Raw genomic sequence first — 144,179 nt, 5'->3', positions numbered from 1 at the left:
GGTGGGAAAGAAGCAGGAGATGATGTGGAGTGACCAAGCAATAGTCTTGAAAGAAAATAGCATAATGGACTTGGATGGTGGAGTAAAGATGAGCAAGACTCTTGGACTCTGGTACTTAAAAGATAAAACTTTATAATATTTGGTGATGGGTTGGATGTGGGAGCAAGGGAGAAGAATATATCAAGGGAACCCCCAGTTTCCTTCTAAATGGAAAGCAGTAGAGGAGAAGTGGACTTAGGGAAAGATGATCAAGGTCAGGTTTGAGATGTTTTGTGTTCTAGGTGTCTGTGAGAGCTCCCAGTGGAAGATCTGTTAAGAGAGCTATCAAGCATATGGATCTAGAGTTCAGGAGGGAATACTCAGCTGGAAGGAAAACAGATTTGGGAGTCACAGTGGCTGGAAGTGGTGGTGTCCTGGGAGGAAAAGGTACCCCTGTCTCTCAGCCTTGATGGATATGATGGGAGAGAATAAAGAACTTCCCTCTGAGAGCTTTGATGAGGAAGGTTGGCAGGCAAGTGGGGTTTGATTATAGCAGGAGAGTGGAAGAATTAATGAGAGAAGACTCAAAAGAGAGTTGGAGGTCAAAGTGGGATAGTTCTTGGTGGTACATGTAAGGATTTGGAAGATTATGAGGAAGAGTGAGTGGAGTGGGGAGGTGGGCTATGGGGAATAAATGAGGGCCATGGTTTGTGAGGCTAACCTAAAAAATCACTAAGGACAGCATGGACTTGAGGCAAGGTGAAATTAGATGATTTCAGAATTGTTAAGATAAAAAGCTGGTTCTCTGGAAGTTTCACTGAGAACTCTCGGTAAGCCTTGCAGCCAGGATGCAGGCCTCTGGAACATTTCCTCTTGGTTTTATAATAGTTACAGATGTAGGGCTTGGGTTCTGGGTCAGCTATGGGCTTCATATCACTCTGGTCTACTCTTCACTGACCTACTGTTGGCCAATACATAAATTTTTCATTTTTACATAAAGTCAATCAAGAAAATTTGTATGACAGACCTTCATGGTCTCACCTCACCACATCTCAATCCTTAATTCTGTTTGAATTATTTTATAATGGTAAAAGACATGCAATCAGGTTGCAGGTAATGGAGAAAAAGAAATTTCCCTATAATTCCATTGTCGATTCACACACTATTATAATATGGGAGCATTCTGGTCTTTTTATTTGTCATATGAATTTTTACTATTTTGACAATTCGATATTACCTCCTGTTTATCACTTAGAATTCTGAACATTTCCTATGACCCTATAAAAATTGTCATAAAGGTCACTTTGAAGTTTTATATTACATAAGGAATACATGATTGTCCAAATTTATCAGGGTGTAAAATGAGAGGAAGCATAAGGTTATCTTCACCTGACTCACTCTCTCCACATCTCATTCCTCAGACAACAAATACCTACAGCCCAGCTTGTATCCTCAATGCAGCTTCTAAGCATTTGCAGACACAAATAAATGTATTTACACAGAGACCTTTTTGCTACACAAAAGAATCTTCTGAGCCTTTCCCCCTTTCTACATTGCTCATGCCAGCAAACACAAAATGGTCTCATTTAGTTAAAAACTGCATTGTATTTCATTAGATAGAAAGATAATATAGAAAAGACGTAATTTATTCAACTGGTTCTTATAGTCACTTTTATTTTTTTATTTTATTTTTTTAGAGAGAGAGAGAGAGAGAGAATTTTAATATTTATTTTATTTATTTTTTTCGGCAGACACAACATCTTTGTATGTGGTGCTGAGGATCGAACCCGGGCCCCAGGCATGCCAGGCGAGTGTGCTACTACTTGAGCCACATCCCCAGCCCCCACTTTTATTTTTTTGTGGGGTACTCAACCACTGAGCCAAATCCCCAGCCCTATTTTGTATTTTATTTAGAGACAAGGTCTCACTGAGTTGCTTAGCAATTCGATTTTGCTGAGGTTGGCTTTGGACTCACCAGTCTCCTGCCTCAGCCCCCTAACAGCAGAGATTACAGGCATGTACCACTGCACCCTGCCAATCGTCACTCTTGACATAAAAAACTCTGCAAAGATAATCCATGTACACATAGTATTACCCATAATAAATAAATAAATAAATATATATATTTATATTACGTGTGTGTATACATACATATAAATTTTACCCTATTTTGGTTAAGAATAAATTGTTGCAATGGGTCATGACTCTTGATACATATTGTCCAACTAAGTTTCCCAAAACAAGACCCATTGGCAAATTGTGAGAATAGCAAGAAAACATTTTCCTGTACTCACAAATGACTAACACCTGGAGGTCTGACGTTACTTTCAATGTAAAGTTTATACAAATGGTTCTTAGGTTTACTTTGAAGGAGGGGAGGGGCAAAAAGCAGTAAGGGAAAAAATTGGATGATATGGTTAAAGAAATATATTGTGGTTTATTTAAGAAAAACAGGAGCTAAACAAGTAAAACCAATCTGCTTTGATCAGTAGGTTCAATTCCCCTACAAATTCAGACTCAATGGAAAGGCTTACCTCCTTTTCTAGGAATGTAAACACTTCCCAAGGTTGGAGTGATCTTTTCACATCATAAAATGTATAATCCTCCTAAAGTGGGTCCTTAGAGTTTGTGGTGGTTGTGCTTATCAAATAACTGAAACAAATAAATCAGCTTTTTCCGGTTGGGAAAAAGTGGCTTTGTGATTCTCCTGGGGGAGGGAGGGGGACCCATGACACTCACCTGGCATGGTTTTGTGCTTTAACAGACAAGTTGCCCAAAATAAACTGTCTCCCACACATGCCAGCATTTCTTTTAATCATAAAACTGTTCTATTATGGAAATATTTATAGCACCTGCTGTGGGCTGAACTATGTTCCCCAAAAATTCATATATTGAAGTCCTCACCCTCAGTACCTCAGTATGTGAGCATTTGGAGTTTAAGGAGGTAATTAGGGTTAAATGAGGCCAATGAGGTGAGCTCTAATCCAATAAGACTAGTCCCTTTCTAAGATTAGGGAGGAAATATGTGCAAAGGAAGGACTAGAGAAGATGGTCTCCTACAAACCAAGAAAGGGGTCCTCACAATGAAATCCAACACCTTGGTCTTGGACTCCAGTCTTCAGAACTCTGAGGACGTACCTTTCTGTTGTTTATGCCACGCAGCATGTGGTACTTTGTTAAGGCAGATCTGGAAACAAATGTAGTACCCCCAAAATGAAAAGAATAGTATAAGGAAATCCATGTGCCCATCACCCAGCTTTAATGATTTACTGATCATGTTTTATCACTTCAATTTTTTTCCTAAAGTATCCTAACTCCCAGATAGCATTATCATTTCACTGATAAACATTTTACTGTACATCTCTATTTAAGGACTCTTTTTGGAAAAACATTTGCAAGACCATTATCTTATCCAAGAAACCTAAAAATAATTTACCCATCACTCAACCCAATTTTCTCAAAGAAGGTTTGTTTACAGATAGTTTGAATCAAAATTCAAGTTCTGTTTGCATTGGGTTACTATTTCTTATAAGTCTTTTATTTTAGCAAAACCCTAGTCTTTCCCGTATGTGTATATGTTTGTTACTTATGGCAGGGGGTAGTTTGTCCTGGAGAACATTTTACCTGATTTTGCTGAATGTTTCTTTGTGGCATGGTTTAATTTATTCCCCTCTCCTCTATAGTTTTTGTTTTTAGCAAACAGACTTGGAGGCTTGTTTAGATTCAGGTTCAACATTTTAAGCAAGAATATTTTATTGGAGTTTGAATTTTAAAATGGCGAAAGAACCAAAAATTCATTTTCTATTTGAAATGCACTAAAATGAGTGTGGTGGCACATGCCTGTTAATTCCAGTGGCGTGGGAGGCTGAGGCAGGAGGATCACAAAGTCAAAGCCAGCCTCAAAAATTTAATGAGGGCCTAAGCAACTTAGCAGGACTCCCCTTTCTCAAACTAAAAAATAAAAGGGCTGTTGTTAAGGGCCTTGGGTTTAATTAAAACAAATGCACTAAACACATAAAAATTGTCTTAGGTACCTAGTAGACACAGTCTGATTTTGCATAACACTTGGACAGAGAAAAGAAAAAAAAATAAGAGAAGCAAAGACTATGCAAAGGTCACCGTTTTCACTAAAAATCTATCCCAAAATGGAATTTCCTGACTTCAGGAACAACCATTATATACTTCTGAGGTTAAAAAAAAAAAAGTTGAATGGTTTTGTTTTAAAGCTATATTGGTATGGCAGCTGCTTAGCTTCCCAACAAAAGTGTGCCAAGCCCACCACACTTGACCCTTGGAGGGCTTCCTCTGGCTGTTTTAGAAACAGCTGCCTCTGCTGGATTAGTCCTTTTAAGCCTTCCCTGTGACTCTGGGTCTTCTAAAGTACTGTTTATATCAGCAGAAGACTGGGAATGTCCTACATGTCCACCAAAAGGGGATTTAGTTAGTAACTTATGGACTACTGAGCAGTAAATACTACAGTAAATATTGCATGATGAAAAAAATGTTCAGAACTATTTGTGCTAATGTGACACCAATTCCCAAATCTAACATGAAATGAAGAAAGTAAGATTTAAAGATTGCATGTCGAGTAGCTACCATTGATGTCATACAATGCTTATTATATGCCTGAAATATTATTGTAAGAATACATGCAAAATTAGGAGAGAAAATTGGAGGACTGGGTGGCTGGTAGGGAAGATAGATTTGCTTTTCATTGTAGACCCTATTTTAGGTTATGTGTAGCAATTACTCTTCTAAAAAGTTCATCAATGCCTTGGAAATTGGGATGTACTGCGTGTTTGTCAGTGATATTACAGAGCCGAGCCAGGAGTTTTGGGTTCTTGTCTGTGTTTATCAAGCCCAGGAGATGACAGACAGCAGCGGGGTTTTCATTTGAAACACTTTTCAGCTTGCATCTGACCACTTTGAAGAGGGAAACCAAACAGACTTTTGGAACACAGTTTTCATGAATCAAACGTGTTCTATGTTTCAAAGGATTTTAACTCACAAATAGACCTTTCTCCAGACTGACATTCTCTACTTTGAGAAACTAAAACAAGTAGCTTATAACCAAAAAAAAAAAAGGAGCATAAATTATGATAACTTATGATCAAACATGTAATGTCAAGCCTGAAAGAAACTTCCAAAATAGAGTGTGTTAGTGTTTCCATAAAACACGCTATGTTATACATTGCAGGGTACCAGGGAAGGAAGTCTATTAATAGAACTGAAAAAACAATAATAGGGGCCCAAGAGGGCCTGGTCATTTTTAAAGATATGAGAGTGAGCTCTCAGCTTTATAGTCTTAGAGCTATTAAAACACCTGACAGCAGGACTTCTTGTTTGTGTGAGATTTTTTTTTTCATTATACTGTGTGTAGAAAGACATTCTCAAACAAAGTATAAAAACCATTCAAGAAAACCCAAAGCCCCAGCTATGAACCTTGATAAAGTGGTTCGGAAAACTGTGTTTACAGGTATGAAAATATTCCTGTGTGATTTTATTAACCCTGAGGCTCCCACATTGTGGGGAAGCCTAGCGACAGAAGTATCATCTATAGAAAGCAACAGCACTTAAGCACAAGTCATATAAAACATAAAGAGAACACAACAGGGAGAATGTAAAATCGTCACCACAGATTTAAATCCCAGTCCCAAACTTCATCCCTCAGGTGACAAGGACATGCATTCATTAAAGGAGATGCTTCCTGTTTCTAGGCTCTTAGAATCTCTCTGGCTTTAGGTGCCACACCCCCAAATTATTCTGGAGGTACTGAGTTCTTCCTTGTCTAACCACTACAGCCATCCCAATCCAGCCTAAGTATGTGAACTTCTGAGTGGTGGGATTTAGGAATCTTCTTGTGGTTCTTTGCCCTATTAGCTAATTAAATTCCTCATTTGTTCCTTTGGGTTAAAGGATTGATACTGGGTATGCCAAAATATTATAAATGTACTATCCTGGTCAAAGGCTCTGACTGCAGCCACATGGGCTTGGGTGTGAATCTCAGTACTAGCACCTGGTGGCTATAAAACCTGTCCTAGAGACTAGAGTCAAGGTTGAAAACTGTGAAGCAGGTCACTGACTCCAGAGGCTCCCCGCTCCAGACCAGGATGGCTCGTCTGGGCCTCTGTGTCCAGCTGGAAAGACAGGATGTGAACTAGAAGTCTTATGAATGATTAGAACTTAAGAGAAATGGGACCTGGGTGCTAAGAAGACCCAAGTGGGAAAGCAGTGGCTTTGAAGTTAGGATAGGACCTCTAAAGAGGAAATATTTTGAGCAGAGTCTTTTTTTCCCCCTGTTTTCATATATAATGTTAACTCAACAGGAAGTTTAGCATAGAATAATAATAGAATAATAATATTGATCAAGAATTAAAAATGGGCTGGGGATGTGGCTCAAGTCGTAGCGCGCTCACCTAGCATCCATGAGGCACTGGGTTCGATTCTCAGCACCACGTAAAAATAAAATAAAGATACTGTGTCCACGTAAAACTAAAAAATAAATATTAAAAAAAGAATTAAATACGTAAGATATATTCCATGCTTATACAAATATATCAAAATAGATTCTACCATCACGCATAAATAAAAAGAATGATTAAAAAAGAATTAAATATAGTTTCTGTTAGTAAGAGAATTGTCTGAGCAGAGTCTTAAAACTGAGATGCCATGTGGGTGCTAAGGGAAGGCCACTGTGAACAAAGAAAATTAAAAAAAAAAATGTCGGGTGGGACCACTCCTAGGCCCTGGCACCTGGCACACAGTGTGACAATGACTCATCGATCATCTTGCATGAGTTTGCCACTATTGAGGGACTTGGTAACTCCATAAGGCTACCATATATGCAATGCTTTGCCTATAACCAGGGTTTGTCACTCTGTGATTGTGGTAGGGCAGGAAGTTCTCAGCCTTCCGCCTCTGCTCTGGGACACCTTTTGCTCCTTTTTCTCTGACCATCTTATGCTTCGTTCTTCCAAAGAGTAGGGATTATTAATCTGGACAAATTACAGAGTGTTGATTAGGACATAGTTACTAGGGATCAGGACTATCCAGTATGAAGGGATTATACACATATTCCCTGAGTTTAGATATCTCTGCCCCATCCCCACCCCCAGGTATTCCTAAGTATTGCTTGCACTTCCCTAATCAAAGCGTAACATTGGAAGATTCCTCCTAGTTCAGTCCCCTCTAAATCCAGTTTCCACAACAGAGGTTATAAGGCACAGGAGAAATTCAATAAATGATGCCTTGATTGAATAATGTCCTGGTTGAGAGAAACTCCATTGTCTTGCTTACTATCGCTTGTATTTGGCATAGTGCTGCATGCTGATACTAGTTTTAAAACATTTATGATTCAAGTAATGAGTTTCCTAGAAAACCATTACTAGCATCAAAGTTGGCTTACTGATAAATTGCATCTCATAGTTTTCACGACTGTGGGACGATTTGACATGATTGACCTACATCAATCAATCAGTTCTTCCCAGCAATAAATCACCTTATGTTTGAAAAATACATCCAAGTTTGTTCTGAGGCACCTTGAAATGAGAACACCTGCTTTTATACGGGCTGACTGGGATTCAAAAAGGACCGAGGTGCTTCTTGGTTCAGGGTCTAGGGAAGATTACTGTCACTGAGAGGTGGACTCCAAGGTGAGCAAGCAACCTGAAGCAGAACAATCATTTTGCTAGTGCAGATTTCCACAGATATGGATGGTTCTGGACCAGCAGTGGGAGCAGAAACCTTCCAGTTCCCCTGGTGGTCCTACCTTGTAGCACAGGCTGAAGCACTGCAGTATGACTTTAGGAATCATTCCTGAAAGTTCATCCCAGATTCTGTCTCTTCACCTTCCCAACAATTTCAAGAAAGCACATAAGTGTCTGCATTTTGTACTGCAACTGAGAAAAGAGCAGTGAAGAGAACAGACATGACAAAAGGCACAGAATAACTGAAAAGTGGACCTGGGGAGGAGAAGACAAATTCTGGGCACTCACTTCCAGAAACACTGACTAGCACTAACCTTTGCCTCTCTTGTCTCCTCCAGAAATCCAAATGGTTCCCCCACTCCCTTCCATCAGCTATCTGCCTAGGTATGGAGACCTACTCTGACTTTCTATGTATAATAAGTACTCTCAGCAGACTGTCTCTCTCTCCATCTCCTGCTCAAGTTTTCCTCATATCTTATCACTCCTGACATGTTATGTATTTATTCGTTCATTGTCTGTAAACTCCCTTAAGAATGCAGTGTGCATGAGAGAAAGGACTTTTATTCATTGCTATTTTCTCAACACCTAAAATAATAACTGGCTCATACTAGCTTCCCCTGTGCTCAGTGTTTGAGATGCACTCATTCATCAACTTCTTATGCCAATCAAATGAAACAGAGGCTACTTTCAATTATCTACATTTTACAAATGAAAAAGCTGAGGCTGAAAGAAGTTAAAGAATTTACCCAATGTCATGCAAGTTATTAAATGGTAAAAACCTATTAAATACAATCCAGGGCAATTTATCCACGGGTCCTGCATTCTTTCACACCCTCTCCTGCACATTGAGACTTTACCTTCCCAGCCCTCTTTCTCTGATCTCTAGCAAAGATAAAGCCAGCACTATCCTTATTTGGGGAAAATATTTAAAATTATTTTTGACTGGTAATTGTAATTTGAAATAACCACAAAACAAATTAAAAGGATAGTACATCATAGTGCTCAAAGAAACAAAAGAGGCACAAGGTATGTATGACCAGAGGAAATCTACTCCAAAGATTTCATTCTCGTTTTACTATTAAAATACCTTTTTTTTCTCCACTTAAATGATTTCTGAGAAATACTTTGAAATAATCAACAAGTTAACAGGTTGAGAAACTCAAGCCATTTTCAAGAAATATTAGATTTTTGATCAAGCAGCACTTGTGAATATATTAGCCAGGGATGTCAGGATGGTGCAGAGGAAGGCCTCTCTTCCCCATTAAAATGACCTCTTGAGCAAGCTTGCTGGTAGCTGGGATGGCACCATTAGATGTGGCTTGGTTTGTTAAAATACAATTCCTGAGAGAGACAGCACTTTTCAGTCTTCTCAGTCTTTTATGTAACTGTATCCAATTATTCACGAAAACAATTTTTTTTTCATGGGGAAAAAAGCAGAGAGAACAGGAGGGGGCTGGGGATGTGGCTCAAGCGGTAGTGCGCTCACCTGGCATGCGTGCGGCCCGGGTTCGATCCTCAGCACCACATACCAACAAAGATGTTGTGTCCACCGAGAACTAAAAAAAAAAAATAAAAATAAAAAAAAAAAAAAAAAGAGAGAACAGGAGGTCCTGCATTCCTGAGTGAGGGCAGGGATCATAAAGGGGAGCAAGGAGCATGAATCGGCAGGTGTCCTGCTACTTAGCACATCTAAAGTGGAAGCTCGAATGAGTCTGCCAACAAAAATTAAAATAATTATTGAATTTTTTTCTTTGAAGGCTCTAAGAGGGCAATGACTGGACCTGTTTGTTCAGTTTGTACCCTGAGCACCTCATAAATGAGCAGTGCCTGGCATGTAGGAAGAGCTCAGTCAGTCCCCATTGAGTGAAAGGATCAGAGTTCTTGACCCCTATCTCAGGCTCTTACCTCCCCCTCTCCTGCCTTCCCATCCTGCAAGCAAAGCTCTGCCTTCTCTTTCCCACCATTGGAAGTGAATTTCTCCCTTGAATTCTCCCAGCAAATAGTCCCACAGGGAATTTTATGAAGACTTCATCACATATAGACAATAAGAGCTTCTTCAAAAAAATTGAAAAGCTAGTTATATCACCTTTCACAGTAAAACATCCATGTATTTATATTCTTTCTCACTATTTGGATTAGAAGTCTCACAGGCAGAGGCTTGGCAATTTTGCCTTTTCAGTGTTTTAATATCAATGTAAATGTTGGTTGGATTTTTATAAGGAAGCTTCATGTTTAAATTCAAGCAAATTAAAGGGAAGTGAAAAAACCACGACACCAAGTACATTATCTTACTGCTTTAGTGTGTCTTAAAACAGGGATTTGTAAGTGCTGGGTTAAATTGGTGTAGCTGCCATTAACAACACACTGATCTCAATGGAATAGCATAATTGATTTTTAAAAACCCGGTAATCCTCATTTATCTGGGCAAGCAATGCATAATTATACACACATACACTAAGACTTCCTTGGGAAAATTAAGAGAAAAAGTGCATAGCTTAAGTACCATTATCACAGCATTAAAACAGCCTTGCCTTTTCTGATTTAGAAGAGCTGCATTTGATGGTAGTGAAACTAATGAAACACAGCACTTTCCCTTTGGATTATGTTGAAATTTGTATTAATATTCATGCAAACTGCATGATTTTGATATATTTTTTTGAGGTTGCAGTATATATTCTTCACATCTATTTTCTTTCGAAGGATCGGTTCTCCCAACAACCCAAAGCATATTAAGAAAGTGCATAGAGTCCTCCCTGGTCCTGGGGTATACTCAATAAAAGAGAGAAGAACACATCCCTTAAAAGACATTGCAAGTTTATAAAATAAGGACTTAACTCTGGCTTCTTACATTTTGGTTTTGAGGCAGTTCTGGAAAGAATTTTATGTATCATTCACATCAGGAACAATTGGAGAATAATTTTGCTTGTCCTTTCCAGGAAACCTAGTCATCAGGGTTACAGAACAAGGTTATGTTCTTGCCCATCCTTACCTATGACCACCTTCTAGGGAAACCACTTCCAAACCTTTCACATATGATGTTTAGAACGTGGAAGATCTTTCCCTCCCAAAAGTCAGAACTGATTATTATAGGTAATATTTGAGGACTCCATACATGTTTAATTTTTATAACAAATCCCTGAAGCTAGGACTTTTATTTTATCCCTAGTTTGATGAGGAGGAGACTGAGGGAAAGAACTTTCTTGCCCCAACTGAGAGATGGCAAAGCCAAAATTCAAATCCAAGCATCCTGCAGCTAGAGCTTTCCCCAGCTCTAAATCCCTGCAGGACACCTCCTCTTACTTAATAAGGATCTAACAAGCAACCAAATCTTCACACCACCTCCACTCATGCTGTTAACTTTCTTGTTCCTTTTTTTGGGGAGCTAGCTTGAAGATGATACTGGCTTGCATTCTTCATTTCAACTCAAACAACAAGAAATCACATCTTTTGACTCTCTTTAAAACCATGTTAATGTTGTGTGCTATGATACCTAAACTCTGAGTTTAGGTACTAAACTATGAGTATCTAAATTATTATCAGAAGTTTATATCACTCTTGCATTTCCCTCACAGATTCTTGGGTCCTACTTAAGAGCTTATCATTTTCCCACAAGCCAGCTGGAGGAGGAGGGACTATGCCTTGTCACTCTTGAACGCTGCTCACCTCTGAACCTCATTATGACAAGTCAGTTTCTGAAGCTGGCCTGTAGTTCTAGATAAATGATCATGTGAGGTTTTAAATAAACATACACCATTTACATTATGCTGTTTCTTAAAATTGATTTATCGCCGTCTTCTTTCAGTCCTGCTCTCTGGACATAAAAGACACTGAGCTTTTGCCGTTTACACAAACCAAATCCTCTGTTTGCTCTGATTAAGCGTTCATGGGTCTTTAATATTGTACAGGCTTTAGATTTGGGATTATTCCCTTTGGGAGTGGTGGAATTAAATACATTAGCCTTCAGAGATAAGGGAGGGCACCAGAGTTTAATTGCCATTAAAATAGATATGGTGTGTAACAAAAATAGAAGGCAGGAAAACAGTCTGCATTCTCATTTGCTGCTACAGCAGTGACTTGCAGCCCTCTTGGAAAGTCTCCAAAGCTGATGGCCTGGAAGATGTAGGAAATAGGTGAACATTGTGCAAGGGGACAAGAAATTTCTGAGTCCCTAAAATGCTCTAGGCCTAGGAACACATTATTGTGAAGAGTGAGAACCTTGGATTTACCCACCACACAGAACCTTCCCACACAGAACCTTCAGCTGTCTCTGAACCAGCACAATTGTCAATCAGTGCAGTCCCATGGTATCACTCCAACCTCCTTTACATCTCAGAAGGCATTTCAGAAATGGGAAAGAGAGACCACCTTCCTTGTTGACCCCAATTAGTGACTGAACAAAGAAGAAAATTTCATAGTTAATTCCAATTCGTGCTTTTTTTATTTTTCACTATTTCATAATTGACTGATTAGTCAGTTTTCTTTTTCTATTCATGAATATTTGTAAATGAATCTTTGGATCTTGTCACAATTCCCCAGAAGCCATTGGCCATGGGATTGGGCAACTTGTCCAGTTAAGTCAGATGTGATAGAAATGCTCTTTTAAAAAAGCTGTGTGTGAGCTGCATGTATTTAACTGTCAATTAAAAAACTTTTCTGGCTTTTAGGTTTAAAGCTAGATTGGGAGGATGAACAAAATGAATTCTTGCCCTTTTGACTAAAGAAAATCAAGAGAAACATCTCAGAAAATAGGAGTTTATTGAAAGGGAGTACATACTGAATTAAAAGTATATTAGCCGGATTCATTTATTTGAAATTCTAGAAACAGCAAAACTAATCAATAGTGACAGAAAGCAGATCAGGGATTGTCTGGGGCCAGGAGTGTAAGAGAAGAGGAAGGCGACAGAAAAGGAGCACAGGGAACTTTTTGGGTGTTGGAAATATTGTAAATCTTAACTGCAGTAGTCGCACAAATTCAACTCGTCAATGTGTACACTTAAAATAAGTGCATTTTATTGTATGTCAATTATACCTCAATAAAATTGATTTTTAAAAATATGCTGGCATGAATTACTGAGGAGCCATGGGAAAACTTTCTAAATCATCTTTTATTTTAATATAAAAGAAAAATAGTTGAGCTAATACTCCAGGAGTCATTAACAGTAGAATGGATTTTTTTCCCAAACAAAAATAATATATATCCATCAGCCTTAAGTGCTGCAGCTGACAGGCTGAGCTGTTATTGCCAACTGCTATCTGAGAAGTTTCGAGCTGGCTCTGCGGGAGGAGCTCAAGCCTTCCAGCCCTCCCCCAGGCTGCGCACAGTTTTTGTTGTTGTACGCGGCGGCGTGTTCATTCACAGTAACGCATCATGAGGCAACCAAATTAATCGCAAATTAGTCGCAAAATGTGCTTTAATCTCCTACATAAGCTTGGAAATACCTATCCATCTCGTGCTCAGCTCGCTCTCCGCTGCCTGGTCTTTTTTTTTTTTTTTTTTTTCCCTCTCTCTCCCTTTCAAATGCTGAAGTGGCAGTTCTGGAATATTACATGTCTCCATTTCCCAGTGCTGGTTAGTCAAGAGAGCAGCAAAGTGTGCGCGGTCAGATCAGTCCCAGCACCTAAAGGAGGAGTAGTCCTCGAGATGGAGGGGCCGGGTGCGCGGGATGGGCTGGTAGTTGGAGCTGGCACAGTGCCCTTGCAGCCTGATCCGGAGCTGGGCACTGCACAGGACCCTGAAACCCTTCCTCCACACGTAGGACGCACCTCCCCCCCCCCCCCCAGAGGAAAAGCAGCCAGAGCCAAGCATTTCTTTCTCTCTCTGTGGTCTTGCAGGCTCTTGGAGTGTTTACACTAAACTCCAGGCCCTGGAAGAGAATTTACAGCCTTATCACTGGAGTTAAAGGCGATGTGGGCTGGGGGGATCCTTGTCTTACTTGCTCTTTTTTCCAAGGCAGACTCTTTGACTTCGTGTAGGCGGGTGGTTATTTTATTCTTTCTCTCCTTCTCTGCCTGAAGTTCCTCTTTGAAGATTTCTTGTCATGTTTACTGGGATAATGAGGATTTATTTTTTGCTTTTATTCCAATATTAATGCCAGGAAATGATTTCTGTAGGAAAATATTCTCTTTAAAAACCACAAATTAGATGTAATCAATGTAAAGATTACTAACAGGTATTTCCTTTAAAACACTTTTTGACTATTAAATTGATGCAAAAGAATATTTTAAATATACATAAATTACAAAGAATAATGATACAATGAATAGGTAGCATAAAAGAATATAACTAGGTCCTTTTAAGACCCTTGAACTCCCCAATCCAGTATTTCTCTCTACTTCCTATCCCCTTCCCAGCCTGAATTTTCCACTAGCAGTCCCTTACCATCTTAATAGATAATTTTTACCATGTACTTCCACCTGTAAAATTATGTGTGTGTGTGTATACACACACATATGTATATTAAAATTCAAACCTTATATATGTGGAATCATATACATGTTCTTTTTTATCTTTTACTGATTTTATTTTTTAAAAAATACATGACAGCAGTGGAATGCATTACAATTCTTATTACACATATAGAGTACAATTTTTCATATCTCTGTATATAAAATATGTTTACGCCAATTTATGCCTTTATAATGTACTTTTTGCATTACAATTCTCTTTTTTATTGGTTGTTCAAAACATTACAAAGCTCATGACATATCATCTTTCATACATTTGATTCAAGTGAGTTATGAACTCCAATTTTTACCCCAAATACAAATTGCAGAATCACATCAGTTACACATTCACATTTTTACATAATGCCATATTAGTGACTGTTGTATTCTGCTGCCTTTCCTATCCCCTACCAGCCCCCCTCCCCTCCCCTCCCATCTTCCCTCTTGTGGCTCAAGCGGTAGCAAACTCGCCAGGCATTCGTCTAGGTTCGATCCTCAGCACCACATAGAAATAAAATAAAGATGTTGTGTCCACCGAAAACTAAAAAATAAATATTAAAAATGCATTACAATTCTTAGTACACATATATACCACCAGTTTTCATATCTCTGTATATATAGTATACTGACACCCAATTCAAGTCTTCATACATGTACTTTGTATAATGATGTCATTATACATGTTCTTTGTAAGTATTTTTTTTCTCCAAGTGACTTTAGGTTCCTAAGAGTCATCTATTCTGCTGCATGTAGCTATAATTTATGCATGTTCATTGTTGTATTTGTTCATTCTTTGCTGGTTGACATATGGGTTGTTTCCCATGTTGATTTAAATAGTGCTATTGCTAACATTTTAATTCATTTCTCCTAGTTAACACTCTAGAATTTCTCTAGATCTGACTGGGATTGGAATTACTAGGTCATAGGTGTGTACATCTGCACTATTGATACCAAATTGTTTTCTATACTGGATACACAAATTAACACTGTCACTATCCATAGAAAATAAATAGGTAAATATAAATTGTCCACAGCTTCAACAATACTTCAGGACTGTTTTTTGTTTGTTGGTTGGTTTGGTTTGGTTTTTTTGTTGTCTTTATTTTTTGGCAATTTAGTGGCAACAAAGCAGATTCTTCTCATGATTTTAACTTGCATCTCTACAGTTACAGTACTAATGAGATTGCACATCTTTTCATATTTATTGGCTGAGTTTTTCTCCTCTGTAAAATGTCTGCAGGTTTTTTTGTTTTTTGGTGGGTGTGGGTGAAGGTGGGGGCGTTGGGGGAGTTGTTTTGCTCATTTTCATGTGTTTTGCAAATGTCTTCCCTTGATTCATAACTTTTCCTTTTACTATCTTCATGGCTAATTTTAATGAATGAAAGTTCTTAGCTTCAATGTAATTTAATTTATAAGAGTTTGTCTATATGGTTTGTGGTTATTTTAAATCCTCCCCCAATTCTAGCTTAGAAAGTCTCCTATATTTTTCCCCACATCCTCGCCAGCACTTGTTATTGTTTGACTTCATAATGGCTGCCAAAAAGATACACTTGTACATTGCTGGTGGGACTGCAAATTGGTGCAGCCAATTTAGAGGGCAGTATGGAGATTCGTTGGAAAGCTGGGAATGGAACCACCATTTGACCCAGCTATTCCCCTTCTTGGACTATACCCAAAAGACCTAAAAAGAGCATACTACGGGGACACAGCTACATCAATGTTTATAGCAGCACAATTCACAATAGCTAGATTGTGGAACCAATCTAGATGCCCTTCAACAGATGAATGGATAAAAAAAATGTGGCATTTATACACAATGGAATATTACTCAGCACTAAGAAATAACAAAATCATGGCATTTGCAGGGAAATGGATGGCATTAGAGCAGATTATGCTAAGCGAAGTTAGCCAATCCCTAAAAAATAAATGCCGAATGTCTTCTCTGATATAATGGAGGTGACTCAAAACAGAGTAGGGAAGAAGAGCATGAGAAGAAGATTACCACGAAACAAGGAAAAGAGGTGGGAGGGAATGGGAGGGAGAAGGGGAATTGCACGGAAGATGGAAGGAGACCCTCATGGTTACACAAAATACATATACGATGGTGTGAGGGGAAGGGAAGAAAAAAAGAGAGAGAGAGAGATAAGTGTCACAGTAGAATGGGTAGAGAGAGGTGATGGGAGGAGAGGGGAGGGGGGATAGGGAGGGCAGCAGAATACAACTGACACTAGGATTGCTGTATGTGTACACATGGATGTATAACCAATGTGATCCTGTAATTTGTACACGTGGAAAAATGAGAATTCATACCCTATTTGAATCAAATGTATGATATGTCAAGATCATTGTATTGTCTTGAGCAACTAATAAAAAAAAAAGAAAGTCTCCTATATTGTCTTAAAATTTTTATAATTGTCCTTGCCCATTTAAGTTTTTAATCCACTGGAAATTATTTTCATATGTGGCAGAAGGTACAGACCAAATGTTGGATACCACATTGATATCTAGTTGTACCAGCATTATTTATTCAAAGTCCCTGATGTAATACTACTGTCATAAACTAAATATCTGTATGCCAATGTACTGATTTGTGTCCTCCCCAAAATTCATGTGTTAAAGTCCTAACTCCCAATATGGTGGTAATTTGAGACAGGACATTTGGAAATTAACTAGGGTTACGGGATAGGTCATGAGGGTGGGATTTTATAAAAATAGGAAGATAAATGGCTCTTTCTTTGTCATATGAGGACACAGTGTGAGAAGGCAGCCATTTGCAATCCAGGTAGGAACCCTTACCAGAAACCAAATTAGGTGGCACCTTGATTTTGGAGTTCCCAGTCTAAAATCAGTCTGTGAGAAATAAATGTTTAAGCCACCCAGTCTATACTATTTTGTTATGGCATTTCAAGCAGACTAATACACCATTCACATTTTTTGTTTTGGGCTCTTTATTCCTTTGATCAATTTGTCTATCTCTAAACTAATAAGAATGAATTAATTATGCATTATAAATTGCTATATATGTTAAATTAAATTCCCCCTGGCCCTTTGATTTTCCATATACATATTAGAATCAACTTGCCAATTTTACAGGAGAAAAAAAAAGAAAAATATAATCATATCTAAATATCAATTTGGGGATTACTAACCTTAATGATATTGAAGTTTCTAATCCATGAACATAGTATGTAATATGTCTTAAGACTTTTCCAGTGTATTTAAATAAATATTTTTCATTTTATTCTGAAAGTCTTAAACATCTTTTATTATATTTGTTTCTAGAATCTTTATATTTTTGATGACATATTAATTTTAGTATTTTTAAAAAAGTTACACTTGTTAACTGACATGTAGAAATTCTATTGATTTTTACGTAGGATTTTTTTTTTGTATCCAGCAGCTTGTAATTCTTTATTTAAAGTCCCTGAAATGTAATGCTCCTGTCATAAACTAAATATCCATATACCAATGTACTGATTTGTGTCCTGATGATTACTTTCTTCTATGCAATGATCTTATCTGGGAATCAAAACAGTTTTGTTATTATTCAATCTTTATAACATTTTTATTTAATTATTTAATTTTATCTTAATTACATTGGAAAATACCATTAATACAAGATTGAGTATAATTAATAATAACAATGAACTTTGTCTTATTTTTTTACTTTGAAAAGAACTTTTTCAATACTTTACTACATTAGTGTGATATTTACTATAAAAATCCTTATCAGGTTCATCAAGTTCTATTGCTTCTGTAATAAGTTATTTTTTATTGTAGATGTTTTTGTTATATATAAATAAATATATGTGCACTTATTTACATAAAATATATATTTTGTTATATATATTTTATATAAATATATTGTTGTTATATTTAAATATTGTTGTTATATTTAAATATTATATATTTATATTTATATTTAAATATAATATATTTATATGTTTATATAAATTTATTTATTTATTTATTTATTGGTGGTGATGGTACTGGGGATCACGAACCAGGACACCCAGATATATATATATATATATATATATATATATATATATATATATATACTTTGTTTTCTGTTATTGGGTTTAGTCTACTAATATTTCTCTTAGGGTTTGTCTATTTAATGCTCCAAGTCATTCCTTTGAAGCAAAATAATTTAAGCAGTCTCTGCCCAGCCCCAATGATACTGAACCTTAGGAGCGTCATTAAAATTATATTCTACTTTTTAACCTTGGTATGTTTTCAAACAAAAACCTCTGCCATAAGCATCCTGGAATACCATATATGTTTGGCATTTCAATCCCCAAGTATATTTTGCATTCTTTGTATTTTAAACTTTGAGTTCATTATTTGAGCAACTTTTCAAGCAGCATCAGAAGCATCCAATTTCTTACATATTGTTATCCTCACCTCCAGGCCAGCCTGAGCAACTTAGAGAAACCCTATCATTTTATATATATATATATATATATATATATATATATATATATATATATATACATAGAGAGAGAGAGAGAGAGAGAGAGAGAGAGAGAGAGAGAGAGAGCGCGCGCTGGGGATGTAGCTCAGTGGTAAAGGACCCCTGAGTGTGATCCCCATCAACTGCAAGAAAACAAAAACAAACTTCCTATCAAAGAAGGGATAGAACTATTGAGCCTGATAAAGGATAAACATCACACATAATGGTAAACTGTGGAGAGCTTCTCTTTCAAGGCAATTTTATCCTCATATGAATCACAGTCAACTTATTTTTGTGCTTTCAAGTAAGTGTTCCGGTTGAATTGCCCAATTTTTCCTCACATTTGAGCCATCCCCCTTTTTAGGACAGGCCCTGCAGTCTCCAGTCCTCACCTGTCCCTCTGTGGGCCTTTATGCTTAAGGCAATCACAACCACTGAAAAATTTCCAAAATATTTGTCGAGCTTTGCATTCAGCTTATCACAAGGGAGGAAACAACACTGGGTTAAAGATGCACCCCCAGAAGACAAAGTGAGTGGCAGATCCCTCACTGAACTCCTGAGCCGGTGGCTCAGGGGGATCCCATCTCAACTTTCTCCAGTTGTCTCTCTGTCTACACCTCCAACTGACATCTAAGAGGAATCAAGCTGTTCATTTTGTTAGTGGTTCTTTTGGCCTGGGATCCCTTTTATGGTAATGGGGTGGAGACAGTCCATTTTATTAGAAGTGTCACTAGACATAGTTGTTTGGAAATGAAAATGATTGAACAGGGCCATTATATGGAAAAATTTTTGAAAAGTGAGGGCATAGTAAAAACAAGCACTATTTTAAAACCTACACCTACTGACCTTGGGAACTAGAAAATCATCATTTTCCAAGCCGTGCTTCACATCCTGCCGTTGTTCATCTGCACACTGATGAGCAAAAAAACACTCCCCACTAGGAGCCCCTAAAGGGCTCAGCTAGTGATGGCACCTACACTCCCAGCCTAAAACCCAGGGTCACACTTTTTAGTTTCCTATACAGGGTGAAAAAGGGGCAGATGAAAACTCCTATGCCTGAAAGATCTCTTTGGGGATCCTGAAAAGCCCTTGCAATTAATTCATAGAGGAGGGGAGAAAAAGCTATATGTTGAGATTGTAATTTAAAATATTCTCATAGATGAAAACATTAAGGTTAGAGACACATGTGGATATCCTAAATAATCTATAGTATGCTGTTTAATCAACCATAATTAATTATTATAATATTTTGAGTTTGCTTTAAAGTACTCCAGCCAAGGGGGAGGAAATGTAGAGAGAGGGAATACATGAAACAAGAATGGTCGTCCACAGGTCACAATTGAGGCTGAAGGGATAAGTAAGTGGCAGCTTATTATGCAATTCTTTCTACTTTTGAAGAAGTTTGAAATTTTTCTATGCTTAATTTTAATTCAGTGATTAGAAAGGAGAAGAAGCTTACGTTGTTAACACAGGTGAGCTTTGGTTCCTATCTCTGGTGGGTGTGTTGCTCAGATCCCCTTCAGGAATGAAAGCCCCAGCTGCAGGGGAGCTCTCCACAGAGAGCCTTTGGCCACCAGCCTGGATGTGGATTGACTTTGGTGGAGAGGAGCCACTTCACCCAAGGTTGCACGCTTTTCCTGGGGCAGCCTCCTGCTGTGACTAATGTGGGGGTAGGAAAGGCTCCAGTTTCTTCAATTCCAGTACCACACCCTCAGCAACCCCATAGGCTTGGCATAGGCCTCCATTGAGACCACATGGCAGCTCACCTTCTCCCTCTAGTTCAACTTGCATCTGTCCCATCGTCTCCACTGGTGCTAATACCAAGGCACTTCCTATTAAATCTCTCCAAACATATGGGTGGTTCAGTAAGCTTCTTCGGAGAACCCAAACCTTGACACTGCTATTAATCCAGAATCCAAGAATGCTAGGATTGCAAGGAACCTAAGAACTTTCTCAATGCAAATCCCTCATTTTGCAGGTAAGGAAATTAAACATGGAAAAGCATCTATGACTTCTTCAGCAATAAACGCTTAACTAGTTGATGTTAGAAATGAAATGGTGGAACTTATAATTTCTCACTCCCATCACCCTTTTTAAATATTTCATGGATCCATAAAGGCCCATTTTGAAAATAAGTTACTTAGTTTGGTCTTGCATTATATGGGCCAAAAGGCACCGTTGTATCATATATATTTGACAGCTTATAACAGAATAATCAGCACCTCCCATAAAGCATTAATCTCTAAGATATACAAAGAACTCAAAAAACTTAACCCCCAAAAAGCAAATAACTCAATCAATAAATGGGCTAAGGAACTAAACAGATACTTCACAAGAGAAGAAATACAATTGATCAACAAATAAGGCAATCACAACCACTGAAAAATTCCAAAATATTTGTCTATATATATATGAAAAAGTGTTCAACATCTCTAGCAACTAGAGAAATGCAAATCAAAACTACTCTAAGATTTTTATCTCACTTCAGTCAGAATGACAATCATCAAAAAATACAGGCAACAATAAATGTTGGCAAGGATGTGGTGATAAAGGCACACTCACACATTGCTGGTGGGACTGCAAATTCATGCAACCACTAGGGAAAGCAGTATGGAGATTCCTCAGAAAATTGGGAATGGAACTACCATTTGACCCAGCTATCCCAAAGGACTTAAAATCAACATACCATGGTGATGCAGCCACATCAATGTTTATAGCAGCTCAATTCACAATAGCTAGACTATGGAACCAAACCAGGTGTTCCTCAATAAATGAATGGATAAAGAAAATGTGGTATATATACTCAGTGCAATATTATTCATCTTTAAATTACAGTGAAACTATGGCATTTGCCAGTAAATGGCTAGAGTTGGAGAATATCATGCTAAGAGAAATAAGCCACTCCCACAAAACCAAAGGCCGAATGTTTTCTCTAATATGTGAATGCTAAATTCACAATAAGGGGGGGGCACTAGGGAAGAATAGCATTACCTTAGATTAGGCAGAGGGAAGTGATGGGAGGGGAGGAAAGGGAGGAGATGTAGGGATAGGAAAGAAAGTAGAATGAAACAGACATTATTACTGTATGTGCCTGTAATGTGACTACATGACCAAATGATTCTGCAACGTGTACACTCAGAAAAATGAGAAATTATACCCCATCTATGTATGATATATCAAAGTGCACAAATGCATTTTACTGTCATGTATAACTAATTAAAACAAATAAAAAAATGAAAAAGATAGTTTAGCACAGACACTTCTATTTTTTTCACACACCAGGAAGAAGAGTACAGCAGTTGGAGATATCATTAGGAGCCTAGATTCTTCACATCTTTCTGCTATAATATGTTTATTATGTGGGCTTTTATCTAAGAATCTTAAGAAGGCTGCTGTGACCCCAGACATCGAGTCTTTCCAAAACAATGTCAAGGCAGCAAAAAAAGTGTTTTGTTTTGTTTGTAATTAGGGGGAAAATCTTTCCCAGAAACTTCTTTCTGTACCCCCTGGGATCTTATGCCCAGGCTTTCTCTGTATATAAGGTGAAAAATCACCCAACTATTTGGCATGGGGCCTCTAGGGAGATAAACCCTGGTAACAAAGAAGATGGAGAGTCATAAGGTCACAGGACACCATTGTGGCTGCCATATCTGATAAAAGTGTCATCCTCTAAAACCACCTGCTCAAACAAGAAAATGTTTTTATTGCATATAATATCACAAATGAGCACCTTTAAGATAAGTTCTTACCTAGGAGATTTACTTTGTGAGATGCAGTTGCTTATAATAAACTACAAACTTGAAATATGTGTTCTTTTCATAATTCACTGAAACAGACACAATTGCTTTGAAACAAAAAGGAACGCATTTTATTTTTCCAACTTTATTGAGGTATAGCTTACAAACTAAAATTGTATATATTTAAGGGATCCGATGTGATTTTTTTTATAAGTACACACATTGTGAAATGATTCCACAATGAAGCTAATTAACATATCTTTCACCTCTCCTAATTGTTGCTCACATGTGTACTGAGAATATTTAAGATCTCTCAGCAAATTTCAAGAATACAGTGTAGTATTATTAACTATATATTAAATCCAGAACTTACTTATCCTGCAAAACTGAACTTCTTTATTCTTTAACCAGCATCTCCAGTTTTCTCTAGTCTCTCAAAACCACCAATCTACTCTCTGGGACTATGAGATCAAATTTTTTAGATTCCACATGCAAGTGGGATTAAGCAGTGTTTATGTCTGGTTGGCTTGCTCATTTCACTTAGCAACAGGTCCTCTGGGTTCATCCATGCTGTCACAAATGACAACATTTTCCTATTTTTTAAAACCAAACCATACTCCATTTTATAAATCTCATTTTCTTTTTCCATTCTTCTGTACTTGGACTCCTAGGTTGATTCCACATCATAGAATCATGTTGCAATGAACATGGAAATGCAGATGTCTCTTAGAGATATTTATTTCTTCTTGAAAAAAATGTGTTTTATATAATCTAATTAATTAACAAATTTTTGCTGTCTCAGTGTAAGTTTTTCTTTACATTTACAATCATTCCTTGATTTTTTTTTAAAGAGAGAGAGAGAGGGAGAGAGAGAGAATTTTTTAATATTTATTTTTCAGTTTTTGGTGGACACAACATCTTTATTTTACTTGTATGTGGTGCTGAGGATGGAACCCAGCACGCCGCGCATGCCAGGCGAGCGTGCTACGGCTTGAGCCACATCCCCAGCCCATCATTCCTTGATTTTTAACACCAAAAAAAATTAATATTGTGAAAATGATTCAAGGTGTCTATTAAAAAAAACTTTAGAACTCTCCATTAAGAGAAAAAAGGGCTGGGGATGTGGCTCAAGCGGTAGCGCGCTCGCCTGGCATGCGTGCGGCCCGGGTTCGATCCTCAGCACCGCATACCAGCAAGGATGTTGTGTCTGCCGAGAACTAAAAAATAAATATTAAAAGATTCTCTCTCTCTCTCTCTCTCTCTCTCTCTCTCTCTCTCTCTCTCTCTCTCTCTCTCCTCTCTCACTATCTCTTAAAAAAAAAGAGAGAAAAAAAAAAGAGAGAAAAAAAATTGCAATTATAGGGCAGAGGGTAAGAAAAGTAAATCCCGAGTTATCTTAGTAGTAACAAAATTATGGATTTGATGAGGTAGGAGAAGTAAGCTAGTAATTTTTATTTTTTCCATCTTTTCTTGACCTATGGCTAAGTGTTCTCCACCATCTGCCACCAACAGGTAGAACTGACTGCTCCTCTTTGGGTATTATACAGGAGACTTATATTGGTGCTTTGTTAAAACTTTCCAGGCAGATCTTGAATAGAGAGAGAGAGTCATTTGTTGTGTTATTCAAAATGCTTAGCAGAGTTCTTTGCATGTTGATAAATGATTATTATTTTTGACACAACAACAAACTAGGCAATATAACTGATGAAAATTAATGGTATACATAAAACTGATCAGTGTTTTAGCTACAACTTAGGGGAAACTCTTTTCCTAAAGCTTTGGTTTTTAAGCCCTCTTTTTTTTTAACACTTACTTGATTTAATACAACATGAATAATAAAAATATTAAAATCCCAGCATTTTAAGATGAGTCCCAGTTTAGACTTTAAATCCATGCATTTAATCATTTATTATTACATCCAAAAAAGCTTTATTAAACATTTATTCTAAGCCAGGCTTTGTCCTTGCATTTGAAAGACAAGCCATGATTCTTATAAAGCTCCCTCCCATGCTGGTGGCAAGTGAAGAAGACAAATGCCCCTCTCAGTGGCAGGCAACTTTCACTGAGAGTTGACTGTGTGTCCATCACAGCTTAAGTGGCTTACATGCACTGGTCCAACCACTTCTCAGAGCAACCCTGTGGAGTAGGCAGTGCAATCATCTCTATGTTACAGGTTCAAGGGCTGAAGCTCAGAGGCATTTCTTACAGGGCACACAGCTGGTAAGCCTCAGCCAGGAGCAGGATCCAGGTGATGTGCCTCTTCAGTCATGTGGACTTTTAATAATAAAATAATTTTATAGATCAATGGAAATCTCCAACTCTTCCAAGAGCTAAGGAGCAAAGGTGCATGGCCTTGTTAAGCCTATCTGAAGGGGAAACTCCCCAGTTAATAAATACATGGAGTCTTCCTGGAGCTCTGACTGTTGACATCTGAAAGCAGATGTGATTTAACTCAGAAGGAGTTGGAGGAAGAGTGCATTTTGATAGAAAGGAGCAAGGGCAGATTCAAGGGACACCCTACACAAAACAACAAAAACAGGAATAAAGGGAGAATCTTTGTATTTCTGATTCCAGTTAGGGAAACATTTTTTTTCATTTGCTCTTCTGATTAATGCTCATAATAGCCCAATGTAGGTTTAGGGACTTGAACCAAATTTAACCAAGGCCACAGAGGCAGAAAGGGACAGAGTTGGAACCTGATCCTAGGTCTCCTGATTTCAGTTCCTATGGAGTCCACCCAACCACAGAAACTCAGCAGTCTGGGAGCAGAAAGGATAGGGCACAAATAGCTTGAAAGTGCATATAAATCAGCAACACTGATTACTGGTAACACTGGTGCCTTAAGACATACATTTTGTCTGAATGTAAAAAATTCAAAATGTATGATTCAAAATCAGAGCCAAGGCATACTTAACACATGAGAATTAACACAACTCTGGTGTCAGACAGGATCCCACAGCTTCAGAAGAGTGGAAGATCTAGAACATGTTTACTGAAGAAATATGATTAGAAAATAGATGCTAACAAGGGAAAGTTGAAGAAACTTCATTTCTAAAAAAAAAAACAAAAAACAAAAAACAAAAAAAACCTCTCAAAGTTTGCTTTTCAAGACTATTCTGTGACTGGAATGACCAGCTTAGTTTAGTATTTATCATCTCTTAGAAGGTAGAAGCAGGATCATACCAGGCTGACAGGCAATTTTTCAAGTTCTAGAGAAAAACAGAGATGCCAGAAACCAATACCTGCAACTACAAAACCAAAGGTTGGGCTGAGGTTGTGGCTTAGCCCTAGAGCGTTTGCCTAGCATGTGTGAGGCACTGAGTTGGATCCTTGGCACCACATAAAAATAAATAAATAAAATAAAGATATTGTGTCCATCTACAACCTACATATGTATATATAATATATATATATTAAAAAACAAAACAAAAACTAAAGGTCATTTGTGTTTTGCTCTGGAACTTTAATGTGATTCTCTTTCCTATTCCAAATTTATCTGTTTGTGTTTCATCCTGGCCAGTCTTAAGTTGTTCTGAACTTTCTAAGCATGTATCATGATTGTGTTAAGGAAAAGCTAGTCAAGGATTAAAACAAAGCAAAAAGATAGTGTCCAACAAAATAAAGCCACAGATAAAGCCTCGGGAGATAATCCATTGAAGGAAAATTGAAAGGAGTCACTTTTTACAATCAAAACAGTTTTATGACACTGAGTGTATGGCTCTGTACTCATCAGGGGACCACTAAATGCAGTCATCAATGAGTTGCATGCCTGAAGTCAATATATGCTGGCTAAGGAAGCAAACAAGAAGTAAATATTAGCCCAAGAGCTTCCTATCATGTTGTAAACTCCTTGAGCACCAGGACTGTGTTGTGCAATCGTCTTCAGGTATCCTTCAACATCCACCACAGGGTGCTAGCACATAAGAGGAGGCACAAATATTCACAACCCATAATGTGGCATCTTTCCTCTTCTCTCCTCCCACTTGTTTTTCTTTCCATTGTCATTACTCTGTCATTGAAATAATTCATCTCTCTTCTTTTTCTTGTCTTCACCACCTGTCCTAATGTCTGACACTATACCCACAGGCACTCTTGAACCTTCCAGTGGCAATCGAGCTGAATTAGACAGAAAGAAACATTTCTTGGTTCTTTTAGAATATTAAAACTGACACAGGCTGATGAGAAAGGTAGTAAAATCATTTCCCTGGAAAACCTTTGAAAATGCAGAATTATCTAGAATGATTGATGAAAATTTGTGTATCTAAGAAATCTAAAGAAAATATTTACTCCTATAATCACACCCATCTAAAACCAGCTATTTTTTTTCTTTCTAATTTTTATATGTATCTATCCACATTCATTCATCCACTCATTCACTGAATTCTCATTAGGTACACTCTATGGGGAAACAGACAATGAACAATCATCATAAATAAAAACAAAATGATGTGGTATGGTAGAGGATGCCAAGTGTATGCAAAAAACTGCAGGTTAAGTATGGTAGCCAGAGTAATATGGAGGCTGAGTGGAGGGTTTGTGACTTTATTTTTTTTATTTTTTTTTTTTTTAATTTTTTTTAATATTTATTTTTTAGTTCTCGGCAGACACAACATCTTTGTTGGTATGTGGTGCTGAGGATCGAACCCGGGCCGCACGCATGCCAGGCGAGCGCGCTACCGCTGAGCCACATCTCCAGCCCGGGTTTGTGACTTTAAATGGAGTGGTCAGGGAAGTCTTCTCCAAAAGGAGATACTTGAACAAGGATGTAATTTGGATCATTTTGAAGGGAGCACTGTGAAATTTACTTTCTTCATAACACTATTCTTTTAAACAGGCATATTTTATAGGTGTACATTATTCTACCTTTGCATTAACATAACTTTATTTAACTTTATGATTGGACAATTATAGCAATTCTACTTATTTTCTCTGTGCTGTAAATTCTTAATATGAGATTTGTGACAGCTTTGTCCAAGTATTTCAACAATAGGATAAAATTAGGATTAAGCCCAGGAAAGGGGAACAGGTATCAAGGGAAGAATACTAACTTTTTAAAAATACATTGTAATATTTTTCTACTCACTGTTTATGTTTAATCTGCTTATGCTGTGACCTTAAAGTAATATATTTAGTTTGCATTAAATTCTCTGTATTCAGTGTTGAAATTTTGGAAAATAAAAAATGAAAAGAAAAATTTTAATGCCCAAAATCACATCTTCTAAACTAATCATTTTGGTAGTTTTGTCAAAATATCCACTTACATAAAAATTTGTATCATACTAAGCATGCTCTAACAATTTTAATTGAATAAGATGTGATTATTTTCTAAATATTATTAAGTACTTTATTTATGGTCTATATACCTTTATGTATATTCTTTTCAAAATATTTGTTTATGCCCAAATTTGTAAGAATATGTAATATTCTTTTTTGACCATTCCATAAGTTACTTCTATTTTACAAACTGAATTATCTAATTTATCACTATTATAAAATCCTTTCATATCCATCCTTACACACATAGCTTATTTCCCTATACAATAAAGACATAAATCTGTCACATATGCTACAAATAGTTTCCCTAATTTGTTTTCATTTTAGTTTTATTTCTGTTGTGTTTTTGACTTAAGGAATTAAATCTATCAATCCTTACATTAAGGGCTTATTTCTGTGCCTTTATGTTTTAAAAGAACTTCAGCACCCTGAGGTTGTTTGTTCTTTCTTTTTTTCTTTTGTTCTTTCTTTATATCTTCCTTTTTCCTTTATTAACTCTTTTCCCTGGCAGAATTTATTTTGGCCTGTCACATTTAGTAACATTTGGTGAACCAAATTTCTTTATTTCTTTTGGAATAGTTATGATTATGCAAGCCTTTCTTTTATTTATTTCATTATTCTGTAAGTCAGGAATGATCTGACTACTCCTTAAAACCATATTCAGTGAAAGTGGTGCTCTAGGGGCATTTCCTAACAGGGCAGAAGAGACTCTGCCCAATCTATAAAGAAAATGAGACATTGAAAAGGCAAAGAATTGGGCAAGAACTAAGTACATATAATTACAGAATTTCAATAAGATATGCTAGGACAAGGTCTAAATGCATAATTCTAGGGAAAGATTTTTTTAGAATATCACCTTGGATTTCAAAACATGTTTTCATAGTTCTGTTAAAAGATAAACTAATGAACATTGAAAACTGGTTTATCTGAGCAAACAGTAGTTTATGAATTGGGCAGCGCCAAACCATAAGCAATCTGAGTTCTGCCAGAGGTAGTTGAAAGCAAGGTTTTATAGGGTGACTGTGGAAGCAAAGCAAAAAAAAAAAAAAATTATTTGGTTAAAATTTGAACAATTGCCTTATTTGGACTACCTTAGTGGGAAATTCAAGACAACACAATGACCAGCTGGCTGCCTGTGATTGGCTGAGTTTATTTTGTTTTCTTTCAAATGAGCCACTTACAGGAAACCCATCTGAGTGAGGTTTCAATTCTGCTCCCACTATGGTAGTCCAAATAAGGCAATTGGATACATCTTGTGATTTCTTCAACTTCTCTTCTTCATAGACATTCTTAGAAAACTTGAACTAATTTAAATCATACTTGCCTAGTAACAACTACTATACATTTGATAATGATTTATGTTTTATAAAGGGCATTCAACCAACACTGTTAATGCTTGCCGTGTAACCTTTCAAGGAGGCATAGTCTCCATCTTTGCCATTTGGATAGATGAGGAAGCAAAAGTGCTAATGGGTAAAATGGTAGAACTAGAACTTAAAACCTTGGCTTCTACTTGCTATCATTACTTTCCCTGAATTGCTGCAGTACAGCTTTAGGGAATCTATTTGATCTAATCCTCAAAGTAATGATAGATTATTATTATTATTATTATTATTATTATTATTATTACTGCTAATATCTGACCATCTCTGACCTTTTCAGTAACTAACATGCCATATTCTAAATTATTATTACTGTAATGACCTCAGCCATCAGATACTTTATTGCACATATTGAAGATGAAATACTCTAGATGGTTTTTCATCTAATCCATGTTTTTAGTGAATGAGTTATATAATATGAAGTTTTCTTATTTAATGTATCTTTTTTTGAGGGCTTTTTAATGTGTCTCTTGAGAAGATATAAGATTTTTTACATGATAGTGATGTTAATAAATATATCATTATAGATCTGATTCCTTAACAATTCATTAGAACTATCTTTATTTTTTGATAGTGCATCCATTTACACAAAAGATAGCTTTTCTTTATGTAGATAAATAGAAAAATTTCAATAACTATGTTAAAACAATTTCTGAGCTTTTCCCAGAGAATAGTAGTAATGAAGGCAACAATTAGTAAAAGTTTTCATCCTTCATAGATTGTTCAAATACTACCTCTTCTGTGACCTGACTCTGAAATATTTCTCTCCTCTGAGCACCATTATTATAGTTTTTAACATTCTATCATAGTAATAATCCCATAGGTTACTAGGAACAGTACCCAGTTATACACATGTCTATTTAGATTAAAATATCCTTTGGAGTAGGATGCATTCTATTCTTTCTAGCTGATTCCCTGATACAAGTGCTAAATTGAATAAAAGGTAATCCATGAAGGTTCAACAGTGAATGAATGGATAAACTTGAAGAGCTTCCAGTGGCTATCTAGGTAGCATATGATGTATGCCAAACCAGAATGCAAGTCCTCCATAAAGCTGATTCTGAAGTAGAACAACTTAGGTGCTAAAAACTGATAATCAAATCTACTATGGTAGAAACAGGATGTGTGTTGTAATATGGTTATATGAAATTTCTGTAAATAATATGCATTTTCCAATTATCATTTTAATTTTTTTTAGTTATAGATGGACACAATATCTTTATTTATTTATTTATTTATTTATTATGTGGTGCTTAGTATCGAACTCAGTGACGCACACTTGCAAGACAAGCACTCTACCACCCAGCAGTGAGAACACTTGTAAATACACTCTTAATTGGGCCACCAAGTTTCTAAAAAATCCACGTGCATTTGTATTTGGTAACTTTATATTTGACTGTTAGTATAGAAATAATACTTATTAAAAGAAAAAGGTGATATTTATGTTTTTTTCCATTTGGTAATTTCCATGAAATATTACAATTCAAAATATACATTATCTCAAAATTATGTCTTTAAGATCCCAGAAAAAAGGTCTTTCTGGAAAGTTGTATGATTATATAATAGCAGTTTAGAAAATTAAAATACCTAAAAGAGCATGTAGTTCAAACTATTTAAAACAACATTATTTCTCAATAAATAACACTGAAAGGAAATATTAAGATATTACTACTATTCGGTGTAGTTCAGGTTCTTTCCTATTTGAAAGGGAATGGAAGCTTTGTGGGTATTCTAGATTTTTCTGTACATAAGCACAATTTGCCCTACTTGACAATACCAGTGCAAACGAGCTATGGAATGGTACAGTCCTGGTAAATCTTGGAAATAATTTTCTAATAATATCTAGATCAATCTCCATATGAAATATTGTAAATAATGGTTACAGATTACATGTCAAAACTTTCAACTACTTAGATTCAACAAATATTAACTTCATATTTCTTACTGTTGACTTTTAAGAAATAAAAATAACTTTGGCGACCCTTTGGTGTTGTCATCAGAACCACGGACCAGAAGCCCTGCCAGAGTTCCCACAGACTGGATTTGGTCTCCCACCCTCATTGGAAATAGGAGAAAATGTTATAAATAGGGAAAAATGAATTTAATTGGCCATTTGGCCAAAAATGAGGAAGGCAATTAATCTGCCTCTGCCCATCTTATAGGAATATTACAATTTCTAGGACCATCATAATTCATAGGAACCGAAGGCAGGAAACATATATATGTAGATTTCGCCTGGCTGTGCTAGCCAGAGATGTATTACAATTTCAGATTTTCAGCCCTCGCTTGTGCTTGCCCAGGCTTTGGGGCCAGTTCCACAATTTCCTCTCTCAGTTGCAGAAAAAAATGATTTATTAGGAGATTGCAAAATTATGGCTTATACTTTTAAAGGGGCTGTTACAGTGTCACTCTGAACACCTGCCTTCCTTTTCCTCTGTCCATCCTCCTGAGCGTCTGCGTTGCTGTTTATATTCCTGTCCTTTAAAATTTTTTTTTACATATGTATGTTCCATAAGCAACCAGTAGTATTATATTATGGGTAACTAAATGCTCTATGATGAAATTGTAACTGGTTTAGTAAGCAGTTTCTACTCAGTAAGATATAAACTTCAATCCATTTTATTTTTCTTCTCTCACTCCCTTATGCTCTGTTAAATCTCTTCTCTACTTTTCCACAACCTGAACAGATGTCAGAACTTTCCCAGTCATTTCCAATTCTTAAAAATTCTGCTTAAAATCCCAGTTTCATCCTTTTTAGATCTTAGCTCTTTTATGGTAACTTTATTAGAGTCTACTTTATACATACACTAACATCCACAAACATGAAGACTGCAGTTCAATTCATCTTATATATTTATCCATCCCTGTGATCACCACTCAGATCAAGATGTAGAACATTCTGCTCACTCCCAGGAAGTGCCCTGGTGTCCCTCTCCAGGCAGTTTCCACTGCCCAGCCTCCCAACATGTAAACACGGTTCTCATTTCTGTCATAGATTAGCTTTGCCTGGCCTTGTAGTTCATATAAACAAAATCATATAATACGTGTTCTTTTGTGTCTGGCTTCTTTCACTCACCACCGTGACTTAAAAATCCATCCACGTTGTTGCATGTATAAGTAGTTCCTTCTTTTTATTGTTGTTGAGTGATATCCTCTTGTGTGAATATTCATAATTTATCCATATTCCTATGATGGGTTTATGGTGTTTCTAACTTTATAAAATTTCCCTGAACTACAAGTCCTCTTGTGGACATCTGCATTCAGTTTTCTTGAGGTCAAACTACTGTCATAGGATAGTATATGGTTAACTTTAACTGCTGAACGCTTTCTGAAAGTAGTCACATTTTATACTGTTAACCAGTAATATATGAGGATGTCAGTCATCGTGGTCATATCCACTCTTGATAGAATCACTGTTATGTCATTCATTCTTGTCGTTGGGTGGTAGTATCTCATTGTGGCCATTTTATATATTTTTAAATGAGAAAACCAAAATGCCTAATAGATTGTTGTTTATAGCTGCATAGAATACCTCTAGAAGGATGCACAAAAATTGGAATATGCTTACTTTCCTTTGATAAAAACTGATAAGCCCCTATTTGGCTGGGGTACAAGAATAAAAGGTAGACTTTTCACCCCGCCATCTCTGTTTACTTTTTTTGTGTGTGTGGTGCTGGGGATATGTTTACTTTTAAATATTTAGACAAGTAAATATATAGCTTATTGGAAAAAAATAAAGATTTATATATTTATTTTTACAAATCACTCAATTGTGCACTGTGTGGCGAATCTCAACCCTGCTTCCTTCTCAGACAGGGCTCGTGAGTTAGAGGATTCTGGGGGAGGAGAAGGTGTTTGCTGTCACCCATTGGCCATGCTAGAATAAATACAACAAACTGAATTATTTATGAACAAATTATTCTTCACAGTTCTGGAGACTGGGAAGATTGAGAACGATGCACTGGTAAATTAGGTGTCTGTTGAAGGATGACTTTCTGGTTTAGTGCTTCTTAATTTTTAATATTCCTTCCAAAAATCCAGACATCTTCCAACATAACAAACTCAGATTCAGGGAGACCTGGTGACACAAGACATGATACCGGTGTTCCAAGCCCCATTCCCTGGTGTTGGAGATTAAACACCCGAGAAATGTTGAGGCAAGCGTAGAAAGCAAGTTTCATTACGCAAAGGACGGAGATAGACTTCCCCAAAAAGAAGGGGTCCCAGAGCTGGGTGTCTGAGGGAGTGGGGGTGTCCTATTCTTTTACCCTTTCTTCTCATGCCCCCTCCTCCCTTTATCTTGCCAAAAGATGGGAAAGGAGCCTTCCAGGGGTGCCATATCTCTCCAGAAGGTACTTCATTGACAACTGGGAGGAACAATTCCCTGGAGGCAGGTAACCTTGGCAATAGGTTGGAGGAAGGGGAAATGCTCTGGAGGTATTGGTATTTTATTTCCTTTCCAATCCACCCATCTTCCTCACCCAATCATTCATTACTGTACTGACTGTCCTTTTGCCCCGCCCCCACCATCACTGGTAGGTTCAGAAATTCTGCATTAATTTTTTAAACTGTGGTGAAATACACATAATGAAATTAACCCTCTTCATCATTTTAAAGTAGATATATCAGTAGCATTAAGTACATGTGCAACATTGTACAACCATTGCCACCATCCCTCTTAAGAACTCTTTTCATCTTGCAAACTGTGTATCCACAAAACTCTAGCTCCCCATTGCCACCTCCTGCCTGGCCCCTGTCAACCAGCACCACTTCATTTCTATGAATTTGACTACTCTAGGTACCTTATACACATGGAATCATGTGGTATCTGTGTTTTTGTGATAGGTTTATTTCACCTACCATAATGACCCCAGTGAAACCACTGTTATAACCTGTATCACAATTTCCTTTGAAATTCTGCATTTTGGGCAAGCTCCCAGGTGAGGCTAGCGTTGGAACTCCATGGGCCACACTTGGACCAGAAAGACTGCATTGAGGAGGTACTAAAACCACTTGGTATTCAGCTGAGGCCAAATTATTCTTCTGGGACAAAAAGAAAAAGTTGATTTGCTTTTGGCTGTGGTTACTATTGTCTGTCAGCTTGGCTGGGTTATAATAGCCACATATTTGGTAAAACCCCAGTGTAGAATGCTATTGTGAAGGTTTTATTTATTAGTATTGAAATCAGTAGACTTTGAGGAAAGCAGATTACTCTTCCCGAACTGGGTGGGCCTCATCCAATTAGTTAAAGACCTTAAGAAGAAAAGACTGCCCTTCCCAAGGGGAGAGGGAATTCTGCTTCCAGTCAGCCTTCATTCAGGCTTATGCTGCAACATCACCTCTTCCCTAGGTCTGTAGCTTGCCAGCCTGCTCTAAAGAGTTTGGACTTGCTAATCCCCACAATTATGTAAGTGTGTTCCTTAAATAAATCCCTTTTTCTCTCTCCATCTGCACAACCTATTGGTGGTTTCTCTGGAGAGTCCTGATATGCTTGCCTGCTATAGAATCACGCTATACATTCCATTATGTAATTGCAACATGCTATGATATTTGTGTGTTGTTTTGATTCTTGCTTTTGATGAATGGCCATCCTTAGTATATTCCAAAGATTTTTACCCATGGTGATAGGCCTAGTTTTAGTTCAGTGGCTTTCAAAGATTCATGTAAGTTAAAATCACCTGGAGACCTTGTTAAAATGCAAATTACTGGGCCTCACACCAGAGCTCTGATAGAGTAGATCTGAGGTGGGGGAATTGATTTTTTTTTCCCAAGTGATGTTAATGCTGTTGGTTCAGGGGCCATACTGAAAACTACTGTGCTGACTGATTTGTTTTAGTCGCTATATAATATTCCACTGTGCAATGGAATACACACTATACATTATAAATTATATAAAACATCATTTATTTTTTGATGGGCATTTAAATGAATTCTTATTTCAAAATGATATAACAAAGATTTTAGTTTTTTCAGCCCCTTTAGAAGCAAAGCCTCCACCCTGGAGCTGGGAATGGGACCCTTGAGAGGGTGACTAGCCACCAGTCATCTTGTTAGAATACAAAAGACATCTTTGTCATTCTGGCAATTCCAAGGGTTTTAGGAACTGTATGGGAAGAAAGAGGACAGAGACCCAATATATACTTCACAGTATCACAGGTATTATTCTGGCTATCCATAGTTTGTTATGATTTGAATGATTTTTGTCCCCTCCAGTCATTCTACACTGGGTTTAACTAAATATCTGGCTTCCATAACCCAATCAAGCTGATAATAGTAATAGTAACCATGGCAAAAGGCAAGTCAACTTTTTCTTTTTGCCCCAGATGAATAAGTTTATACTGAAACTTAATGGTCCAATGCAGCAGTGTTAAGAGGTGAGGCCTTTTTTTGGGAGAGGGGACATTAAATCCTGAGAGTTCTGCCATTGTGAGTGGGATTAGCAACTGTAAAAAAGGGCTCAGGGTCAAAGGAGCTTTCTCTTGCCTTTGTTCCCCTCTCTCATGTGAGGACAGAGTCCCCCCTCCAGAGGGTGCAGCAATATCCAGGCTTCCTCTTGGAAGCACAGAGTAGCCTTCCTAGACACCAAGACTCTGAACTTTCTTGTCCCAAGAATTGTATAATTTCGGTTGTTTGCAAATTATCCAGATAGCAACACAAATGGACTGAGATAGGAACCTTTGAAATGCCACATGAATTTTAGATGGTTTTTTCTATTTTTGGAACAAAATGTTGGGTTTTGATAGGCATGGCACTGAATCTGTAGGTTTCTTTTGTTAACATTTGTTAATATTGATAACTTAATAATATCTTAAGTCTTTCAATCTATGACCAAGACCATGAAATTTATTACTTGCTTTCCATTAATTGGTTTCTTCTTTAATTTCTTTCAGTATCACTTCATACTTTTCAGCACAAAGTACAGTGCCTTTTATTTTCTTAGTTAAGTTTATTCTTATTTTTTTATTTTTTTGGTACCGGTTATTGAATTCAAGGGCGCTTTACCACTGAGCTTCATCCCCTGCCTTTTTGGTTTTTTTTTTTTTTTTGAGACAATGTCTCAATAAGTCCCTGAGGCTGGTCTTGAACTTGCAATTCTCCTGCCTCAGCCTCCTGAGTTGCTGGGATTACATGCACCACTGTGCCTGGCTGGTTAAGCTTGTTCTCAAGTATTCCTTTTCTTTTTCTTTTTTTTTTTTTTAAATATTTTTAGTTGTAGATGGACACAATACCTGTATTTTGTTTATTTATTTATTTATTTTGAATGTGGTGCTGGGGATCGAACAGTACCTCAGGCATGGTAGGCAAGCACTCTACCACTGAGCCACAACCCAAGCCCTTATCTATTTTTTTAATGTTATTATGAACAGAACTGATTTTTTTAAATTTCAGATCATTCATTTTTAATATGCAGAAACAACAAATTTTTGCCTGTTGATGTTGTATTTTCAACTTATTTAAATGCATTTATTAATGTGTGTATATAAACATTAGGATTTTTCTACATGGAAGATCATGTCATATACAAACAGATCATAAACTTTTATATTTTCTAATTTGGATGCTTTTCCTGTCTTTTCCTTGCCTAATTGCCCTGGCTAGGAATTACAGTCCTATGTTTTAGAAATGGTGAAAGCAGGCATCCTGGTTTTATTCCTGATCTGCAAGGAAAGCTTGTCTTTCAGCATTATTATGTTAGGTATGGTATTTTCATGTGTGACCTTTTTTTATGTTGAGGTAGTGTCCCTCTGTCGGAGACCAGCTCCAACAGGGGGTCTCAGGAGATGAACGGATGGTGAGGAGTCAGTGAAAGAGGGGTGGAGAAACAACACAGACACCAAAGTGAAGGTGTTGATCCCAATCTTTACTTGTGAAGTTGATCATATATACTTTTCATTTTGGCAGGCTCACAGTAATTTGTGGTTACAAAACAGAATCATTATTCAAAGAAACAAAATATTACGTAGCTACAATTAGAATAGAAGAATGTATCTTGGCTTATGCATAAGCAAGCATTTGTACTTTCAGTTCGCGTTTTGCTTTGAGCTGTTTCTGCTTAGTTAACTTTTAATAATAGTTAGAAATGTCCCAAACTATTGGCCTATACCTTGACTATTCTTTCTTGACTTACTGACAGGAACCGGTGCCATGGTTACGGCAAGTAGTTGACTTGTTATTAATTTTAATCAAACAAGAGTAAGAGCACAAACCATTGTGCACAGGAACAAGAACAAGTTGCCCAGTACTAAGCACTAATCTGTCTTCTTAACATTAATTTTTCTTCTCTAGATTTTAATTTAATTTCTCAAAAACTTCCTTGACAGGAATACAGGGAGTTTTTCATTAGACATTAACAATTTACGCTCCACAGCTGAATCATTGCATTTAGAGCAAACAGATCTATTCTTTAGAAGTAGTTGCATTAATTGGGAAAGTCAGGTTTTTTTCCTTCATACTTAATGGTCATATGAGAAATCGCAACTATACTTATTAACAGGAATACAAAAACAAATCAGCCCATTCCCAGAAACATACTGCGTTCCTCCAGAGGATGGACGCCTTGCGCCATCCACCTCAGTAGGGCCTTGCCATTGCCTGAGTCAGGGGAGGGGCGCAGCATCCCTCTATTCCTAGTTTGTTGAGTGTTTTTAATGATTAAAAGATGTTCAACCCAGACAATGTTTTTTTTTTTTCTGTATCAATAATAACTTTGTAGGATTTGTTTCTTTCAGTTAATGTGTGTGACACTGATTAATTTTGCTTTTGTATGTTGAATCAACTTTGTACTCCAGGAATAAATACCACTTGATCATGTTGTATGATTCTTTCAATGTGTTGTTGAATTCTGATTTTTTTTGAGGATTTTTATTTACATCAGTATTCATCAAAGATATTTGTTTGTAGTTTTCTTGTAGTGACTTTTTCTGGCTTTGGTATTAGGTTAATGCTGCCTCAAAAAAATAAGTTTGGAAAATTGTCCTCCTCTTCAATTATATTTATAAGAGTTTGAGGAGGCTTCATATTAATTTTTAAAGTATTTGGTATAATTCAACAGTGAAGCCATCTGGTCCTGAGTTTTTCCTTCTGGGATTTTTTTAAAAATTTAATTTCATTACTATTAGTAATATTTTCAGATTTTCTCTTTCTTCATGATTCAGTTCTGTGTGTGTTTCTAGGTTTTTGTTCATTTCCATCCACATTAACCACCTTTGTTCGTAATATTTCCTATGACTCTCTTTATATCTATAAAAATAGTAGCAAAGTCTTTCATTTCTGATTTTAATTCTTTTTCTTAGTCTACCCAGATATAAAAATTTGATAATTTTTTTGGTCTTTTCAAAGAACCAGGTCTTAGTTTCACTTTTTTTTCCCATCATTTTTCTATTTATCTTGTTCATGCTCTGATTTTTATTATTTCTTCTTTCTTCTAAATTTTGGTTAGTTTGTTCTTCATCTAGTTCCTTAATCTTTGAATTGTCAAATTGAGATCTTTATTCATTGAATAATGTAAGCAAGCATTGCTCTAAATTTTCCTCTTAGCACTTCTTACAAAAAAAGTTGGGGTATATAGTTTTCATTTTCCTTTGTCTCAAAATATTTTCTAATTTCTCCTGTGATTTCTTCCTTGACCTATTGCTTATTGAAGAAGGTATTATTTGATTTCCACATACTTGTAGCTTTTCCAGTTTCCTGTCAGCTATCAATTTCTAGTTTCATTCTACTATTATTAGATGAAGATACTTTGTAGTATTTCAGCCTTTGAAAATTTATTTAGATTTGTAGCCTCACGTGTGCTCTATCCTAGGATATTCCATGTGATCTTGAGAAAAATGTGCCTTTTACTGTTGTTGGGACAAGCTCTTTTTGTTTGTTTTATTGTGCGATTGGTATATAGTGTCACTACCAGGCCAACAATTTCCTTATTGATCTTCCATTGGGTTTATCTATTCATTATTGAAGGTCGGGTAATGAAGTCTACTATTCCTATTTATTTCTCCCTTTGATTCTGTCAGTATTTGCTTCACATATTTAGGGTCTCTGATGGGCATATTTGTTTATAATTTTCATTTTAATCCTTTAGCTAATTTATATCTTTTGAGGAGTTTAATCCACCACTTAAAATAATTATGGATAAGGAAGGGTTTATTATTGCCATTTTGTTATTTGTTTTCTGAATGTCTTATAATTTATATCACATTCTTTTTTGCCTTTCTACATGTTTTTATAGTGATACATTTTGATAAATTTCTCATTTTCTTTTAGGTATATTCTGTAGACATTTTCTCTGTGTTTACCATGGGAATCACAACTCAATTACATACAAAAAATTCTTGTCTTTTATAAAACTGTTCTCATCCTGCATTTTTGTCACCGATGTCACAGATTGTCTTTATATAGTGTTACCCATGAATACAGCTTTGTACTTTTTCTATTTTTGTCTTCTAAATCCTATAAGAGAATAAAAAAGTGAAAATACAAGACCAAATTACAATAAAACCAGTATTTATATTTGTCCATTCATTTAGTTTTACCAGAGAAATTTTTATTTTCATATGGCTTTAAGTTACTGTCAATATTCTTTTATTTTAACTTGAATAATTCCCTTTAGCATTTCTTCTAGGGCAGTTCTATTGGTATTAAATTCTCTCAGCTTTTGTTTTTCTGGGAATGTCTTGATTCCTGCTTCATTTTTAAGGAGAGTTTGCCAGATATGAATTTTTGTTAATATTTCTTTTCTTTCAGTAACTTGAATATATTATCCTACTGCCTTATAGCCCATAGAGAAATCTGAGAATATTATTTAGGAGCCTTTTACAATTCACTTTTATCTTGTTGCTTTCAAGATCTCTCTTTGTCTTTGAACAGTTTGATTTTTCAAAGTTTTTCCTTCCTGGAGTTTATTTAGCATCTTATATTTTTGTATTCATGTATCTCCTCAAATTTGGAAGTTTTCAGTCATTATTTTTCTTCTTCTTCTTTTTTGTCACTGAGGATTCAACCTAGTAGTGCTTTACCACTGATCCACATCCCCAGCCTTTTTTATATTTTTATTTTGTTACAGGATCTTGCTAGGACCTTGGTAAGTTGCTGAGTCTCGCTTTGAACTTGTGATCCTCCTGTCTTAGCCTCCAGAGCCACTGGGATTACAGGCAAGTACATTTCATCCAGCTTCAGCCATTATTTTTCAAATAAACTCTTCATCTGTTTGTACCTCTCCCCTTTCTAGAACTCCCATAATATGTGTATTGGTCTGTTGGATGGTGTCACATAAGTTCCTTAGGTAATGCTTAAGTTTCTACATTTTTTTCCTTGATAATTTCAATTAACTTCTCTTCATGTATGTAGATTCTTTTCTCTTACCTGTTTGACTCTTCTAATATGCCCTGCTAGTGAATTCAGCTATTACACTTCTTAGTTCCAGAATTTTTGTTTAGGTGAATTTCTGTTTGGGTATATTTAATATTTTACCTTTGTTTATATTCTCATTGTGTTCTTTATTGTTTTCTTGATTTCTTTTAGTTCTTTGCCTACATTCTTTGTTAGCTCTTTAAGTATATTTAATGCACTTTAAAAATCTTTGTCTAGTAAATCTGAAGCCTGTGTTTTGGTTGAGTTGGTTCCTGGAAATTATTTTTCTTGTCCTTGTCCTTTGAGCCTACAGAATAGGAGTAAATCTTTACTACCTGCACCTCCAATAGAGCATTAATATCCAGTATATATAAAGAAATTTTTTAAAAACAAATAACTCCTTCAATAAATGAGCAAAGGAACTGAACAGTCACTTCACAGAAGGAGAAATATGATCCATCAACAAGTATATGAAAAAATGCTCACCATCTCTAGCAATTATAGAAATGCCCTAGAGATGGAAAAAAAGAAAAATATTTGCCTTTAAAATAGTTAAAATAAGTAATTTCAAGTAGGATAAATGCTAAGCCTCAATTATTTAGAATGTTCACTATGTGGAAGTGTGTATCCACTAATATGGCCAGACAGCTGTTTTCAATATAGAATAGTATGTTACAAAGTTAATACAAAGAAAAGACAATCAAGAGTGGCTTGATAGCTGTTATTTCAGTGTTAGTATTTTTTTAATTGACACGATATTTGTACATATTTGGGGGCTTCAATATATGTGTACAATGTATAAAGATCAAATAAGAGCAATTAGCATTTTCATCTCCTCAAATGTTTATCATTTCTGTGTGTCAAAACTTCATTCTCTCCTTTTCAAGTTATTTTAAAATACAACTTATGTTGTTGTAGACTAATTACCCTACTGTCCTATAGAATTCTAGAACTAATTCCTAATTTTTATTTAACTGTGTTTTGTTATCTGTTATCTAACCTCTTTTATACCCCTTCCCTACCACCCTTCTTTTTCTCTAGTGATCACTATTCTATTGTCTTCATCTGCAAGGTCAAATTTTTTGGCTTGAGTGAAGACATGAGGCAATTGTCTTTCTGTGACTTGTCTCATTTCACTTAATACAGTGTTCTCCAGTTCCATCCATGTTGCTACAAGTGACAGGATCTCATTCATTCAACAATTAAATAATATTTCATTGCATATATATGCTGCATTTTAATCCATTCCTCAGTTGATTCACTAAATAGTGAATAGTAAATAGTGCTGCAATAAACAAGCAATATAGGCATCACTTTGATATGATTTTATTTTTATAAATATATTTATATATTTTTTTAAAGAGAGAGAAAAAAGAGAATTTTTTAATATTTATTTTTATATAGTTTTCGGTGGACACAATATCTTTATTTTATTTTTATGTGGTGCTGAGGATCAAACCCAGCGCCCCATGCATGCCAGGCAAGCGCATTACCGCTTGAGCCACATCCCCAGCCCCTATATTATATTTATATATATAAATATGTAAATATTTAATATATATCCAATAGTGGGATTGCTGAATCAAATGGTAATTCTATTTTTAGTTTTATGAGGAACCTCAATATTATTTTCCATAGTGGTTGTACTAATTTACATTCCTGCCAACATTGTATAAGAGTTCCTCTTTCTCTGCATACTAGCACTTACCTTTTTTTTCTTTTTTTACAGTATCCATCCAAACTGGAGTAAGATTATCCTCATGGTTTTTATTTGCATATTTCTGATTATTAGTGATACTGAACATTTATTTGTATATTTATAGTCTGTATAATTCTTTTGAAAAATGTTTATTCAGATCACTTGCCCATTTAAAAATCAGATTTTTTAAAATAAATGTTGAGTTCTGTATATATTCTGGATATTAATCCCCAGTTAGATGAATAGTTTGAAGATATTTTCTCCCATTATGCATGTTTTCTCTTCCCTGTTTTTTTCTTTCTGTACAGAAACTTTTTAGTTTGTCTATTTTTGCTTTTGTTGCCTGTGCTTTAGGTATTCTATTTGGAAAATCATTGCCTGTACCAATGTTTTGAAGAGTTTGCCCTGTTTTCTTCTAGTAACTTCAAAGTCTCAGGTCTTACATATAGCACTTTGATTCATTTTGAGTTGAATTTTATATATGAAAAGAAGTAGGAATCTAGTTTTATTCTCCTGCACATAAATAGCCAGTTTCCCCAGCATTACTTATTGAAGAGGTTGCCCCTTCTCCATTGTTTGTTATTGTTGCCTGTTTTCTTTTTTCTTAATTTTTTTCGGAGGAGGAAAATTTATTTGGTGCTCAGTTTCAGTGGTCTCAATCCATAGATGGCTGGTTCCATGGCTTTAGATCCAAGGTGAAGGTGTGGAGGAGGAAGAGGAAAGCAGCTTTAGACAGGACAATCAAGAAGCAGAGCTTGGTGACTGTCTTACCTTTTGCATCACTATGACAAATACCCAATAAGAACAGCTTGGATAAAAGTTTATTTGGGGTTCACTATTTAGAGATATCAATCCACAGATGGCTGACTCTATTGGTATGGGCCAAGGGTGAGGCAGAATATCATGGGGGAAAAGTGTGGGGGGGGAAAGATTCTTCAGCTCATGGCAGGGTCAGAAAACAAGTGGGGAGTGGGGAGAGGAAGGGGCCTTAGCAAAGATGTACCCTTCCAGGACACTCCCCACCTGCCTACAGTTAGCATCCAGTCATTTAAACCAGGATAGACTAATGAGGTTACAACTCTCATGATATAATTATTTTACCTCTTAATATTAACAGGAACTTGGGGGGACATCTTATACCCAAACCATAACAGTGCCTATGATAGTGAATTAATTTTTTGATTCTTTATCCTATTCCACTGGTCTTTGGGTTGGTTCTTAATGTCAGTACCACACTGTTTTGGTCACCACAGCTCTGTGGTATGTTTCAAAGTCAAGTATTGTGATACCTCCAGCTTTGTTCCCTTTGCTCAGAATTGCTTTGGCTATTTCAGGTCTTTTGTGGCTCTATATGAATTTTGTGGTTGTTTTTTCCTATTTCTATAAAGAATGCCATTGGAATTTTGATGGAAATTTCTTTGGACCCCTGTTTTAAAAAGTAATAGCTTTATTAGGTTCAACTGTACAGTAAGTGGCATCAGTTTAAAGTATATAATTTTCAAAGTTTTGACACATGGATAAACCCATAAAATCATCATCTCAATCAAGATAATTAGTGTATCCTTTGCCCCAGAGTTTCCTCATGCCATTTTATAAATCCCCCGTCCTCTCTCTTACCTTACCCATCACCCCAAACCTAATCAACCACTTATTTAATTTGTCACTATAGATTTAATTTTCACTTTCTACAAAGGGAATCTTTTTATGGGGGGTGTTTTAGTCAGCTTTTTTAACCACTGTGACCAAAAGACCTGACAAGAACAAATTTAGAGGAGAAAAAGTTTATTCTGGGACTCACGGTTTTAGAGGTCTCTGTCTATGACAGCCAGCTCCATTCCTGGGGGTGAGAGGTGGGGCAGAACATCATGTCGGAAAAGTGTGACAGAGGGAAGCAGCTAGGAACATGGCACCCAGAAAGCAGAAAGAGCTCCGCTCAACAAGGATAAAATATAAACCCCAAAGCCACTCAGCCCATGACCTAACTCCTCCAGCCACACTCTATTGGCCCACAGGAACCATCCAGTTAATACCTATCAATGGATTAACACACTGATTATGTTAATGTTCTCATAACCCAATCATTTCACCTCTAACCTCTTTTGCATTGATTCACACATTAGCTTTTGTGGGATAGCTCATATCTAAACCATAATGAGGGAGTTTCTTTCATTATGCATGATTATCTTCCAATTCATCTGTGGTGTTGCATGTATCAATAACACATTCCCTTTTTTTGATGAGTAACATACCATTGTATGACTATGCCAATGTTTTACCCATTCATATGTTGATAAACATTTGGATGATTTTCAGTGTGGACTATAAAGCTTCTAGGAACATTCATGTACAGATCTTTTTATGAGTGTATGCTTTATCTCTTGATTATTCACCTAGGAATAGAATGATCTGTTTAGTCTATTTAATTTTAATACTTATATTAATTTGCATGCTACAGATTGGATTTGGAGTGCTTCCCCAAATCTTATTTGTTGAAAGCTTGGTCCTTTGTTGGTGGCGATATTGGGATGTGGTTGAAACTTTGAGTTGGGGTAGTTGGAGAAAGTAAGTCACTGGGTGTGTCCTGGAAGGATACATCTTGTCCTGGACCACTTCCTCCTGTATTTTGCTTCTGTCAGTCAAGAGGTAAGTAGCTTTGCTCCGCCACACCCTCCCTTCCAAGAAGTTCTGCCACACCACATCCCTAGAACAATGGAATCAAGTGACCATAGAATAAAATATCTGAAACAGTGGGCCAAAATAACTCTTTTCTCCTTTTATTCTTCTCAGATATTTTTCACAGCAATGGAAAGTTGACACATTGCATTTTCCTAATGACGAATAATGTTGAGCAACCTTTCCTGTAATGACTGGATATCCATATATGTTTTGTAACAAAGCATTTTGTCAAATGTTTTACCTTTTAAAAAATTGAGTAGTTTTCTTACTTTCAAGAATTATTTTTAAAAACTGTATATAGGGCTGGGAATGTAGCTCAGTAGTAGAGTGCTTGCCTAGCTTTGCAGGAGGTCCTGAGTACGATCTCTAGTAACTAAAACACACATACACAAATATCCTGCATCAGATATATAATTTGTAAATATTTTCTCCAAAGTTGTGGCTTGCCTTTTCTTTCTCTAATCATTGTTTTTTGAAGAGCAGAGTTTTTATTTTTTATGAAGTTCTATGTATTAGTTTGTAATTTTATGGATTGTACTTTTTCAGATTTATGAACTTTTATTTATTGGAAATTTTATTTATGAGGAAGAAGATAGAAGTAAAAAATTAAAGTTAGAGTGAAAGATGGAATAATACATTTTGGATGTTAGTGGAAGAAAATAAAGAGAATCAAGGGAAACAGGTGAGAAAAAAATATATATGAAGTAAAAATTTTAAAAAATTAAAAATAGAATGAAAAAATAAAAATAAAAGAATACAAAAAACCCCAAATATACTATTCAGACAACTCAGTCCTGAATAAGCTGATGCATGAAAAAATAATTGGTGGTAGAAGTGTGAGAGAAAAAAGAAAAAGAAAATAAACCATCTTGATGATGAATTGAACAACTGGTTCTTTTGAAGTTCAAAAGTTTCTCAGCTTCCCTTCTTAGCAGTTAGGTGGAGTTGTCTGTAGAATGATGTTTGCTCCCCACTCAGGCTGGGGTTGCTAGGGTGAGAGGGTTAATCCTGGAGGTGGAAAGCAGGGTTTAGGCTTAGGTGGACTCCAGTCTCTTTGTTAAATGCCAGTTGGTCTGGAGATTTTAAATCAGCACACCTCCAGGGTCCAGCAAATGGGCTCCTGTAGCTGCCAGCCCATGCACCACAGCTACAAAATGGTTCCTTCTGCCATCTTCTACACTCCACTGGGAGAGATGGTGGCGTATTTTCCATACAAGGATATTGTGTAGCACAGCTTACTGTTTAGTCTGGTAGTGACTCTGATCTCTAAACTCTGTACCCCAACATGCATGCCTCAGTCCTCCTGAGAATGAGGGTTCCTTTAATTCCTGTATTGCTTTACTGCATTCACAGAGGGACCATTCTTGGTTGTGCCTTCAGCCACTGCTGTGGCTATGGGGCTGGGGATATTTTTTCCTTATTTTATTATATCCAGTCCTCTGAATCCACAATCTATTTTGAGTTTCCAGTATTAAATTCCAGTAAATTACCCACTAATTCTTGTTCATTCACCCACCTTGCCGAAAATCTGCCTGTCTGCTTTTCTTGGTCTCATGCCACAGAGCCGCCAGGAAAGTGACCTCTCTATTCTGCCAGCTTCCTCCTCCCTCTATGGATTGTACTTTTGGTATCAGGTAAGAATTCTTTGTCTAGGCCGAAATCACAAAGGTTTTTTCTTACGTCTTTCTAGAAGTTTTATAGTTCTAGATTTTACATTTAGACCTATGAAGCATATTAAGTTAACTGTTGTATTATACTGTGTAGATCAAAGTTCAGTCTTTGACTTATGGATATCAAATTTTTCCAGAATGATTTGTCAAAGACAATTGTTTCTCTATCAAATTGCTTTTAAGTCTTTATAAGGAAAACCCAAAGAAACAACCCCCCCACCAACTCCTGTCTATATGTTGTCTTGATTACTGCAGCTTCATAAATCTGTCAGGCATTGTTAGTCTTCCAACTTTTTCTTTCTGAAGATGTTTTATATCTCAATGTAAATTTTAGAACTGGCTTTTTAATTTCTACAAAAAGACATGCTGGGATTTTGACAGGGATTACATTGAATCTACAGGTCAATTTGGGGAGAAGTGACACCTGAACAATATTGACTTTTGACATACGAATATGGTATGCTTCTCTAGTTATTTGGGTTTTTAATTTTTCCTAGCAATGTTTCATAGGTTTAACTGCCTAGGTATTTTCACTTCGCATGTTTAAATGTTGCATATTTTTAATGCTATTGATTGTTGATAGTATATATAAATAGCTGATCTTTGTGTTATCTTTCATACTCGTCTTGTGTTCTGCAACTATGTTAAATTAACTTATTAGTTCTAGTAACTTTTTTTAGATTCCACTGGATTTTTTTTAGACAGTCAAGTTTATCCTCCAAACAAAAAGTTTTATATTCCTACTTTTACAATCTATATGCCTTTCATTTTCCCCCCTCTTTTCAATGGTTATTAACTTCCAATGAAATATTGAATATAGTGATACAGACACTCCTGTACCATTCAAGGTGCAATTAGCTGTAGGGTTTGTTTTTGTTTTCATAGATATACCTTACCAGGATAAAGATAATCCCTTTTATTCTTAGTTTGGTGGGAAATTTCTATACAAGATGAATGTTGGATTTTGTCAAATGCTTTTTCTCACCTGACCACTAATATCACTTGTCTTATTCTGTTTGGGCGGTTACAATAAAACACCAGAGGCACACTTTTTCTCTTTTGTGGTGCTGGGGATTGAAACTAGGACCTCATACATGCTGGACAAGCACTACCATTGAGCCAGTTACTGAGGAGGCTGAGGCAGAAGGATCACAAGTTTAAACCTGGCCTTGACAACTTACTGATCTCCTGTCTCCAGACAAAAATTAGAAAAGGTTGGGAATATAGTTTAGTGGTAGACTACTCTGGGGCTCCATCTCTAGTACTGGAAGAACAAAACTGAACAAAGCAAAACCAAACCAAACCAGAGACTGAGTAGTATATAAACAAGAGATAACACATTTTTAGAGTCCTAGAGATGAGCAAGACTTGGTTTCTGGTGAAGGCCCACTCTCTGCTCATAGATGGAAGCTTTTAGCTTCCATGTAAGGAAGAGAAGGAAATTATTTGTGTGACCTTTAATAAAGGAAGGGCACCTGTTCTGTTCCTGAGGCTCCACCTTCATGATCTAAGCCTCTCCAAAAGGCCCCAACTCCCAATACCATCACACTGGTGATTAGATTTTAATATAAGTCGGCAGACCCATTCAGACTATAGGGTCACTGCCATCCAAAGTGGCTATTGCCACCCTTATGGAATACACCGGCTCCTGTGGATTTTTGTTTTGCTTTGTTTTCTATTTTGAGACAAGGTCTCACTAAATTGCTAAGGCTGATCACACTTGTGATCCTCCTACCTCAGTCTTCCAGTGGCTGAAATTACAGTCATGCTCTACTACAACTGGCTGGCTCCTGTGAATTTTAAGGTCACTTTAGAGTCCAAGTGGGTTTGCCTATAGCCACCCCCTTCTCCCCACCAGTCTTTGCTAGCCAACCTTCTAGAAGCATAGGTTAAGAAACTGTTCTTTTTTTTTTTTTTTTAAATTCTCTCATATTTTACCTCTGCAGTTTCAGGGTGATTAGCAACTAAAGACACAAAAATTGTTTCTTTGGTACAAACAGGTTTGACAACACTTTTATTCTCAAATTTAGTATCTACATTTACTGAGTTTGTGAAAGTCTCTTGACATAAAATAGATAACATGCATAATAATAGCTTTTAGTAATACTGAGATTGAAACTGTTTTGTCTATGCTGCATCATAGCTGAAACTATCATTGGAAAGGTAGAACAATAAGTGTGGATAACATAAGGAGAAGGAAAATGCAGATACGTTCTTCTATTCATTCTTGCCTGGTCATTAAATAAAAGTCAAATTCTGGTTTTCATTTGTTTCTGGTAAATACTTAGGAATACAAATGCAATTTTTTTACTGGCAAAAAGGAAAAAGGTCTGTGGGCTAAATTCTGAAAACTATTTACATAATGATTTCCTGTTTGATACCTTTATTTTCTTTGTGCAAATTTTACAAATTTTAGTTAGTTATTTAAACAAACTTCTGCCAGAAACCAAGACAAGATGGTTAATTGCATCTGCCAACAGGGAAGCAACATAAGAAATTGAAATTTCCCTTCTTAAGGCAACAGTCAGGTAAATACATTAAGCAGTCTGCTAAACCATCTTCTCCAATCTAAGCAGAATAACTAAAGATATTTGCTGAATTTTAATGTCTCAAATTCTTGTTTTGACATCCCATCTTCAGGGCATCATGTTTTATAAACAGTCTGAACTCAAGTAATACATTATCTCTTTGAGATTTAGAATTTCTCTCAAGAAAACATGTAAATTTTAGTAGCCAGAACATTTTCATCTTTGCAGATTACAGAAGTAGAAATGAAGCTAGTGCTTTAATAATGCTTTTAATTATGTCCAATCTATTTACTAATGTGAGAATTTGCTGAAGAATTGAATAATATATTGCTACCTAATAGGCATAGACTTTTACTCTGTCTCACTATTGGATCAACATTCACTAAACCGTGCAATGATGTCAAAGTAGGATTTTGCAGTATATTTTGTTTGCCTTAGCCAACTTTTAATCTAAACTATTGGGGGAAAGTCAGCACTCATCCAATATGTCTGCATGCTTTTGACTAGTTAACATGTTAAGAAAGGGCTGTGTTGTCCAACTATTAGATAAGCTTTCTGGCAAAGAAAAAATATTTGTCTATGAATCTGTGGGTGAAATGTTTCCAAAAAGAAATTATAAATGGCTCCTATTTTAGGTCTCTTCTATTATGAATGACAGGTTTAACATTCTTAGAACCTTAAGAATATAATGACTACGTCTTTAAAAGCCTCTAGGGATTTCTGTACATTAACGAATCAGAGTCAGTAAATTATCTATAAATTAATCTTTCTAAACAGATTTGCACCCTTTTCAATTTGAAAGCTAACTTCTGAGTCTCCACTTCAGCAACTCATATCTGAAGAGCCTACATCTGTAAAAACATTTCTAATGAAAACACTGACAACCCCCAGAGAAGCAAATAAAATGAGATTTAAGTATATAGCAGCTTTTCCACAGTTACATTCCTAACAATAGTGGATTCTAATTTGATGCCAAACAGAGGTTATATAACAAAATCAGAGAGCATGAGCAATCTCGTTCTTTTGATCTCAGTGAAAAATTGAGGTACTTAAGTAGTTCTGTCTCTATTTTCCCATTTTCATCAAGATGGATGAGTTACATCTTTGTCTTCCAAATCATGGAAGCAGAGGGTCTACTGGTTACCAAGAAATATCATTGTTCTCTAGAGCAGGTAACAGAAAAAGAACACTGTAGAGTCTGGGTTGCCAGGGCAATACTGTAACTGCCAAAATACAAATTTCAAAGATAGATTTAAATTTTCATGTCACAATTAAAAATTACTCAACCCAAGACTTCAGTCAACGTTCTCAAATACACTAACAATGCCACAACCAATAGTGGCACTACCTACCACCAACAAAAGATACTAAGCCTCATTTAATTTCAGACTTGGTTAAAGGTGCTACACACATGAAGCATCTTTGACACCATCTTCAGGTTGGCCTGACAGGCAACCCTTTGTACGGAAAACATTCAGCATGAAAATGCTGGATAGGCGGAGTTGAGGCAAGGTTTGAATCAACTTTCTTTCCCATTGTGGTAAAACATACAATGTTAAAGTTATTTTTTTAACTATGTTAAGTGTGTAATTCAGTGGCCTTAAGTACAAACAGTGTTTTGCAGCCAGTTCTATCCATAATCCAAAACATTTTCATCATCCCAGACAATCAGTACCCACTAAGCAGTAACTCCCCGACTCCCCACCCGCTGGTAACCTCTATTCCATTTTCAGTCTCTATGAATTTAAAGCACAATGTTTGAAAAAAGCAGGATAATCTAACAGAACCCCTTACATTCAAAAAGATGTGACCAGTCATAATACAAATTCATAAACCTATCAGTGAGGCCAGGAAGCCTATTTGTCCTAGCACCCCAGTCATCAAAAATTTTTGTCTATTTTGACAGGCAGACCATAGATGATCTTTTATTTATTTATTTATGAATTTACCAGATACTGTCATACCTGTATGGGTTTTGCATACACTGATTCAACGGCCTGAGGATTAAAAATTGTTCAAAAGACATTGTGTCTATAATTGAATGTACATGCACTTTTTTCTTGTCATTATTCCTTAAATGATGCAGTATAACTATTTACATAGCATTTACACTGTATTAGGTATTATAAGTTTCTTTTTAAGAGATGACTTAAAATATATGGGAGGATGTGTGTAAGTTATATGAAAATACTACATCATTTTATATAATGGACTTGACCATTTGTGGACTAATCCCCCATGAACACTGAGGGACAACTGTACTGAGTGCCTACAGGTGGCAGGCAGTATCTTAGTTCTAGCATACAGCACAAAGCAAGACTTGGTCTCTGCCCTCACAGGACTTGCATTCTGGTCAACTGTTTCCTATTACCCACAAACTCTCTAAAATGTGGAAAAAGTATGCAATTTTGATAAGATACCAATGGCATGGCATTTGCTTTGTATCAGCAATACATTTCCAGTATCAGATGTGTCAGAAATGTTACAGCAGAAGCTTATCTACTTTTCACTATTATTTTTGACCAACACTTTTGCAGATGATAGATAAAACAGTTGAGCCTATTTTTAATTGATGGTACATGTTATGACCTTACGTTGTCAAAGTAGGATTTGTGGATCTATTTAATTCAACATCTGAAAATCATATAAATTTAAAAATATGAAAAAGTTAAATAAAATATTATATAGTATAGAAACTAGTAAAATTATACTTTTCTTTTGGATTCCTTTTATATGAAATGTCTAAAATAGGCAAACTCATAGAGACAGAAAGTAGCTTAGTGGTTACTAGAAATAGAAGTAGGAAAAATGGGGAGTTACTGCTAATGAGTACAGAGGATTTATTTTGGGGTGATGAAAATATTTTAGTGGTAATAGTGGTAATAGTGAACAACCTAGTGAATATACAAAAAATGAAAGTATACAAAAATACTTAAAATGGTGATTTTAAGTGGTATATAAATTATAACAACTTTTTAAAAAATCATATTAAGTAGCCAGTGAATTAGACATGATAGTAGTGAAACCATGTTTTTAAAGTCCACATATAAGCTACCAGATGGCCTGACCTATAGACTGTAAGAACCAGGTGAGTGCATTCTGAATTGGCTGCAGACAACTAATATGTACTAGAACGGTCTGTGAACTCAGATTCAGGCTGGGAAGTATCTGCATGGGGCAATATGAAGGGGAGAAAAATTGTCTCATTAGGCTAGACTGCCACCTCCTCAGTTTATGCAGAGCCCATATATATATTTAAATCATACAAAAACACCCACATCTGCTTGCAGCAACATTGAACTCAAATCCAGACAGAAATTGGTAGATATCCTGTAAAGGAACTCTTAGTTTAATGTGGACATAGCACTGTTTACACTTTGCAGACATGATACACCTCCTCCCATGTAGTACATGCCAGCCTTAGATGTGGTAACTTACAGATTTTATACATGAAAAATAATCATAGAAATTTTAAAGGCGAATTTTATTTACCTTAAAATATATGATAAAAGGTCTCCTGTTACATGTAGTACTTAAGAAATTTGTTTACCACCTACCTATCCAGTGTGGGTCATACTTGTTAACACTTAGGCATTGACAGCAATGTGGTGTAAAATTGTAAAATGCCACTTACAACTAGAATGGCTATCACTGGAAAACTGCAAAAGGTTTTTTTAAATTTCAGACACTCCTAATTTTAAGACATATAATAAGTATCTGTAATGTAATTACATAAGAATAAACAAAAATATAGTGAGTTGAAACAGGAACAGCCAAGCACTTTTCCCAGTGTATTTAGAAAAAAAATCAAGACCACTTAAGAGTTTAAAGGTGCATACAATTATGATTTTATTTGTTAAATTACAATAGCCAAAAGATGGCTTTACAGAAGGCAAAATAAACCACACGTACACTTTAGAAAAGTCCTTTTTGTTTCTTTAAATCTAAGGCCCCCTCTAGTGTTTGAAAAGTTACAAGCATCACACAATACAAACGAAGGGTAAACATTCAACAGTATTTACCAAGACCTTTCAAAACAAAAAAAATACTTTTGTTCCATTTATGTGGCCCAAAAATCAATGAGAGAAAATATCTAACCATAATTAATATTTCAAATTCCTGCTATGATTAATTGATTCATTATTCTCTCATTCAGTAACTTCTTTTATTTATTGCTGGGTTGTTTTTAGAATATTAATACACTTAAAAAGGGGGAAAATCTAATATGCATAGGGACTTTAATTTCTCAAACAAGAAATGTACTCTGTTGAAATCACAGAAAAGTAATGTTATCAAATGGCTGATTCTGCTTTTACTGAATATTGGTAAATAATATATACTTCCTAGAGTATAAACTTATTATCTGGCAATCAGAATTTTTAAACTACTTATTTTAAGACCCAACCTAATCTGTGAATTTGCTAGCAAATCTTTTCAGTACTGTGTAAAAGAAGGTGGACAGTGTTGCTTTGAGGACATATGTTGGCTCTGAAGAATATGATGTAAAGGAACTCTTAAAAATTTATATAGACATGACACTACATAAATCCACTGACATCTCATGTGCTTTTGAAAAACTGATTAAAATTAGAGGGAGTAAAAAATAGTTTAGTTTCACTGTTTTTATAGCTAAAATATTTGTGTCTGTTTCCATATTCTATTAGAGAAGATTTAACAGCTCATATTTCTATCCCTGGAAAATAAAAGCTCTAACAAAAAAAAAAAAAATAGTGCATTCTTGAGCAGGAGACTGACAGAGAAAAAAGCTATTACTTCATGTTCTTAGATGTTGAATACACTGAAAACTTGAAAATTCAATAGTTCAAACAAGTTTAATCGTTATTAACTGTATTTAAACAAATGAATAATGTCACCCAATATGTCATATGGCTTCTCGGCACTGATACCACTTGTTTTCAAATTTGTCATTTGCAGATATTACAAGTTAAGAAAAAATGGTCATCTAAAATGAGTTAAATAAACCCACCTACATTTACAAATGCCTCAACTTTTAAGATATTTACATTCAAATTGGAACAGGACACAGCATTGTTAAAGTGCAATGTATACTCTTTTGGCGCATTATGAAAAAAATATATATATAAAACTGGAAATTATTACAGTCATTTCTCCAAGAACAAACTTAGTGAAAAGCTGTTTTGAAAGCTAGCCATCAGATTATAAACTGAGAAACACTGAAAAGTCATTTAAAATGACTATATAAAATGCAATTACAAATAAAACCAGTATGGGAGAGGTAGCATAAAGTTAAACCAAATAAATACTATACAGTAACATACAAAAATTATGCTTATAAAAATTGAAAATAGCATTTTAAAATACCAATTTTCCTCACTTTTGAGAATTTTACAATAAAATTAAAATTTAGAACTGGAGTCTTTATAAAGATTTTCCAAATGTTATTAATTACTGGCATTGTTTTTAGCCAGAACCTCTCTGATCTGTCGGTCAAGTTCGCTTATTATTCGATCTTCATGATTATACACACCCGTTCTCATCAAAGTATCCCTTTCTTCTATTAGACGAGTCAAATAATCATCCAAACCTTCTTCCAGCATAGAGCCATGTGGAACATCCATTTTTCCACTTGCAATCTCTTTGGAATCCTGGTACTGTTTTTGTTCTTGTTGTCTTAACCTGAGAAGTCAAGAACAAATGCTACTCTAGAAGGCAAAAAATAGTTTCGATTTCCTTAACAGCACTATTTAAAAACAAGATGATTCAATGATAAAGCTTTAGTAATAATTTTAGAAAGAAAACAAAAATCAATGTATCAGCCAGGGGTGGAGGTGCATACCTATAATCCCATTGGTTTGGGAGGCTGAGGCAGGAGAATCTCAGGTTCAAAGCCAGCCTCAGCAAAATGCAAGACGTTAAGCAACTCAGACACTGTCTCTAAATAAAATACAAAACAGGGTTGGGGATGTGGCTCAGTGACCAAGTGCCCCTGAGTTCAATCCTCGGTTTCAAAACAAAAAAAAAGAAAAGAAAAAAAAAAAAAAAACCAATGTATCATTTGGCTAGTCAGAGTTAACATATTTATAAAAGGCAGTTTAAAAAAACAAGTTTTTTGAATTATAAAATACAAAATTCTAGAAATCTTACAGCTGTATAAAAAACAATCTGCAACAATCTCATCAAAAGATAATCAAAATAAGTAACATTTTTTCTGTATTTTTACTTTTAAAAATGTACATATGTACTTTAAAAATGTTTTCTAAAAAATTAACAATATATATGCAATGATGTATACTATTTTCCCCTTATTTTTATAGTGAATGTTTTTCTACAACATTAAGTTTTCTTCTAAATGGCTTAATAATGTTCCATCATCTAGATGTACCTTTAATCATTCTTCATTATCTTTATATTGTAATTAAAGCTTTGTTGTTTGAATATTAAATTTTTCTCTAAATTCAATCAACAAAGTTATTTATACCAAACAGTTTTGGTGGATACGGCCTTGAATCAAGAAGAAAAGGCCATACTATCATTGAGCTTATATTTAATTACTCAGAAAGTTAAATTCTATAAATGTCAGATTCAAAGGACATATACACTTGAAAGTTCTATATGGATGTCTTCAAGTTATGTTTTTAATGACTTCCTTTGGAGATGAGGACAGGAAGCAGATGCTGCTCTAGAATCTGGGTATTTCCTATAGAATACTGTTGATCACATTGCCCTGAAAATGGGGAGATAATAATAAACCAAATTTGGGTATGGGATATATTTTAATTTAGAATGTGTAGTTAAGATTCACTTTATAGTTCTCTAATAATTGGCTACAGAAGGTTGAAATTTCAACTATTCCTAAAATCCATCTTGATAAGATAAAGCAGTTGAATCCAAGTCTCTGCTGTGATACGATCTTCAGAATAAATAAGCCTAAAAGAAGCAAACCCACTTCTGAATTTGCACAAGGGGTTGGGGGGAGGGAGGAAAAACCAGTGAGGAGTGAATTCTGCTCTAAAAGAGCAAGAAGACTGGACTCCAGAGGACATGACAATGGGCAACAACTCTGAAACATGCAAATCCTACAGTTCCTCAGGAAAGAAAAGGAAACTGAAGTATACAGTCCAAGGACACCAAATATCTTCATCTGTTCTCACAGAAAAAGTCTAAATAGGGAGGGGCACTGTTAATAAATGGTTAATGAGATACTGGTACTATTTTTTTTTTCCACTGATTTTGAGCAATGCATGTGGATGGGTAAGGGTAGACATCTGAATAGTTGTTTCCTCTATCTGAATTCTTATAGCCACCTTTGAGAAAGGAGTTCTTTCGGCAAATTAACAACACCCAATGCCACACTATGTACCACAAAATTTAACCACTTACCACTTCTGTTTATGCATAAAGGACAAATGCAATTTTTACAAAACTGATAGATTATCTCTATCAAATATTACTAAAATGAAAAAAAAACAAATCATCAGTCATGATCATAATGGAATTTTAGAACTTTGTAGCTCAAGAAACTATGAAAATTGGAAACTTGGATAACATTTCTGACAAATGTGCTATGTCTAGATTCCACTCACATACTTCCTGCCACAAAGAACCTTCTGCTTTGTAGACCTGCTCTGTTAGAAAGTTCCTTCTTGTATTGAACTTAGCATTTTCCTTTATACTTTTGTTCTGCCCAAGAGGAAAATCCTACTTACCTCTTTCTAATATGGTAGCCTTCCAGATAATTGCCTAATAGTTCTCATCTCCAAGTTTAGTACCCTTCACTCTTCTAACCAATTGGATGACATTACATAAAACTGCTTGCTACCCTGGCTACATTCCACTGGAAGATTTCTAGGTAGCTGATTTCCTTGAGAGTGTGTGTTACATTGGTAAACACCTTAAAGAGGATTTTTGCAGTGCTGAATACTGAACACTATTTCTCTTACTGACCTTTGGCAGCCAAGTCACACTGTTAGTAGTGGCCACTTAAGTCCCCCTAGGCTTCCTCATATGAACTGTTTTACTGTCTTGCCTATCATTTAGGCGATTTTTCTTTTAATGTGTACAAAAGACTCAAGTCTCTAATATATTTAAATTGCTAATTTCCCTGTATCCTAATTTATGAAGACATTAGTAATATTTAATTTGTTATGATTTTCAAACTTGATAGGCAAAAATGATACCTTCATGTAAGCCATTAAAACAGTGTTTAGCACATAGCAGTTTTTTGGTTCCATATTATACATAACAGTGAAGCTTTGGAAACAAGGATTATGTTATAGTTCATTAATCTACAGCATCTTCCAAGTCTACAACATTGTAGACCAAATAAATATTTGTTAACAAATCTATGCCAAAGACCATTGTACTATTTTCCCCATGAACATAGCTGTATCAAATCTATTTAGCTCTCCTATTGCCACTCATAGTACTAACACTTTAAAATTATTTTTGTGTGACTATTTCAAGATTATTGCTAACATTGACTAAAAGGAGTTTTAAAATATAAGACATTTCCAATTTAATTATTAACATCAGTGATAATAGCTCTTATTTATTGAGCACTTTGTGTCAGGAGCTGTTTTAAGTGCTTTATGTATCCTTGTCTCACTTTTTAAACCTTTAAGACAATACTTTGAGGAATCTATAATCCCATTAAAGATGAAAGAAATTAAATACTTAAATAACCCTTTCAAGGTCATGAAGCTAGTAAATCTTAGAGCCAGAGTTCAAATCTTATTCAAGAGACAGTATTTTTAACTACTATTCTATACTGTTATTCTTTGTAGTATCATTTCATCTTAATCACAACTTTAACAGCGTTTCATGTTAAAAAAAAAAAGTTACTAAGCAGCAGCACAAAAACTATTTACAGTAGCTACCCCTTATTCACTGTTTCAGCTATCCATGGTCAACAATGATCGGAAAATATTAAACACAAGAGCCCAGAAATAAGTAATTCATAAGTTTTAAACTGCATACTATTCTGAGTAGCATGATAAAATCTCAGGCTATCCAGTTCATCTTGTCTAGGGACATGAATCATCCCTTAGTTCAGTTTTATTTACTACCTGCATGTTACTATCCTTCCTAGCTGTCAGACCCACCATCATGGTAACCCAGTATCTATGTTCAGTGAGTGCTACACATAAGCCTAGTTCTACCACAGTTCTCATGCAATCTACCTCACTTCATCTCATAATGTAGGCACCGCGTCACCTCACATCATCACAAGAAGGATGAGTATAGTACAACAAGACACTTTGAGAATGAGATCACATTCACGTAAGTTTCATTATGGTATGCTATCACAATTGTTTTATTAGCTATTGTTAATCTCTTTACTAATTTATAAACCTTACTGTAAATATGCATAGGAAAAACAGTATATGTAGGGTTTTGTACTATCTGCTGCTTTAGGCATTTCCAGTGGGCGTTTCCTGGGATGTACATCACTTGGACAAGGGTACACTACTATATAGTCTCCCCTCCTACTCCATGTAGCTGTATAGTCTTTCTAGAAGGTAATTTGTGTGGGGGATGCTTTTTAGCTTAATCTATCTAGTACATTTATTTATTTATTTTAATATTTATTTTTTAGTTTTAGGTGGACACAATATCTTTTTTAATGTGGTGCTGAGGATCGAACCCAGTGCCTCACGCATGCCAGGCGAGTGCGCTACCACTTGAGCCACATTCCGAGACCCATAGTGCATTTATGTTACAACACAGCACACACTTTGTTGGCTTGGACTGCCAAAGCAAAATACCATTAGACTGAGTAGTTTCAAAAACAAATTTATTTTCTCACACTTCTAGACTAGAGTTTAGAAGTCCAAGATCAAATTGTTAACATGGTTAGTTTCTAGGAGGCCACTTTCTTGCTTTGTCTTCATATAATACCAGGAGAGGGGGAGAAAAAGATCAAGCAAGCTCTCTAGTGTCTCCTCTTATCAGAGCATTAATTCTATTATGAGAGCCCCATCTCTAAATTCCATCAAATAGGAGGCTTAGGACTTCAACATATGAATTTTGGGGGACACACTTATACACACATGTATTTGATAAAAGTATCTATCCCATATCTTTACGTTTAAAAACTGCAATCACTACAGAAGTGGGTTCAGGGGTTTATTCAGAAGATAAATGAATAAATATCAATTTCAAAGGGCGAACTCTAAGTGTCAAGCTTATAGGGCTCAATCTGAACCACTGTTGTTCTCTTTTATTCAACAAATATTTATTTGATGTCTACAATGTTATAGACTTGAAAGATGTAAAACATCTGTGAATTATAATACCATCCTTGCCTACCAAAAATTTGCCACCATATATATCATTGAAACCAAAGAAACGCTATGTACTATACACTGTTTTGGTGACTTAAAAATACCATTTTTGCCTGTCACTTTGAAGACCATACAAAATTTTATCTTACCAATGTCTTAATACACTTTATGTAGGATCTACTTTATTCTTGAGGAATCTAAAGTTATTTGTTTCCTGGACTGAATGACCCAATTAAAAAGTTATCCTATTAGAACTTTTGTTTTTGTAAGAGAAAAATAATCTTTTAATCATATACCTGTTCAATTCATTTCTTATATCCAACAATTCTTGTCGTTCAGTTTTTACCGTATCTTTTTCCTCGGCAGCCAGGTACCGCAGTCTCATCTGTTCCAATTCCTCTTGCTGTTTTTTAAGACGAGCCATTTGAGTTTCTTGTTCTCGCTTGAAAGAAACAAAGAAAGAAGCCAGACACCTAATATCAGGAATATATATATTTCATGTGACTTTCACTTGTGATTATAAACCAACTTGAGAATAATGCATGATGCAGTCATTCATTGCCAACTCTGAGTCATATACAATCTAGAAATGCTCAAGTTCTTTCTAAATATCCTTGTATTTCTTTTTGTTATTGTAATAATTCATGGCTCAGTTGGTGAGTGAGGTTAGCTGAATATCATAGATAAACAGGAGTTGAATTGCTACAGGGACCAGTGGTAAGATCAGTATCTAAGAAATGGTTAATTATACAAAGATGTACCTAAAAAAATTTAATAACTGTCCCTGATCATTAATTCCAGTCCCATCTCAGTTAACATGGCTTTCTACTCTTTTCTCTAGGCTCATACGGAAATCTATATACATAGATTTTTCTTTTTAAACAAAAATGGAATGAAACAATATAACTCATCTTGTATATTTTTTAAAAAAATTAGTAATTCTTCCAGATGACTAGATAAAATATTTAATAAATATGTAACATTCCACAGAATGGATAGTCCATGACTTATTCCACCCATCTCTTAATAACAAACTTTCAGTACCTCAAAAAATGATGCAATAAAATACCCTATCATCTAACATAGTTAGATCATAAATCTACATATCTCTTTAGAGACAAGTGCTTTTCCCTCTTAAACCTCAGGAAGGAGGGCTGGGTCAATAGGTATGGCTCATATATTTTTTAGAAAATTTATTTATTGAATTATAACAAAGAACAGCCAGAGCACAAGTGTATGTTTTGCTAATTTTTCACAAAATGAGCCACTCTCAAAATCATCATCCAAATGAGGCTAGAAGTCCCTCTGTGGTTTTCCTCCCTGTCACTCATCTCTCACACCTTCCCAAAGATAATTACTACCCTAATGCTAACATCACAAGTTTTGACTGCTTTGAGTTTTATACTGAATTATACAATATATATTACTTTGTGTTGGGCTATTTTCACTTAACATTGTTTTAAATTCATTTCTATTGTTCTGTACAATTGACATTCACAGTATTATGTAGCATTCCATTGATTAAATATATAATTTATTCACTGTACTGCTTAAGGACATTTGGGAAGTTTCCAGTTTTGAATTACAAATAATACTGATGTGAAGATCACAATATGTGTTTTTTGGTACTCATGTTGCCTGCATTTCAGATTGGGTACATACCTAGATTCAAACTTGTGGGACAGAAGGCATGAAAATTTCAGCATTAGTGTATATTGCCAAATTGTCTCCAAAGTAGTCATGCCAATTAATATTTTCTATGAATGTTCAAGTGCTCCCTTCTTTTGCCAACACTTGGTAATGTCTCTCTCCTTTTTTTTTTTTTTTCATTTATGTAGTGGTAGCTCACTGAGATTTTATCTTACATTTTTTCAAAGACCATTGAGATTGAACTCATTTTAGTAATTTTAATGGCATTTGAATATCTTTGTTTATAAAGTTCCTATACGAATGCCTGGCACTTTCCCTACTTGGTTGTCTATTTTGTGTTCTTTTCTTTTCTGAGGTACTCGGGACAGAACTGAGAGCCTTGTACATTCTAGGCAAGTACTCTTAACACTAAGAATATTCACTACTGGTGGAAATTGTTTTCCAAAATGGTTGAGCCAATTTTCAGTCATCGAATATTAAGTGAAATTTTAAAAATGAACATATGCTATTTCCAGCAATTTTTTAAAAATATAAACACTTTAACTCATATAAGAAATATTCAGCGTTGTCTTAATATAAAAAAGCCTAGAAAAAACATGTGCATTAAAAGAAGGCTGTATGAAATGTAGTATAATTAAACAGAATGATTCCAGAAAGATTAAAAACATGCAAAATTATGCATCAGTTACAGTATACTTTTAATATGTCTTGTATTATAAAATTAAAGGCAGATTTATAGGAAATACTAAATTCAGAATAGTGGTCACCTCTGCAAAGGAAGAAGACACAGTTGAGAAAGGCAACAGAGAGCTTCCAAAACATTCATAATGCTCTCTTGCTTTAACTAGAAGGTTGGTGGGGGAGGGCATAAGAATCCTGTCTTTGGAATGTATTTCTCTTAAGAAGTTAATTATATGAAAAGAAAGGGGGCTGGGGATGTGGCTCAAGCAGTAATGCGCTCGCCTGGCATGTGCGGGGCGCAGGGTTCGATCCTCAGCACCACATAAACATAAAATAAAGATGTTGTATCCAGGGGAGGGGGGATAGTAGGAGATAGGAAAGGTAGCAGAATACAACAATTACTAATTGGGCATTATGTAAAATTGTGGATGTGTAACCGACGTGATTCTGCAATCTGCATTTGGGGTAAAATTGGGAGTTCATAACCCACTTCAATCTAATGTATGAAATATGATATGTCAAGAGCTTTGTAATGTTGTGAACAACCAATAAAAATTAAGAAAAAAAAAAGATGTTGTATCCACTGAAAACTGAAAAATAAATATTAAAAAATTCTCTCTCTCTCTAAAAAAAAAAAAGAAAGGAAAATATCTGGACAAATATACAAGAAATTATTATCTCTGTCTGAAGAGGAGATAAGAGTTTTGGTGACTTTTATTATGGTGCTGCAAAATTTATACTTTTAAAAATGAGCAAGAAGAATGACTGCAAGCAGCAAATGGAATAAAAGTCAATTATTTATAAATTTTTTTTCACAAAACTTGAAGCATTTTTATTCTAATATGCACACACAAAAATCTTTCAAGTGCCCTGAATTTTTAATCAGGTATACAGTATTAATAATCATAATACATGCAAAAATTAGAGGTTAGTGAAAGAAACCCTCTCCAGGTGCTCTGGGTTAAAGGCTCCTCAATCAAGTGAGTATAATCTTTATTTTGCCTTGGCTGCCTATAAATCCAGAAAAGAGATGTAAACATACATACACTAGACTAAACAGCGGCTAAAAAGTGGCCACTACTTGCTCTCCCACTCACACATACCATGTAAGTCTGTGGGAAAAAACTTACAACTAAACTAAGGAACTCAAGTAAAGTTTTCTGAAAATAACCCAGAGCTGACAAGTCAGTAGGAGGGCCTGGATGGTTTCAAGACACAGTTTTTAACCAAGACTTGGACCTCCAACTGTTTTCTTAAACAAAGATTTACATCCTATCCTTGGCTAAATTACTTATAAATTAATCAAATTAATTACTCTGAGTGGATAAGCAGGAGGCTGGACAAGATAGTGCTGATGTCAGTCGATGAAGTCTGTGTTGTTTTAACTAAATATATCAGCTTAGTTTTAAACAGATCTACTGTGCACAAATATGGTAAAAGACCCACATCCTACCCAAAATCTTAGTTCTGTTTTCTGTCCTGGAAACAAACACACCTAGTTTTAATATACCTGACATAATAAAAATATTACATTTTCTGCAACAACAAATTCATATTTTATAACAATGATTCGTTTATTTTAAAAAGTAGTGGCTTTTATTCTGCTTACAAAACCATATATTAATGTATCCAGAAATGTTTTTTAGGTTAATATGTAACTAGTTAGAATGTATGTACTAATGCAGATAATCAACTCAGGTATTTGTAGATCAATTTAAGCACTTGTTTGATTTTAAAATATTTCTACTCCATTTTTATAAAGAAAGAAAACTAAACTGCCCTCTAAATGTCTAACAAGTAGAACTTTTAACTTGGTCGCAAGATACCACACCCAGAATGTAAGGATATCATTTCCTTGTTTTCTAAATCAGGACTTATTTTATGTTATACTTATTTATATTTTACAGCTGCTGCTGTTCCAGTTACAAAAGAAAAGCTTCACAAAGCTTACAACTTGGAAACACAGACTTTTATGGTTATGAATCAGAAGGAAAAATTTTTCTAAATGATTAGAAGGTCATGATTTTTTAATTCACAAATTGACTATACTAGGTCACCTTTGAGTAATGGAAATCTCTGTTTAAACATTCTTTTGGCAATGGGCATCAAGAATTAGATCTTATTTCCAAGCTTTACCAGCTGGGTTTTGTCATTAACATTTATTAACAATCTAAGATATAGCTTTCACCGTCTAATCCGTATTACAAAATGTTTTGTATGGCCCTCCAGAGGGTTTTGATGTGACAAATTACTGGCAGAGATTATAGCCCCGTGGCTGTTCACCAGAGGCAATGTAAAATTAACATGGTACTAATCCAATTTAAACAAAAAGTTGCACAAACAGTTCTATGAACAAAAGCAGATAGACGATTCCTATTTTATATTCAAACACAATAAATGTATTTTAATACAAAATATCTAGGGAAAAATTTAAGTAATTTACACACACATCAAATGTGCCAATTTGATGAAGTTATTAATTTAATTTTCCAAAAGCAGAGGCAGTACACAATTCATTCTGGAAATCCTAAGGTGCATTACTTTTCTCATTAAATTAATGATTCCTAGTGACCTAAACATTTGTTTACAATGTTGCTTCTAAAGCAGAAATTTTGTGGGATAAGGAATAAAACTGATCTTCAATGAGAAAACAATTAAAAACATTGAATTCAAAGACTGAAACTGTTACTGTTATTTTCTTCCATGGAGTACTGGTATAAGTTTTGGAGAACCACTAATTTACATTGTTTTCTTTCCTTAATATATTTATAGTAACTGAGGAGAAAGAGGACATCTGAATTTTTGTGACATCCTCTCTCATTAGGAACAAATAGCTAAAAATTACCAATGATTTTTGAGCTAGAGGGTAGAAAATAAATAGAACAAATAAATAAAAATTGGACCAAAGGGAAAGATCTAGAAGATAACAAAATGTATAAGGATGCATATGTCAGAAAGGAGTTTTTGGCAGGGAGCCTTTCATACTAAATTTCCTTTTAAGAGAGACTACTACCTCAGTATCCCAGTGTAAAGTAAGCAAAGAGCCATGAATTTCAGTGATTCTACTAAAACATTATTTACTTATATTTTCAAAACTACCTCAGTGGTGAAACCAGTGTAATCTATAATATGTACATGTGAACAAGACTTAAAAATCCATTAAAGTAAAAAATTCTTGCATTGATATTTCTTAATAAGAAATGTCAAATTATGAATGAAATTGTTCAATACTATTAATGATTATTCATTTCTCCAAAGGAAATACCTTAATACCTAATACTGTTGAAACTATTTTAGTAATGCCTTATAATCAATTACCATTGTATTAGTCCCTTATTCACTACTCAACTTCAATGGCAGAGACTATCTTCTGCATCTTCCCTATCCACTCTGTTTTAAAATTAGAAATTATTTCCTATAGTAAGTATTATTTCAAACATCTTCTCCTTAAGATGTTTGTCCTTTAGGTTTGAGTGGCAAATGAAGGGATAACTTACTTGTTTTTAATCACACATGCTAACACCATCCTAGTTAAATAACAATCCTTCCAGCAGAGCTTTAAGTTCTAAATGGGAGACAACAGCTATATCCATCACATCAAGCACTGTGCAAGGTCCATGTGAGACTCTCAATAAGCACTTGTTGAATGAATGATAGAAGGAAATGAACAAAGGAATTACCTATATTTGTTCTTTAGACTTAATATATTCTCATCCTTCTATATTCAAACATCAGGAAGTTCACCTAATGACACTCTTGCATATCTACAAATTTAGACCCCAACATGGTTTTTTCTTCTTAAGTTTTCTGTAGAACATCTATCAAAACTACCATCCAAACTACTGTTATTACTCAAACTATATCCTACCCCATTTTCTTATCATATTGTAAAGCAACACCCCCCTGTTCTCCATACATAGTATTGTTAATGCCTATCATTTCTTTGAACAGCTACTTGATGACAAAGTCCTCTAATATTTGTTCTGTCCATCAATATCCAAAAGCTACCATGACTTAGGTCCCCATGGACTAAAAGCAAGACCACTGCAAAACATTTATGGCTCTCTGTTCTTTAGTTCACCCCAGCTCTGAACTCTAGGACCATGTTTTTAACTACTATACATGCTGCTTCTGATAGATTTTGTATCCTGTTACTTTCACAGCTGTTCTCATCCTACATTACCTTGGTCCTAATTCCAAAAGGACTCCTCCTGATTATACTAGATGTGACCTAAATATCTTAGCATCATGACATTATACTAGCCTCTCCCTTAAACTCACTTCAGTTTTCACTATCAGAGCTAACAGTGGATTCCATTTTCCTTGATAAGATATGCCAACTCATGACTACTTATGCTTCAATATTCTTGTCAGAAATCTGTCTTCCATGGCTCCTACAGACCAAGACATGATATTATGAAAGAGAAAGGGCCTAGATTCTAGTTAATGACTTCAATCCTAGCTCTATCACATAGTATCTGTGTGACCTTATATAATTCCAGGTCTCAGTTTCTTCATTTATAAAATCAGAATAATAGTACCTGCTACATATATCTTTGTTGTGATTACATTTAACACAGGACATGTAGCCCTTAATAAATAAATACTAAATGCTCTACCATCATTATATTTACTGTCTCTAGTTGCTATATTCTTCATTAGCTTTCCATATTTCTCCTTAAACCTAAGAATTTTAGGGTCTATCAGCACAGCTTCAAATATCACCTCTGCAAAGGATTCCATCTTTTTTCTTAAGCCCATTCATACTCAACAATGGATGCGTATTTCTTACTGCTTGCAGAATTTTTCTGTGAAGATTAAAATGTCCACATTTGCAAATCTTATCTCCTTCCCACACTACTATTAGCATCTTAACTTTTTAAGATGGAAACTCTTTCCAGACACTATAGCTTGCACCCTTGGCATTGTCTTTGGCAAGAATCTTCTTGTTGCATTCCTTCTTGTTATCACTTAAGTTCAAAGCCTTATTACCTGAAATAAATTCTAAAATGGGCCCTCCTGTTTTATAAGAACAGGCTCTGTTTCCCCGATTCAGACTTTTTTGCTAAGATCATTCTATTCATTATATTTATATCCTTCCCCCTACTTTTCTAAGTCACATTCAATTTCTCTATTTAAATCCTAGCTACTCATCTCTTCAGGTCCATCTTAAATATCTCCTTGTCTATGAAACCATTCCTAAGTCCTATTTAAATAAATATACTTTCACCTCCCTGAGTACTCTTTAAGATTTTTCTCAGGGATCTTACTACTGGGCTGTAAGGTTATAATTGTTTCTTCCTTAATATTAAATTCCAAGCTCCCTGAGGGAAAGACCTATGTCTTAATTATATCTTTATATCTACTACTTATACCTTTATATATATGACTGTGCCTTTAATACAAAAGGTCTTCTGTACTACATATATAATGCCCATTTTTAGTCTTGTCAGCATTAAAATATGTTGAGCACCCTAAATCTTTAAAAACCAAACTTCAATCTGAAAATTTTTCATAACTGAGATAATACAGCTTGACAGTACTCTGTGAAGTTGGCTATATATATTTTTTTGTAGTATTTGATAGTTATAGAGACATATTAAGAAAAATACAAACCTGAAAAACATTATATACCAAATGTCATTGAGAATAAAGCTAACATTAAAGAATAACAAATTTAGAATAAATTAATTGTTACCGATCCTCAAAAGTTTTAGGTTATGTAAACTTGATTCAAAGTAAAAATATTGCTCACATTTTCTTTAACCTTATTCATTTGAAGAAATTATGCCTAAAATTAAGAAATTAAGATTACTTTCTTATGAAGCTAACAGTACTTGTTGTCTATTAGCAGGAAGAAAATAGTATATAAGAATAATTTAGGAAACTACTACCAATTAAACCCTTAAAATTAGCAAAATTTCCCTATGATCCTGTTTCTTAACCAAAGTACTGTAGGACTAATATTTTAAATATCTTATAAGATTTGCAAATATATTAAATGTAAGTTATCTTAAGTTGTCCCCTTCCCAAAAGCACTCCAGAGAAAACATTAGGTAGTACTAAGGAGGAGTAAATCAAGTATTCCCAATTTCTTCTGGAGATAAGCATAGTTGGCAATTAAAAATAAATAAGATTTAAAAGTTTCAGTTTATAGGCTTTTTCTTCCTTTGGAGATGACCCACATTCTCCCTTGAATGTGTATTCCTTGCTTCACCCTAAAAGCTTCTTTCTCTTGAAAGAGCCCACACTCTCCCTTGAAATGTGCCTCTGCTTTCCTAAATAAATCTCTATGTCTCTGAGGGGGAGGGGGGAGCTTCAGTTTTTAGTTATTGAACACTTTAAATAAAAAAGCCCCTAATCTCAAAAAATAGTACTAGATATTCAAATGCAGACATCTGAACATAAAAGATGTTGCCAAACATACAAACTTGTAAAGAAATGAGAGGGAAAAAGACATAAAAAGAATAAGCTATAAACTACATACCTGTTTAAGTCTGGCAAGTTCTTTCAAAGCTCGTCCCCACTGCTGCTTGTAATGTAGTTTAGACTTGGTTGCAGATTCCAACTTTCTTTCAAGTTCAACCTAACAGTGATTAAAATCATATCAAGTGAAACACTATACCACTGTGTACAATCACTGAAAGATAATATATACAAAGAGTCTGGCTTAAGAAAAGAGTTTATATAGTGTAACATACGACATCATCTAAAACTGTTACATAATTTACTATAAATATTATGGCACATGAACATTTTCTTGTTTAAAATATAGTCTTACTTTTATTGCCTTACAGCCTATACTAAAAAGAACTGAATTAGTTTTAACCTCCAGACGATTACTATAAATGTATTTAAACATGTATATTACAATGAGTAAAAATTAGACTCATTTTTTAATATAAAAAGCAATTCTAACTGTCCATATTCCAGTTTAGATAGCATTCTAAATCTTAGAAACCAAATATTCCTTTTGGATGCCTATTATTATGTGGAATTTGGTCTTATACTGAAGAGAGCCAGTAGAGAGATTTTTTATATTTTGGCAAAACCACCAACACTGGAAATAGTGAAATATTTTATCACAAAGCAATACTAAGAAAGAGTACAAAGTCAAAAAAATTTTAAGAATGTTAAACCCAAGAGTAAGAAAAATGTTCCTTAGTAACACACATATAACTTTTATTTTCTATTTTTCCTCAAATATATAAAGAAAAACACTACTGTGATTCAATTTAAAAATATGGTTATTTATATTGCAGCAGGCAATCTGTTGTGCATGAACTGAAGCCAACTTGGCTTAGTTTTGGAATGTACTTACTCAGTGTTTCAAACCAAGTACCAAACAAATTCATGTAGCCAAAGAAAGTTTTACTATTAAGTGATAATGTAATAATCTGCTTGGATTTCAGTAAAACACTGTCACCCTGAACTGGTCAAAATTTTTTTATATCAAGCCTATTAGTTTTTTCCATATATACAACTCCTAATGTTTCACAAAAAAACAAAAAACAAACAAAAATGCTATAAAAATTCCAACTTCATAAAATTCATATGAAAACAAAATGAAAGAAAAAGCAGACTGCCAAATTCCCTTCACAAAAAAGACCAGAACATTCTCCGCAGTAATATATGACTACATGAAGTCAAGGTCTTTTCTGCTTTACAAATCCTTAGTGCTTGGATTAGATGTGTTGACATTTCACAACTAGACTCAAGATTCTTAAGTTGAATAATATTGCTGAGATTATTGGAGATAATCTCTTCCACTTATGCCCCAAAGATTTATACACATGACTTGGTAATTTAACAACAGGCCACATCTCAGAAGAATAGAAAAAAATCTTTTTATAGCTGTGGGATAAGAGTAATATTTGATAATAAAAGATCATGAATCTTAGACAAAGATCTAACATCCTGAATGGGTGCAAGGATGAATTCCAATGGACCACTTCCACCTGAAAAAATTTGTCTGGGTAGGCTACCAGTCTTACTATAAATATTTTAAAAATTCACATTTGCATAGTTATTTATACTAACTTAAAACACAAGTATGGTTGTACATATAACTTTATTCTTGAATAAAATACCTGTAGCTAGCAAATCTGAGGCACAAACCTAATTAATTTCACCAAATCAGTGATTCCTAGCTTTTGCTTTTCTTTAAAGATATAGATGCCTCCGTAATTCTAAATATATGGCCCCAATTCCAGAAAAATGCCCATAACCAAAATTTTATACAATTTCAGAGCATTCAAAAATCTTGAATTAAGGACCCTATTGTAAACAGATTTGAGACTTCTGGAAGGCTTTGTTTTCATTTTTTTATTTAAGGTTTTCTTGGTCCATAACTGAGGAAATGTTCTCTTGAAAGGAAAATCTGGCTCAACACCTAGAGTCAATTCAGACATTACTGAAGACCAAATGCATAGACCAGTATTTATTGGTTCCAACTTCCTTGTTGATATTTCCACAATTCCAGCTCTCTACTAGAGGTATGACATTGTTTTTGTCTCTCATTTTCTATTCTCAGGTCCAATCTGTCACAAAGAACTACAGATTTCTTTCTTGTAATTATTTTCAAATTTTATTCCTGTATATTCCTACCGCTACTTAGCCTACACTTGTCTCAACTCATCTTGACTAAATGAGAAAGATTTCTTATTTCCCAGCTTCAAATATACCTACAAATACTGCAAGCCACTATAAGATCAACTGTCTATTAAAAAATCTACTATAGTCACTATTTGTCTACGGTATTAAACACACTTTTCTGCCTAGGACTCAAGGTACATCAAAATATAATTTCCATACTAACTGTTCACCTTCTAAGTATTCCTTCAAACCCTCTACTCCAACTAGGAGTTGTACCTTCCCCATCCTATCTCTTCCTGAGCCTACCAATTGCTTTCCTTCTCTTCTTGCCTAAATCTTAAATCTCAACTCAAATTTCCACCTCTACATGAGGTTGTCTTAAAACTACTAGATAAAGAACATCAAATAGTTTCTTTTATGAATTGCAGAGTTCTATAACATTCCTCTGTAATCTGATCATTCATGGTCATTTACTCTCCTTAGTCATCTAATTACATAACAAATTAAAGTGAATTTCCAAAAGAATAATACCCTTTCATTCTCTTTTATCTTTCCCATTTGTCTGAAGAGTGGGCATACAGTAGATAACAAATATTCTTGAATACACTACATAAATTTTAGACTAATTAAAAATCTCTACATTCTTTCAGTATGTTTTCTCTTTTCAACCTCATAATATTCTATTGTTTTATGCATTCCATATTTTTTAAAATCCCAATTATTTTCAAACTATGTAAAGAACAATTTCTAGGTAAAAGAAAAATCAAACTATTATTTACTTCTTACATTATCAAAGTAATCAAGAATTGCATTTAGTAAAATTATATCTTTTAAAAATTTTTTTTAGTTGTAGATGGACACAATCTTTATTTTTATTTATTTATTTTTATGTGGTGCTGAGGATCCAACTCAGGGCCTCATGCATGTGAGGCAAGTGCTCTACCACTGAGCCACAACCCCAGCCCCATAAAATTGTATCTTAATATTAATTAAGATACAATTAATTAATATTATTATTAAGATACAATTAATAAAATTGTATCTTAATATCTTAATGTTAATTTATTTTAGACTCTTTCACTGAAATTGGGAATATTTGTGTTATATTAAAAAGAACAGGCAATCAAGAAAAGAAAAAAGCTATCAATCAGACACAACTAGGAAGTACACAATAACTCAGATAGTTTTTCACTTAGGTCTTCTTTTTTGTGTTTTAATCTCTTTGTTACTATTTAAGAAATGAGATTCTGCCCTCTTCTGGCTCCAAAAAGATTTACAAAAAAAAAAAAAAAAATTCAGAAGCGTGTAAAAGTCTTGTTCTATAGGCATTATTAAGCATACTTGATGAATTAATTCATGAGGTCTAATGTAGAATTAGTTCAATTATGCATTTCTCTCTCAATAAGTTCATGGTACTGGTAACACTTTTAATATGTTTAATGATTTTTATCCTCCTAGTAACAGTGTAGTTAGAAAAAGAATTTTAATTTTAAGAATCATTTAAAATTTATTTCTATGGGGGATATTATATGCAGTTCATATTCAGGGATGACTATCTGGTCTCTGAAATTCCTCAAGATAAAGTAGGTATCAAAAAATGTTTTCCATTTTACACATCTTGTAAGAACTGATGAGACAGTATCTAATAAGTACTTCAAATATTTCTGATGAATACTACAGGAAATACATCTTCATAAAGAAATTCTTTAATACTTGATTTTTTTTCAAAAGAGGGTGGGAAATATTGAGCTAGACTCAAGTTCACTGGTAGAAAAATACAGACAGCCAAAAATAAAGGAAGTAGTTATCCAAAATATGTAAGAAAAAAAATCTACCAGCTTTGCAATTAAATGAATGTGGGAATAAAAAGATTCAAAGACAGCTTGGCTGCTGATAGGCTGCAGAAACTTTAAGTTCAGAAACACTAGTAGAAAATAGCAGGAAAGGTGACCGACTTTAGTTTTGGACATTCTGGGTTATCTTATAGAGTTATTCTTTTATGAGTATACGGTGGAGTTTTCCAGAGGCTATATGTTGTATAATATAACAACAGATTGAATACAGAGCAGATATAACAATTCAGCTGTCTTCTATTATCCAGATAACTAAAAAGATCAGTAAAAGGGTAAAACAATGTCACTCTTCTCACAAGCTTTTGTTTTAGAAAATAATTATTTTAAGTGAAAATGATCTATGCTGCTAAAACAGGGTTTTTTAGTTGAATAAATATTTTTAAACAATTCTAAATTTTAATTTTGAATACAGTAGTTACCAACAAATACAAATTGCTTTGGAATCATCAATATTTTTTAATTATTAGCTATCTGTCAGTAGGTAAATTTTTTTTTCTTAAGATGTATAATGGGTCCTCAGTGCAAAAAATTTGAGAACTGCAGTTCTAAGGCATTCATGAAAAGATTTTGAGTAGGCAATTCAGAGATAGGTCTTGTCCTCTTATACATATTTTCTACATGCTAGTTGAATCTTCTTTTTAAGTATAAAGATCAAGTTACTCTCCTACTTAAAACTCTTCAATGGTATCTCATTATTTAAATTTTATGTTTGTAAGTAAAAAATAAACAATATTCTAGGTTCTGTGTTATTTTGCAACTCTAAACTCATTTGATTCTTTTACCAACCTTATTAACACAATTTTAAAAGTATGAAAAAAAGTACAGAGAAGTAAAAGAATTTGCCCAAGGTGACACAGTTACCAAGGTGGCAGAACCAGATTGATGCAAATCTCTACTGAATTAAAAACAAAACTTATACTTCCCATGCCTTTACAACAAGTATTTTAAATCTCACTCTGTACACTGACTGTCCCCATCCCCAGTCCCCCACACTTTAGGCTGGACTTCTTCTTCACTCAATCCAGGATAAGTCTCACCCCAATGTCTTTGCAGGTGCTCACTGGACACACTTCCCATACCTCTTTACTTTACTGGCTTCTCCTCTTCTCACAGATCAGCATATATACCTTGTGAAAACTTAGGTTGTCTGTTGAACATTACACATTTTTAAATGCCTAGAGCCCAAGTGTGGGAAAACCCAAATACAAATTAATGGTAGGATATGGCTTCTAACCACGAAAAACAAAATAGGATCAATCCCTTCATCCAAACAGAGCTAGAATGCAGGTTCCCTGAATACTCCTATCTAGGACACAGAATCTAGAGAGTAGTGATATACAGAATATTCACAATGGCAACCACAAAACAGTTTTCAGCAAGCAGTATGACCTTGTAACATTGGTACACTTTATGCTTGAATATAGCCCTTGATGCTCTGCCACTGACTCATTTTTAAAATGGACATGTTTCTCCTTTTCTCTCCCTGCTCCTTCCTAATCTCTCCCCCTCACTAATCTCAGGGGAAACAGGATTACCTTTTTCCTCATCCTACGCAAAGTTATCTGTCCTTCAGCACACACACCACAGGAATGAAGTAATTTAGACTTTGTGGATGGTACCACAATATCTCAAAAATGACTATCTCCCAAATTAACAAGTGAATTACAACTCTCAACAGAGAATACTTGGAATGTAACCTTTAAATCAACTCTTTATAAGCCCCCTGCTCCTCTAGTTGGGAGAATCAGTCTCTGGGACAGGAATCCTCTGTGCATCTCTTTTGCTACCAAAGCAATAAACCTTCTTTTTCCTTTTTCTCAAAACTAGTCCTCATTATTGGATTGTCTGTGGGGATAAGGCCCAAGCTTTTGGTAACAACATTAGAATGAGAAGATTCAGGATTCCGTGACGAGAGCGTGATAGCAATTCCTAACAGGGGCATCCTAAGCAGACCACTTGAGACAGGAAAGATACTGACTGTGACTTGCTTCTTCTAGTTCCTGCCCATATTGTGAGACTTGTTCTTCATTCACTTGACAGTTTGTGAATTTCTTTATTTCTAAAGTTAGTGCTGCTTGCAATCAAATATTCTAATTAGCATGAGCTATAACCGATATAAACCAACAAATTAAATTACTAACAATGTCTTATGCCTTGAATTCACTGATGTGTTATTTCATATTAGAATAATACAGTGAAACATTACATTGTATACACACATATTATTCGCTAATTTTATAAACTGATTACTTGGATTAGTGTCAAATATTGACATGGGTACCTTTTCCAAGGTGAGAAGATTTATTTCAGACTGTAGATGGATTTCTGGTTTGTTGCTTTGCTGATCCTTGAACTGTTGAAAGTCTTTCTCCAAAATCTTATACTTATTTTCAGCATCATTAAGCTGTATTTAAGAAAAAGTATTTGTAGCCACTTAAAGACAATCATAAGCAAAGTTTAATATTATAGAATTCAAGTGTCTTTTTCTCCTTATTCTAAAGCATATCCATAGTAGAAAATTGGGAAAATACAGAAAGTATAAGGAGGACAATGAACATCTTCAATAATTAAAAAAACTGTATATCAACAGATTAAAAACTTTTTATAAGTAAAAAATTAAGAATCAGAGGGCTAAATAACTGAAGCAATGCCAAAGAGCTAGTGAACTAATCAGTAGTGAAGGCAAAAATAGAATTTAGATCATTTCATTCCCCAGAATAAGACTATAACAAAAGCAGTCAATACTTGTAAATTAATAGAGAGGTGGGGGTTGCCTTAACACCACAATTTTCCTATGAACAGTTTCAAAAATATGTTTAAAAATTGAGGGTGTAAAGATGTTCTTTTAAAATCTGAGTTTTTTTAAAGCATCCCCCCCCTTTTTTTTAACCTTTATTTTTTAAATTTATTTTTATGTGGTGCTGAGGACGAAGCCAGTGCCTCACACATGATGCTAGGCTCTACCACTGAGCCACAACCCCATCTCAAATCTGAGGTTTTGTAATTAAATGTAAATAATGATCATTGAAGTCATTTTGGGGAACAAACTAAATGACTCCATCATTAGATATAACCTATTATTTCTTTCTTCAGATTTAAGACACAACAGACATTGAAATACTGAGAAAATCTGTAGCAAAAATGCAACTTAAATCATCACTGATAAAATGTTCTAATCAGGACATATCCAGTATCTTTAGGTAATGAGTTGTTCCATACATGAATAGTTTCCATGTAATTGAAGTTTAACTCTTTCAACATCAAAAGTTGAATAGAAACATTGTAAAGTATCTCCCTCATTTTTTTTGTTTTAAACAAAAAACATAATAAACTTAATACTACATTTGGTAGTTTCTTCACCATTCAGCGGTATTATCATAAATAGCTGTTGTTACTATCAGGTTGTAAATCAACAAACTATTAAAGCATGTTGGGTTCTTTTCCTGTTGCCAAGTAGTCCACCAATTACAATGATTTTGAGTTCTGGTACCTGCTTTTTTCCACTTAAATATAGATACTTTATCTTCAATAGCTCTCACTGAAAAATGTGTTTAACTGACTCTTCTACCTGTCTATTTAGAATTGCATATTTAATAATGTTACCTACTTGGAGCGATATCCTAAAAAGTTTTCCTTATACATAGGATGTGAAATGTATATAGTCCTGGACTTGACAATTTGAACATCCTAGAAATTTCCTGTTTACCCCCTCATTCTTAGAATACTGATTCAAGAACAGAGGTGTGCCCTTAGTAATTTTTCCACAATATCAGTTCTTTCTATGAAGGATCCTCTTACAAAAAAATGTAAACTATTTATACCTGTCTTGGACAGGGCACAGATGTACTTTCCAAGGACTTTCCTGATGATTCTAATATATAGTAAGAGGTTTTGTTCTAGACACTTAAACATTCCTGATAAGTAGAAGAGAAGCATTACTGGTGAATCCCATAACAGCTGCCCACTATTACAACTTTTTCACCTTTTAAATTAGAACTCCAAAGTAACAATCAAATTCATATTTACAACTACGTAAATAATGTGTCTATAACTGATTCTGAGCTGCTATGGAAACTACTCTTCATGCTAGAATGTACTGAAGACTTTAAAGGTATCCCTCATACATACTAATTTTTACTGAAAATTTCCAAGAAATATAAAACTTAATTTTCAATAGCTTAGTCTTTTTCTCTATAAATATTTATTGAGTTCCTGTCACTGGTGACAACTGACCTGGATTCCAGGCATACATCTATAAATCAAAACAGTTTTTAATGGAGCAAATAATCTGACAGTGATTAAATTATCATACTTATGAACATATCAGATCTGATACATAATAAAAAAAATAGGAAAGTAATATTCCATTAGAACATATAACAAAAACTTGACCTAGATTGGGGAGTGGGGGGTCAGTGAAGATTTTTTGGGATAAGTGATACTTTAGATGAAATCTAGAGTTCACGGGGCCCAGAAAAAGCAGCACACATAAATATCTTACCAGGGAAGTAAGGATAGCATGCTTCAGACACTGACAGAAGATCAGTGTGGCGAGAAAACACAACAGAACTGAAAAATTAGTAGATGAGATTCAAGACAGGCTGGTACAAACTATGCAGATACTTGTGGGGCAACGTAATGATTCTGATCTTTATCCTATGAATAGTAAGGAAACATTGAAAGGTTTTTAAAAAGAAGGGTTTTATCATCCCCAAATTTCAAAACTATTCTGACTGTCACATAAGATTAGATGAGGGGCTGGGGATGTGGCTCAAGCGGTAGCGCGCTTGCCTGGCATGCGTGCGGCCCAGGTTCGATCCTCAGCACCACATACAAACAAAGATGTTGTGTCCGCCGATAACTAAAAAATAAATATTAAAGTTCTCTCTCTCTCTCTTCCTCTCTGACTCTCTCTTTAAAAAGAAAAAAAAAAAGATTAGATGAGCCCATCTCCGAAATACAGAACTCTTATAGGAAGAAGGTCAGGTATAAATGGGAAGATCATTTAGGATTTAAAACATCCTTTAAGACATCCAAGTAGAGATGTCCAAAAGATAATGTAGTATATGAGACTCAAGGGTATAGGAAAGGTTTTGAATATAAATATGAACGCCCCAAATGTACCTACAGATTGTCTCTGAAGTCAGATTATTTAGTAGAAAGTAAGTCCTGAGCTTGTTCAACATTTAATAACTAGATAAAGAAAGATCAGCCTGAGAAACAGCTTTAAGGGACACCAGAAAAGTGGAGGAAAATAGAGTGGTGGTACAGAAGTCAGGAAGAGAACATATAAAAATAAGGACAGTAGTGTTGATCATGTTACTAAGTTTTAATAAGAAATGAGAAATGCCCACTAAATTTAGTGACTCAGCCACCAGTGGCTTCTCTGACAAATGGGGACAGAAAGCCAAGTGGGATGCATTAAGAGGTGAGGAAATGGAGAGGACATAGACAATTTATGAAGTCTGATTCTCAACTAAACTCTGTCCAGTGCCACATTAATATCTACATTTACTAAGAGGAGATTTATCAGAAAATCATTTTATATTAGAAGTTACCCTAAAATACAGTAGTTCATCACAAAGTTATAAAGTCAGGAAAAGTCTTCCAATATAGCCTTAGCTTTAACTTAGAAAAACAAGATCTAGGGCTGGGGATATGTAGCTTAGTGGTAAGAGCTTGCCTGGTGTGTGTGAGGTCCTGGGGTTCAACCCCTAGCACTACCAAAAAAAAAAAAAAAAAAAAGAAGAGGATAAGGAAGGAGGAGGAGGAGAAAAACAAGATCCAACTTAAAGTAAATCTGAATCACAGTGTAATAAATATGATAAATAGCTCAAACCACAGTAAATGGTATCATTAGTGAGTTAATAAACGCTAAGTGTAAGATGATGACAACCTGCTGCTGAAGTCGGTGCTTATCCTCTTCTAGCTGCTTGATCTTTAATCTTTCCAGCTCTACTTGGTGAATACAGTCTTCTTTGGCCCTACGGACACAGTCCTGAAGTTCTTGCATGTTCCGTTCACGTTCTGATTGTAGTTCCTTTTTCTCTCTTTGAAGCTAAAAACAAAAGCATCTCTAAGAGGCTGGCCTGTTGGAAGCTGCATTATACTGTTGGATAGTCTATTATCCATATATTTAGTCAAATGTTCAGAATATTTATAAATCATCTCTTTTAGTTATCAATGTTTATACTGATTTTATAATTTTTGATCATCATTTAATACTAATAAGTAAATAAAAAATCCTTATACAATTTGTATAAATTCAGCTGACAAGGCCCTAATCACTTAACAAATTTAATTTCCTTTATTAACAACTTCAGACTCCCTGCCTAATCACTCAGAGGATATATTTAAAATTAAACAACTAAATCATCAGGAAATTACAGAAACTATATAATGGCAAGATTAGGGTAATTTGCTAAGAAAATTTTAAGAAACATTATGGTTAGAGAAGGGACACATAAATTTAATGGGAGAAAATTCTAATCATTTTTAAAGGGTAAAACTTAGTTAAGATCTAAGAAAAGATAATTTAGCATAATACTAACACAAGCTCTCATGCTTCCTTGGGATATAATCTTTAATGGACAATAAAGAGGAAAATTCCCTTCTCTCTGGAAAAAAATTAGAATTATATGCTCCCATTTTATGCTACATTTTCTTTTTCTAGGCAGTGTAACTATCCATTCCTTCTACATAATTTTAACCAAAAACCTTCAATATTGAAGAAGTCAGCCAAAGTTGAGTAAAATAGTTAACTAGTACAAGTCACACTTTTGTATCAGTTCCTAACATTCTAACATATCAAACATTCTTTACCTAGGTGAAGTTTTCCCCACAATGTCTGAAGAACACTCCATGAAATATAGTAAGTATAGAGCAAAAATAAGTAAATGGTATGAATTTTATAGACTATGAAATAAGAATATATGATGGATGAATGAAATACCTCTGTTTCTGCACTGGCAAGCTGTTGTTCTCGCTTTTCTAAGTCAATTAGGGTTTTTTGAAGTTTCCCTTCTAAAATACTATATTCAGCCACCTAAAATATAGTTAAAGAAAAGTTATCTTAACATTCTCTCCACATTCAAAGCACACACAAATTTAAAAATACATATCATTTAACTGAAATACAATCCGAAAATAGGAAATAGTCAAACTACAGGAACCAATCCAAAGCAGAAATTTCTTCTACCCTAAGAAGGGGAGACCATCTTGTTTATGTTTGCATATCTACAGTGGTATTCAGTTTCACAAGGAAGCCCACTCTTCTACTGGGCAAAACCAGACTACTAGTAAAATCTTGTGCTGAGTCAAAACCTAATTCCTTAAAATCTTCTAGTGTTCCTTTGAAGCCCTCTCAATCACTTATACTCTCTTGTCTTAGAACTAATCCATTTGCTAGTGAGATCAGCTAGTGAGGTACACAAGTTCGTTATATTCATTCAAATCTGACTTTTTATTACATTCTAGTCAGAGTTCCTGATTAGGCCCCTGGACTAGTACCAATTTCTTTAGAGATAAAGACTACCTTTAAGGAAAGTCTTGTTCAGGATAAGAGGCTTACCTGCTTGACCTATACAGGATGCAGGATTCTCCTGGTGTTTCTTCAATTTAGGCTGATCACTTTTTATGAGAATTATCAAAACCAATTTTTCTCCTCTTTTACTAACTAGTCTCCAGGTCTAAGACCCCATCCCGATCTTCTCTTTCCAGTTGACAATAAATCCCTGATTTGACACTCCTTAGAAGCCTACCCTTTAATCCTATTTTTCTATCCTTGGAAAGAGAAAAGAAAATGTTTCATCACACATTTGAGCATGGGGACAGCCATCATACATCTCTTCCTAGTTTTTTTTTTTTTTCTTTTCCAAGATAAATACAAGTTTCAACAATTATTCATAGGTTATAATTTCTACATTATCTACTATCTTGAATTTAATGTAGAGTTGAGGTTCTTTTTTTTTTTTTTTTTTTTTTTTGGTAGGGGGGTACCAGGGATTGAGCTCAAGGTCACTCAACCAATAAGTAACATACCCTATTTTATATTTTATTTACAGACAAGGTCTCACTGAGTTGCTTAGTGCTTAGCTTTGCTGAGGCTGGCTTTGAATTTGAGATCCTCCTGCCTCAGCCTCCTAAACTGCTAGGATTACAGGCATGCACTAGTGTGCCCAACTTCAAAGTTCTCTACTAAGTCCTAAATGTGATATCCAGATGTAACATCATTAGTTCAGAGACCAAACACCATGTATTGCTAAAGACTAGGTTGACCCTTATGCATGGTGGCACACACCTGTAATCCCAGTGAATAGGTAGACTGAGGCAGGAGTTCTGCAAGTTTGAGGCCAGCCTCAGCAAATTAGCAAAGCACTATCTATGCAACTGAGTGAAACCCTGTTTGTTTCAAAATAAAAAATAAAAAGGGCTGGGGATGTAGCTCAGTAGTAAAGTGCCCCTGGGTTTGATCCCTTGTACAAGATAAAAAAAAAAAAAAAAAAAAAAAGACTAGGACAACCAAAGTCTGTTGACTTATCTAAAATTACCTTTGCTAATTAAAGATCTCAGTTACACTGTTAACTAATATCAAAAAGTTTCTAGTGCTTGTTTGTAAATCTGGCATAAGCACACTCATTGTCCAAATGACTCTCTTAAACTAACTGCAGAATGTGACACCTTCATTTAATGATTTAGGCCTAATAAACCAAAGCATCAGGATTATTGCTATATTAACTCTGTGAACTCTACCTAAAAATATGTTAAGCATGTCTTCCATTCTTCACCAAATCATTAATACAAATACCTAAATATTTGTTTTTCAGAGTTTTGTCTCAGGATGCCTTCTCTTGCACAATATAACCTCACGGATGATCTCATCTTCCTACTACCATCACATATACCAAGAACTTCCAAATTACATTACAAAATCAAACCTCCCTCCTGAATTTCAGGTTTATAGACCTAAATACCTGTTGAATATATCAATATTTTTCTTATATCTTAAACTCAAAAATGTATAAAAATCTGAAATCATAATCTTTTTAACTAATATTTATTGTATATCTAGCATATGTAGGGCAAAATAAAATTTGAGTGGAAATGATATTCTAAAAATGATATTCTCAGGGAAGGCAAACTATATGTAAGTGCGTGAATATTTAATATAAGTTTAATAATATGCTATTAAAAATAAATCAGAGTTGAGAGGACAGTTATAGAGGGATAGAAGAGGGACACTACTTTAGATAAGGTACAGAGAAGACCTCACTGAGATTATTCTAAGCAGACATCAAAATTATCTTTGAAGGAAGAGAATCCATAGATCCTGATGAGAGGGGTGGCTTAGCATGTTTGAAAAATTACAAGGAAGCCAGTAACAAGACTAACCGGAGGTGGAAAAGGAAGCTAGGGTACAGATCATATAAGGCCTTGGAGGTCCTGGTAAGAACTCTTTTAAGTTTCATTGTAAAGTGTGAATGTCAGTAGGATGAGTTTTGAACAAAGGAGTATATAATTCTGTCTTAAATTCTAAAAGCTGTACTCTTGGGCCAGGTTAGATAAAATAAGGTATAGGGGCCAGGAATAAATGAGAGCTACCAATGTTAAAAAGTAACTAGTGGGGCTGGGGATGTGGCTCAAGCGGTAGCGCGCTCGCCTGGCATGCGTGCGGCCCGGGTTCCATCCTCAGCACCACATACAAACAAAGATGTTGTGTCCACCGAAAACTAAAAAATAAATATTAAAATTCTTAAAAAAAAAAAAAAGCAACTAGTATTCTTAGGAACAAGGCCATGATGGCTTAAACTAGTATTGGAGGTGATTGTAAATGGTTACTTTGCACAATACATTCTGAATGTGAAGCCAACAGGATTTGCTAACAAACTATATGTTCAATAAAATAGTCAAAAGTTACTTGGTTTGTAGCCTGAACAGTTAACTAAAAGTTTTGTCATTTATTAAGATGGAGAATCAACAGGAGCAAATTTACAGAGGACATAAGATAAAAACTTTAATTTTAGACATATTAAATTTGAGATGCATACTAGACAGCAAACTGGCAATATAGTGAAGGCAGTCATGTAATGAGCTGCACAGTCCAGGAAAGAAGCTGGAGATGGAAGCAGAGGGGAGGGGTTGGGTGTGTATAATATATATAATTTGATGTATGCAATGCTGATAGAGTGGATCAGATCTCAAGACAGAAAAGAAGGGATTCAAGGACTGTTCTCCAGAGCAAAACAATATTTATAAGTTGAATCTAACATGAAAATTGGGAAGGGGAGATAAGTCGGCAGAATATAGGAGAGTACAATCAAGAAAGACAAGTAGAGGAAGCATTTTAGAATGGAAGAGATGAAACTGGATGTTGTCTGGTAAGAGAAAAATTGTGTGAACTGATTAGAGAATGAATTCACTGAAGAAGAAAGGATTGTAGAGCAGCACCAAAGACCCCTTAGTTAGGCTTGAGGATGTAAACAATTAACATCATCTCTTCTCCACCCATTCCTTCTTCTCCATAATCCTATAGCTGTTATCTTAGAGCCTTCATTTTCATTTATAAATAGTTCTCCCATTTTCCCAGAATTTAGTTTCACATTCCTTTGTTCCATCCACTATTCTTCCATCAGAATGACTATTTGAAATAAAAAATGTGATCATGTCATTTCTTTACAAAAAAATTTTCATTAAAAAAGAAAAGTTTCTCAAATCGCTACCTTTCTCAAGCAGGGTTCATCATCTGAACCACTGAATATGAAAAATGAAGTAATTATCTTCTCGTCTTCTAAAACAGTCTACCAGCCTAGATGCACAAGAGAAAGTTAATTCATTACCAACAACATATGCCTAAGGACATGAGGGTTTCATTCTCTCAGAGAACCCTGGCTGGAAAAGCCTATATAGGATCTAAACTCTTTGAAGTAGAAAATAAGATCATTCAGATCTTGACCCTTCAACCTGTCCTCCCCTCTCCCCACACTATTTTCTAAATGCAGACCCTATTTCAAACTTTTCTGCCTTTGTTCAAGGGAATGTCTCTATTTGGAATGCCCTTTGGGTCCACTTGGTGATATCTACTAAATTTCACCAAAGTAAAAACATGATCTTAAACACTTAAGTCATATGCTCCCTTATGTATGAATGATGTCTTCCTCCTTTGTGAGTACATGATAAGTAACTTTAGTCACATGTAAGAGTTAAACACTATCTCAGCTGTTTCAAAAGGCAGAACAGGAACCAAGTGTGCATATAACTCCTTCAGATAAACTTCCAAAACATTAATGAAGTAAAACATTGTCTCAAAAAAACCGTAATTGAAAAAAATAAAAATAAATTAATAGGGTTCAATCATTATGGACATAAACAAATGTTATAGTGAAAGTCTCACAGAATTTGGCTTCAAAAAATTTCATTACACTGAAGAAAAAATTGTTTCTCCCTATTGACTTGAAGTTTAAAGACCACATCATATGTTAACACATCCTAGTTCACAATATTTTTTCAATGTAGGGCACTTTAAGATAAAATATTCAATAAAGTACTTAGTCTCAAAATGCACTTAGGTTGAAAGAACATGGTAAATTCAAATCTACCTTTTCAATGACTAATATCAATTAGTTCAATTATTTATTAAGTAAGCATCATGTTTTCTGACTAGAGTTACTAATGGGCCAGGAGATCAGTAATTCAAGTTGAAATGGTCAAAATAGTTATATACAAGGAAACCAAATAAAAACTTCAACTAAAAAGATCATTTTGTCATTATTACCAAAATGACAATGAACTTGCCTTTTAAACTTCTTTTTTTATTGCAACAAAAAGTCCAATTATGGCTTTTGACAAATGGTAGCAATTTTATTAACTTTTCAAATTGGTTTATCATTGATTTTTACAAACCTCAATACAAAAAAAAATTAATATAGAAAAAAATGATTCAAGAATCAACCTGCTTAAGCTTATGAAGACAAACAATAATAAGTGTTGGCGAGGATGTGGGGAAAAAGGTATACTCATACATTGCTGGTGGGACTGCAAACTGGTGCAGCCAATTTGGAAAGCAGTATGGAGATTCCTTGGAAAACTCGGAATGGAACCACCATTTGGCCCAGCTATTCTTCTTCTCAGACTATACCCATAGGACTTAAAAACAGCATACTACAGGGACACAGCCACATCAATGTTTATAGCAGCACAATTCACAATAGTTAAAACTGTGGAGCCAACCTAGATGTCCTTCAGCGAATGAATGGATAAAAAAAAAATGTGGCATATATACACAATGGAATTTTACTCAGCATTAAAAAAGAACAAAACCATGGTATTTGCAGGTAAACAGATGGTGTTGGAGAAGATAATGCTAAGTGAAGTCAGCCAATCCAAAAAAACAAACAAACAAACAAAAAAATGCTGAATGATTTCTCTGATATAAGGAGTTTGACACATAGTGGGGTAGAGAGGGAGAGCGTGGGAGGAATAGATGAATTCTAGAGAGGGAAGAGGGGTAGGAGGGTAAGGAAGAGGGCAGGGGATTAGCAAGGATGGTGGAATGTGATGGATATCAATGTACAAAGTACATGTTATGAAGACTTGAATTGGGTGTCAACATACTATATATACAAACAGAGATACAAAAATTGCAGTATATATGTGTACTAAGAATTGTAATGCAAAAAAAAAAGTAGAGGGAAGTGAAAGGAGGGGAAGGCAGGGGATGTGGGGATAAGAAAGGTAGTAGAATAAAACAGACATTATTACTTTATGTATATATGTGACTGTATGACCAAAATGATCCTACAATATGTATACTCAGAAAAATGAGAAATTATATCCCATCTATGTATGATATATCAAAGTATATAAGTATATTCTACTTACATGTTTAACTAATTTAAACAAATAAAAAATTAATTAAAAAAAACAAATTAAAAGAGACCAATAGGATGGAGGAAAAAGGATTGGAGTGAGGTAAGAAGAGAGGATAGTGGGGTACTGGAAAGTGAAATTGATCAAATTACATTTTTTATGTATGCAAAAATATGTCACAATGATACCCATCATTCTGTATAACAAATATGTACCAATAAAATTTGTGAAAATTCCAAAAAATAAAAAAATAAAAGAATTAACCTGCTTAGTTTTTAAAGGATAGTGAAAATTTCAAAACATTAAAATACTGTCTACTTCCCTTAGATTTAATTAGTATAACCTGAGTTCTGTACCTATTATTTAATATGAAACTCATATTTATATTAATTATAATTAATCATAATTATAATTATAATTAAATAATATGAAACTCATATTAAATAATAAAAAACTAGTCTAGTATTTAAAATATATGTGAGGGATTTTAATTCTCATTTTTTGTTATCTAAACATTACCTTAAAATGGAGTTTCTGTGGTAGTCTTCTCTTCTTTTAGCTTTTTTCAAATTTGTTATTCAAATTTCTAATGACTGAGAATTAAGTTAGAAAAAGCTGAAATGATATTTTGAAAGTCAAAGGCCCAGAGGACTCTGTTTCCCCAAGAGTTCTCCTCTATAAACCCAGATTGAACAATAGCACAGGACTATGATCCCTAAGAGACAGGGAGGCAAACCCTACAATAATTATAGTTTACTGTCTGGGGGCAGTTTCTGGACTGAAGCTCAAGAAAGGGCAACACCTGCCATCTTGCTGAGTAGAGGAAAGACTAGAGACTGAAAAGGCAGAGGCAACTGGAATTTGTGAGAAGAGGAAGATGCAGAGAGAGTAAGCAAAGGAGACCTGCAGAGTCATCCCCTGAAACCTGAGGTCGTATACTGATTAACCACTTATGAGAGTATTTTTGAAATCTTAATGTTGAAATATTTGAAAAAAGTCTCACTGTCAGGGTTGTTTTATTAAATAACTTGAGTGTAAATGGACAAATACTGAACTTCTGCTACTGGCATAAGATTGGACAGTCTGACGATATCCTTTTTTAAGATGTGGTTTAGTTCATGATTTATTTCTAAAAATAGCTCAAAAGTTTTAGAGGCTTTTAATTAACTTTCAGGTTATAATATAATTTTCACATACACTTTTAAATGTGCTATTTTCTTTTTCATAAAGAGGCATGCTTTTTCTCTATTCATTTTATATAATTTATATATATTTTTGAATTGGTAGTACTTATGTAAATTTCAAAATCCAAAAAGTACAAACATCTTACAGTGAAAAGCCTCCCTCCTGCCCTAACATATTCATTAATTTCTTCCATGTCAACACATACCAAGGATAATTAATTTATTCCATTCAAATATTTTCCTTAATGTAGATGCAAGATATTATCACTAATATTCTTCTCCCCTTCAATTGTTATTGAAATTATTACCTTTTTTTTCACTAGTGATTCTCTTTCTCGGTCCCTTTTTTTCCATTCCTCTGCAAGAGCCTGCATATGAGCCAATTCTTTCTGCTTTAGCTACAAAAAGAAAAATCAAGTCACCTCAATAACCTCCAAATATTTAAATGAATCAATTGTTTTAAGTTAACTAATACTGATCAATAATTTATTCATTTATTTTTGCCACAGGCATTTTATGTATTATTAAAAAAACAAGCCAGGCGCAGAGGTGCATGCCTGTAATTCCAATGGCTCAGGAGATATGAGGATATGAGGCAGGAGGATATGAGCTCAAATCCTGCCTCAACAAAAGCAAGGTGCTAAGCAACTCAATGAGACCTACAAAATAGGGCCAGGGATGTGGCTCAGTGGTCAAGTGCCCCTGAGTTCAATTACTGGGGATTTACTGATATGGATATTACTGCTTGAGGCATGTAATATCCATATCAGTAAAGTATAAAGTAATATAAGTTCTGTTTCCTAACCCTTGTCTGGAGACTGAAGGTACCACATTCTGGGTATATTAAATAAGAATTTGAGATTAAAGGAATAACTGTAATTCTTAACTTTTGAGATACATCCTTCTGAGTAGCCTCTGCCAAACTGTTCAACTATGTTTTTATTCTCAAACTTTCTGTAAAGAATAGGACATTGTTGGCATTCAAATAAACTATGAAACATCAAGAGAAAATCCTGCCTTAGAAAGAGAAAAATATACTAGGCACACAAAAATACATTTTTAAGTAAAATTTACAAAGCAACCTGATTTTCAAAAATGTCTTCTTGCATCTCCTTCCACATTTCTAGCTCAAGTGCTGCTTTGTATTCTAAGGTTTCACGTGGCTCTGTCTGGATCTCTGAATTACAAGGTGCTGGAGGAAGAGAAGATGGCTTCTGTTGTACAGCAGATAAAACCTAAAGTATGAATGAAAAGCACATTTCAACAAACAAAAGTATAAATATTAGATCTCTTTCAAGGAGTAACATGACAACACTCAATTATATTTACCTGAGATGAATCAGAGACAAAAATTTCACGCATTTTTACTAGTCCATAATCTTCTAGAGTCACTGTGTAAGACAGATCTACTATTCTATTATTTGATCTACAAATGAAACAAGAAATATTTTTAACTTTGTGAACACTTTCGTATAACTTTTCTTTTTATTACCCCAGAGCTGCAGTGTTGAGGAATAAGTAACATTTCTTAAACCCGACTCTATTACTGCTGAAACTGCAGCAGCCTCTAGGAGCTTTAAGATCTTCTGTATTTGTGATTTTACTGGATCATCACAAACATCCTACTAAATGCCTACCTATATTACTACAAAATGACTTAAACAAATGCATACTGTTATTGAAAAACTGAATATAAAAGGCAAAATTTTAATAAATATTACTGTCCACTGTAGATATATATACAAACATGTACACTAACAGTTTGTCCTTTTTTCCTATTTTCACGTCATAAACCTTAATTCAAAAATGTGTGATTTCAAAAAAATGTGTGATTTTTATTTTTATTTTAGGATCAAACCCAAGACCTTGCACATTCTACAACTGAGCTACATCCCCAGCTACAACTTTTGTATTCTAAGGTTTCATGTGGCTTTGTCTGGATCTCTGAAGGACAAGGTGCTAGAGGATTTTTAAAGATGGGTTTGTGGGTTTTACTGCCTAAATGAATTTATGCAGTACAATATATTTAATAGTTCTCCTATTCTTTTTTTAAAATATTTTTTAGTAGTTGATGGACCTTTATTTCTTTGTATGTGGTGCTGAGAATCCAACCCAGTGCGTCACACATGCTAGACAAGCGTGCTACCACTGAGCCACAACCCCAGCCCATCCTATTCTTGATTATATAATTTACTCTGAAATCTTCTGTCTACTTTTCCTGAGATATACACATTCATATAAATCTTTTTTTTTTTTCCACTACTGGGTTTTGAACTCAGGGACATTCTATCAGTAAGTGACATCCCCAGCCCTTTTTATTTTTGAGACAAGTTTTGCTGTTACAGAGGCTGGCCTCAAACTTGTGATCCTTCTGCTTCAGCCTCCCAAGTAGTTGAGATCACAGGCATGTACCACCACACAGGGCATGTACAAATCTTTTACAGGATATAATCATTATTTATTCTAGGTTAATTTCCAGAGGTATATATTATTTGGGCCATAATGAGTTCTCCTCTGTATTAAAGAGCTGTGGGTAATATTTATCATTAAATAATAAAAAATAAGGCAACACATTAAAGAGAAATAAATTGTTGCTTTTTTGGTACTAGGAATTGAACCCAGGGGTACTTAATAACTGAGTCACATCACCAGCCCTTTTTATTTTTTATTTTACTTTATTTTTTTGTGGTACTGGTGATTGTACCAAGGGCCTTGTACATTCGAGGTAAACACTCTACCAACTGAGCTATATCCCCAGTCCCTTAATTTTCATTTTGAGATAGGGTCTCACTAAGTTGCTTAGGGCTTCACTAATTTGCTAAGGCTGGCTTTGAACTTGCTTAGATCCTCCTACCTCAGCCTCCCAACTCACTAGGATTACAGGCGTGCGCCACCACGCCAGGCTGAAAAATAAAACTAATAATCAAAACACATGGTTTTTCCCTAACTCAAATATACCAGTCCAAAGAAAACTTTAATGAATCTCATACAATTAGAATTCTTAATTAGCCAACTTTTAAATTTTCTTCTCACAAATCTTAGAAAAAATGAATAAAGTAAATATAATATAATAAAATTATATTGTATCTGAGAGAAACTCCTGAGCATATCTGAAGTTCTCACTTGGGTAAATTTGCAAAACTTCTCTGTCTACAAAGCAGGACAATAAAAGCAATATTCAAAACAGGCAGACAACATTACAATAGCTACTATTATTAAAAGAACACTAATTTTTAAAAGAGATTTTTCAGTAATAGGACTCAAAACAAATAGAATTGTTAACCAACTATTTGATTCTCCAAGACACCTGTTCCCACACCTTCCGAGTGAATAAGATTTTGCTAAATCTTTCAGTCTCTGGAAGTAGCTACAGATGGGGAGATATAAAAAAAGAAATTTCAAGATCTCAGATTTTTACAGTCTTATTTCCTTTTTCTTTCTCATTATGCTTTAAAAACAAAGAAAAATAGTGTACAATGTTAAGCTGAATGTAATTTTTATTAATTAAAAAAACAATTCAACAAATATGTTGATTAAAATATGTGAAATAATCAAGCTTTTTATTTTAGCAATGAAGTTCAGGGCAAAAAAAAATTACTTTGTGGTTCTGGGGATTGAACTCAGGCCTTCACACATGCTAGCTATAGAGCTAAATATCCTCAGGCTTATTTTTAAAACTGCCTCTGACAAGAGGAGGAAATAAAACAGATACAAATAGTAAAAGAAGTCATCAAATGACCAGCTTGCAGATAATAGGATCCTATACTTAAAAAGTCAAAAAAAAACTCCACCAGAAGACTTATAAAGCTGATAAAGAAATCCAGCAAAAGAGCAGGAGATCAAATGAAAACAGTAAGTAACAATATCTTTTCTATACACCAATAATGAACCTGCTGAAAAAAAATTTAGGAAAATAATTACATTCACAATATCCTCAAACAATAAACCCAAACAAATATTTAAAAAAACACCCAAAACCTAGGAATAAATCTAACCAAAAAGATAAAAGACAACAATGATGAAAATCAGAAAACACTGAGAAAAGAAATAGGAGAAGACACTAGAAGACAGAAGGATCTCCTATGTTAATGGAGAAGCAGAATTAATATTATTTAAATGGCCATATTGCCAGACATGGTAGTACACACCTGTAATCCCAGCAGTTGGGAAGAACCCCTCGGTTCTTTCCCCAGTACCAAAAAAAAAAAGGCCATATTACCAAAAACGATCTTCAAAGCAATCCCCATCAAAATACCAATGATATTCTTTAGAAAACTAGAAAAAAAAGAATTTCTAAGATTCATATAAAAGAATTAAAGACCCAAAATAGCTAAAGCAATTCTGAACATAAAGAACAATGATGCAGACATCATAGTACTAGCCAGAATATATAAAGATCTTTAAAAAAAAAAATAAAACAACAAAACCCAAATAACCCAAGCAATAAATTAGCAAATGGACTAGATATTTCTCAAAAAAATTCAAATGGCCAACAAATATAGGAAAAAAATGTTCAAGATCTTTAGCAATTAGGGAAATGCAAATCAAAACTACACTGAGATTTCATCTCACTACAGTAAGGATGGCAATCATTAACAATACAAGCAATAAATGCTGGCAAGCATATGGGAAAAAGGAACATTTATACATTGCTGGTAGGACTGTAAAATGTACAACTATGGAAATCTGTAGGGAGCTTCCCTAAAAGACTAGAAACGGAACTGCTATATGAACCAATTACACTTCTTGTTGGCATTTTCCAAAGCAAAGTCAGCATACTACAGCAATGCATGCATACCTATGCTAATAGCAGCACAATTTACAATAGCCAAGTTATAGAACCAGCCTAGGTGTCCATCAACAGATGAATGGATAAAGAAAATATGGGACATGTATACAACAGAGTTTTATTTAGCCATAAAGAAGAAAAAATTATGTCATTTGCTGAAAAATGGATGGTACTGAAGAGCATCATGTTGAACGAAATAAGCCAGACTCAAAAAAGTAAAGGGTCATATGTTCTCTCTCACATATATAAGCTAGAGAAAAGAAAAAAGTAAAAAAAAGAAGAAAGAAAGAAAAAGAAGAAGAAACCTCATGAACATATATATAAAGGATACTAGCAGAGTTGACAAAGGGGATCCAGAGGAAGGCAGAGAAAAGTGAGGCATGGGGAATGAAATTTATCAAGTTACATTTTGTGGATGTAAGAATGTAAGAATGAATCCCACTCATTTATAATCATAAAAACTAATAAAAACGAATAAATCTGAAAAAATCACCTCTAAGTGCTAACATATATAATATCCTCAAAATACTGTACACATACATTATAAACTCAACCTTAAATAACAAAATAAGATTCTGAATTTAAAACTTTAAAGAGTGGGAAAATGTAGCAGTCTCAATAAGAATTAGACTACTATAGTAGTGAAGAATTTTTAATTTTGTGAAGGAAAATGAGCAGTAGAAAGGTAAGCAATCAAGTAAATACATACCCCACAAGTCAAAGAAAAAAGATGAGCAAAAAAAGGTTATGAAAGGATAAAGTTGTGGCCCGTTAACCATAAACATCACATGAATAAAAGGAAAGTGAAAATCAATTGTGTAAGATGCATTACCCTTGTGCTGCTATAATAGGCACACTTTCACTGTAAGTTTGACGCCAACACTGTTCACCATTAGAACCTAAAAAACGAGTTTTTTCTGAAGACAAGATGTTAGAAAGTTGGATTCTTGCGATTCCCAGGAGTAAATCTTTACTCATTTTATCCTTGTGCCATAATTCAACCAGCAATGGAATCCTAAAGAAGAGAGAAACATGAGTTCATACCTATCAATTCTAAAGTCTTTTCTGAAATAAAATTATAAATGCCCTTAATGTAATCAAAGATGTTTTGTTCCCTGAAAAGTCATCTAACACAATTGTTAAATTAAAGGCTCCATTCCACAAGTAACAAATATGAAGTACAATTATGTTTTCTATTAGGCAATAAAGAAAACTCTTTCACACACTATCCCAAAATGGTTAGATATTGTATCTATCCTTCATTCTTCCTGTAAAAATAATGTATAAATTTGGATTGTGAAACTCAGAAAATAAAGATTTCATAGATCTCATTTTTTCACAAATTTCAGATAACTAGATTATAAACCTCCAAAAAAGCAAATAAAACACTATAGTTATTCAGTGACTCAATAATCTAAGTAAATAACTAAGAGTACTTAGTTATTTATCAAAGTTATTTATCAAACTAAGTATTCTTAGTTATCAAAGTTCTTAGTTATTTAACAAAGTTCAAATATCTAAACTCAAGCAAATAAGATATGAAAATCTGAAAATGAGGCCCTAGGCAACTGAGTGAGACTGCCTCAAAATAAAAATAAAAAAGGACTGGGGATGTAGCTCAATGGTAAAGCACCTTAGGGGTTCAACCCTCAGTATCAAATAAATAAATAGACCAACCAATAATATAAAAGTGATGTAGAAGCACAAATGTCACAAAAATTATCTGTAAGTGTGTCTCTTGATTCTCAAATGCATAAACTTCTATGGATTTAAATCTATATAAATTCCTTTCTTTGAAAAGATACAAATTTTCTAGAGTTGACTTTTCAATAAGAAAATGCAGTGTATACACTACCTTAAGAAGGTATCTTGCAGCTGATAAGGCATAGTTGCAAAATCAAATGCACAATAAGACTGGGGAAGAAAAACTTCCATGTTTTTCCGAACTTCTACAGGAGGATTAGTCATAATAGGAGCTGCACTTCCAAAGAAAGGGTATGAATACCTAGAATTATAAAATATAAAGTCTTACTATATAATCTACAGATAACACTTATAGTTTGATTGAAAAATATAATATGAATACTTAGAGAAAGCAGAATTTTTTAAATTAAAAAATAGTAGGAATATGGAGTTCCCATTTGCCTTAAGTTCCTTGTGGGCATGCATCCTTTTTCATCTCTGCATTTCCAGGAACAAACAAGCAGTTTGTCATTTAATAAACACTCAGGAAATGCTTGCAAATTTTAATTTCTAAACCTACTTTTCTTCATATAATAATGTCCTGGTCTTTTTTGGGCTAAAAAGCCCTTAATCAACTGCAAAAGGGATACATTACTAGTAATTTATCTTTGAACAGAGAATCAGGATAAAAACAACTCAACTTATGGATAAATCAACAAGTGACCTAACACTATTCTTCCTCTTGTCACAAAACCATACTATGGTAAGCCAGGGGTGGTAATGCAAGCCTTTCATCCTAGCTACTCAAGAAGCTGAGACTGGAGGATCTCAAGTTTGAGGCCAATGTCGGTGACTTAGCAAGACCCTGTCACAAAACAAAGGACTGGGGTGTATCTCAGAGACAGAACACTCCTGGGTTCATTCCCTAGTAGTCTAAGAATGGCTGACTTCCAAATAAATAAAACCAGACTAGGTTAAAAGTAAGAATGCCTGAACATACTCTGCATTTAAAGCTAAATATGATATTTTTATCCTGTATGTTGTTACTCATACATGAAAGTAAAATTTAAACCTTACTAGAAAAAAAATTACTTTTCATACAAAAAGATCCTGTGCATTCACACAATTCTTATATAATTATATTCCCTGAAGTCAATTCACCTCAGAGAGTTCATACCCTAGATTTTCAACTACTACACCACACTATAGGTATAGGATCTAGTGATTAAAGAATTAAAAAACAAAATCCAGATTGAAGAAAGTCCTGCAGGTTAAACGTTTTGAAAAACCAATCTTACTTCATAAATTCTATTACACAGTTGCAAACCACAATTTCATAGTAATGCAGAGCATGACAAAACATGTATCAAAAAATTAAATGATAATTTACAAAGTGCCTTAAAATGAATCAAAGACTGAACAAGCATCTAGTGAATTTACATAGAGTATAAAAATGGGTTGTAGCTATTTACTTCCTGCTTAGAATATTATTTCTCCTTTACCAAGTGAATGACTACTCTCCCTTATATTTTGACTTATCTGTGAATCTGTCTTCTGACTAAATTGCTCTGTTTATGTGGCTCTTTTCATGTACCTATAATACCAGGTGCACTGTTGGCATATTATAGGCACTTCATAATTAAACAAATGGTCCTGATCACAAGAATAAAAGCAAAAATTAACATTAGTGCTTTCACGGTGGATTTGTACAATGCTCGCTGTCATAGCATTTAATTTTGTGCCTGTTTCTATGCTTCTGGTCATATTCCTATACAGGCATACAAAGAACAGATGAGTTCTCAGTGATAGGACTGAATAGAAAAAAAGAAACTAGAAAACAAGTAATGATGTGCACACCCATAATTCCAACAACTCAGGGGGTTGAAGCAAGAAGATCATAAGTTCAAGGCCAGCCTGGGCTATTTAGCAAGGTCCTAAGCAACTTAGCAACACCCTGACTCAAAATAGAAAATAAAAAACACTGGGAGTATAGCTTAGTGGTAAAACATCCCTGGGTTCAATCCTAGCATCAACAAATAAATAAATAAATAATTCTATTTCTAAAATAGAGAAAACAAACTCTTTGACAAAGGCTACCTTGAGAAAATTCTTCTCAGTCTTCAATTCCAAATAAAAACATCTTAGTAACAATGGTCAGCATTTAACATGTAAACTGCAGAATTTATGCCGAGATGGAAAAAAAGCTTTCATTCTATTCTATGAATCCTTTTCACAATCCAAGCTATGTCCCTTTGATTCCATCTATTATTCATGCCAAATTATGGAGGATTTGAAAACAAATTGAGAAGGAATCAAATAATTGAAAAATCTGATACAAGTATGGGTTGCTTTATGCTCTTAAAAAGCAAGCACGGGGGCTGGGGCTCAGCGGTACAGCACTCACCTAGGTTTTGATTCTTAGAGCCACATAAGAATAAATAAATAAAATAAAGATTTAAAAAATTGTTTGTTTTTTTTTTTAAAGCATGTACACCTCAAATAACAGCAGGAAGGAATAGGTAGTTGCTGAGATTTGTAGGTATGGCAGTCCAAGATGACTGATAGATCTCACTTCACTTACAAAGACAATAATTATATTTCAAATGCTAATGCTTGCTTCAAAGAAATTTATAAGAAACATTACTCCAAACAATTCTTGTATTACATTTAATTTATACCTCAGTCACAAAAACCTATGAAATGTAAATTATTAGAAACAAAATATTGCAGGCTTGGATATAGCTCAGTGGTAAAGAATACTTGCCTAGGATGTGAAGGACCTTGGGTTTGATCCCCAGTAGCATAAAACAAACAAACAAGAAAACTGTAAAGTCATTTATTTACCTAACTAATTACATATATTGTGAGTACATTTCACTTCCAGTTCACTAAGTGTGGTTTTTAGATTAGACCTATGAAAGACAGGTAGGAATAAAACTCTCACTATAACATGACTTTATAGAAAAATTAGATACTATACTACCATTATTTTTTTCCAGGAAACAAATAAAACCAAACGAAACTTTAAATTTCAAGAGCCATTCTATTTAAAATGGCACCATCAATAAATTATCAATACCTACATATTACACCAGAACAGGTAAGACTGTTACCTCTCACACAACCAAAGTCACTCTGGTTTAAGTTTAAAGTCATTAGAATACAGCCTTATCCCCTCCCCCTTCACTGATTTAACAAAAGTTATAATTTCTTTCATAACATTTTTCTCCCTACAACTCCCCAAACAGAGGAAATGCATTCCTCCTCAAACAAAATCAATTCACACCTTAATATACAGTTGATTGGGAAACCAGTTTCCAAGCCATGGACACTCCTTAAGTCTATTGAAAAGCAAAAATGATGTGATGTTGCTGGAACAGCAATCTTCTGTCCCGAAGCTGTTTCTGAAGCATTGGTTATAGCCACTGGCTGGGTCAGTGGAACAGGTACACAAGAACTAATGCCTAAAATGACATAGAATTAAGGAAAAAAATGTTGTTCAGATCATTTAAAGCTATCATCTCATTTACCTTCAAGCAAAGAATCTGACTATTTTGTTTTATGTACATATGAATTGAGGTGTAAATATCTTAAAAGTGACTTACCCAAAATTACCTAAGCTTTTATTTCCCATTCTAGGATTATACTAAGAAAGAGCTTACTCTAAACAAATGTTGCAGAACATTAAAACACACAGAACTGAAGCAGTAATGACTGACTGCCGCCTAGAAAGCACCAACTTATTTCTAACAGGTAGCTGCAAAGAAATGAGCATTTGAAGGGTGCTACTTGAGATTTACTATGTATATAAAATCACATCATTTTTTACAATGCAGTTGTAGTTATTTTAGACTTGGGCTGGGTTGTAGCTAGAGCACTTGCCTAGCATATGTGAGGAACTGGGTTTGATTCTCAGCATCACATATAAATAAAAAATTTAAAAAAAATATATTTTTTTAAAAAAAGCTAAAACTTGAAATGACAGAAATATCTAGTCTAATCCTACTATGGACGGTGATGTTTAATGAGTGGTCCAAGTCATATAGCTACTTGGTAAGAGCTAAACCATGCACCCAAGACTCTGAACTTCTAATCCACCACAGCTTATATTACTAATGGTAACTGTAGACCCTTATGCAATGGATGGAAAAATTTTATAAAACTAGATACATGCATTCTCAGATCCTGTCTTTATAATCAAAAAGTTTAGGGGGGGGCTGGGGTTATGGCTCAGTGGTAGGGCACTCACCTAGTGAGGCCCTGGGTTTGATCCTTAGCACCACATAAAAATAAAATAAAATAAAGGTATTGTGTCCAACTACAACTAAAAAATAAATTAAAAAAAAAAAACAGTTTACTTAAGAGGTGGTTAAAGGCTCTTTTCTCTAAAAATTCCAGTGAATAAGAGTTTTAACACTATAAAAATCTACTTGAAAGAACAATATTCTTTAATTTCTTTTGAGTAGGTAATTTTCCAATGTGAAAGTAAAATGAAAAATTCTCTTAATTTAGCAAAATTTACAAAGTTAAATAGATTGCAATTACTTTATTTTTTATTTGTTCTTTTCAGGTACACATGACAATAGAGTGGACTCTGAGGTTGCAATTACTTAAATTAAAATTTTTGATATTACCACATATTATTAATGATTATTTAAGAATTCCACAATTTGGGGATGGGAATGTTGCTCAGTACTAGAGTAACTGCCTAGCATGTGCAAGGCCAGAGGTTCAATCTCCAGCACTACAAAAACGAACAAACTTAAACCTCCACAATTTTCACTGGAAATCCATGAAAGTTCTCACAGCAATATATTGATAACATGACCATAAAATACAACACCTAAAAGATGTGTGAAAATAATATCTTACTCTTCAGATGTGGTTTTACATCCTTATCATACTGTAAGCTTTCCACTTCACTTTCTGTTGCATCATCTTTGGTTGGAGGGGTCTGGTTGTGAGGTGAAACAGGGGATCTGCATGGTGATTTTGGTCCAGTAAGTGTCTTCTCCTTTATAGGGGTTAAAACTCTCTTCTTTGAATGCTCTGATTCATGTCCACTCTGGGTCTTTAATTCAATTAAAGACTAGAAACAATTTTTAAACAAAGTATAATTTGCAAAATAGTTTCCTTCATAATAAAGCCTTGTTTAAAAGTATATATACATATAAATATATAAATGAGCTTCCTTTCCCAATTTGGATATTCTTAGTCTATTTTTCTTCACAATTAGCAAATTTCCTTATAGTATCTAAGAACAGAATAAGGAGGACGAACAGAAGGAAATATAATATCCAGGGCTGAGTAACAAATGCATTCTAATGGGTAAGAAGAGATATTTGAGAATAAAATTCAGGCCTGGATGACCCTGGGAATAATTATTTCTACCAAGGCAGTATAATGGAGGGCTATACCCTTAAGGAGGAAAAAAATGTCTAGTATGGTTTTCTTTCCTTTGCTCCACTCCCCTCTGAAAATGTCTGTATGTGCATACAAATAAGTATACTCTTTTCCGTTACTATATAAACCCTTAGAAAACATAAAAATAATTTTAGCTCTAGTGTGTATATATATATATTATATATAATATATATATATACATATTTAACTTATTTCAGTTTTTCTATCTTTAATTCACAACCTACAAATAGATTGATTCTTTGAAAGACTGACATTAAAGTTGATTCAGTGGATAGATACAACTAAAAAAAATACATTCAAATAAATGCCCACCTCTATTGTAGAAAGGGCCTACAATATCGGGACTACAAAGCACTAAAAAAATCAGTATCAACAAAAAAGACACCTCTAATGCATATTCATAGAACCCAAGTCTCAATATGTTCTCTTTTACCAGATTTTCCTTTCTGTTATAGCAAATGGATATGCTGGTTGGGGGCAAATGATTCTCAATAGGAACCAAAGGCCAAGAAGGCTCTGAAAAAGTTACTTATAAAGTAGAAGCCACTGCACTTTTGTGAAAGATTTATTCAGAAAGCACGTTTCATATCACGTAGGCCACTAATTCAGAACAAAAGTATTCTTATGCCAGTTAACTCTTTTCAGATTTAACTTTTATCATCATGAATGACATTGGAGAAGCTGGGGGAATGGAATCACTACTTGCCTGTGAATCGGTGCCTTCTCTCTGCAGAGCCACAGATACTCCCACAGTTGGGGCTAGCTCCAGAGGAATAGGTGCCAGTTTTTGTTTGGCTCGGTTTGGAGGGTCAAGGGTAAAAGCACCCTCAATTGTAACTGGGTGATGGTTGATTTCTGTACTGCCTTTTTTCAGTAGGCCACTTAAAGGTATTTCTGTACTTCCAAGTGACTGGTCTCCACAGCAGAGATGGATCTAATATGAACAGGAAAAACAAAATGGGGATTTAACTGTCTCCTTTCTCCTAACTACCAAATAAACAAAAAGTTAATGCAAAAGCCAGGTGCGGTGGCACATGCCTGTAATCCCAACAAGTCAGGAGACTAAGTCAGGAGGATCACAAGTTCAAAGCCAGCCTCAACAAAAGCAAGGCACTAAGCAACTCAGTGAGACTCTGTCACTGAATAAAACACAAAATAAGGCTGGGGATTTGGCCCAGTACCCCTGAGTTCAATCCCCAGTACCAAAAAAAAAAGAGTAATAAAAGTTAATGCAGGTTAACTCTTCATGAAGTAATGAATTCTCACAAGATTGTTAAAACTGGTCATGAAGTGAATACACCACAGTGAATCCCACATCATGTACAACCACAAGGATAGGGTCATAATTAGAATAAGGTATATTCCATGATTGCATAAATATATCAAAATGGATTTTACTGCCATATATAACGAAAAAGAACCAATAAAAAATAAAAATAAATTTGAAAACATGATAAAACATAAAGTTTACTAGTAACTCAGTAACAATTATTATCTCTTTCATTTCTTTTAATTATGGTTACTTTAGTATTTGACTATCCTACTTTACTCATGCAAATTATATAGTAAAAATGTGTATGTGAATTTAAATAGAAAACAGATACTTCAAATACTTTTTCCTATTTCTACTTTAATTTAAGATAAAGTTCTAAAAAATAAGGCATCAGATCAAGCTTGATTTGAAATTTAAAAATCTCAAATAATTTTGTTTTTCTTCATTCCTAAAATAACTTAAGTGATTCTTTTTCTTTTTTCTTGCTTTCTGAACTTTTTTTTTTTTTTTATAAAACAGACGACTGAATAGTTAAAGGTAAAAGAATACCTCAGGGATAGAAGGTACTGTTGATCAATGAAAGCTAATCAAAAGTTCAAAATTATCACCTTTTGAAAACTGCAAAAGAAATAGACTGTCCTTGGTACATGTTGTATAACTATTCTTTTCCCTTACTATATTAAATCCTTGGAAAACAGAATTCTGAAGAAAAATAAGCAATTACTACATAAAAATATTTTTAATATCAGGAATGATAAAGTTAAGAGACCTATGAATTAGTCTTTTGGGGTTTTTTTGTTTTGGGGGGGCTTTTCGGTACTGGGGATTGAACTCAGGGGTAGTTGATTACTGAGCTAAATCCCCAGCCTTTTTTGTATTTTATTCAGAGATAGGGTCTCCCCGAGTTCCTTAGCACCTACCTTTTGCTAAGGCTGGCTTTGAACTTGGGATCCTCCTATCTCAGCCTCCCAAGTTGCTGGGATACAGGCGTGTGCCAATGCACCCGGCTCTGAATTACTCTTAATGTTAGTAGATGTACTATTTAAAGGAACAGAGACAAAGTATTTTTATAACTTAAATGTCCTCTATTAAAAGCAAATTAATATATAAATCAATACATTTGATAAGGATTGATATAGTAGATAAAGAACAAGATTTCAACTGCTTTATCCTGAATCTCATTATTTTATATAGTCTTCCATTTTCTAGATGCCTTGGGTTTAGCAGAATCATTTTTAAAATTTAGTACCACTGCTAGACCCAGTGGCACATGCCTACAGTCCCAGCAACTGCAGAGGCTGAGGCAAAAGAATCCCAAGTTCCAAGTTTGAGACCAGTCTCAGCAACTTAGCAAGACCCTGAGCAATTTAGCAAGCACTGTCTCAAAATGAAAAATAAAAAGGGCTGGGGATGGTGCTCAATAGTAAAGCAATCCTGGGTTTCATCTCCAGTCCCCCACCCTAATTCTTTTTTAATTTAGTAGTACTAAAATTTCTTAATTCCTCTTCTTACCTCCTACCCAAAATGCAAGCAAAATCTAATGACTGAAATTACTTTAAATTATCTCTGATTTTAATAGCATTAAAGTAAATTCTGAAATCCAAATAAAGTGATAACACTACAGCCCACACCTGTCATCTCCACTAACAATAAAAGAAATCTTGCTTGTGGCCATAGTTCTAGGCTCTAGGTACAGCTTTTTACTATATTGAAAATATATACACTCTTCCCTCAATAAGTGATTGTTATCTCCTAAAATTCTGGAGTAACTATAATTTCAATGACATCATAACTTAGATAATACCTAAAAAATTAAAATATATGGCAGAAATACTATACTATTGAATACAATAGGAAATGCTTTAAAAACCATCTGCAGTAAAAAACCAATTGTTTGTAGTGCTTACCTGTAATTTAGACTGAAGAGTCAGATAAACACGAAGTATTTCTATACTGCTACGTATTCGAACAGATGCTCTCTCTGGCTCAAAGTTTGGGTTGATCAAATCGTTGAAAGGTTCATTTGTAACATCATTTCCCAGCAAAGAATAGTAAAAGAAAAACTCAGGCTGCCTTTCTGGAAGTTTCATGGTACATGGAATTAACTAAACATTAAGGGGGGAAAAAAGAATTATTTTTAAACTTTCAACATGTGTCTGACACTCCTAAAATATTTACTAAAATGTTGATTTTTTAAATAAAGTCTTAAATTAACCATTAAAAAAATTCTAAATCTCTGCCAAATTATTAATTTCTACTAATTTTTAAAGGATCATCTTAGAAAAGCAAAGACTTAATGACTTCTAATAGAATTAGGCTGTTTTAAAGTTTTCATTTTTTTCAACTAATCCATGAATGAATGTGTTGAAAGTTCTTTCTAGAAGAAAAGTCAAATATTTTAAACTAAACTTTCTTTATTTTCATTTACTTTATTTCATCTTATCCTATTCCACCAACAGAGGCTCCACTTATAAGAAAATATTATTTTTAAATCTTAATTCAGGTTATTTAAAATATAACACTTTACACTAGGTCTCTGAATTAAAAAACAAAAAACAGATCTATGAATTAACAGCTACAAAAAAATATATACTTTTTGTTCTAGGAGTGTTATTTCTTAGAGTTGCTAGTTTCATGGCAACAGATGACTAAAAGATGTGATTCCTGTCCTATAAAGTATAAAATATCTGCAGACAGACTCCAATCTTCACTAGAACAATGTTAAATAATGAACTTTAAATGTTTAATGTATCCATCAAAAGGAGATGACTTTAAATAGGTGGCATACAGTATGGCTGCTAAATGATAATACTGACATAAAAATTACCTAAGACATTACTTGGTTTAAAAAGTTACTGTACAGTTCATACAGTTTGTGAAAATAACAACTTATAATAGCAGAATGTGTTTGTGTGTGTGGATGTGTGTATGGAGGGAAGGAGAGGGAGAAAGGGAGATAAAGAACTTAGCACAACTATCACTTATAACACATATAAACACAAATTCTGGATTCAGACCTCAACCTCCAATTCTGTCTGGTTCCATCAATAACTTGTTGCAAAACCTTAAAATTACTTAATTCCTCTGTGCTTCCATTTTCTTTTAGTTGGAAGGATTATAAGAGATAATACATGTTCCATGCTAGTTGTTATTATATGAAAATGGAAAAATATTTGGGGAAAAATGCATTGCCCATAACAATGATTAGAGACTTATTTTCTTCCATAATCAGAAAGCAATAAAAATGTTAAGAAACAAAGGTGGCCTTTATATATTTCATAGTACAATTAACTTTAATTCCCACTATGGAAAAGATTCTTTTAAAAATTTTTTATTACCTTGGAATATAGAGACTATGGCAGTTTTTAGCCTTACTTTACATACTTAAGAAGTAAGGTTATCACCATTCATTCTTGCTGCAAACTCAACCCTCTATTCTACCTCATATAATTTTTTTAAGTAACATGTTCTCAATCACTGATTTGCATCTGAAAAGATATGTTTATCTCTATATGCTTTCTCACATTGCCTTTGTCTCAGCTGAGAAGAAAAAAAACTAAGTGGCTAGTTTTATCCCAGACAACAATAATGTAACCATTAAGCAGCCAAATTCCCAAAATTTCCCCTACTCCCAGCCTCAGGAAACCACTAATAGACTTTTATATATATATTTATATTTATATATTTTAGTTGTCAATGAGCCTTTATTTTATTTATTATATGTAGTGCTGAGAATCAAACCAAGTGCCTCACACATGCTAGGCACACATGCTACTGAGCCACAAACCCAGCCCCAACTAATTTGCTTTTGGTCACTAGGAATTTTTGCCTTTATTCTGGATATTCACATAAGGTAGACTCCTAATCATCTGACATGCGGACAAGAGTGTCCTGATGCAATTAATAAAAAAAGACAATGGACCTTCCTCACAATCAAGGTGGCACATTAAGCTGAGGCAATCCACAGCAGAACTTTATTAGAAGAAAAATAAAGAAACTGATGGGAAAAAAAAAGTACATGTGTCAATGAGGAAATGACAATACCAAATTAGAGGAAAAAGAGTAAACATCCAAAGAATGCATGTATTAAAAATCCTTTTAGTAGTGGCCATGAATTTAGTGTGACAAACATGTTTCCTGAGAAGAACTGTAACTAAGCAATCTTGAAAGTTAAATAAAAATGCAATCACCAATTGCATATTTCACCTGTGAATGTAGATTATGTGGGCATTTTGTAGCTTTAAGAAAGTAAATAATGGGCTGGGGTTGTGGCTCAGCAGTAGAGCGCTCACCTGGCACATTCGAGGCCCTGGGTTCAGCACTACATATAAATAAAATAAAGGCACTGTGTTCAACTACAACTAAAAAATAAATATCTTTAAAAAAGAAAGTAAATAATAAAAATTTTAGGCATAAGCCAAATTCCCAATTTAAAATATATTAATTTATTTTAGGTGCTATAAACCAACACAATGTCAAGAAAAGTACACTTGTTCTTAAGAAGGGCAAAAGAAAAATAGTTAATTTTGTATTAAGTCAATCTACCACAAGCATCCTGGCATATTCCTGCTGAGTGTGTTAAGACTGCAAGACCATGACCAGTCTTACCTAAGCTGCTTCCCATGGATATAGCAGGTAGCCCAGGGAAATAAGGTAACAACACATCTTCCTGGACTAAAACCAGGACTGCTTACCACTTATAATAATGGTGGTGCATTCCCCAAAATCATTTCCTCAGCTGTGACAAAAATCAATGTGTGCCTCTCTATATAACCCCCATGGGACTTCAGGTAAAGGGAACTGAAGAAAATATAGCTACATTTGAATCTAATATCTTTTGCCAGCATCCATGAAAGTAACAGGATAATTTGTTAGCTTATAAGCAAGGTAAAAAATAATCCCAGACATGACAAGCATTAAATACTAATGAGACAAAGTGTTCCTGACCCTGCACATGTTTCCAGCTAGCACATTATTTAAAAAGTAAATTTAAATGGATTCTGCTGTTAGGTGTAACTAAAAAGAACCAATAAATTTTTTTAAATTTTCAAATAAAAAAAAGCAAATTTAAGAAATCCTTTTGTCAATACTTACAATGACATACAATACAATGGCAAACAATGTATACTGATGATCATTTTCTAAATCTAATACATCTTATTATAACAAGATATTGAAATCTATTCTTTTCCAAAAGCAAAAATGTTTTATGAAATGAAAGAAAACATTTGTTTAACACGTTTTAAAAGACTACTTGCAAATCTTTTTAACACTTAAAGGTAGGATTTTTAAAATAAAATGGTTTTCAAATTCTGCACAAATCACTAATCTCAGGGAACATCTCACCTGCTCCAACTGGGTGGCAAACGCTATAGTCACTGACAGAATAAAGGAGTCAGTACAATACTCTGCTGGTCCAATCTGATGGTACCCTCCCTCTTCATTCAGCACTGCTACAATGTCCTTCGGGTCAAGTCCAGACAGGCTAGCAGGTACTTTACAAAGAAAAACACGATTAAACTGGCTTGTACTTTGCCATAAACCATTATAAGATTTTAAAAGCTGATTATATTTTAAATTTACTTGGCAATTTTCATGGATACAGTTAATATCTCAAATAGTTTTCTTTAATTTCTTATAAACTTTCCAAAGAAACCTTATTTTTTCATTATTTTTATTGGTTCACAATAGTTAATAATATTAGGGTGCATTTTGATATAATTATAAATGCATGGAATATAATTTACTCCAATTCAGTCCCCAGTATTACCCTTCCCTCCCCACCACCATTTCCTTTCCTCTATTCTAGTGATCTTTATTTACATTTTTTAAATTAGTATCTGTGGATATACATAATGGTGAGTTTCATTGTAGTATATTCATATACATACACTGGAAAATTAGTTCATGTTCATTCCAACATTTTTCCCTTATCCTGTCCCTCCTCCTTCCCCCACAATCCCCTTCTTCTACACTCTCGATTTTTCTTTTGCCAGAATTCCTGCTCACCTCCCTCCCTTATTTTAGAATATCTTTGACATAACAAAGATTCAACCTTTGACTTTCTGGGTCAGATATATTTCATGTAGCATTATGGTCATCATTTTCATCCATTTACCAGCAAATGACATAGTTTCATTCTTTTTAATGGCTCAGTAATATTCCATTAAGTTCATATACCATATTTTCTTTATCCATTCATCCATTGAAAGGCACCTAGGTTGGTTCCATAGTTTGGCTATTTTGAGTTGTGCTGCTATAAATACTGATGTGGCTGTGTCCCTATACTATGCTGATTTGAGAGATTTGGGAAATAATACTAAGGAGTGAGATAGCTGGGTCATGTGGTAGTTCCATTCCTAGTTTTTTGAGGAACCTGCATACTGCCTTCCAGACTGGTTACACTAACTTGCAGTCCTACCAACAATGAATGAGTGTATTTTTCCTCCACATCCTCGCTAACACTTGGCTGGCCTTGAACTTGTGATCCCTTTTGCCTTAGCCTCTTTACAATTTTTAAATTTTGTGGAGAATTATATCTATTGATTGCTATTTGCTGAACCAACCTTGCATCTCTGGAATGAAACCCACTTGATTATGATGCACTAATTTTTTAATGGGTTTTTGTATGGCTTGCCAATATTTTATTAAGAATTTTGCATCTATGTTCATCAGGGATATCAGCCTGAGACTTTCTTTCCTTGATGTGTTTTTGGAATGTTTTTTGTTTGTTTTTTTCTTGAGAATACTTTGTTAGTTTCCATGTGGTTTTGATTTGCATTTCCCTAATTGCTAGAGATGATTAACATTTTTTCATTAATTTATTGGCCATTTGTATTTCTTCTTTTGAAAAGTATGTGTTTAGTTCTTTTGCCCATTTATTGAGTTATTTGCTTTTTTGGTGTTAAGTTTTTTGAGTTCTTTATATATTCTGAATATATCTGAGGAGCAGGTGGCAAAGATCTTCTCCCATTCTGGAAGCTCCCTCTTCAGACTTGTTTTCTTTACTGTACAGAAGCTTTTTTAAGTATGATGGCAACCCACTTACTGATTTTTAGTTTTATTTCTTGTGTTTTAGAAGTCTTGTTCAGGAAGTTGGTTCTGGTGCTGATGTGTTGTAATGGTAGGCCTACATTTTCTTCTAGTAGTTGGAGAGTTTCTGGTCTAATTCCTGGATCTTGAATCCACTTTGAGTTGACTTTTGTGCAGGATGAAAAATAGGAGTCCAGCTTCATTCTTCTACATGTGGATATCCAGTTTTTCCAACACCATTTGGTAAAATTACTATTTTTTTCTCCAGCATATGTTTTGGGAACCTTTGGTATCAGATAACTATATTTGCTTCTATTCTATTCCACTGTTTTGGTGCCCATACCATGATATTTTTGTTACTATGGTTCTGTAGTATAATATGGGGTCTAGCATTGTGATGCCTCCAGCATTGCTCTTTTTGCTCAGGACTGCCTTGGCTATTTTGGATCTTATTTTCCCAAATGAATTTTAGTAATGATTTTTCACATTCTGTGGACAATGTCACTGGTATTTTGATGGGAAATGCATTGAAGCTGTATAATGCTTTTGTTAGTATAGCCATTCTGACAATATTAATTCTGCCTATCTAACAACATGAGAGGTCTTTTCATCTTTTAAAGTCATCTTCGATTTCTTTCTTCAGTATTCTACAGTTTTCATTGTAGAAGTCCTTTGTTAGATTAATTCTCAGGTATTATTATTTTTTTAGGTTATTGTGAATGGGATAGTTTTCCAATTTCTTGTTCAGCAGATTAATGGAGTAAAGGAAAACAACTGATTTATGTATGTTGATCTTATATCCTGCTGCTTTACTAAATTTGTATATTAGCTTTAGAAGTCTTTAGGGTCCTCTAAATATAGGATCATGTCATCTACAAACATATAGTTTGACCTCTTTACCTATTTGTATTCCTTTAATTTCCTTCTCTTACCTTATTGCTCTGGCTAAAGTTTCAAGGACTATGCTGAATAGGAGTAGTAAGAGACAGCATCCTTGTCTTTTTCCTCTTTTTTAAAGGAAATGCTTTCAATTTTTTCTCTGTTCAATCTGATGTTATATTAGCCTTGCTTGTGTTTGTCATATATAGCCTTCACAATGTTGAAGTTAAGTTCCTTCTATCCGTAGCTTCTCTAGTGTTTTAAACATAAATGGGTGCTATACTTTGTCGAATGCTTTTTCTTCATCCATTAAGATAATCATGTTAATTCTTGTCCTTAAGTCTATACTGTGGAGAATTTACATATATTGATTGCTATATGCTGAACCAATCTTGTATCTCTGGAATGAAACCCACTTGATTATGATGCACTAATTTTTTAATGGGTTTTTGTATGGTTTGCCAATATTTTATTAAGAATTTTGCATCTATGTTCATCAGGGATATCGGCCTGAGACTTTCTTTCGTTGATGTGTTTTTGTCTGGTTTTGATATCAGGATGACATAAGCTTCATAGATTAAATTTTGCAGTGTTTCCTTCTTGAAAAAACCTTATTTAATTTTATTCTTTCTGTACATAAAACCATATTCTGAAATAATATTTTAAAGAACTTCAATTTCATAAACCACACACAAAGGCATATAACATAAGTTTCCTAATGAACCTAAATTGAAAAGAATAATCTAGATTTGGCTAACAAGAGAAAGGTGACTGAAAAACAGAATATGAGAGTGAAAAATACGTTCTAGATGGAGGAACAATATGTATGTACAAAGATACAGAAGCAAGAGAAAGCATGTAGTTAAAGAATCACAAGATATAATGTGCTGGATTAGGAAAGTGAGCACTGATGTATAAAAAGAGTGGCTGGAGAGACAAGTAGAAGCTATACTATGAAGGGTTTTCCTGAATGCTACATCAAAACATGGAAAGTTTTATAAAAATAAAGGGAAAACCACAAAATAGTTTTGAGAAGAGACTAATATGATCAAATAGGCTTCAATATGAAAAGACTACACTGGTCAAGAGTTTTTCAAATTGATTTAAAGAAAAAGACATACAACTAAAAGATCAAACACTATCCAATGTTGGGGAAAATGCAGGAAAATGGACACTCTCAACCAGCATATACTAGTACAACCTATTGGAAGGGTAATATATCAGTGATTATCAAAATTATATATATATATTCATATTCCATAACAAGCAATCCCTCTTGTAGAGTTAATCCTAAGAACATGTGCTTACTGTAGCATAGCTGAAAATAGTGTTAAGAATAGGGCTGGGGATGTGGCTCAAGCGGTAGCTCGCTTGCCTGGCATGCACCGGGCACTGGGTTCGATCCTCAGCATCACATAAAAAATAAAATAAAATAAAGATGTTGTGTCCACTGAAAACTAAAACATATTTTTTAAAAATCTCTCTCTTAAAAAAAAAGAATAGAGATATTTAAGTCACATAAACCAAAGTTCCAAATTAATTGTTATTTACAAGTTATATTGAAAAATGATACGATCTCCTTTAGTCTCCATTTTTCCTTCTGCAAAATTTTTATGTGGTTCTAAAGACCAAATCAAATACTGAAAGCAAAACACTTAGCACAGGGCTGGAGATGTGGCTCAAGCGGTAGTGCGCTCGCCTGGCATGCGCGCGGCCCGGGTTCGATCCTCAGCACCACATACCAACAAAGATGTTGTGTCAGCCGAGAACTAAAAAATAAATATTAAAAATTCTCTCTCTCTCTCTCTCTCTCTCTCTCCTCTCTCACTCTCTCTTTAAAAAAAAAAAAAAAAAAAAAAACACTTAGCACAATATCTGACACATGTCGGGGATGTGGCTCAAGCAGTAGCGCGCTCGCCTGCCATGTGTGCAGCCCAGGTTCAATCCTCAGCACCATATACAAACAAAGATGTTGTGTCCGCCAAGAACTAAAAAATAAATATTAAAAATTCTCTCTCTCTCTCTCTCTCTCTCTCTCTCTCTCTCTCTCTCTCTCTCTTTCCTCTATCTTTAAAAAAAAAAAAACAATATCTGGCACATGTAATAAAGGTAGCTATTACATGATAAGGTCAGCAGAGCTTAGAAGTTCAAATAATAACTATGAGAGGTTTCTCACTGTCAGGAAAAAGTTACAAATATGGAAAGAGAGAAAATGAGCAATATACTTTGTGGTGCAGGAATAAAATTGAAAAGTGTCAATGTGAACTCTGTTTAATATCTATGGATAAATATAGATGAAAAGGTTTCCATGTATTATGTTTGAGTATGTCACCTCCATGATTTGAGAGTTAAAACATAATGGCTGGGCTGGGGATGTGGCTCAAGCGGTAGCGTGCTCGCCTGACATGTGCGGGGCACTGGGTTCGATCCTAAGCACCACATAAAAATAAAATAAAGATGTTGTATCCACTGAAAACTAAAAAAAAAATAAAATATTAAAAAATTCTCTCTTTAAAAAAAAAAACAAACATAATGGCCAATGTGATAGCTTAAGAGATAGGGTCTTTAAGAGGCAATTAGGTCAGGATGGCTTTTTCCTATGAATGGGATTAGAAACCTTTTAAAAAGGTCCTCTCTTGCCTTTTGGCCTTCTGCCATGCAAAGATATGTTTATAAGGCCCTCACCATATGCCAGTGCTTTGATTCTGGATTTTCCAGCCTCCAGAACTCTGAGAAATAAATTTCTGTTCTTTATAATTACCCAATCTGTGGAATTCTAACAACACAAAAAAAAAGAATAAAGATAAATGTACGTATGTATTTATTTGAGACATACATAGGTACACACATTCCCTAATTTTGGTTACGGGATCTTGACTTCTAAAAACTGTTTGCTAAAAGGAAAGAGGGCTCTATAGATAAATAGTTGAATACCCAACTGACACAGGAAACACACAAAATAAGCCTAGAATAATCTCCTATGTCAGAAAATATAAAAAAGCTCAAAGAATAATAAAAACAGTCAAAAGGGGAAAAACAGCTTGAAAGGTCTGCCCCAAACTGGAACACAGATAAGAAATAAAATGATAAATAAAAAAAGAAAACTATAAATCCATACTGTTATAAATAAATGAATAAAGTAAAGTTCTATTGAGGATTGGGGTATTTTCATAATTTCACAATTTTGCCTACAAAAGATTTATTAACTACAAAGGAAAAAAGTATGTTTATAGTTGAGAACACTGACACACATATTAACCAAGTAATCAAAGTGAGCACCATCAGTAACAGGACCAATAAAATTGTACATTACCTAATAAGATGCAATGAGAAAAACATGATATTCTTGCCAAAGACATGTAACCTAAATCTCAAATCAGATAAATTCAAGTCAAGGAACATTCTAGAAATTAACTAGCCATATCTTCAAAATTTGAAGTTCATTAAAAGATAAAGGATCAATTTCAGATTAAAGCAGAATATACAGCCATGTCAATTAAATGAAATACCAGATTCTAAACTAAATCCTCATCCTAAAAATGACATTACTGATACAACTGGTAAAATGTAAGTGAATTATACAGTAGTAATATATCAATGTTTCATTAATGTAATAAGGTTACATGGTGTTAATGTTTCAAAGTTAATTTCTCAATTTTGATGGACATATCATGATTATGTAGGAGAAATGTATGTATGTTGTAACGAACATGTCTGGCTTTCAGTAAAAAACTGCAAAGCATACTAAAAGCCAAAAAAGAAAAAAGAAAAAGGTTTAAAAAGACTAAATAAGCATCAGAACTAAAGTTACATATGACAGAAATATTAGAATTATCAGAACAGGAATTTTTTTTAAAATATCATTAATATGTTAAGGCTTTACTGGAAAAGACAGACAAAATACAGAGACAGATAAAGTAGGCAAAGATGAAATGTGTAACAAAGAGAAATGCAAGAAATCAAAAATACAACAAAAATGAAGAATGCTTTTGATGTGTTCTTTAGTGACTAGACATGACTCAACAAAGAATCTCAGAACTTGAGGATATGACAAGAGAAACTTCCCAAACTGGAAATCAAAGAGATAAATACTGAGGAAAAAAAAAAAGAGAGAGAGAGAGAGAGAGAGAACACATCCAAGAACTGTATGACAACTTTAAAAGGCACAACACACATATGACAGAAATTCTAAAAAAAAGAATAAACAGAAAGAAACAGAAGCAATATTAAAGCAACTGAGAATTTCCCTAAATTGATGCCAAACACCAAGTCGTCAATTTAGGAAGCTAACAGAACACCAAGAAGGAAGAAAAAAATATATAAAATAAAACAAAAACAAACAAAAAAGAATCTGAACCCCTCCAGCTTGGCATGTCCTACTCAAATATCAGAAAGAATCTTGATAGAAGCTAACCTTAAAAGAAAACCTAGAGGAGCGGAGATAAGAATTCTATCCAACTTTTCGGAAACCATGCAAGCAAGAAGAGAGTGGAACAAAACAGGGCAATGAAAGAAAATTTCACCAACCTTGAATTCTAATAATGGTAAAATTAGCCTTCTAAAGTAAAAAGAAAATACTTTCTCAGACAAACAAAAATTGAAGGGCTTTATTGCCCATAGACATGCCATGCAAGAAATGTTAACAAGAAGTTCTTAAGCCTGGTGCAGTGGCACATGCATGTTGTAATCCCAGCAGGTAGGAAGGCTGAGGTGGAAGATAGCAAGTTCAAAGCCAGTCTCAGCAATTCAGAGAGACCCTGTCTCAAAATAATTTTTTGTTTGTTTGTTTAAATGCTGAAGGTGTGACTCAGGGTTAAATGTTCCAGCTTCAATTACTGTAACTAAAAAAAAAAAAAAAAAAAAAGTTGTTCTTAAGAGACAGGGAAAATGACAAGGATCAGCAGAATCTTGAACCAACAAAAAGAAATGATGAGCTTTAGAAAATAAATGATGATAAAATAAAAACTTTTTTATTCTTGATTCATTTTGTTTATTCAAAATAAAATATAATCCTAGCAACAATTTATTCAATTACGTATGGTTACATGTTTATGTATATACTTACAAAGACATGACATTACACCAAAGACACAAAGTAGGAGAGAAGGATTAGTTTTGTTTTGTGGCTATAAGTTACTTGAACTACCCACAAAGTGGCATAGTGTAAGATATGAAAATAGATTTGGACTAGTCATAAATTCAATGGCAACAAGTGAAAAGAGTTCATAAAAAATTAATTTAAAAAAACAGAAGTATAAGTGATACACTAAGAAAGGAGAGAAAATTAAGTTGTATAAAATTAAAGCCAAAAAAGGAAGAGAAAGAGTAAAAACAAAACTGAAACCAGGGTAATAAATCAAACACACAACAAATGTGGTCAATATTTAAACCAACTGTACCAGTAATCTCTTTGAATGTCAATGGTCTAAATGCACCAATTAAAAAATAGATGGTCATGGGCTGGGGTTGTAGCTCAGTGGTAGAATGCTCGCCTAGCATGTGTGAGGTACTGGGTTAAATTCTTAGCACCACATATGAATAAATAAATAAAGGTTCATCAATTACTAATGAAATTTTTTAAAAAAATGGATGGTCACAATAGATTAAAAAATAATGCCCAATTATATATTGTCCACTTTAGGGCTGGGGTTGTGGTTTAGTGGCAGAGCACTTGCCTAGCATGTGTGAGGGACTGGGTTCAATTCTCCGCACCACATATCAATAAATAAAATAAAGGTCCACTGACAACTAAAAAAAATTATTTTTTTAAAGAGACAGTGAGAGAGAGGGAGAGAGAGAGAGAATTTTAATATTTATTTATTTATTTTTTAGTATTTGGCGGACACAACATCTTTGTTTGTATGTGGTGCTGAGGATGGAACCCGGGCCGCACGCATGCCAGGCGAGCTCGCTACCACTTGAGCCACATCCCCAGCCCCCAAAAAAATTATTAAAAAAAAAAGAAATCCACTTTAAATACAAAGATAAATTAGATTAACTATAAAGTAACTGAGAAAGATATACCATGCTAACACTAATAAAAATAAAATGAAGTATTTATATTAATTTCACACAAAGCAGACTTCTAACCAAGCAAAGTTATCAGGGACAAACAGGGATACTGCATGATAATAAAGGGATTCCTTCTTCAAGACATAACAATCTTGAACATGTATGCACCTAATACTACAGCATCAAAATATATGTGACAAAAACTGACAAAAATGCAAAGAGAAACAGTTGAATCCACTAACATAGCTGGAGTCTTATTAAACACCGCACTCTCATAAATGGACACATCCAAAAAATACAAAATCAGGAAAAACATAGGTGAACTTATCAACACCAACAATCTACTGGACATAATGAAAATCTACAGATGACTTCATCTACCCATAACCAAATACACATTCTTCTCAAGCTCACATGAAATACTCACCAAGACAGACAATATTCTGGGCCATAATATATACTTTAACAAATTCAAAAGAATACAAGTCATACAATGTCTGCTCTTAGACTACACTGAGTTAAACCAGAAATCAATAATAAAAAAGATAGCTGAAAAATCCCCAAATAATTGGATTAAACAACATAATTCTAAATAACACACAAGTCAAAGAAGAAATCAAGAGAAATATAAAAATATCTTGAACTAAATGAAAATGAAAACACAACTCATTAAGAGTTGTAGGATGCAATATTATATGTATTGCATCCATTCAATACATATAGAAAAGAAGATCTTAAACCACTCATCTAAGCTTCCACCTTAGAAAATTAGAAAAAGAATGGCAAATTAAGACCAAAGACTATAGTAGAAAGTAATAAAAAAAATCACAACAAATCAATGAAATTGACAGAAAATCAAGAGAAAAATAACCAAAACAAAAGTTGATTGTCTAAAAAGATCAAAATTAATAGCCTCTGGCCAGGCTAAATAAGGAAGAAAAAAGGTGAAAGGATACATATTACTAATATCAGAAATGAAAAATAGGACATCACTACAAATCCTATGGATGTTAAAAGGAAAATATAGAATGCTATGAAAAAGTCCATGTACACAAATGTGAAAATCCAGATGAAAGAAACAACATGCTAACTCACACAAAAAGAAACAAATTGAACAGGACTAACATGAGAGAAACTGAACCAATAATTTACAGTCTTCCAAAATAGAAAACAGGTTCATATAAGTTATACTGGTGAATTCAAGCAAAAATTTAAGGAAGAAATGATACCAATTCTCTACAATCTCTTCCAGAAAATGCAAACTGAAAAACTATTTCCTAACTCATACTACAAAAAAAAAAAGAGAGAAACTACAGACCAATATTCCTCATAAGCATACATGCAAAAATCTTCAACAAAATATTATTGAATCAAACATGGATTTAAAAAATATGTATCATGATCAAGTGGGATTTATCTCAGGCACACAAGGTTTACTTTTACTATCAAAAATCAATTATTGTAGGGGCTGGGGTTGTGGTTCAGTGATAGAGTGCTTGCCTAGTATGTGTGATGCACTGGGTTCAATCTTCAGCACCACATAAAAATAAACAAATAAAGGTATTGTGTCCATATACAACTAAAAAAATATTTTTAAATCAACTATTGTAATTCATGACTCAATAAACTGAAGAAGAAAAATCACACAATCATATCAATATATGCAGAAAGCACATATGACAAGACCTAACACCAATTCATGATAGTGAAAACAAATAAAACCCTCTAAACTAGAATCACAGGGAAAATTCCTCAATTTAATATAGAATATCAATAAAAAACATACAGCTAATATCATACTAGGTTTCACTAAGATCAGGTATGACACAAATATCCTCCCATTACTCCTTTTCAATATCTTACTTGGAAGTCCTTGCTCGTATAATAGAACCAGAAAAGGAAATAAAAGTACACAGATTAAAAAGAAATAAAATAGCCTTTTCTTTAAATGACATTAGGTAGGAAATTAGCACATGGAAAGACTTGATGAAGCTGGGCAGGGTGGTGCACACATTTAAGCCTAGCAGTTCGGGAGGCTGAGGTAGGCAGATCACAAGTTCAAGATCATCCTCAGTCCCTAAGCAACTTGTTGAGAACCTATCTCAAAAATAAAAAAGAAAAACAAAAAACTAGAAAATTTTTAAAAAGATCTGACCAAAAAAAGAGAAATCATTCTGTAGCTAATAAGAGTTTATAGGAGGGGCTGGGGATGTGGCTCAAGCAGTAGCGAGCTCGCCTGGCATGCGTGCGGCCCGGGTTCGATCCTCAGCACCACATACCGACAAAGATGCTGTGTCCGCCAAATACTGAAAAATAAATATTAAAGTTCTCTCTCTCTCTCTCTCTTTCTCACTCTCTCTCTCACTCTTTCTTTTAAAAAAAAAAAAAGAGTTTATAGGAAATGTCAGGATAGGAAGTTAACATGAAAGTCAACGGCTTCCCTATACAGCACAATAAACAAAATAAAAATGTTACAATTTACATTAATATCTGCCAAAAAATGAAGTACTTAGCTATAAATCTAACAAGATGTATATAAGATTTGTATGAAGAAAAAGACAAAATTCTGATTAAAAAAATCAAGGGACTAAATAAATGGAGAGATTCGTGGAGAGAAAGATTCAATATTTCCTATTAGTCCGTTCTTCCCAACTTGATTTATAGATCCACTGTAAACATAATAAAAAGAGAAGCAAATTATTTTAATACTGACAAACTAATTCTAAAGTTGTATATTGAGAGGTAAAAGACATAGAACAACCAATGCAACACAGAACTACCTGACTTCAAGTCTTACTTACTATAAAGTTATAGTAATCAAGACTGTGGAATTGGGGCTAGGGTGGTGATTCAGTGCTAAAGTGCTTGCCTACCATGTGTGAGGCACTGGGTTCAATTCTCACCACTGCATATAAATAAATAAAATGAAGGTCCATTGACAACTAAAAAATATTTTTAAAAACATACTGTGGAATTAACAAATCTAATGATGGAGCAGAATAGAGAGTCTAGAAAATAACATGCACATAAACACAATCAACTGATTTTTGACAAAGGAACAAAGACAATACAATGGCTGAACAATTGGATATCCAGATACAAAAAAATGAAACATAGACAGATCTACACCCTTCACAAAAATTAACTTAAAATCAAAGACCTAAACGTAAAATGCAAAAACCATACAACTCCTGGAAGATAACATAAGAGAAACCTACATGGCCTTGGATAATAATTTGGGCAATAATTTTTCAGATATACCAATAATGGCACAATCTATGAGTGATATAACTGATTAGCTACACTTCATTAAAATTAAAAAGTTAGGCTCTGTGAAAGACAATGTCAGGAAATTAAAAAGACAAGCCACAGACTGAGAAAATATATATGCCAAAGACACATTTGATAAGACAGCCAAAATATACAAAGAACCTATAAAACTCAATAACAACATAAACAAGTGGATTAAAAATTGGACCAAAGGGGCTGGGATTGTGGTTCAGTGACAGAGCGCCTGCCTTGCACGTATGAGGCACTGGGTTCAATCCTCAGCACCACATAAAAATAAATAATGAAATAAAGGTATTGTGTCCATCTAAAAAAAAAAAAAATTTTTTTAATTGGACCAAAGACCTGAAAACACACCTAATGAAAGAAGATATACAGATGGCAGGTAAGCATATATAAATATGCTCACCATTATATATCATTAAGAAATGCAAATTAAAACAACAATGAGATAGCACTGTACACCTATTATAATGGCCAAAATTGAATACACTAACAACAGTGAATGTTGGCTAGATTATGGAGCAACAGGAACTATCATTCATTGCTGCTGGAAATGCAAGATGATACAGCTACTTTGGAAGACAGTTTAGGGATTTCTTAAACCTAATCTTACCACATAATTCAGCAATCAAACTCTCTGGTAAATACCCAAATGAACTGAAAACATATTCACAAAAAAAACTGCAAACAAATATTTATAGCAGCTTTATTCAAAACTTCAAAAGTTAGAAGCAACCAGAATTTCCTTTAGTAGTCAAAAGGATATACAAACTGTGGTTTATATAGACAATGGAATGTTATTCAGCCCTAAAAATTTTTTTAAAAAATGAGTTATCAAGCTCTACAAAGACATGGAGGAACCTTATATGAGCTTAAGTTATTGAAGTTACTAAATGAAAGGAGCCACTCTGAAAAAGACTACATACTGTGTGATTCCAACTATATGATATTCTGAAAGAGGCAAAATTTTGGAGATAGTAACAAAAGATCAGTAACTAACTTAGTCTATTTTCTCTTGCTTTAATTAAACACTTTGGAGACTAAATAATTTATAAAGAAATTTATTTTTTATTGTTCTGGTAGCTAGAAAAATCAGAGGGTGAGTGGCCTTATTGAATAAAGACCTTCTTACTAATAAGGACTCTACAGAGTCCCAGGGTGGTACAGGGCATCACAGGGTAAGGGAGCTCATGGCAGCCAAACTGGCTTTAATAATACCTACTCCCCTGAAACCCATGAACACGTTATCCATGAACAGAATTATACCACTCATAATGGCAAGACCCTCATGACATAATAAGATCCCAAAGATACCAACATATGAATTTTGGGGGATACAACCAAACCACTGCCAGGGCCGTGGTGGGAGGAAGGGGTGAACAGAGCACAGAGCACAGCGTAGTAAAACTATTCTGCATGATACTATGGTGGATACACGACATTAACACATTTATCAAAACCTATAGACTGTACAACACCAAGAGTGAATTCAAATGTAAACTATGTATTTTTGGTGATAATGATGTGTCAATGTAGGCACATCAATTGTAAAAACAACACTCTGGTACTAAGTTGACAGATGTTGACCTGTAAGGGGCAGGAAATACATGGAACTCTATTCTCTAATTTTGCTATAAAACTAAAACTTATCTTTTAAAAAAATTATAAATTAAAAAGAAAAATATATGAAGGTTTTGTTAAACTACAGTTGAATTAGTGAACAGAATAGCATGGGCATTTTGGAGGCTTTCCTGCATTCATCCTAGAAAGAAAATTTTCCTAAATTGTGCATTTCTAAAAATATAACATTCTTCTTTGTTTTACTATATATCAAATAAGGAAAAGAAAAGTTTTTTTGTGTTTCTAAGAATTGTAAACAAGAGCTAAGGGTAACAAATGCCACATGTGTAAATGGTGAAGGCGTTCCTGCACCCGCTGTCTGACAGGGTCACAGTGTGGGGGACGCTGCGGCAAGGCCATACCATCTGGAAACTGGAACCATTAGGAATGTTAAGTATTTTGTTTATGATACTCATGATATGGATAACAGGGCATACGTCAATCAATAATAAAAGTACGTATTGCCTGAGATTGCAGGAAAATTCCCAGAATGAGATAAGGATACAATTGAGACATGCCATGAGGTGCATTTCAATCTCTCTCAGGATACAAACAATAGTGTTATTCCTCAAGCTTAAACAACAAGAAATATTTATCCCATGGTTAACAATTTACACTAGCCCCCCTCCCAACCCCATCCTAAAGCCACAACCTGTACAACAGCCTAGCTACAGAAAAACAATTGCTGTGCCAACAGTACAAGGACCACCGTATGTAGCTTATGGTACCCCCCTAGAAGACAAGAGGCTAATAAAAATACATTCCCGCAACCAATAGACCCTCCTTTGCTTTACACAGAAACTTTAAGATGAAAATGGAAAACACATAGTTAATATAAATGACAAATGGGTTGAGGTGTAAAGCCTGCCCTTTAGTTAAAGATTACAAAGACATAAGAATTGGTGTGCTTTGACCAAGGATCAAGGAAGTTCTTTAAGAAAGTAGTTGAATAGGTCATATGAAAAAAGGAAATTACCTTGGAAATTAAAAATAGAATAATGTAAAATTAACATAGATATATTTTAGAGGCACTTCAGAGTAGTAGGCTTTTAAATAATACTTTCACTACTTTAAGTGTGTTTTCCTGTGATTTTAGTTTAGAAATAAAAAAGCTTACCAATAATCATAAGTATGCTTTAAAGTTAAAGGTTAATGAAATAATTAAAGGTATGCTTTAAAGTTAGAAGTGAATAATAAGTCAGGAGTCATGTAGTCTAGTTGTGTTGCCTAGCAACTAGTGATTGAGGTAAAAAACCTAAAAGCATAATCACGATTGGCTAAGGTTACAGAAAAATATTTTAAACAACATACTTTAATATCTTAGATAATCAATGTATGTCAGAAAAGATTGTAACTCTTGAAAATTATGTAAATCAAAAAAGTTTCAGGCTTTGAAGCTATCCATTAACTACCTGAAAAAAAAACACCTGTAAAAAAGTATAAAAATAAAGGTTCCTCCAGGGGCAGCAGAGATTTCTTCTAAAGACTGCTCTTTTTTTTTCTTAAGAGAGAGAGAGAGAGAGAGAGAGAATTTTTTTAATATTTATTTTTCAGTTTTTGGCGGACACAACATCTTTGTATGTGGTGCTGAGGATCAAACTCGGGCCACAGGCATGCCAGGCAAGTGCACTACCGCTTGAGCCACATCCCCAGCCCCATGAAGACTGCTCTTAACTTGCAACCTGTCGTCCAGACTCTTCTTTCGCCAACGTCACTCCTCCTTCAGGACCCCTGAAACCCACTCCCCCCCCACACCCGGGGCTAGACCTCAGCATATAACAATATTTGATGCACTAGAATAAAATCAGCTTATACCACCCTATGATGGCCCCACTTGCCCCCATCCCCCTGTGACCGCTCCCACCAAAAGTTCTAGTCCATAGTTTAACTTCTCATAGAATGCCTTGTAAGATTATGCACAAACCTTTTCCATCTCGAGGTGGGGCTCCCTTTGCTTTAAAACTATCCACTGGTGCCTTTGTATCAGTCTCCAAAGCAATGCTTATCTGTATCTCAGACTTGAACTTGGTGTATTTATTACTCAGTAACTGGTACCATTTTGGTGCCTAATGAATAACCAACAAAGCAGAAAACATCTTTAATAGCTAACAGAGGAAAACACTTATTAGAAATGTTCCTTAAGGGTTAAGTAAGAGCTGGGTACAGTAGCACAAGCCTGTAATCCTAACTATTTGGGAAGAGGAGACAGGAGGATGGGGCATTTAAGGCCAACCTGGGTAACACAGCAACATCCTACTCAAAACAAAAAAATCCATTTGTGTTCAATGAACCAAAGAGCATTCTGCTGTCATGTATAACTAATTAGAATAAATAAATAAGTAAATAAATTTGAAAAAAGAAAATAATAATAATATTATTAATAATAAAAGAAAAGGTAAATTTCCTAGGGTTTTTTTTAGCACTTTTCTCCTCTTTAGAAAAAAATTTGTTTCACATTGTCTTCAAAAGGAAATTATTCCTACTTAGGAAGTTAGCAACTGAATTTCCCTTTGAAAAGAACTACTTAAAAGTTTTGATTATCTTCTTTGCTTGAATTCTTATGCTTCAACAGATAAAGTATTAAAGGAAGAAACATAATATTATTTATTTCTATCTTTAGCCTTGTATCTCAATCTCACTTAGTCCTTTATATAACAAAAGACTTAATTTTCTGTTCCATAACTCCTCCTGTTTCATACTTTTTATTGTATCTTTTCTTCCTGCCACATTGCTACTTTGATCTGCTTATATCAAACAAGGAAAAAAATCCTTACTGTTAATAAAAAAGACATTTACAAAATACTAAAGTAAAGGCCTAATCCTGGTGTTCTCATTATTAACCATGTGCTTGACTGATATTAAAACAAACAAAAAAGGCTTCTCACAGAATAAAAGAATCTTAAATTACCTAAAAATCTCCCGTAAAGCAAGATCAGAAATTCTAGTACCAAAACCAGCCTGAAAAATGTCATAGCTCAGAACAATGCTTACCAATTATTGCAGTAGTCAGCAGGGGTACCATTTCAGCACTAGGAAACAACATTCTTACTCTGAACATTGTTATAAAAAGGCATAGTAAACTGGTGCTTATACTGATCAATCCAAAATTGGCTATTTTATATCCAAATTATGTTTGATAAGAAAAACAGGATTAACTAGGCCATAAATTGTTTTAAAAACCTACAACCTAGTTTCTTAAAGATAAAAATGCATAACATAGTTTGTTGCTATATTTACAGATATTTTCTAATTCTAAATATAAACCTTACAACTATTTAATCACTTCTAGAATTTACATTTTTCTAATATACAACTCAGAACAACAAATCTGAATTTTTCTATGTTTAGTTTTACTTGTAGAGCATCAATTCATTTTGATCTTCAAATATTTCACTAGCCAAATTCAAATATTTCTGCTAACAGAAGAGATTAAGCAAGAATTTGGTTTCTATAAAACGAAAACAATTTTCAGCCATTTCCCCTTAACTTTGATGATAAATATGTGGACAAACTGTTCTAAAAACAACATAAAGGGATGAGGAAAATCAAGAGCACTTAAGAGGCATGATCTCTTTCCTTAGCCACCTTCTTCCTAAGAGAGTTTATTTTCACTTAAAAAGCATTTTAAAATTTCAGTTCTTTATGAATGATTCCAAATTTGAGCTGGGCCCACTGCTTCATTTGCAAATATCATGGCTATCAGCGGCAAAAATGTTAAAAACAAAAATTTGTCTTCACAGAATGTGATCTTAAGAATGAATGAGAAAATTTTTTAAATGTTTATTTTTCTTAAACTGTGACTAAACAAAAACATCCAAAAAATAAAAACCTGAAATTTTCTGAAGTCAATCACATACAAAAAGATTGGAGAACACATAAAAAGACCTAAGAAACATGTTCAATAATAAAAAGCACTAACTTTCTAAAAAGTATTGTCTTAGGGAGAAGAGGTACTGGTTGTTTATTTCAATAAAGTTAACTTACTCTGACTTAGGACAAGTTACTTTACCTCTCGGTACTCAGTTTCCTCATTTATAATATGGGGAAAATAATGTCATAGGATTGTTCTGATGTTACCATTTAAAATACTATGAAAATTTCCTTGCACGTTAAAAAAAAAAAAAAAAATTCTATTACTTGTAGATAATGAGGGACATAAGAATTATTTATAGCAGCCTGAAAGAGACTAATAAAGATGATAATTTAAACTGAAAATAACTTAAGTAAATATACTTAATGTTACATAACCAATACCACTACCCCTGGTAAGAATTTGCAAGGAACAAGAAGCAGGGAAACCAATTAGGAAGTTATTATGAAAGCCAAAATGAGAAATTATGGTGGCTTAAATTGGGGTGGCAGTAGTAAAAATGCAAAATAGTAGATCAAGAGGGAAAAAAAAAACAACTGGAAAGTGTCAAGGAAGACATATATATATTTCTAAGTTGTACATCTTGAAGGAATGTGGTGATGAGTCACCGAAGCAAGGAGCCCTGGAACAGGACCACCTTTGAAATGAAAGCTCAGGAGGTGAAAATGTTAAGCTTGAAGTAAGAGCTACTTGCACATAGTTTTGAGCTTAGAGACAAGTTTGAGAAATTTAGTTCAAAGAGATGATTAAAAGGTTGAAATTTTCTAAGTCAAATTTATAAGCTAAAACACAAGAACTGTAACACTACTAGCTCAAGGACATAATTCATGGCCTTGTATGGTCTGGTACACTATGTTCTTTTCATTAATCCATATCTTTTCAAAGTAATCAACTATCTAACATATACCATCAAAAGGGCAATACCTGTTTTGTTTCTTGAGCAGTTCTTAAGTCCAGAACAATATAACCTATAGTTTCCTTGGCTGAAGATAAAGGATCCAGGGCAAAACACTGGAGTTTGATAGGCGTACGCTGTAGCCTGTAACATAACAATTTATGTGATTTTTTTTTCCTGTAATGTACAATTTACTTTTAAAAAATAAATAAAAATTATTTTAAAAACCAAAAAAAGATTTATGTGATAATACATTGGGTTTTTTTTCTTAATATTGAACTGACTTCCTATTAGCCTTGAAAAGATTATTATTATCCAGATAATTATAATTTATTAAGCCAGGTATACCTATCTATCTATCTATCTATCTATCTATCTATATATATATATATATATATATATACTTTTTATGTATATCTCTGGGTGTATATGTATTTAAACATATACATATTTATCATGTATATCTGTGTCTCTCTGTGTACATTTGTATACACACACATACACATATACACATACACACACGCTTTTGTGTGTATGTGAATGATGATGGTACTATGGATTGAACCCAGGAATGCTCTATCATGGAGTTACATCCCCAGTCCTTTTATTTTTAGGAGGGACCTCACTAAGTTACCCAGGCTTTTGATCCTCCTGATTCAGCCTCCTGAGTCACTGGGATTACAGGTCTGCACCACTATGCCCTGCTCTATTCTTTATTTTTTTAAAAGTTTTCAACCAAAAAGAACTATTAATTATACTTATATAATTAATATAAACTATTAATTATACTTATATAAACCAACTAATATATACAACATCAAAATTTTAGTCACTTATCCAAGAGATTATCATTCTAGGTCAATGTTTCTTAAGCTTCTGTAATGTATAATACCTTCTAAAAGTCAAAAATTATCATGAATCTTCAGAACTAATTTTAAATTTTCTTTCTCATACCCCATTGTCAAATACAAAATAATATACATACATGCTTACAGCTTTTTTATTGCTAAAAATAGTAAACACTATAAAATCAAACTACTAAATTTTAAATCAATTAAAAAGTTAACACAACATATGACAATAGTCTGTAGCCATTATATTGATTGCTATAGCATGAGCTCTTTTTCAGTCTGGAACCCCTAGACTTGCTCATACATTAAAGTGAATAGATTTTATCATCACTTTTATCTGGTAGAAATACTATTTAATAACTGCACTTATAAATTCAATTTATCTCCAGTCAGCAGGGGTTGGTGGTGCATGCCTGTAATCCCAGGGACTCAAGTGGCTGAGGTAGGAAGATTGCAAGTTTGAGGTCAGCCTCAGCAATTTAATGAGGCCCTTAGCAACTTAGTCTTAAAATAAAAAATAAAAAGGGCTGGGGGGATGAGGTTCAAGTGCTTACTCTTGAAAAAGGGCCCCTGGGTTCAGTCCCAATAAATAAATAAACAAACATCTCTGGTACTTTCTCAACCTACAACAATCAAACTGGTAATACTTGGTGCTAGCACAATTACAAATGTGGATCCTGACATCTCACAGAACTCTTGACTAAGCAGATATCCTAGATGCTGTGAAAGGATATACAACATTTTGATATTCTCTAAGAACTTAATATCTCTTTTTAAAATATTTTTTTAGATGTTGATGGATCTTTATTTTATTCATTTATTTATATGCAGTGCTGAGAATTGAACCCAGTATCTCACACATGCTAGGCAAGCACTCTACCACTGAGGCACAACCCCAGCCCCTTAATATCCCTTTAAATAAATCCATGGACTGATCTAGTAAATAGATGAGTAAATAAATTTTTGTAAATTTATTTACAAAAGTAAATAAATTTCTCCTTGCTTTCCTTTTACTGTTAACTTTCTATTTTGACAAGATTTAATACTGAGAAAGAACAAGTATTGAAGTGATTGTGCTTCCCAGAAGGAAATATATTTTCAGTTCTTTAATGAAGTATTGCTGTTCTTGACTGTTTCTGGTCAGAGTTCATGAAAGAATAAGATGCTATAATCTTAAGTTCATTTTATACACTTAACAAAGTGTCTACAATCAAATATAAAATTAATTAATAAGAACCCCTTATATCATTTCTTTCACAATTTTTATTGGATCAGGTAAATACATAATAAACTAATAAGCTATAATGAACTCCAACTAATATTTGGAAGGCATTATTAAGGTACTTCCAGAATATCTAATTCCTCACACATTAGAAGGGAAAAAGCTAAGTTTAATGTAGTGGTTAAAAGCCTAGGCTCTGGAGATTGCTTGGCTGGGATCTACCATTATCCAACTGACAAACTCTGGGCAAATTATTTAACCTCTCAGGCCTCAGTTTCTTCATCTATAACACTGGAGAAACAATAATGTCAACTTCATATAGTTCTTCTAATATGTAAATGAGTTATTATTGCAAAGTATGATGAACCTTTCCTGGTACATTACAAAACAATAGACATGATTATTATTATAACCTAATAAGATACATATTTCATAAGAAACTGAAAGAGACAGACAAAGATGCTGACTTAAATTGAAAATAACAGTTACCTGTGTTGATGAAGTACTTTCCTATCAATTTCCCATGCTAACTCAGTGGCAAACTCTGGCTGGTCAGTATGGTCCACAGGATCAGTAGCCAGCTGTTCTCCATCAAACTTTGCTTCTACTACAAGCATATGCTTTGGACGTTTGGGGAAATGGCGACCTGAAGAGAAAAGACTACACAGATTAATTGGAAGTGTACAAAAATCAAATAAGATCATTTAGCATGTGTTTTAAAATTGACATATGTTAAGGGTGGCTGACTTATACATTTGCAAAAACTATCTCAATAATACATAAACTCTTTCATAACTCATAAGAAACGTGAATCAAATTGAAAGCTATAACTTACAAATTAGTGTTTCTCAAACATTAATGTACATATAAATCACCTGGGGATCATGTTAAAATGTACACTTGTTGCCAAAACTCTGTCCTTGTCCCCAATTCCAATTTAATAATGAGGACAGTTTTGAGAAACAGGGAACTGAACGTTTATTACTTCACTAGCAAAGGAGAAACACAGGGACTCCTGTCCCAAAGGCTGTGATTCTGTCCATCAGCAGGAACAGAGGACTTTTTTAAAGAGGTGACTCAAAGGCTACATTCCATGTGTTTTCTGTCTGAAGTTGTAATTCACTTGTTGATTTGGGAGATAGCCATTTCTGAGATCTTCTGGTTCCATCCCCAAAATCTGGATCACTTATTTCTTTTCTTAGCCTGGACTAAAGTTTCATGACTGAATGGCAAGAATTAAAAGCAGGGGATTTAAAAGATATAATGGACAAGAACCATATCAGCAGACCAAACTTAGGGGCAGAAAAAGCTCTCTGAGCTCTTTTGCCCTTTCTGTTCTTTGGAAAGCCTCTTGGGCAAATCCCTGTAGTGTTGGTATCACACTGTACAATTAACAGTGTTGTCAGTACTGTGGTTTCTTTACATCTGTTTCCTTCACTAGGCTCTGCACAACTTGAGGGGAGTTGTGATTCCCTGCATTTTGTAGGTGTTGGGGACACAGTAAGCAATGAATAAACATTAGGTGATTAAAGAAAGGAGTTCCCGGAAGAGTTCTGCAGATCTCCCTAGCTTAGGTTTCAGGTTTGGGGAAACATGGCACACGGAATGGCAACAGAAGGAGATGAACTTCACCTCTCCAACTCCTCACATTCCTTGGGTACCTCTGTCCAAGGTGGTATGATGGGTGCTAGGAGCAACGGGCAAAGCAAAAGGCTGCTACCTGCATAATTTAGCACTGAGGGGACCTCTCAGATCAGTGGATTCCCAGGACACTGAAGTGTGAGGTTGTTCATACATTTGTAAATTTCAGGAGGCAAAGGCAGTCACAGGACTGGTGAGTCAGGCGGCTACATGATTTATTAAGCAAAGGTTACAGCACCTGTGCCTTTTTGTCAACAAATCAGGCCCATGCCACACAGAGCGATTCTTCTAATAGCCCAAATGGTAATTTGGTTTTAAATAGCATTTCAGATACCACAATTCTGTTGATGCAGAACAGTGATAGATTTGGGTGTTAGGGAGGAAATGCCTGTTTTTAATATTGTTTGCACTCATTTTTCATTTTAAAGAATTAGTCCTCATTGGAGTTCTGCAGGTTAAGCATTTTATTTGAGCATTCTGATTAAAGTAGAACCTGAATCAAAATGAGTTCTTTGGTTGGTCCTCCTGTGTGGGAACAGGTATTTCTGTTTATTACCTGATGATGAAATCCTAACATTTTTTTTCTCTAAATAAAAAATGTCTCTTCTTAAAAAAAAAAAAAATCTGGATCACTTCATTCCGTGTGTGTGTGTGTGTGTGTGTGTGTGTGTGTCTGTGTGTGTGTGTACTCAAAGACAGATAACTCTGCCTAGGATGGGGAAGAAAGGTAATCCTGTTTCCCCTGAGATTAGAGATGGGGAGAGTTTAGGAAGGAGCAGGGAAAGAAGAAGAGAAAGAAACATGTCCATTTTAAAAATAAGTTGCACTGGGAGAGCAGCAAGGGTTATATTCAAAGCATTAAGTGAACCACATCACAGACTCTGGTTGAGTTGGTCTAGTTGGGCCTGAGAACCTGCATGTCTAACAGGATCCTGAATAACCTCGATGTTGCGTTGGTTCACACTTTGAGTAGTAATGATCTCAACAACATTTGGAATTTAAGACTTATATAGTAGTGTTATATAACTATAACACTACTACATAAGTACTTTATAAAGAAGTCATCTGAAGAGTTGAGAAATAAGCAAAAACAAATTTAAAATTTGTTTTTATTTTCCTGTGTCTTAATTTTCCTGTCAACTCATTTAAGAATAATCACGAAATTAGCTAAAGCAAAATAAGCACTGGTATTCATTCTATTCTCAAAGACTACATTATTAACAGGAAATATTTTAAAATTTTATCTACACATCAATTTCATTTGCACTGCCTTACCTCATTTCTTCCTTTACTGAAGGCATATTCAGAGCCAGATATCAAATAGCAGGCTGAAAAAAAAGTAAAATAGAATACCTGCCTTCAAGGAAATGAAGGTCTCAAATGAGAGTTTAAACAAACTTGAAACACTCAAACCAGGAAGCTGAAGAATCCAAGGAAGAATCCTTAAGAATCTCAAAGTAGGGCTGGGGTTGTGGCTCAGTGATAGAGCACTTGCCTAGCATGTGAGGCATTGGGTTCAATTCTCAGTACCACATATAAATAAATGAAAAAAATAAAGGTTTATCAACATCTAAAAAAAAATTTTAAAAAAAGAATCTACACTGGGTCAAGTAGTCCTCTTTTTTATAGTCTACTATAAATAAATCCTTATTGCTACTCATCCTGGCTTGAGCTGCCTGGTTAGGAGGGATTAAGTTGCCTAGAAGGACCTGGATTATAAACCTGTGCAGTTCAGCTGAAGGCTCTCTGTTGAGACTCCTTATTAGGCCTCTTTAACACATGTGGCCTGGTTCTTCTGATTAGCACTCAGAGGCATCTCTCTGGACCTCATTTTCTGTTACTCTAAAAGATCATTATGTTTCCCAAATGAAATGAACTTCATATACATTAAATAACTTATATGTTTCGTCAGACTATCATACTAATAATCTCCAATAAGCTTGAGAACAAAGAATATTCAGTGGAACAAAAAGATGCCTGCCTCATCCCTCAATGTATTTGTTTCAGAAACATTGCCTTTCATCCGTGGGATCTGTGGTAGAAATTCAATTATTTTGTTTTGAAAAATGACATTTCTAAAATTGTAGCCAAGAAACTACAAGCATTCAATTAAGGACAGAGAATATATAAAATTGAAAAGGTAGGCAAAAGTTCTACCACATAGTGCCATGTTTGCTATACTAAGAAGTAAAGATACTATCCTTCAGGACACTGAAGAATTTTAAGACAGATTTGCATATCAGAAAGATAATTGCCAAAAATCAAGAGACTGTAGATGTTTCTGGAAAAGAAGGAAACAAGTCCTTAATCTAGGTACCCACAGTGGAAATCATTCATTCAAAAGCTTGTATGTACCGTCTATTATTATTTAGAAAATAAAATCAATTAACAATTAGTGGTCATTTGGAAGTTAGGAATGGGAAAGGAATCAAGGATAATTTAAGATTTGAGCTAGGAAGAATAGAAATATAAACACAAAACAGGAACTATTTTGTAAGGAACATCACATAACAGTTTTATATGTGTTTGTAGTAACAACTTGACATCCCTGACTCCAAGTTATCTTCCAAAACTGAACTTTAAGCAATTTCCTGCTTAGAACTATATGCTGCCAAACTATTTCTTGGAATATTAATTCTAAATTCCTTGGTTTTCAAGATCCTTCAAAGTCTATGCCTGCAAGCTATACAAGTATTTCTTACCATGATATTCATAAATATTCACCTTCCTTATCCCTGTTCTTCTTGCTGTCTTCTTCAACAATCCTCCCACTGTGTTCATGCTCATGTTGGCCTGGTTGTCCAGTCTCCTGGAATGACTTTCTTCTACCCTCACCTACCTAGAGCTTACTTATTACTCAAGGCACTACTACTACCTTCATCTACTACTTCTACCTTCAAACCTATATTTACAGTCCATATCACATGCTTTATTTTAATAACAGTTTTACTAAGATAAAATTCACATATCCTATAGTTCACACATTTCGATTCAATTCAATGTATATTAGGATATTTATAGATATGTGCAAATACTATCACAGTCAATTTTAGAATATTTATGTCCCTCAAAAAAAAAAAAAAAACTTGTGTATCCTTTAATCATCATCCCCTAGTCCTCCTTTGGCCCACATCACATGTTCTTAATATAATATTATGTTCAAACATATTATATCCTGCACATTAACTTGATATCCCCAAGTAGATAGGTCATCCTCAAGGGGAAGGAATTATATTACATTTGTTTCCTAAAGCACAGGGCACAGTTTTAAGTCTAAAAGTTTTTGTTAAACAAATGACAAGGCAATTTCAGTCCCATGTTTTTAAACAGTAATCTAACAGTTAATATTGTCCCAACACTTTATAGCTTTTGGTCCCTCTACTGTTCCAAACTCAAAAATTAAATTTACACTGTTTCCTGGTCTCTGACCCCTAAAAGAGAATCGGGCTGCTACAAAATACCCTCTTGTGAAGAATAAAAATATTCAGGCACACCTCTGGTTCAGCTCTCAAGGAGTCTAAAACAGGATGATTGCAAGTTCAAGGCCAGCCTCAATATAAGCAATGCCCTAAGCAATTTGGTGAAAACTTGTATTCAAAATAAAAAGGGTGGGGGTGTAACTCAGTGGTAAAGCCTCCCTGTATTCAACCCCAGACTTCCCCCCACCAAAAAAATATATATTTTTGTTATCAAGGTATACATAATCTGTCCCAATTTACCTATAAACTCCTAGGTCCTCCACTTGCAATCTGCTTTCCAACCACACTGAATTTAAGCAGCATTTATTAAATGAATTTAAAGAGGGCAAAACATACCTTGGTTTTCCATAATGTAAGTGCTCTTTGCTCTTTCCTTGACCCAGAATGCTCACCCTTACTTTTCTCACCTGTCAAAATCTTAAACATCTCTTACAGATAAGTCTTAAATCAAAATATGCCACCTCCTCAGGTAAACCTTCCCCTAGCTTCCCCAGAGGCGGACATTCCCATTTCCCATTTCCACATCTCAAAGAATTATGTGACATAGTCTCCACTATACACTTGGAGCTTTTAGACCCAGAACTATCTTATTCGTGCATTGCCAGCCCGGTTTCTAGCATTCAATGAGTCTCCAATAAACAACTGTCATTCATTCAACAAACAAAATTTAATGAACATGTAATATGCCGTCTTAACAACGATAATCCCTCAGGTTCTCAATCAAGACTTGTAAAGGCACAGTCTCTGCAATAATTATGAAAAGGTAGGAAGCCTATATTCACGTCAATGGCAAAGTTCTTACAAATGGCATTACCTGGAGACTGCTGAACAGAACATGCTTTCCAGGCACGCTTTCTCCTCATATATAAAAGCCATCGACAAGCTGCTTCCGATGGAAATCGTTTTTTTCTACATTCTCTGGGGCTACGACTAGTCTGGCTAAATATCACTTATCTCTAATATCTCTCATACTCTCGAGAGATTTTTAAATCAATTGCCTACTAGACTTTGCTACGTACAACTTTGAGCAAGTCTTTGGGGACCACAAAAGCAAAGATGAAAAGGTTCTTAAGGTTAACAAATCCTCGGTCCCACACTACTCTTAGAATTCAGGAAGGAGCAGTTGCAAAAGCAAGTGGGAGGCCGCTCACCTTCTAGGATGGACACGACGATGAGCAGTTGGTCGGACTTGGAGACCATGGTCGCTGTTGGCGGCCGGGGGCGGGGTCTGCTAGGAGCAAGAGGGTCCGGGTGAGTTGCGGGTAGTCGGCGACCCCGGGAAGGGCCCCCACTACTCGCCCGTGCCCCGGGCGCCAGGACCCCGCTCCGCGGCCCGGACGCGCCGCCGCCGGCAGCGCGCCGGGATCCCCTGCCCCAGGTCGCCAGCCCAGGACCTGACCCTGCCCTGACTTGAGGGAAATTCTGCTCTGCAGTCCCGCCCGGCCCAGTCTGCAGGTAGAGGCGAACCCGCCGCCCCGGGACCTTTTGCCGCCTCCTTAGCCGCTTTTCAAACGCCCGGGCAGCCGCAGCGGACGCCACCGCGCCCCTCTTCCGCCTAGCAACCGGGCCCACAGGCCCAGTGCCTGGGGAAGCTGGAGGACAAAGGGCGATAGAGACCAAGGCAGTCGAGGATAGAACGCCCCTCGTCCCGCTTCACCTCCCGGAACTTTAACGTTCCGTTGCAGAACCCTAGGGAAAAGACTGGCTTACTGACTCACAGCGCCCCCTGCTAGCTGGATGGAGAGAGGCGGGCAATTTGATAAGAACGAGCTGCGCAGGCGCACTACTGCTGTGAATGCTTCCTGATATTACGTAGGGCACTTTAAGGAGTGTGAGGGAAGCGTATGCTCCGCTTTATGCCGCAGCCACAATGGCAGAAATATTTCCGTGGGAATTAAAATTTTAAAACTAGCTGTTTTTCAGGCACTGATGTTAACTCTGCCTAAAAAGCTAAATCAGAGAAAAATGACTTAACTCTGAACTCTTAAAATCTTGAAATAACCCTCTCGGGCCTCCTCAAGCTTCTGCCCTTTGAAAATAGTGTTAATACGGTAGCTACTGTAACCTTTGGCGCTGACGTCAACTCTCTGAGAATTTCCTGTACTTTAGAAATCTCCTTAAAAACAAAAACATTGTCACGTGGGCAAGAAAATTAAAGGTATAGGTTCTACCCCCCTGACCACAAAGCAACTAGCAAAATCAAGACCAAAAATTAAGGCGTGGAAATAGTGCCTGCTCCAGCCTTCTTAAATGGTCCTGGGAAAACTGGATAGCCATCTGTAGAAAAATGAAACTGGATCCCTGTCTCTCACCTTGCACAAAACTCAAATTGATCAAAAACGAAGGACTAGACTAGAAATGTTAGAAAGAAACTGCTAGAAGAAAACATAGGGTCAACACTCCATCATATAAGTATTGGCATTGGTTGCCTTATGAAGACCCCAAAGAACAAAAGAATAAAACCAAGAATTAGTAAGTGGGATGCCATCAAACTAAAAACCTATTGCACAGCAAATACACCTTTAAAAACAGAGAGAGCCTACAGAATGGGAGAAAATCTTGGCCAGCTACTCTTCTGATAGGTAATTAATAACCAGAATAAACAAATAACTCAATACCAAAAAAAAAAAATCAATAACACAATCAACAAATGGGCAAAAGAACTAGACAAACTTCTCAGAAGAAGAACTACAGATGGCCATTAAATACATTTTTAAAAATTTGGCATCTCTAGCAATCAGGAAAATGCAAATCAGAACCACACTAAGATTTCATTTCACTCCAGTTAGAGTGGTAATGATCAAGAATACTAACAACAATAAATACTGGAGAGGTTGTGGGGGAAAAGGTACACTTGTGCATTGTTAATGTGAAAGCAGTATGGAAATTCCTCAGAAAAGGAGGCATGGAACCACCATATGATCCAGCTACTCCACTCTTCAGTATTTTCACCAAAATACAAAATCGGCATACTACAGTAATACAACCACTTAATATTTATAGCAACAGAATTGACAGTAGATAAATTATGGAATCAACCCAGATGCCTGTCAATAGAAGAATGGATTAAGAAATTGTGGTGTGTGTGTGTGTACACAATGGAAAAAGAATGAAATTATGGCATCTGCTGATAAATGGATGGAAATGGAGAATACCACACTAAGTGAGAAAAGCCAAACTCAGAAACTCAAAAGTCAAATTTTTTCTCACATATGTGGAAACTAGAGTAAAATAAAGGAGAGAAAGATCATATAGAACCAATTGAATATAAATTAATAGACAAGCCTAAAGTCTAGAGGAATAGAGAAAAGAGAATGGGAGACTGCAGGTGGAGGTGGGGATCATTGACTGACATTGAATTCCATGTATGTATGAGTTTGTCCAGATGAACTCAACTACGATGTATAACTATAAAGCTCTAATAGAAGAGAGGAAGAGGAAGAAGAAGAAAGAAGGAACAAAGAAGGGCTCAGTGATACACACCTGTAATCCCAGAGGCTTGGGAGGCTGAGACAGAAGGATCAGGTGTTCAAAGCCAGCCTCAGCAAAAGTGAGGCACTAAGCAACTCAGTGTGATCTTTTCTCTAAATAAAATACAAAATAGGGGTGGGGATGTGGCTCAATGGTTGAGTGCACCTGAGTTCAATCCCTGGTACTCATCCACAAAAGAAAGCATATATGGGCTGATTGAGGATGTGGCTCAGTTGTAGAATGCTTGCTTGCCTGGTATGCAAGATTAGAAACATTTTTAAGGTTAGCTGGATTAAAACCTAAAAAATTGAAATTTAATTGGCTGTAGCTACTGTGGATTTTTTTTTAAGAGAGAGAGAGAATTTTTTTAATATTTATTTTTTTAGTTATGGGCGGACACAACATCTTTTGTTTTTATGTGGTGCTGAGGATGGAACCCGGGCCGCACGTGTGGCAGGCGAGCGCGCTATCGCTTGAGCCACATCCCCAGCCCTGTGGATTATTTTTAACATTAAATTCTGTAATTATTCTGCTTCAGTATGTACCTTTAAAATATAAAGACTTAAAATATCTTAAAACATTACTTAACCACAATTCCATTATTACACCGAAATTAACACTATTCCTTAATACCAATAAACATGTACTGTTCAAACTTCTCTGATTGTCTAATAATTGTTTTCACAGAGAAAATATATGAAGTAGCTGAGTTAAGGAAGCAAGAGATGGTGCCTTCAAGTCTGTTCTCTACTACTGCTTTCTTGTTCTAGAAACCTAGATGTTGTTGTTTTGAGAACAAATATTTCTGGGGCTTGTTATTTTCCTCTCCTGCTTCTTTTTTCTCATCTTTGTGCCCCCCAAAAAGAGACAGGCTATATTACTTCTAAGGTCCTTTCAGGGTCCTTTAGACTTTCCCAAAATGAGGTACTATTCAATATAAAATCAATATAATGATCTACTTTGGGTTCATCATTGAACAATGTATTTTTTTTATGTTTTATAGTTATAGATGGACAGCATGCCTTTATTTTATTTGTTTACTTTTATGTGGTGCTGCAGATCGAACCCAGTGTCTCACATGTGCGAGGCAAGTGCTCTATCATTGAGCTTCAGCCCAGCCCCTGATGTCTTTCTTTTGCCAAAGATATCAAGTGTACTTAAATAGGTAGAATAGTATAATCAGACTCCAAGTACCCAGAACCCAGCTTCAATAATCATCAACTCAACACCAGTCACCTTCATCAATTGCATTATTTTGAAGGAAATCCCTAACATCATCATATTAATTCAGATCTTTTAATATGATGTACCTCTTAAAGATTTTAAAATTTTAAAATATTAAGTATTTGACCAAGATTCCATCATTATACCTAAAAATTAACCATAATTCCTTAATATAACATATTGTTCAAATTTCTTTAATTGTTTAATAATTATTTTGGGTTGATTTGTTCAAAAGAAGCTCTGAAACACAATGCATTTGCTTGACATCTCTTGTCTCTTTTAACCTATAGATATTTTTTCCCCTTGTAGTTCTTTATTGAAGAAACCGTATCCTTAGAGTTTGCCAAATTTCGTTGACATAATACCAGTGTTATTTAACATAACCTCTGCTGAGATAGCTAATCAACATGCCCATATTGGTAAAACTTAGATAAGACTAGGAAATAAATTAACAACAAGGAAAGTACAAAGAGTGGTACAAAACAGTGATTTGCATTAAAATTGTAGACAGAGGGAGGCCCAAGCAATGAGACCAAAGGTTTCTAATGGAAAAGTACCCCAGGAGATCAGGGTTGGGGCTTTGCCATTTACAAGCTGAGTGACCTTAGGCAAATCACTTTATCTCTTTTCGCCCTGGAGCTATAAAATAATAGCATACTTCTTAACTCAGGGCTTAAATGTGGTAAATGATTTTGAGTTATCTCTTTATATGAATAATCTCAGGCCTTAAATAGTAACTACAAAAGAACCGAGAGTGCTTATGGATACATCTTGCTGTTTTTCATTAGGATATCCAATTTAAAACCTAGATTACAAACCATTACAGCACAGTAGAGAATAATCATAAATCATAAAAATCTGATGAATCATTAAAATAAGACGGTACAGCGCTTGCATAGAATGTGTGAGGCCATGGGTTCATTCCCAGCACCTCTGAAAAACAAAAACAAAAAAATATGAATTAAGAAACTTTTTCACATAGTAAAATTTTGACATGGCTCCCTTTATACAGATTTCCTTCCCAAACAACATTATTTCTAAAACCATCTCTTCAGAGGTACTGAAAAGTCATCAACTTAATTTGCATGGTGTTTTTTTATAGACTGTACAAAATTAATTATTTTAAATTTCCCATCTAGAAATGGAATTAAAATTCTATCATCATCTATATCTGTTATTCCATAATCTAATTTCTTTTCATATGCTATATTAAGCATCAGTAACTTCAGTTCTAACATAAATCTTCACATTTTAGCTTAAACTCACGAGGGAAAATTTTATTATGGGTTTATAAAGTACCAATTATTGTTTCAAAATACATAAGAAAAACTAATAATATATGTAATTTTTATCTATTAGATGATGTGAGATTTATTGCCCTATAAACCTATAAGCATGCAAATTCAAACTGAATTCATTCAGTCAACATAATAGCTAATCATATTAGAACTATTTCTATAAGAACAAAACAAAGCATTTAGATTCCTTTTAAGCTTTTCTTTTTCTGTAGCTATTTCACCTTTTGAAGAAACAATTTACCTTGTATTGCCGCTATATTTTCTTGCTTATCAACAAATTCTGCCCAAGTATAATGTATGCGCCTACAATCCCAGCAGCTCTGGAGGCTGAGAGAGGAGGATCACAACTTCCAGGCCAGCTTCAGCAACTTAGCATGACCCTGTCTCAAAGTAAAAAATAAAAAAGGCTGAGGACGTGGCTCAGTGGTTAAGCACCCTTGGGTTCAATCCCTGCCATGAAAAAAATAAATAAAAGAAAAAGAAGAGAGAGAGAGAGAGAGAGAGAGAGAGAGAGAGAGAGAGAGAGAGAGAAAGAAACAGCATCCATGGCCAACCACTGAGATACCTACCATGCATTGGACTGTGCTTATATGCTTCTTTCCCCTGTATGTACACAGACTCATACACACGTTTAGTAAAATTTAAAGCAAAGCCCCAGGGCAAACAAAATTATCATATTTATTGAATAACTGCTATTTGTAAATCATATTCCAGACTCTGATCTTCAAAAAATGCTTAGAAAACAGCTTCTCTTTAAAAGGAAGAATAAGAGTAAAACTTGTAAGTAATACTTACTGCTTAGTACCAAGATAACTTAGCCCTTTCAATCCAGGATCTGATATAATTAAGCTTGACAATTAATTTGGGTGCCTTTAATCTCTTAAGGAAGAGCCATGAACATCTATTGTAAGAGAGACAGTATCAAAAAGTCATACACAACTGAATTCCCAGTTCCATGACTTATTGTGACTTGGCCAAGTATTTACTCTCTGAGCCTTATTTAAAAAAAAAAATCTATAAAATAGTTTTAATAGTCCTTACCTCGTATGGTTTCTGTGAGGATTAATTGGGATTGTTTCTGTGAGGGTCCTAGGCCATGTTTTTATTGTTATTGGAGAGGGATCATTTGTTTTGGTATTAGTTAAAGTAGTCAGATTCTTTGTATTCCTTCACTTTGGCCTATACTTACACCCTAGAAGTTATATCCCCTAAATAGCCCCTCTTCCTGACTTTCATGAAAGATTACAGTAGAGCCTCCCAAAGTCAAACACACCTGCAGGTCAGACAGTGCTGGAAAAAAGTGATGTGGGCTGGGCAGGATCTGTACAGGATCTGTGTAGAAGTGGAAGACCACATCTTCCTAAGGGGCAACCCTTCTCTACTGCAGCTGCCAGGCAGTGAAAGCCAGGATTTCTGAATTTTTATACAAAGCTAGAAGTACAGATTGCCATATGAACTCACCAGCTTTTAAATGCTGGTAAAAGAATTTCAGTTTTAAAAACAATACTCCATACAGGTTAGTATCCTTAGCCCAAGTTCACTGAGGTAGTTATAGTAAGTGTTACTGAAGGGCGGAAAAAAGAGAGCAGTTAGGAAAAGAGAAAGCATTACCTAAAACTAGGAAGAAAAGGGAAGAATGAGAGTGTGGTGGAGACTTCCATTCTACTTTGTGGCAGAACCATGGGGAGAGGCCAGAACAGCTACCAGACCCATGGAATATCTACCAAAGTGAGATCTTGGGGCCCAATTTTTCATCCTTGGCACAGATTCCTATGCCTTAGTTTGACACAGAATCAATAAACTCAATAGACTTCAAGAAATCAGGTTGGCTTGGATATTGGAAAGCTTATGAGGGACCAGCAAAGCAAAACCTGGCAAGGTCTCCTCCATATTTGTTCTTTTTGAGAACGCCAGAACTTTTGAACAATACTATGTGTGTGGAGGGGAAACCCCAGTGATGATCAAGATTAAATTTTCTGTTGACTGGAGCTTGGAATTGAGAACATATAGCTAGGCCAGGAAACTAGAGTAGAAATAGAGCACATTACTATTGTGGAGCAACAATGTTAATCAAAGGTAATGAATGGTAACTATTAAAAGTTTGGTTTTTATTTAAAACAAATATGAAACCATTATATGGATACAGTAAACATTTGCATGATTTTTAGAGATGAAATATAATACCTTAAGGGAATTTCTTTGATTACATCTTCAATCTTCACCCTACCAAACCCTGTCTGTGTCAACCCTGCCCTCTTCGGAAGGGGTCACTTGGTGGGCCTTTAAGAAGCTCATCACCTACATTCTTAAGCCAGATTCATATTTAAAGCTGTTTAGAATAGTCGAAGGAAATAACAGTATGTCTAACAGGAAATGATGTCTTATGTCTACATGATAATCCATGGGGTTGGAGAAGATTGAAATTATTATCCTAATTACATGTTGAAATCAATCATTGTTTTATAATGTTCACATATACATTATAGTTATTCCAGATGTATTCTTGGGGTGTTAATGATCACTAAGAGGCCCCTTATAATTGCTGAGGATGATAACAAAATATTTATGCTCTATAAATTGTTAGAGATGTTACTTTTTTTTTTTTACAAAGAAAATGTTTGAGATAGAACTGAACACAAGGCAAAACCAGTGATTTTTAAGTTTTTGGCTAAAATGTTCATCATCAACATTGACTGGCTTATCGTAACATTAACCAGAAACATAAAAAAAATTGGTAAATGTGAATTCTATGACTTTAAAAATGTTTTATTTATTATCATATATCTTTAAGTGTTTTGAATAAATTTGCAGTAAAGACTTTGTAAATTCTTATCTGATAAATAAAAAAGCTAAATTTACAATGTTAGAAATATTGCTTCACTAGTGATAGACAGTAATACTGATATAATGCTTATATGTGTAGAGTAATAATTAGATGCAGATCAAAAAAATGTTGCTGTGAGATAGGATCATTCCAACTGCTTGTGAGAAAATCACCAGCCATTCTCTTATACATTGATGAAAACACTGTAATCAGTTTAATTTCAGAAACTTTTAAAATAATAATTTTAAATAATAATTTTAAATAATTTTAAATAATAAATTTTAAAATAATAATTTCAGAAGAAATTATTTATTGAACTAGAAGAGAAGAAAGTTGACAGTGGTGCTTTGGAAAAAGGTTTGAAGGTTAAGATGGCCATTAACAGATGATGTTGTAGGGATGTCAGGAATGAGGGTGAGGAGGTGAACTTCGTAAAGTACTGTATGTCTATTCTACAAATGTTAAGAGGGAACAAGGAAAAATTGAAGGAAAATAGGAAACAGAGAAAGATATAATATTAAACTTCTGTGTTACTTTAGTGTTCTTCCTTGGCTGTCCCACAAGAAGCCTGACAATCAAAGATGATCACTCCATTAGGGAGCAAGCTGGGGACTGGAAGAAAAGAAAGCAAGCAAAAAAGGGAAATTAAAGATTTTGACTTCTGCAGATTTTAAACCAATACCCATGGATACAATGAGAAATATTTTATAAATAGATCTCTTAAAGGTAAGTATTCATCAGTTAATTCTAATAATTCTTATTTATGTAAATGAACATTGTATAAAGACATAGGATACTATAAGTTTCTGCCATCCAGACAGTGTTTATGAACAAATTGTTGTTGCTATCAAGGAATACCAACACACCAAAATTATGTCTAATCAGCAAAGCCAAGTTAAAAATATATTTTATTATTTGTTATTTTCCTGTTGGAAAATTTTAGCGTTGTTTAGATACAGTGCATCTCAAACCTTTATTGAAATTAACATGTCATTATGCTGCTAGCACAAGGGCCAATGAAATATAGTCTATTAATCAAGTTCCATTGAGGGGCACTTGTTTGTTTTACTCTCTATCCCCAGGATCTATGATTGGGTTGTGACACGATAGGCATTAGATATATTTATTGGATGAGTGGAAAAACAATAATAGATTTTAACCCTTAAAAGGACAAGAAACCTAACTTGACATGATATGTTTGAGTAATATCCTCTATTAAAAATTTATCAAAATAAGTAAATCATTTTTAGGAACAGTCACTTCTTCAAAATGTTACAATATAATTTTGTTATTTTTGGATAGTAGCTTTCTACTTTTGTCAAACTTTTAGGCTTCAATTTTTTGAATGTAGAAATTAGAAGTTTTTAAAGCCTGTCTATTTTTTTTAAAACTGGACCAACAGAACCATCTGGCAAGATTCCCAAGAGTTTCTTCAAATTTCAAATACCAAAATCCACATAGCTATCTATCCTGAAAAAAAAAAATTGACCTCTGAACTTACCCCAGGGAATGGAATAAATTTATCGGATATCTATTTTCAGTAGTGTTCACTGGTAATTTTTTTTTTAATTAAAGCAAGCTTCCAAGTTTCAGGAAAACTGAGCAGACTTTTAAGGGCTTGAATTTGCTTCCATTTAAAGGGTATTAAATGGTATAACAAATGCATCTCTCAATGGACCCAGTTATCGTCCCATCCAAATCATCAGCTGAACACACTTCTAAGAGTAGCTCTCAGGGAGCACTCATTTTACACACTTAGTCAAGTGGTCAGGTTTCTCTTCTTTTCCTTTCCCTCAGAGTGTTTCTGCCATGATCAATTAGCTTTCTCCCTTCCCAACCTGGTTCTCATGAGTCTGGGTCCCTAATGTTTGCATTTTGATATGAAAAGGTGGAACTTCATAGCAATTTATTGTATTCATTAACTTCAAATGCATCTAAATCAAGCATACTTTAATCTGATACTCGATAGAGAGACAAAATTATTCAAATAGTTTTCCTCTCCCCATCAATCCCTTAGATAAATCAACCATAGCTATTTTCGAAGACAATAACATAGTCAGATATATTTACTTCTATTAAAATTTCACTCATTGAGGGGCTGGGGATGTGGCTCAAGCGGTAGCGCACTCGCCTGGCATGCGTGCGGCCTGGGTTCGATCCTCAGCACCACATACCAACAAAGATGTTGTGTCCACCGAGAACTAAAAAATAAATATTAAAAATTCTCTCTCTCTCTCACTCTCTCTTTAAAAAAAAAAAGAAAAATGAAATATTTTAGATTTCTGAATGTAGAAACCACAAATTGGCTTATATTATATGTTTAGCCCTTATCAGATACTACTTTTCATTCTAAAATCTCCAATATGAAACTCTACATACAAAAAGAAAAGAGTTGACCTAGTGCATTTTCCCTTAATTTAAGAGCTTTCTCTTTTGGTGTAGCTATTTCTTTTTCCTACTCTCTTGCATCAACGAAATTGAAACCAATTTAAATCTAGATGATCAATATTCAGCTAGCTTGAATACTTTATTCTCTCTGTAGCCACATGCTATTATAATATGTAAGAATGTATGAATCTAGTAAATTAAATATAAGTAAATAATGGAAGATGGCTGCGAAAATGCCTATGGATCTAAAGTCTGCAAAATAAATACTGCTGAGTTTAAAGGAGAGAAAGTAGAAACTCCAAAATAAGCATGTTTGAAGGTCAGAAGATTTGCTATCAAAGTGTAACACAGATGTTCAAAATTATCTTGGAACCCAAGTAATTTAAATAAAAACATACACTTTCAATGCAGTTACATTTTTCTCAGAAAATCTTGTGATTACCTTGCATCTGTTTTTCTACACCTTTTTTTGTGTGTTTGTTTTGCTTTTGTTATCGGTACCAGGGATTGAACCCAGGGGCATTTAACCTCTGAGCCATATCCCCAGCCCACTTTATTTTTTATTTTGAGACAGGGTCCCATAAGTTGCTTACGGCCTCACTAAGCTGCTGAGGCTAACTTTGAACTCAGATTCCTCCTGCTTCAGCCTCCCAAGCTTCTGAAATTATAGTTGTGCGTCAATTTGCCCAGCAATTTCAAATCTTTTTAAAAAGGAACTCTGGGGCTATGGTGGCTCAGTGTTAAAACACTTGTCTAGCAAGCATGAGGCCCTGGGTTCTTTCCCTAATACTATAAAAATAAATAAATAAGGAACTCATCTTTATCTTCATAGTTTTACTTCTATGCTTCTATTTTTATAAATTAATGTTGTCATTTTAAGTATTTCAATAAATTTTAAGGAATGAATGGTTCAAAAGGTTCCACTTAAAAGCACAAGTATTATTCTCTAGTTGTTAGAATTATTGAAATATTTCTTCAATGCATTTCTTCAATTTGATGATGTGATACATAAATTATTCACAAAGAAATGTATTTTAATTACTTCTTATCAGCATTGATATTTTAAGATTAGATCCCAAGGACATTACAGGTAAAATGTAGTTTAAGCACAAATCCTATTGTTGAGATTTGCTTTAAGATCTTTGGCATTTTGTGATTGCTGAAAGCCTTTATCTCCTATAACCTAACCATATAAGTATGCTGTATTTAATGGAAACTTTTAGAATTAATATTTAAGATGCTATTTAAAGCAATTAACTTAAATCGATAGTTATACAGACTAAGACAACTTCTCTTTCCCTATTCATTCCTACCTAAGAAGAAAAAGAGTTCACACAAAAATCATGGTGTGATATGATAAATCTGTATTTTGAAGAATACTTCAATATTATCTATTATCAGTATTAGTATGCTGGTGACTGAAAGAAAGGAAAAATTTTTACCCCACCTGACTTACAGAATAAGGAAATGTTTGCCCTTGATACTTAAGAAGTAGGAAGGCTGTAGGCTTGGTGCAGTCCCTGCAGGTCCCTCATTTGTGCCCTCCTCTTTGAGTTGTTTCATTGCGGGGTTGGCTTCCTCACTGGGGAGAGTGAGGGAATTTTACACTGGCCCTCATGCTCATTTCTGACCTAATCTTATGGCCAGGGGAATGTCAGAGCAGACTCACCTAACCCTAATTTCTAAACTAGTCATTAGGGCAGGGGGTTGAGATTACCCTTAACTTAATCAGACCCAGCTCTGAAGCTGGAGATGAAGTCACCATACCCTAAGGTACATAGGTTGTGGAGACAGGAAGAAAGTTAGGATACAATGAGGAAGGTGGGGAGAGGGGTTGGAGGCTGAGCCTCATTCACAATGTTTTGCAGAATTTAGTAAAGTTTTTTTTAAATCAGTAGAAGCTTGTGATTTTGATCTAAATATGCAATAAAAAGCAACAAAATATTGAAGAACAGTAATTATCAAAGTAGGGGATATCAGAAACATCTGTATTTTTACTCAAGTGAAATTCCCCTCCTCATTTAGATTTGTAACTACGAGTTCCTTCTCCCATTGAAAAGTAGTCATAGAAACCTTGTTGGATCCTTCAGGAATGACAGGGTTAAAAAGATTGAGAACTATTGCCATAGAAAATGCTTTGTAATGTAAAAGACCAAAATTAATGACTGGAAAGGAAAAAATAATGTATCTGGAGATTGATATTTCATCCTGGTTTCAGTCTCTTTTCAAATGTTCTGTGATAAAAAGTATTGTTTTTTAAATCACTTCAAGAAAAAAAAAATTAGTTAACCTGGTGCTAAGGAAATCAACCAGACCTGTTATGCTTTGTTGACCCTTAACCACACCTCAGATGGTGGGGAACAGCTCAGTGCTAACTGGCTGTCTTTTCCTTACAGGAGAGCAAAAGGCATTCCTCAAAAGCCATGGCTTACAGTTGGCTCCATTTGGTGTGGTAAGGACTTCAACCTCAAAATATTTGAATATTTTTTTCCATGACCTATTTTACATTTTTTTTCAAATTTTAAAATATAAATCCCATGTAAAAAAAAAATTAAGAACAGGTAGAAAATTATATAAAGAATACAATTTAAAAACCTTTATCCTCTAGCTAAAGGACTATTGATAATATGATAGCATTGTCTTCCAATTATGTATGAATCAATTATATATTTGTATAATGTTTTTAAATATTAGTGTTTAGCTGGGCATGGTGGCACACACCTGTTTAATCCCAATGGCTTGGGAGGCTGAGGCACGAGGATCACAATTCCAAAGCCAATCTCAGCAATTTAGGCTCTAAGCAACTTGGCGAGACACTCTCTTAAAATAAAAAATAAAAGGGCTGGAGATGTAGCTCAGTGGTGAAGTGCCCCTGGGTTCAATCCCCAGGTCCAAAAATAAATAAATAAGTAAATAAATAATAAAAAATATATTTTTTTAACCAGAAACCCTGTTTTGCAACCTGCTCTTTTCATTGAAATTACCATTAGCATTTCCCCCTTATGTTAATAGTTTTTCTAAGA

At 34.6% G+C, this 144,179-nt stretch overlaps 1 protein-coding gene across 1 annotated transcript; it reads right to left on the bottom strand.

Annotated features, from left to right (window-relative positions):
• Positions 1 to 52,729: 52,729 nt before the first annotated feature.
• Cep120 (centrosomal protein 120) lies at positions 52,730 to 131,579 on the bottom strand. The gene is made up of 21 exons (XM_026396200.2): positions 131,434 to 131,579; positions 131,103 to 131,179; positions 125,321 to 125,477; positions 122,788 to 122,902; positions 119,917 to 120,058; positions 104,505 to 104,653; positions 101,066 to 101,263; positions 98,592 to 98,819; positions 97,334 to 97,550; positions 95,748 to 95,925; positions 92,634 to 92,783; positions 91,611 to 91,793; positions 87,319 to 87,415; positions 87,072 to 87,224; positions 86,298 to 86,387; positions 78,894 to 78,986; positions 77,838 to 77,999; positions 74,223 to 74,345; positions 67,981 to 68,079; positions 59,459 to 59,604; positions 52,730 to 54,555 (listed from the first exon to the last, which is right to left on the bottom strand). The coding sequence occupies exons 2-21, from the start codon at positions 131,149 to 131,151 to the stop codon at positions 54,321 to 54,323; spliced, it is 2,964 nt and encodes a 987-aa protein (XP_026251985.2). The 5' UTR covers positions 131,152 to 131,179; positions 131,434 to 131,579; the 3' UTR covers positions 52,730 to 54,320.
• Positions 131,580 to 144,179: the final 12,600 nt, after the last annotated feature.

This window comes from Urocitellus parryii, chromosome 1 (genome assembly GCF_045843805.1).
Source record: "Urocitellus parryii isolate mUroPar1 chromosome 1, mUroPar1.hap1, whole genome shotgun sequence".
Lineage (NCBI taxonomy): Eukaryota > Metazoa > Chordata > Mammalia > Rodentia > Sciuridae > Urocitellus > Urocitellus parryii.
This window is presented reverse-complemented; position numbering and strand designations above follow the sequence as displayed.

What these genes read in the sequence shown, in the direction of transcription:
- Cep120 (XM_026396200.2), bottom strand. Translation starts at nt 131,151, where the DNA reads ATGGTCTCCAAGTCCGACCAACTGCTCATCGTCGTGTCCATCCTAGAA. An exon ending in CGTCGTGTCCATCCTAGAAG is followed by an intron (nt 125,478 to 131,102) that starts GTGAGCGGCCTC and finishes TTTTCTCTTCAG; the next exon opens with GTCGCCATTTCCCCAAACGT. An exon ending in ATCTTCTCACCTTGGAAAAG is followed by an intron (nt 68,080 to 74,222) that starts GTACCCATGTCA and finishes AATCACTGTTAG; the next exon opens with GTTGAACTTGAAAGAAAGTT.